The sequence below is a fragment of the Cnephaeus nilssonii genome (genome assembly GCF_951640355.1).
Source record: "Cnephaeus nilssonii genome assembly, chromosome: 15".
Lineage (NCBI taxonomy): Eukaryota > Metazoa > Chordata > Mammalia > Chiroptera > Vespertilionidae > Cnephaeus > Cnephaeus nilssonii.
In genome coordinates this window covers 69,605,128-69,721,241 of record NC_137086.1, presented here as the reverse complement: position 1 = coordinate 69,721,241, position 116,114 = coordinate 69,605,128, and the positions used below count along the sequence as shown (strand labels likewise).

The 116,114-nt window shown below is 48.4% G+C and overlaps 2 protein-coding genes across 2 annotated transcripts; both read right to left on the bottom strand.

The window, feature by feature from the left end:
* Window positions 1–18,610: 18,610 nt before the first annotated feature.
* IL18R1 (interleukin 18 receptor 1) lies at window positions 18,611–61,368 on the bottom strand. Its single transcript, XM_079791904.1, has 11 exons — window positions 61,301–61,368; window positions 57,018–57,104; window positions 55,597–55,840; window positions 52,168–52,333; window positions 48,920–49,070; window positions 34,495–34,557; window positions 32,111–32,231; window positions 29,824–29,963; window positions 26,512–26,670; window positions 20,980–21,138; window positions 18,611–19,042 (listed from the first exon to the last, which is right to left on the bottom strand). The coding sequence occupies exons 2-11, from the start codon at window positions 57,073–57,075 to the stop codon at window positions 18,681–18,683; spliced, it is 1,623 nt and encodes a 540-aa protein (XP_079648030.1). The 5' UTR covers window positions 57,076–57,104; window positions 61,301–61,368; the 3' UTR covers window positions 18,611–18,680.
* A 22,784-nt stretch (window positions 61,369–84,152) lies between these two features.
* Window positions 84,153–96,389, bottom strand: IL1RL1 (interleukin 1 receptor like 1). Its single transcript, XM_079791662.1, has 11 exons — window positions 96,268–96,389; window positions 95,293–95,496; window positions 94,582–94,792; window positions 93,686–93,860; window positions 93,433–93,595; window positions 92,313–92,384; window positions 90,876–91,017; window positions 90,639–90,784; window positions 87,955–88,101; window positions 86,894–87,061; window positions 84,153–85,571 (listed from the first exon to the last, which is right to left on the bottom strand). Exons 2-11 carry the CDS (start codon window positions 95,420–95,422, stop codon window positions 85,189–85,191), a joined length of 1,737 nt encoding a protein of 578 aa, XP_079647788.1. The 5' UTR covers window positions 95,423–95,496; window positions 96,268–96,389; the 3' UTR covers window positions 84,153–85,188.
* Between the last annotated feature and the right edge of the window lie 19,725 nt (window positions 96,390–116,114).

Here is a 116,114-nt window from a genome sequence, read left to right as displayed (position 1 = left end):
AACAGAAGAGAAGAAAAATGCTGGAGAAGTCAGGTGTCAAATTTGGCAAACATCTTGAGTCCTTACCCAAAAAATGCTCAAAGCCCTATGAATATATTTATGTTAGAACCACCAGTTTTTATAAACTGAAGACTCCAGACATGTAGAAATATAAATTTTGCCAGTCAGATAGCACACATATTATTACAAAACATTTTATGAGAAGGAATTGTGTTAGCAATTCATTTTGAAACATTTTTAAGCTCTTTCCGCAGCTTACATTTTCTGGTTAGGAAATCTAGTGAAAAAAATGTACTATTGCCTTACCTTTATTTCCTGTTCTGAAGACAAAAAAAGAGGAAGGAACTTCATGTCACTTCAATGACTGCCGGCTGTTCTCTCTGAAGAACATGTGAGAATACCCATCTTCAAAGAATTCTCCTGTCTCTCTTCCTAGTCAGACAGGTAACTGGAGAAGATGCAACAACAGTTAACTCTTACATGTTTGGAAATACACCTGGGGAAAAAAGACAATCTTTATTATTTTGTAAGGGACCCCTGACATTGTCAAATCCATGCTCACATAGAGGAAAATCAAGTAACTCCTTCCACCAGTCGAAGGAAATGCCCTGAAGATGAAACACTAAGACTCTGTGACTGCCCCTGGACTAGCTGAGGTTTGCGGTTGGGCTCAGTTGAAAACTGAGTAAGCCTATTTCCTTTACAGGAATTTCCTGTGAAGACTATTAGCACTCAATTTCTCAACTGTGGGTGTTTGTTTGTTTGTTGTTTTTGGTCTTGTACAACTAACCTCCCAAAGTGTAATCTTGAAGATAAGCACTCAGCTTTTCTTGTGATTAGGAAATAATCTGAACTCACCAACGTTTTGTGGGGTACATGTTTATTAAGAGAAAGCTTCAAAAGATAACATAATTAAGAACACCATGGTTCTTTGGCAGGACAACTAAAATCCTTTAAGAAAGACCTTTCAACACTCAGGGACCACAGTGTTCAGAAAGAGCTTTATCTAGACAGCACGGGGTTGAGCCGAGGAAACACCCTCCTCTCATGTTCTAATAAAGATGAGGCCGCTTTGTGGAGCCCCCGCCGTTCTGGGCCACTTCTGCACACAGCTGGAGGGGAGCCTCAAGGACAGCTGGAGACCAGCTTCTCTTTGGGGTGAAGGCAGCATTCGTGTTTGCCTAAGGCGACTTTGGGAGGCCCGAAGACAGCATTAGCAACTATAGAAGCATATAGCATTTCTGCGTTCCTCATGACCCTGCAGATTCCTAGAGAACACACTTCTTTCCAGGCTGTCCCGAGGGAGGCCGGGGAGCTGGTGAACGGAGAGTTCACACGGGAGGCTCAGCCCGTGTCCTGGGAGCAACACGGAGACACCCTGGGGCTGGGGAGAGGTCGGGTAGGATGGGAGTAAAGGGCTGACATAGGGGGTCCTTTGACAGGCCCCAGTAACTGTTGAATTGAACTGGCCTGCAGTGGAATGGGCGTGGGCTATCTTCCTATAACTCCAGAGGCTCTGATGTAGACCTGGAGGCTGAGTGTAAGGTATTTGGAAAGGTGCTTCTGAAGTACGTTTGTTCACTGGAATAGACTTGGAGTAGAGTTTGCAGGAGATGGACTGCCCTGGTGCAGGCTCAGTGGACATAGTCTCCAAAAAGCTGCTCCCTATGCCAAGATGCGCAGTCTGTTCCTCGAATCTAGGCAGACTGTGATTGCTCTAACCCATAGAATGCAGAGACCATGACATTGCACCAGCTCTGGACCTAGTTTCCAAAAAGTCTTCTGCTTTCATTTTCTTTCTCTCAGAAGTCAAATATTCTGTAAGCAAGCCCAAGGTAGCTATAAAAAGCAATTGTAAAAACATGAGGAGAGGGAGAGGGAGAGGGAGAGGGAGAGGGAGAGGGAGAGGGAGAGGGAGAGGGAGAGGAAGAGACATTGATGTGAAAGAGAAACATTGATTGGTTGCCTCCGGTATGTGCTCCAACCAAAGATCAAACCCTCAACCTTTTAGTGTATAGGACAATGCTCCAACCAACTGAGCATACAACAGATGAGGTACTACCTCACACTTGCCAGCAAACAACAAGTGAAAGGGAACCCTCGTGCACTGCTGGTGGGAATGCAGACTGGTGCAGCCACTGTGGAAACAGTGTGGAGTTCCTTCAAAAAATAAATATGGAGCTCCCATTTGACCCATTAATCCCACTTCTAGGAATATATCCTAAGAAACTCAAAATACCAATTAGAAAGAATGTATGCACCCCTATGTTCATGGCAGCACAATTTACAATAGCTACTGGTAAGATCTGGAAACAGCCCAAGTACCCATCAGTAGATGCATGTATAAAGAAGCTGTGGTACATTTACACCAGTAAATGGTGCCAGAACAACAAGAAGAGGAGCAAGGATTAGTAAACCTATTTGAAGAAATAATGTCAAAAAACTTTCCTGATTTGGGGAAGAAAAAAACTTTCCTCACATAAGCACAGAGAGCCCCAAACAAGATGAAACCAAAAGACCCACATCAAGACACTTCATAATTACGATGGCAAAAATTAATGAAAAGAGAGAATCTTAAAGGCTGCAAAAGAGAGAGAGGTAACTACAAGGAATCTTCCATTAGATTATCAAATGATTTCTCAACAGAAACACATCAGGCCAGAAAGGAAAGGAAGGAAGTATACAATGTGATACAAAGCAGGGGACTGAATACAAGCAAGGCTATCATTCAAAGTTGGAGGGGAAATCAGGAGCATTACAGACAAACAAGCTAAGGGAGTTTATCACTACCAAACCAGCAATGCGAGAAATGCTAAAGGGGCTGTTTTAAAAAGAAGAAATAAAAAGGGAAGGAACAGAGGCAAAAAAATAAAAACAGCTACAAAAAAAGTGTCTATCAATAAAAACCTTAAAAGTAAATGGACTAAATGCTCCAATCAAAAGATATTGAGTGGTTGAATGGATAAGAAAACATTATCCATATATATGCTGTCTACAAGAGACCCACCTCAGGAATAGGGACTCACACAGACTGAAAGTGAAAGGATGGAAAAATATCTCTCAGGCAAATGGAAATGAAAAACAAACAAACAACCTAGGGTAGCAATACTTATATCTGACAAAATAAACAAAGTAAAGGCCAAAACAAGAGATAAGGAAGGCCACTTCATAATACTAAATGGACTGATAAAACAAGAGGATATAACCCTGATAAACATATATATAGCCAATGCAGGAGCACCCAAATACATTAAAAAAAAACAAAACACCAACAACAACAACTTCTGGAAGATATCAAGGAAGAGATCGACAGCAATACAATCATAACAGGGACTTTAATGCCCAACTGACATCACTGGATACATCCTTAGACAAAAACCAGCACACAAAAAAACAAACCCAGCAATCCTAAATGACTCACTAGATCAGATGGACTTAATTGACATCTTCAGAACATTTCACCCCAAAACAATGGAATATACATTCTTCTCAAGTGCACATGGGACATTTTCAAAGATAGACCACATATTGAGTCACAGGCAAAGTCTCTCCAAATTCAAGAAGATTGAAATGATAAGCATCTTCTTGGACCACGATGACATAATATTAGATATCAACTCAATAAAAACAATAAAAAAACTCAAACACTTGGAGGCTGAATAGAATGCTAAACAATGATTGGGTTACAATAGAGATCAAAGAAGAAATTAAAAATATCCTGGAAATGAATTACAATGAAAACACAACAATTCAAAATCTATGGGACACAGTGAAAGCAGCCCTGAGAAACAAGAAAAACTGGTCATAAATTATCTAACTCTACAACTTACAGAATTAGAAAGAGCAACAAGAAAAGCCCAAAGTGAGCAGAAGGAAGGAAAGGAAGGAAATTACAAAGATCAGAGCAGAAATAAATAACACAGAGACAAAAAAAAAAAATCAATGAAACCAAGAGCTGGTTCTTTAAAAGAATAAACAAGATTGGTGAACCTTTAACCAGGCTTACCAAGAAACAAAGAGAAAGGATCCAAATAAACAAAATCAGAAATGAAAGAGGCAAAATAACAACAGATCATACAGAAATACAAAGGATTGTAAAAAAACACACTATGAATAACTCTATTCCAACAAACTAGACAACCTAGAATAAATGGACATATTCCTAGAAAAATACAACCTTCCAAAACTCAATCAGGAAGAATCTAAAAATCTCAATAGGCTGATAACTATGGAAGAAATTGAAGCTGTTATCAAAAAGCTCCCAGCAAACAAAAGGCCAGGGCCAGATGGCTTCACAGGGGAGTTATACCAAACATTTAAGGAAGAACTAAAACCTATCTTCCTCAGACTATTCCAAAAAATTCAAGAGGAAGGAACACTTCCAAGCTCATTCTATGAAGCCAGCATTACCCTAATACCAAAACCAGATAAAGACAACACAATGAAAGAGAATTACAGGCCAATATACCTCATGAACATAGATGACAAAATCCTCAACAAAATTCTAGCAAATCGAATCCAGCATTACGTTAGAAAGAGCATACAGCATGACCAAGTGGGATTTATTCTGGGGATGCAAGGATGGTACAACATCTACAAACCAATAAATGTGATACATCACATGAACAAACTGCGAGATAAAAATTACAGTCATATCAATTGATTCAGAAAAAAACTTTTGACAAAATCCAGCACCTTTTCTTGATGAAAACCTTCAGCAAAGTGGGACTAAAGGCACAGTAATAAAAGCATTATATGGCAACTCCACAGCCAACATCATTCTCAATGGGCAAAAACTAAAACCATTTCACCTAAGAACAAGATCAAAACAGGGATGCCCACTCTCACAATTCCTGTTTGAAATAGTACTGGAAGTACTACCATAGTGATCAGATAAGAAGAAGAAATAAAAGGTTTCCAAATTGGAAAAAAAGCAAAACTGTCATTATTCTCAGATGACATGATATTGTACATAGAAAACCCCCAAGGACTCAATCAAAACACTACTAGACTTAATAAACGAATTCAGCAATGTAGCAAGATACAAAATTATCACCCAGAAATCTATGGCATTTTTATACATCCTAGAGGACTGGTGCATTAAATTCGTGTGCAGGTATGGTACCTAGGCCTGGCCTGCTATCAGTGCCATCTTCACTGGCTGCCTGCAGCCGGCCCGCTCCCCATACCATGCACCCCCGGTTCCCTGTTTGCCATCAGGCGATTGGAACCTGACAGCCGAGGGAGGCACCAAAAGGTTGGCCATTTCACCTGCTCGCTGGCCCTGCTCCCTGCCACCACCCACCCCAGTTCCCCATTTTCCATTGGGCAATCAGAGCCTGATGGCCAGGGAAAGAGACCTAGAGGTGGTCAGTGCACCTCATAGTGACTGGTCGAGTGGTCATTCTGGTCATTCCACTATTAGGGTCCATTTGCATATTACCCTTTTATTATATAGGATAGAGACCCGGTGTATGGGTAGGGGCCAGCTGGCCTGTCCTGATGGGGGCCTCAGATCAGGGTGGGGGTTTCCACTGGGGGGGCGGGACCGGCTGGGGTGAGGAGTTGCAGGCAGATTGCCAGTTGGCCACGCCCCTGATCGTCGTGGGGGTCCCTGCTCGGGGGCGGGGTGGACTGGGGCAAGGGGCCAAGGGCAGTTTGCCAGCTGGCCATGCCCCTGAACAGAGTGGGAGTCCCTGCTCAGGGGCGGTGCCGGCTGGCTGCAGTTGTTCTGGTCTCTGCTCATTCTGGTCGTTCCGCTGTTTCAGTCACTGGGCTTTTATTATGTAGGACAGTGAACTCACAGGAAGAGAGATTAAAAAAAACATCCCATTTACCATTGCAAAAAAACAACTAAGATACCTAGGAATAAACTTAGTAACTAAGGAGGTAAAAGACCTCTACTCAAAAAACTACAGGACGTTGAAAAAAGAGATAGAGGAAGATGCAAACAGATGAAAGAACATACTGTGTTCATGGATTGGTAGAATCAACATCATTAAAATGTCCATACTACCCAAAGCAATCTACAGATTGAATGCACTCCCCATTAAAATACCAATGGCATATATCACAGACCTAGAACAGACTCTCCAAATATTCATATGGAATAAAAAAAGACCCTGAATAGCCACAGCCATACTAAGAAAGAAGAAAAAAGTAGGAGGAATCTCAATACCAAATATCAAGCTATATTACAAAGCCATGGTTCTCAAACTGCTTGGCACTGGCACAAGAGTAGGTCAATGGAACAGAACAGAGAACCCAGAAATCGACCCAAGTCAATGTGTTCAATTAATATTTGACATAGGAGGCAAGAGCATACAATGGAGTCAAGACAGTCTCTTTAACATATGGTATTGGGAAAATTGGACAGATACATGCAAAAAAATAAATAAACCTCGACCACCAACTTATACCATACACAAAGATAAACTCAAAATGGATAAAGGACATAAAGATAAGAGGGAAACCATAAAAATCTTAAAGGAATCCACAGGTAGCAAAATATCAGACATATATCATAGCAATATCTTTACTGATACATCTCCTAGGGCAATGGAAACTAAAGAGAAAATAAACAAATGGGACTACATCAAAATAAAAAGCTCACACAGCAAAAGAAACCATCAACAAAACAACAAGAAAGCCCACTGCTGGTGAGAACGTATTTGCTAATGTTATCTCTGATAAGGGTTTAATCTCCAAAATTTATAGGGAACTCATACAACTTAACAAAAGGAAGATAAACAATCCAATCAAAAAGTGGGCAACAGACCTAAATAGACACTTTTCGAAAGAGGACATACACAAGACCAAGAGATATATGAAAACACGCTCAAAGTCACTAGTCATTTGAGAGATGCAAATCAAAATGACAATGAGGTACCATCTCACACCTGTCAGAATGGTTATCATCAATAAATCAACAAATGGCAAGTGCTGGCGAAGATGTGGAGAAAAAGGAACCCTAGAGCACTGCTGATGGGAATGCAGACTGGTGCAGCCACTGTAGAGAACTGTATGGAGTTTTCTCAAAAAATGAAAAATGGAACTCCCATTTGACCCAATAAACCCACTTCTAGAAATATATCCCAAGAAATCAGAAACACCCATCAGAAAGGATATATGCACCCCTATGTTAATAGCAGCACAATTTACCATAACTAATATTTGGAAACAGCCTAAGTGCCCATCAGCAGATGAGTGGATTAAAAACTGTGGTACATCTACACAATGGAATATTACACTTCTGTAAAAAAAAGAAGGAACTCTTAACTTCTGCAACAGCATGGATGGACCTGAAGAGCATTATGCTAAGCGAAATAAGCCAGTCGGAGAAAGATAAATATCACATGATCTCACTCATTTGTGGAATATAATGAACAACATAAACTGATGAATAAAAATAGATCCAGAGACACAGAAGCATCGAACAGACCGTCAAACCTGAGAGAGAAGGCAAGGGAGGATGGGGGGAGGGGGAGTAGAGATCAACCAAAGGACTTGTATGCATGTATATAAGCCTAACCAATGGACACAGACACCAGGGGATGAAGGCTTGTGCTGGGGGGGTGGGGGGGGAGGGGCAAAGGAGGGGGAGTGGCGGGGAGAGGCCAATGGGGGAAAAAGGAGACATATGTAATACTTAATTAAAAACAAAACAAAACAAACCAAAACCCTCAGAATAAATAAAACTTATGAATTATTTATTTCTGGAATTTTCTACTTTATATTTGAACTGTGGTTGGCCCCGGGTAACTGAAACCATGGCAAGCAACACCATGGATAAAGGGGAGCTACTATAGATGACTCTCAGCCTCTTGTTTGATCCTCAGTTAGAGAATGGTTTTATTATTCAAGACAGAGGGTGTGGTAGGAAGAGTAGGCGCAGAGACACTATCCTATCTAATAATAGACAAATATGCAAATTGACCATACCTCCGACACACCCACAAGCCATGCCCACCATCCAATCAGAGCAAGTATGCAAATTAACCCAAACCAAGATGGCTACAGCCACAGAGAGCAAGGTTTCCTAGGTAACAGAGGAAGCCAAGCTTTCCGCATGCCCTTGCCAGGCCTAAGCCTCCACTCAAGCTACAAAGTTTCAATTATAGAAGATCAACAAATTCAAACAAATGGTTGCAGAATGGAGCTTGAGAGAGCAGGCCAGGGTTGCTACCGACAACAGGGGAAGCAAAGCTTTCCGCACACCCTGGCTGGGCCCACCCACTTAAGGCAACAAAGTTTCAATTATAACCCAACAGAAATGGCTGCCGGCCTCGGAGGGAGCCCCAGGCTTGGCTCCGCTCCAGGCTACAAAGTTTCAATTGTAGAAGGAAAATAAATTCCAGATACCAGGGCCTCTGCTTGAGTTGCCAGGGGGCGTGGCCGGCCTGCAAACCACCACAGGCCCCTCGCTCAGGCCGCCCCACGCCCCAAGGGAACCCCCACCTGATCTGGGATGCCTTTCAGGGCAAACCAGCTGGCCCCCAACCCTGTACCAGGCCTCTATCCTACCTAATAAAAGAGTAATGTGCAGATTGATCATCACTCCAACACACAATATAGCTGCCCCCATGTGGTCAAAGATCCTGCCCCCATGTGGACACAAGATGGCCACCACAAGATGGCCAGCAGGAGAGGGCAGTTGGGAGGCACCTGGCCTGCAAGGGAGGGCAGTTGAGAGGGACCAAGCCTGCAAGGGAGGGCAATTGGAGGTGATCAACCCTGCAGGAGAGGGCAGTTAGGGGTGACCAGGTCGGCAAAGGAGGGAAGTTGGGGGCAAACAGGCTGGCAGCAGAGTGGTTAGGGGGTGATCAGGCTGGCAGGCAGAAGCGGTTAGGGGCAATCAGGAAGGCAGGCAGGCAAGCAGTTGGGAGCCAGCAGTTCTGGATTGTGAGAGGGATGTCCGACTGCCGATCCCAGGGCCTAAACGGGCAGTCGGACATCCCTCAAGGGGTCCCATATTGGAGAGGGTACAGGCTGGGCTGAGGGACAACCCCCCTCTGTGCACGAATTTCGTGCACCAGGCCTCTAGTCTATAATAATAAAAGTGTAATATGCTAATTAGACCGACGTCCTTCCAGACAACCTTCCAGATGAAACCAGGGCTGCGATGGAAGCCTGGGTCCGGGGTACCAGAGGGAAGCCGGTGCCAGCAGCCGGGGGGAGGAAGACCTACTCTTGCACAAATTTCATGCATTGGGCCTCTACTTCTAGAATAAGTTCAGTGTAAATGGTTGAGAATTTGACGCTATGAACATTTCTAGATAAAGCTACCCAATGTGGAGCCCAATATATGACTCTAGACTCAGTAATCAAATCTCGGGTAGTCAGAGATTTATTGATAGTTTAGCTGAGGTGATGGGCTGGGGAATATGCAGCACAGGAAGAAACGAAGATCTAGAAAGGGACCTTGGACAGAGAAATAGAAACCATGAAAGCAATGGGAAATGTTAAAATAGTGCTATGAGAACCAGGATGGAATGATTTCACAAATCCAAGGGTGGTTTCAAGAAGAAAAGAGGGGTGAACAGGTTGAACACAGCAGAGACAACAAACAGGACAGAGAAACTTCCAGTAGATTTGGCTGCCCAGAGACTGCGCCCAGTGGACACGGGTGTGGAAGGTACTGCAGTGCATGGAGCAGGACTGATGAGGAGGCAAAGGGTAGCCTGACTTTGAACAAAGTTTCTGATATAATCTCTTGACTTCCTAACAATGAAAGATATGTCTTACCCCACCCTCCGCCACCACAAACATATTCCCCCCCCTTTAGACTCCAAATATAATTAAATCATAATTTTAGTTAAAGATTTAATGTTAAGTCCTAGCCGGTTTGGCTCAGTGGATAGAGTGTTGACCTGCAGACTGAAGGGTCCCGGTTCGATTCCAGTCAGGGGCATGTACCTTGGTTTCGGGCACATCCCCAGTGGGAGGTGTGCAGGAGGCAGCTGATTGATGTTTCTCTCTCATCAGTGTTTCTAGCTCTCTATCCTTCTCCCTTCCTCTCTGTAAAAAAATCAATAAAATATATTTTAAAAAAATTTAATGTTTACCCCATTTTGACCAGGTTACTACTATTTATGGTTTTCTTTACTTTTGCTTCACTTGAAGCTAATACCTATTTTTTCTCATTTGATTACATTTCTACCGATCATTCATTGACTTCTGAACTCTCCACCAGAAATGGAAGTCGCTGCTCAGTGCATGCAACCCCTGAGGAAATCTGTCTCTTCCTGAAACGCCTGCCTGCAGCTTGCTCTTCCACTCGGGTACAGCTTAGCTACAGCTGCCACCACGGGTTCCTCTTACCATCGCCTGGAGGTGCTGTCTCCCGCTCTCAGTGGGACCCTAAGTGGAACCTAAGCTGTTTTCTGAGAGAACACTCTCTTGCTGAAGGAGCACCTCTTCCGTGGACGCCCCAGAAACGGGAGTGTGGGAGGCAAATGCCTTGAGGCCTCACACAAGGTGGGACAAAAGCAAGTATGTGAAGCATGAAGTTTATTCTTGTATTATTATTTATTAATTATTGTATTATTTTTCATACAAACAATTGTAAACCTACTTTTGCCCTACCCTGTAGGTCTAAAAAAAAACCTCTCTATTTTGCCATCAGTTTTGAATAATTGTTTGGTTGGATATAGAACTCTCAGGAGCACATAATTTTTACTTGCAATTTTAAGGACATTTCTTTATTCATTTTGCTGGGTAATAGGTAGCCCTTTCATTCTAGAAACTCATGTCCTTCAATTTTGAGATAGTTCCTTTAATTACTTCTAGAATAATCCTTTTTATTTCTCTATTCTAATTTATAAGGTGCCTGCTTATTCTCATTGGATAGATATGCTATTACTTAGGCTAATGTTCCAATTCTTCCCCCCGCCTCCCATTTGCAATTTATTTAGCTTTTGGTTTTACATTCTGGGAGACACCTCACAACCTCCAACCCGGATAGTTTTTTTCCATTTCAGTTATTTTATTATTTTATTTCCAACTCTATTTTGCTCTAATGTAACATCATTTCTTGCTTGCATGAGAATATTAAAGTTTGCCTTTAGATATGTTTTTCCTTTGGCTTATCTCCATTTCTTCCAAGCGCCACTTGTTGTTAATCTTGACTGTTCATGGTCAGGAACTTGCTCAGATGTGTAGTGACTTTTCAGTGTTTGCTAATATTTAAGAATATTTTAGGGTTGCACATACACACGCAAAAAAAATGTAGATTGATTTTTTGAACTTGCTTAGAAACAAATATGCAAATTCCTAAATAAAATATTAGTGAATTAAATACATAGTTTTTTTTAATACATTAGGATGAAGAGGAATTTATTCCAAAAATGCAAGAATGGTTAGAGGTTATGAAAACATTAATATTCTCTAAGAAGAAAAATTATTTGATAAAATCCGTAGTTGCAGAAAAGTCATTGGACAAAAGTCAACACCAATTTGTGTTAAAAAACTGCTTAATGAAACTGGAACTACTGGAGTGTGCTCACCGGTAATTCATTGCACTCCGCGTGCACACGTGGTGTGAGTGCATGAGGAGGATGTACTCACTGAGGGGACACTCGGGCCTCCCCACTGAGGTGGGAAGACAAGGCTCTCTGCATCCGCGATTGTCTAACATTACACCCGAGGTTTAATTACGAATGTGATTAAACAAGGAAAAGCAAGTACAGGCATCTCTGAGGAACCACGGACCCTGGACACACAACTTGAAAGTCTATTTTTTAACATGCTCACCCCATTAATTATTAAACACACACATCAAGTTGTAGCAATTGTCTGAATGGGGTATCCCCCTGGGTGCACCCACGGAATAGGCCATACGGAGGCGAAAGCGGGTCTCGCAAGCCCCACAGAGTCGCGGGCGCTGGCCCGGAGCTGCCCGCCGGCACTGGGGCCACTCCCAGGGGCCCCGGGGCGGCTGGCCCCTCCGCCCTCCGGCACACACCCTCCTGCTCCCTGGTAGGCTTGTGGCCTGGTCACTCCGGAAACACCACTCCGTGCTCACCGGCCCATCTCTCAGAGTAGCTTCAACTCAAATGATGGCTTCCCTCACCCTGGGCTCCCCCGCAGAGCTGCGCTTCAGCCCAAGTGGCAAATTCCTTCATCTGAGTGTTAAAAGCCTGCTTCAATTCAGCCTCGGACCGGCTTGCCAGTGTCCCCGTCCCAGACAGGCACGTTGGCTGACACATGCAGGGGAGCTGGGTCTTCCGGCTCCTTGCAGAAAGTGCTGGTCAGCCCCTGCCCGACCCTCCAGCATCAGCAGAGGTGAGCTCCTGCTGTCAGGTCTGCCTCCCCTCCCCGGCGGGAGCCACAGTGGGCATGTCCGGCCGGGTGCTCAGGGGCCCCGCAGAGGTCTCCGGTGCTGCCCCGGCACCCTCCCGGGGGCCTAGCAGAAAGCCAGGGCTCTGTGCGCTCACCTGTCTCCTCGGAGCCAGCCCTAAGGCCGCTTCCTCTCTGCAGGACTGGGCCTGGGCAGTCTGAGTCGGTGCCCCAGGCAAGGGCCCTCAGCCTCCAAGCCGCCCCCCTGCCCTCCCCCCAGCACACACACTGTCCAACAGGCAACTCCAAAGAGAGAGCACAGCGGCTCTGTCCCAGCCTCACACCGTGGCCTCCGGTGCCCGGGCCAGTGCCTGCACTCACTCCAGTTCCTGGCGCGGGCATGTGGGTGCTAAGGGCCCTCTGCTTTAAGAGCGTGTGGGTGCTAAGGGCCCTCTGCTTTAAGAGCCTGTGGGTGCTAAGGGCCCCCTGCTTTAAGAGCCTGTGGGTGCTAAGGGCCCCCTGCTTTAAGAGCCTGTGGGTGCTAAGGGCCCCCTGCTTTAAGAGCGTGTGGGTGCTAAGGGCCCCCTGCTTTAAGAGCGTGTGGGTGCTAAGGGCCCCCTGCTTTAAGAGCCTGTGGGTGCTAAGGGCCCCCTGCTTTAAGAGCCTGTGGGTGCTAAGGGCCCCCTGCTTTAAGAGCGTGTGGGTGCTAAGGGCCCCCTGCTTTAAGAGCGTGTGGGTGCTAAGGGCCCCCTGCTTTAAGAGCGTGTGGGTGCTAAGGGCCCCCTGCTTTAAGAGCGTGTGGGTGCTAAGGGCCCCCTGCTTTAAGAGCCTGTGGGTGCTAAGGGCCCCCTGCTTTAAGAGCCTGTGGGTGCTAAGGGCCCCCTGCTTTAAGAGCGTGTGGGTGCTAAGGGCCCCCTGCTTTAAGAGCGTGTGGGTGCTAAGGGCCCCCTGCTGTAAGAGCCTGTGGGTGCTAAGGGCCCCCTGTTTTAAGAGCCTGTGGGTGCTAAGGGCCCCCTGCTTTAAGAGCGTGTGGGTGCTAAGGGCCCCCTGCTTTAAGAGCGTGTGGGTGCTAAGGGCCCCCTGCTTTAAGAGCCTGTGGGTGCTAAGGGCCCTCTGCTTTAAGAGCCTGTGGGTGCTAAGGGCCCCCTGTTTTAAGAGCCTGTGGGTGCTAAGGGCCCCCTACTTTAAGAGCATGTGGGTGCTAAGGGCCCTCTGCTTTAAGAGCCTGTGGGTGCTAAGGGCCCCTGCTTTAAGAGCCTGTGGGTGCTAAGGGCCCCCTGCTTTAAGAGCCTGTGGGTGCTAAGGGCCCTGCTTTAAGAGCGTGTGGGTGCTAAGGGCCCCCTGCTTTAAGAGCCTGTGGGTGCTAAGGGCCCCCTGCTTTAAGAGCCTGTGGGTGCTAAGGGCCCCCTGCTTTAAGAGCCTGTGGGTGCTAAGGGCCCCTGCTTTAAGAGCCTGTGGGTGCTAAGGGCCCCCTGCCTTAAGAGCCTGTGGGTGCTAAGGGCCCCCTGCTTTAAGAGCCTGTGGGTGCTAAGGGCCCCTGCTTTAAGAGCCTGTGGGTGCTAAGGGCCCCCTGCTTTAAGAGCCTGTGGGTGCTAAGGGCCACCTGCTTTAAGAGCCTGTGGGTGCTAAGGGCCACCTGCTTTAAGAGCCTGTGGGTGCTAAGGGCCCCTGCTTTAAGAGCCTGTGGGTGCTAAGGGCCCCCTGCTTTAAGAGCCTGTGGGTGCTAAGGGCCCCTGCTTTAAGAGCATGTGGGTGCTAAGGGCCCCCTGCTTTAAGAGCCTGTGGGTGCTAAGGGCCCCCTGCTTTAAGAGCCTGTGGGTGCTAAGGGCCCCCTGCTTTAAGAGCCTGTGGGTGCTAAGGGCCCCTGCTTTAAAAGCCTGTGGGTGCTAAGGGCCCCCTGCTTTAAGAGCCTGTGGGTGCTAAGGGCCCCCTGCTTTAAGAGGCTGTGGGTGCTAAGGGCCCCCTGCTTTAAGAGCCTGTGGGTGCTAAGGGCCCCTGCTTTAAGAGCCTGTGGGTGCTAAGGGCCCCCTGCTTTAAGAGCCTGTGGGTGCTAAGGGCCACCTGCTTTAAGAGCCTGTGGGTGCTAAGGGCCCCCTGCTTTAAGAGCCTGTGGGTGCTAAGGGCCCCCTGCTTTAAGAGCGTGTGGGTGCTAAGGGCCCTCTGCTTTAAGAGCCTGTGGGTGCTAAGGGCCACCTGCTTTAAGAGCCTGTGGGTGCTAAGGGGCCCTCTGCTTTAAGAGCCTGTGGGTGCTAAGGGGCCCTCTGCTTTAAGAGCCTGTGGGTGCTAAGGGCCCTCTGCTTTAAGAGCCTGTGGGTGCTAAGGGCCCTCTGCTTTAAGAGCCTGTGGGTGCCAAGGGCCCTCTGCTATAAGAGCCTGTGGGTGCTAAGGGCCCTCTGCTTTAAGAGCCTGTGGGTGCCAAGGGCCCTCTGCTATAAGAGCCTGTGGGTGCTAAGGGCTCCCTGCTTTAAGAGCCTGTGGGTGCCAAGGGCCCTCTGCTTTAAGAGCCTGTGGGTGCTAAGGGCCCTCTGCTATAAGAGCCTGTGGGTGCTAAGGGCTCCCTGCTTTAAGAGCCTGTGGGTACTAAGGGCCCTCTGCTTTAAGAGCCTGTGGGTGCCAAGGGCCCTCTGCTTTAAGAGCCTGTGGGTGCCAAGGGCCCTCTGCTTTAAGAGCCTGTGGGTGCCAAGGGCCCTCTGCTATAAGAGCCTGTGGGTGCTAAGGGCCCTCTGCTTTAAGAGCCTGTGGGTGCTAAGGGCCCTCTGCTTTAAGAGCCTGTGGGTGCTAAGGGCCCTCTGCTTTAAGAGCGTAACTAATTTCACTCCTGCTTCCAGTGCACTAAGCACACCTGGATTTCCTCCTGCGCTTCGGTGAGCTGCCCTGTCACTGGCTCTCTGGACGGATGCCACCATTGAAGGGCATGTGAGTCACAGAAGAGAAGGACTTTATTCCGTCAGTAAAAGTCATTCCTTGGTCCCCAGTGGGAAGTGTGTTGCTTACATTTAGCTGCAGGCACACTAACTGGCCGCTGCGCTGGGCCACGACCTGCAGAGAGGGAGGCGTGAAGCACAGAGGCAAGTACGCAGCTTTGTGGCGACCACATCCAGTCCCACAGGCTCTGTCCACGTGGAGAATGAGGACTGGAATCTTAATGACACAGACACTGAGACTGTTCAAAACCAAAGTCACTAGACGAATGGTGCATCCATATTGGTATATATTAAAGCATATACTGAATGTACATATTTAATACACTTACTGAAAAATACACTGAATATATTTTAAAGCAGTGGTCGGCAAACTCATTAGTCAACAGAGCCAAATATCAACAGTACAACGATTGAAATTTCTTTTGAGAACCAAATTTTTTAAACTTAAACTTCTTCTAATGCCACTTCTTCAAAATAGACTCGCGCAGGCCGTGGTATTTTGTGGAAGAGCCACATTCAAGGGGCCAAAGAGCCACATATGGCTCATGAGCCGCAGTTTGCCGACCACAGTTTTAAAGCAGCCTACCTAATAAAAGAGTAATATGCAAATTGACCATACCTTTGCTATACCCACCAGCCACGCCCACCAGCCATGCCCACCAGCCAATCAGAGCGAGTATGCAAACAAACCCAACCAAGATGGCTACAGCCACAGAGAGCAAGGTTTCCCAGGCAATGGAGGAAGCCAAGCTTTCCGCCTGCCCTGGCTGGCCTAGGCCTTCACTCCAGGCTACAAAGTTTCAATTATAGAAGGTGAATTAATCCCAACAGAAATGGCTGCTGGCTACGGAGTGAGCAGGAGGCTTGGCTCCGCTCCAGGCTACAAAGTTTCAATTGTAGAAGGTAAATAAATTCCAGATACCAGGGCCTCTGCTTGGGTCGCCAGGGGCGTGGCTGGCCTGCAAACCACCACAGGCCCCTCACTCAGGCTGCCTCACGCCCTAAGGGAATCCCCGTCCTGATCCGGGACACCCTTCAGGGCAAACCAGCTGGCCCCCACCCCTGCACCAGGCCTCTATCCTATCTAATACAAGAGTAATATGCAGGTTGACCATCACTCCAACACACAATATGGCTGCCCCCATGTGGTCAAAGATCCTGCCCCCATGTGGACACAAGATGGCCACCACAAGATGGCCAGCAGGGGAGGGCAGTTGGGAGGCACCTGGCCTGCAAGGGAGGGCAGTTGAGAGGGACCAGGCCTGCAAGGGAGGGCAGTTGGAGACGATCAACCCTGCAGGGGAGGGCAGTTAGGGGTGACCAGGCCAGCAGAGAAGGGAAGTTGGGGGCAAACAGGCTGGCAGGGGAGCATTTAGGCATAATCAGGCTGGCAGCAGAGTGGTTAGGGTGTTATCAGGCTGGCAGGCAGAAGCGGTTAGGGGCAATCAAGAAGGCAGGCAGGCGAGCAGTTGGGAGCCAGCAGTCCTGGACTGTGAGAGGGATGTCCGATTGCCCGTTTAGGCCCAATCCTAAATGGGGAGTCAGACATCCCTCGAGGGGTCCCAGATTGGAGAGGGTGCAGGTTGGGCTGAGGGACACCCCCTCATGCACGAATTTCATGCACCGGGCCTCTAGTACATAATAAAAGAGAAAAGCACAATTATTCTGTGAGTTAGAGACAATGATGACAGCAATGAAGTTTCTCCTGACCGTGTATTTTCACATCTAAAACCTGTACCACAATTCTTGTGCTTTCTCTGCCTGTGCGGCTAGCACACCGCGCTGTGAGCTCTGGGAGGTCAGGGCCCTTCCTGACGCTGGAAACCCAGTGGAATGTCTCCCCTGACTTCCAGCAGCACGCCTGCCAGCAGTGATCTGAGCACTGCACTGCCGCCCACACTCCCCACCCAGCACGGGTCCTTCTCTTTAAGGCTGTTTGTCACTCCCTCTGTGCCTTTCCCGGACAGACTTACTGTGAGGCATCAAGAAGGCCCCCGCTCAGCTCCTTAGGGAGACAGGGATGTCTTGCAATGTCACAACTTGCACACGTGCAGTGAAGAGCGACCTTTGGCCTCCGGGTGCTTCTGCACACGCCCTCTGTGCACAGCTGTTGCCCAAGGTAACTGCCTTCTCCAGTCTCTTTCCCCTCCACTCTCGGCTCCCAGGGGACCCCACAGCTGAAACACGGACCTAGCCCTGACTGGGTGGCTCATGGGGAGCGCCATCCTGTACAGCGCAGTCTGCAGCTTTGATTCCTGGTCAGGGCATGTACAGGAGGCAACCGACTGGTGTTTCTCACATCAATATTTCTCTCTCTCCCTTTCTCCCTCTCTAAAAAAATCAATAAAAACATATCCTTGAGTGACAATTAAAAAATTGATCTAAGTAATAATTAATAATAACAATAATAGTAATAACAACACTAACAGAATGTTAAGTCTGGCCGAGAACTGTTGTAGGGATTTTATTCATGTAGTGCCCCTGAAGTAGGTATAGTTATCATATATTCTAATTTTACAGATGAGGAAAGAGTCCAGGATTCACAGAAGCAAGCAGCAAAGCCAGGACTTGAGCTCACACATCCTGGCTGCACAGCTCACACCAAACCACCAGCCATGCTGCTCCCACCACAGGCATGTAATATGTAACCTTCTAACAAATCAAGCAAGTAACTATCCTTTTTTGTTGCCTAACGGCTGATATGGTCTGGCACCCATCCTGTACGTAAATATTTGTGTAGAATCAACAAATGTTTTTGACCAACTTGGAAAGATCTGGGAAATTAATTAAGATCTTTTAATTAAAGTTGTTTAATTAAAACCTGTGTTTATCCTCAAAGATAGTTGTTTGGGTTTGCCTTTAAGAAGTTCCTACAAATAGGCCCAGTGAAGCATGCCCAGCACAGGGCCGCGGTGGGGCTCCAACCACCCCGGGCCTGCAGCTGTGGCCGGGCCACACGGAGCACACCCGGAGCCTGGCCCTGCCACGCGGCTCCCCACGCGGCTCCCCACGCCCTGCCCTGCACCAGCCCGCAGCCAGCACCCCCCAGCACTGTCCCGGTGTTGGAGGTGGTGGCTTATGTGGGAGAGTGATGGTGTCTGCACTGTGCCCATCACTATGTCCCCTACTGGCTCATAGAAATGCCTGTTCATAAATTTAGAATCCTTTAGTTCAACGGGTAGCATTCAAAATGCTTACAGATGTGCCCTTTTGGTAAGGCACGCGGCATGTTACATAATTCCCAGCCGCATACCCAGTTGTGAAAGAGGGGGAGACAGGAGAGCCACTTCTGTAGCGTCCAGGGTCTTCTGGGACATGGGCAGCTCGCTGGGGCCTCCTCCCGGCAGCCCAGCCCAGTGAAGCTTCATGGCGGAACTGGGAGCAGGATTTCTGTGGAGTGAAATGGAGGTGCCACAGCCATGGTTGGAGCAGGCTCCTTCCTCGGCCCCCAGAGCTTGCAACTCGCCCACACGCGCTTCCCTAAGGGCAGGACCTGGCAAGCACCGGCTCGGCTTCGCATTCACCTCTACGTGGCCGGGCCATTTTCGCAGGCATCAGGTAAAGAAGGTTTTTCCAGAACCTTGAGTTATATGAGAGAGACTTGTCAGCCTTCCACTTCAGCACCCTGTGAGATTTCAAAAGCTTTAGTGATTGGGGCAAGAATGTGAAGTCACTGATGGGTGCAAATTCAATTAAGATTATTTTAATTTTCCTTTCCACCAGTGCTTCATGGAGTCCACTTTCAAGTTCATACTTCACTTCGTTAAACATGTAACTTGTACTTAGGACGATGATTAGTCTTCGGCTTTGCTCTATCAGTGAATGGATTTCATCAACAACAGCTGAAAATGCAAAGCATGGAATATTAATTTAAGAGAACTGAAAGGGTGAGCTTGAAGTAAAAATCATTCTGAACAGTCTAACTTTGTATTATTTAACTCTGAAGTTCACAAATAAGTTTTGCCTTAAGACAAACCATGTGCCTATTAAAAGCAATTATATGCCTATTAAAAGCAATTATCAAGGTAACAATAACAATGAGTGCTTACTTATCACTTCCTCTGTGCCACACGCTTTACTACCTGTTTTATGTATATTAACTCATCTAATCATCATGACCCCATAAAGAAAGTATCACCCCCTTTTACAGATGAAGAAGCTAAAGCACAGAGTGGTTGAGTAACTTGCCCTGAGTCACACAGCTAGTAAACGGCAGAAACAGAATCTGAACCCACGTGCTCTGTCTGGAGTACTGGCTTCTAACTGTGACACTGTCTTCCTTCCCACATACCTGGAGGAGCGCGCTGACATCAGAATTTAACAATAAAACCAAAACCTGCCATTGTTTTAGACCAGAGGTTGACAACCTTTTCCAGTTTAGGGCCTAATAGAAAATACTCAGGCTCTGCAGGTCATACAGCTTTTGTCACAACTCACTCTGCTGTGGTGACGGAGAAGGCACCTGCCCTGGCCCTGCTGCAGGCGGTGGCAGGCCTGGCGGCCCGGCTGGGAGATTGCCCCCCTCTGCTCTAGACCTCGATCTCTTTCCAAACAGAGGCTTTAACCGAAGCTCATCACCACGGAGGACAAACATTCTTTATTTTTACAGTACTTAGGAACTAAGAAAAAAATCAATTTTTCAAAATGGCTGCTAGAAAATAATGATAAATAATAAAATGGATGTAAAGGCCAGCAGTGATGCTGGCTACATTCTAGGAAGCGTTAACGCACACGAATATCACAGTGTCACCTGCGTCTGCCCATGTGGCTGCTGTTCCTTCGGGAAGTTATTTGTAATTAAGTAGCAGCACATCTTCTCTTCCTGAAAGAAGGAGGGGGGAGGACGGGCACACTCGTTTCTCATTTATTGCCACGTCTGCTACGCCCAGTTCAGACCTGGCGCAAGGATGGCGCCCAGAGTGTCGAGAGATGAGCGAGGGATGGTGACCTGTGTCACATTGTTGGCGACACAGCAACACCCACGGCACCCACTTCCAAACGCTAGCTCTGCAGACTTCAGAGAAAACACGGAGCTTCTTCTCACGATCTTTGATTCTCACAGTGCTTTGCTTCAAGACATGTGTGATGGCCATTTGTATTCACATATAAATTTAAAAACTGAACTTTATAACTCAAACATGCTGTGAACCACCAATCTCCTTTTATTTATTTTTCCAATGTCCCTATTCCCACCGAAGCTCTCTCCCCGGGGTCCGCGCGATGGAGGGAGAGCACGTGCTCCGCTCCACCTGCTGAACGAGGGTGTTCAGAAGAGGCCTTCTCAGCGGCTGCCAGAGAACCGCCTCCGGAGGGTGCCCACTCGGCCGTTTCTAAAGATGCTGCCCCGGCCCTCCACCCCCATCGCACGGGTGGCAGGTCCCCACAGGAGCGGCCAGTCAGCTTCCCTCACTGCTCACTATGTTGACTTTGCTGGTTATTTCTGGCAAGAGGACCAGGGTAAATTGCTCATTTTTAAGCAAAACAGGGTTAGCCTAAGCCCGTGGTTGGCAAACTGCGGCTCGAGAGCCACATGCAGCTCTTTGGCCCCTTGAGTGTGGCTCTTCCACAAAATACCACGGCCTGGGTGAGTCTATTTTGAAGAAGTGGCGTTAGAAGAAGTTTAAGTTAAAAAAATTTGGCTCTCAAAAGAAATTTCAATCATTGTGCTGTTGATATTTGGCTCTGTTGACTAATGAGTTTGCTGACCGCTGGCCTAAACTATTCATCTTAAAAAGAGAAAGTATCTCCACTAGTTTTCTCCTGCCATGCCCTTTCTCACCTCCTCCAGGTGCCACATCCCTCTCGAATATGCATAACTTATAGCCGAAGCGCTCCTCCAGCACCCGGGGCAAGACCTCCACAGCGAAGGCGCGCTCCTCCCCGTGCTCAGGCCGGCGCCCCTTCAGGTAGGACACAAAGGCATCGTATGTCTTCCCATCTAGGAGGCAAGGTTTGCTCCTTAAATTAGTGCGTATATAAAAGCTTAAGTTCAAATTTGAATGAAAGTCGCGAAAAACGAACATGGAATTATTGAAAAAGAAAAGTTAAATATGGCGTCCTTGTGTCCACACACATCAAATTATAGAGATTAAATATGCACAGGCCTTTGTTTGTTAATTATGCCTCAATGAAGCTGTTAAAAAAATAAAGTATTTTGATAGAAAACAAATTGAAAAACAAGACTGTTTGGGTAATCCGTAAGGTCCCTACATAGTCTTTGGTTTTATTATTCTTTTTTATGCATTACTAGAGGCCTGGTGCACAAAATTCGTGCACAGGGGGTGAGGGGGGATGTGTCCCTCAGCTCAGCCTGCACTCTCTCCAATCTGAGACCACTTGAGGGATGTCTGAATTGGACCTAAATGGGCAGTTGGACATCCTTCTCACAATCCAGGACTGCTGGCTCCCAACCACTCACTTGCCTGCCTGCCTGATTGCCCCTAACCACTTCTGCCTGCCAGCCTGATCACCCCCTAACCACTATCCTGCCAGCCTGATAGATGCCTAATTGCTCCCCTGCTGGCCTGATTGCCCACAATTGCCCTCCCCTGCTGGCCAACTTGTGGCAGCCATCTTGTGTTCACATGGGGGCAGCCATCTTTGACCACATGGGAGCAGCCATCTTGTGTTTTGGAGTGATGGTCAATTTGTATATTACTCTTTTATTAGATAGGATTCTTTATCTCTGAATTTTTAAATGTCAATAAACAATGATTATATTCAAGTATCATTAAAAAACAAAAAATAGCATTCCCAAAGCTCGTATGATAATCGAGCAATCAATTAGCAAGTGTTTTTACTTTTAAGCATGTGAATTGAGACTCTCACTGTTTGACATCACAGAGGGACAGAGAGAAATGCATGTCACAGGTCAGAGAAATAACAGAGATTAAAGGTAACAGAGGACCAAGTAGCCCAAATTCTAGTATTCCCTGGGCCCAGGGTTAGAAAGTAAATGTCACCTCAGCTTATTCCACTTCAATCATTCAATTCTATAACCATCCCATGTACACCTTCATACCACTGGGAAGTGGCAATAAATTGGTTGTTACAAAATAGTCCTGGGATGTGAAGCACAGCCTGGGGAACGGAGTCAACGATACTGTATTCACTATGGGTGTGCCAGGTGGGTGCCTGAAATGCCAGCGGGTCACTTTGCAAAGCATAGGATTGTCTAACCACGATGCTGTGCACATGAAACCAATACAAACTAATGTGAATGTAAACTGTGATTGAAAAATAAAATTTAAATTAAAAAATACAATGCTGAGTGGTTACACTGGAGAGTGGGAGGAAACAATGGAGGGAATTGAAACGGTGGGCCGTGGAAACCCATGCTGGCATGGTGAAACTTTACATAATGCCAAAGGCCAATGTGGAAACTCCGTCGGTGGGAAGGTCTGCAGACACATCTGCTGCTGTTTTATTCCCAACAATGAAGCAGCATTGCGTATTCAGATGACTAGAGACACATTCAAGAGGAATGTGTTACCTAAAAACTAAGACCATTCTACTAACTGCGTTACTAAAAATTTATTTACATTTCTTTCTTCTACCTTTATCCATTCTGTTAGAGACGAGTTTGCAGACAAATGCAACAACTTGAAAAGTTTATAAATAACACATTGGCAGACACAACAAAGTATAACACAAACAAAACAAAAAATAATCTGGTTAGAGAATGGGGAGTCCCCGTGGACATGTGTTCTGAAAGGCCATGTGTTCTAAATAACATACGCGTGCGAGGGGACAGGAGAGGAAGAGGGGGCATGGGGACACTCCATCCTTATCCCAGGGCAACTGGTTAGCCGATGGAGTTAGATGTATGCTCGGGTCTAGGATTGGGATTGATGAATTTGCTTCTGAGTTGAAGACTAAACAATATTGGCTCCTTTATTAAAATTTAATAGGACGAAACCATCAAGGCCCACATTCTTTGTGGCACCACATCATCTATGCTCAACAGCCTGGCCCCATTCTTCACAGCATCCAGGTTCACAAAGAAACACAGTTTCTGGCAAAAGCTGCTTCAGTCCTGCCCACAGCCTCTTGTCCTGCAGTTTGAGCCAGAATCCACCCTGGGTGTATTGTAAAGCAATTGCTCTTCAGAGTGACATGCATGTGAATGACAGGACGTTTTCATCAAAGTTGCAAAATTATCATGCTTATCAAAGATAGGTTAAAAGTTGATCAAATAAAGCCAGTTGTTAATATAGTAAGTGGTCCCTGGATTGTTCTGTCAGCTTGTCGTGAACCACAGCTGTGTATTAGGATGAGAGCTAGTGCTTCCATTAGCATAGTCATCATGTCAGTGAGGCACCAAGATGCAAGAGATAAATTAGTACAATTTTGGACAAGGTATATTTTTCTCATAATCGGAATGTAACTACTTGCAATAAATTGGAAAGATAAATCAGTCAAATTTATATAGTGATATAGCTTTCAAATTCATTTTTATGCAGTTCTCTTCTTGGTTTAGCAAATATACTAATCTATATTATAATTTATTTTTCAACCCAAGGAATGAAAGCTTTGGTGGTTGTGATAACTGATAAAGTGAGGTGCCAAGCTAAACAAATTGGAAGCTAATAATTTTGTTCTGCATAAACGACACCAGCCTGTGAATGGATGTCTAGACTACAAAGAGTCAGAACGCTTCTTAGACAAGCTCTGTGTGGCAAGTTTAGTTTTTTGTTGTTGTTGTTGTTGATTGGTTTCTTTCATTTCCAATTATTCATAAACCAATAACTGAACACATTCTTGGATAGTGCAGCAATATAAAATTGCTATAATGTAAAAGTCTTAATTTTTGCACTCATTTCTCCATTTTTACTTTTCACGACTGCTCTCTGTCCACGGACCACACTCTCAGCAGAGCTGCTGCGGAGTACATCTCCGTCTCCAGGCACGCCACCCGGGGCGCTAAGAAGTGAGTTCTCCGTGCTCAGAAACAGGAATTTAGAAAAGTATCTGTGCATTGGGTCAGGCACAACTGGAGGGTAAATAACATCTTAGTTGAAAATCGAAAGAGAGATATCAGTGAATGTCCATTCTGAGATGCATACTGGTCTGTGCCTGTAGAGACCTGGCGATAAAATATCCCACACAGACCTTCAGCCCTGGCTCAGGTGGTTGGAGCATCATCCATGCACCAAAAGGTTGTGGGTTTGATCCCCAGTCAGAGTGAGTACGGGAAGCAATGGATTGATGTTCTCTCATTATTGATATTCTCTCATCAATAAAACATCAATAAAAACACATTCTTGGGTGAGGATTAAAAAAATAAAAACAGAACCCCAGTTTGTTGGAGCATCTCTCTCCATAGCAAAATCACACACACATGCAGATTCAAAGCTAAATTAATTACCTTTGCTAATTTTATATCATTAAATTAAAAGATGTAAGTGTGAATAATCAATCTTTTAAAATCTCAAAAATATAAGAATTCCTTTATAACTAGAGCTTAGGAGGGTCTTTCTACTGTGACCATAAATCCAGCACCATAAAAGAAAAATAAATTTGAATACATTAAAGAATATTCCACAGAAAAAAGTCAAAAGACAAATACAACCTGGGAACAATATTTGCCTTTCATATTATAGACAATAGGCTAACATCCTTAAAATAGAAATTGTTCCTAGAAATAAGCAAGAAAAGCAAAGCAAACAACCCAATTAAAAAACGGACAAAGGAAGGAATGGTCCATTGAGAAAGGAAATACCATGAGACTCTGAAAACACAAAGCTGCTCCTGCTCCTGCGCAGGAAGTGAAATGCAAAGGAAAACCACACTGAGCTACAACTGTTACCTAGCATTTTGCCAGATACCACAAGGTGGTGGGTGAGCTGTGGGGAGCAGGTATGCCCTCCTGTGAAGGCAGGAGGTAGTAGAGCAGTGGGGAGGGCAAATTGGCAATATTTTTCAAAATAACAACGGTGTCTATACTTTGTATTTCCAGCAATTCCACTATGGGGAATGTTTCCTTCAATTACACTGCGCACATATGAAATAATGACAGCACAAAGCCATCTATCACATACTTTATGTAATGATAAAAGGTTACAAACAACCAAATATCTATCAAAAGGAGACTAAAGCTCTAGCCGGTGTGGCTCAGTGGATAGAGTGTTGGCCTGGAGATTGAAGGGTACCGGGTTTGATTCCGGGAAAGGGCACATGCCTGGGTTGTGAGCTCAGTCCCCAGTAGGAAGCAGCCGATCACTGATTCTCTCTCATCATTGATGTTTCTCTCTCTCTCCCTCTCCCTTCCTCTATGAAATCAATAAAATATATAACAATGGTTAAGGACAACAGGGGGGTGGGGGCATCTGTGGGAAGGGGTGTGGGATGGGAATGGGGGGATGAGGACAAATATGTGACACCTTAATCAATAAAGAAATTAAAAAAATAAAATAAAATATATAAAAGGTGACTAAGTAAGCAGTGGCATATCCACAGAAATAAACCTCTGCAGGGTTTTATTTCTATGGATAAAAAATGAGAGACTTTATAAACTCATGGCAGGAGATCTGAAGGCCAGTGAAGCAAGTTCAGAGCAGTGTGCATTATACAGCAAGACTTGTTTTTAACAGTAGAACAAGATTCACACTTGCTGAGAGATCCTCTCGGTGCGGGTGAGGTGGTAAGCACAGGCATGGGCAGGCTGAGAAATTTCTACAATTTCTTAGACTGTGCTTTGAATGTGTGTGTCCTACACACAGACATGCACACATGCACACACATACACACACACGGGGAAAAAAAGCAAGTACAACGGATTAGACTGATTTTTTAATTCAGTGATTATATGGAACCTAGAGGACTTCTCGCTGCTCTTAAAAAATAGGGGAACTGAGACAGAGTCCCAGATAGAAACAGCAGTAAAACCTGGCAGTCCTTCAGGCACATCATCAGCCTCCTTTGCCAGGTTAGAATAAGGAGCCATCATTCAATTCAAATCAACTTAAATGATCCTTATTGAGTGACCACACTGTGCAAGGTGCCTAGATGGTGTGCAAGCAGTGATGTTGAGTCCCTAGGAGCAGGCATCTCAAAGGGCATTTAGGAGGACACGACATATACACATACATGAAACAATTAGAGGACAATTTTGGGCAACATCTAAGTACAAAAGAAGGTGGCACCGACAAGAGGCATAATAATGATACATTCGGAGCAATGTTCCCTCTGGAAACCCCTACCACACATTAAGTCATAATCTAATGTAAATAAGATGAAGATTAATGTTTCTTTATCAGGTTTCCTAATGAAACCATAGGATAAGAAATCCCAACATTCCGATACTTGTTACCTGTTAATGTTTCATCTCTTCCCATGAAATGTCTATAAAATAGAGCCAAGTCAATTCTATAAATAACAGCCACAATCACTAGGCACACAACTCCCCCCGAGATCACAACCGCTGTGATCATTCCTCCAGTGAAGACATGGCCTGGGATGTCACCCCGATCTAGAAAGAAGAAGAAAACGGGAAGAATTAGTCATGGCCCTTTTGCCACTGTTGTCCACCATCACCCTGCAGATGTCAGTGTTCACCATGAACACTAACCAGCTGTCGGGCCGACAGTCCATTGAGCTGCTCCGCATTCCTGACTTTAGTTTGGAGGGGTGATCTTCCTACTCCCATCTTTAACGAATTAAAATGTGCACAAGGATATTCAGAGCCTGAACTGAAAGCGTTCTATTGTCGTCTGTCCCTGTCGGGGGAAGTTGGGCCCGAGGGTTAGAAGATGCTGGTGAAATACACAGATCTCTGGCAGCAGCTGTGAACATAAATGGAGGCGAGAGTCTTGGGAGAGCAAACACTTAACTAGGCTATCTGGGCTCCCAGCCCGGGGCTGCCGCCGGTTTTGTGTCCTGGGAAATGTCCCCGATGCCCTCAGCGCTCAGTGTCTTAATCTGCAACAGAAGCTAACAGCACTGTGCTTCACTCAGGGCTGCCTTCTGCGGGAGGGTCCATGAGACCTTGCCCTCAGCAGTTAAGACAGCATCTGGCACACGGCCCTACAAATGTTAGCGCACTTTCTATAAAACCCCCTCTGGGGAAAATATCATTTCTTAGATTGATTCAGTTCATGCTCAACATAGAAAATACGAAATAGTACAAAAGAGTAAAAACTATAAAACAATTTTTAACAACTATCCCACAATGTGGTGATGGGCATGCTAACATGCTAGTATATTTTGTTTTAGGTTTTTATTTTCCCTAAAAATATTGACTTAATTGGGGTCATAGGGTAGTCACTCTTTCTTGCGTTGCACTATATGATGAGCAGCTCGCTAGGCCTTTACAGTTATACTTCACAATATCCCAATACTTAGATTGATTGTAATGTTTATAAATATACCAATGCTCCAACCAACAGCTGCACAGACCTTTGTACTTGTGCTTGCTGATTCTGCTAGAGCAGGTTCTAAACGCTGAGGGGTTTCAGGTCAAAGAGCAGAAATGCATAAAGCTCTTGACATCTTGGCACAAATTTTAGGAATGATCTTCCTGGTGAAATTTACTCCTAGGATATAAGTAAGCGACCACATTTGCTAACTAAGTGAACTCCGAATAAAGCCAGTCCCCGGGATCCTGGTCTGTGAAAGGCCGGCCTGTCCGTGACTGTGCCGCACGTGCACACACACACACATACACACACACGTTCACACGGGTGCACACTCCTGCGAGGTCATGGTGGAGCTGGAGGCCCTGTGCCAGGTGACATCTGTGAGCAGATGAAGGGGGGTGGCCGGGCGGAACCCTCTGTGGCAGGGACAGGACATCCAGCACTGATAAGAGGGGAGGTGGCTAGTGAGCCATCACAAACCCAGGCGTGCGATGAGCAAGCGGAAGCATGTCGGAAACCCTCCCTGCACATGCCCGTGGGACACGACACGTGTGCCCGTGAGGCCGAGCTCAACAGTTAGTCTCACCACCCGTGGGTCTCACAGCCCGTGGGTCTCACAGCCCGTGGGTCTCACAGCCCATGGGGTCTCACAGCACGTGGGGTCTCACAGCACGTGGGGTCTCACAGCCCATGGGTCTCACAGCCCGTGGGGTCTCACAGCACGTGGGGTCTCATAGCCCATCGGGTCTCACTGCCCGTGGGGTCTCACTGCCCGTGGGGTCTCACAGCCCGTGGGGTCTCACAGCACGTGGGTCTCACAGCCCGTGGAGTCTCACCGCCCGTGGGTCTCACAGCCCGTGGGGTCTCACAGCCCGTGGGTCTCACAGCCCGTGGGGTCTCACAGCCCGTGGGGTCTCACAGCCCGTGGGTCTCACAGCCCGTGGGGTCTCACAGCACGTGGGTCTCACAGCCCGTGGAGTCTCACCGCCCGTGGGTCTCACAGCCCGTGGGGTCTCACAGCACGTGGGTCTCACCGCCCGTGGGTCTCACAGCCCGTGGGGTCTCACAGCCCGTGGGGTCTCACAGCCCGTGGGTCTCACTGCCCGTGGGGTCTCACAGCCCGTGGGTCTCACAGCCCGTGGGGTCTTATAGCCCATCGGGTCTCACCACCCGTGGGTCTCACAGCCCATCCGTGGGGTCTCACAGCCCATCCGTGGGGTCTCACAGCCCATCCGTGGGGTCTCACAGCCCGTGGGGTCTCACAGCCCGTGGGTCTCACAGCCCATCCGTGGGGTCTCACACCCGTGGGGTCTAGCTCTGCTGTCTTCCCTTGTGTGACGTGTGGTATAGGTCAGGGTGACGGTGGTCAGAGCCTTGCACCACCTGCGTGAATGCATGTGAGGAGTGTCAGCCATCCTGTGAGTGCGTGGTAGACCGACGGCCTCGCTGAGGCGCTCCAGGTGAGTCGTGGACGGGAACCAGGACCCCACACCCAGGGCGGGGGGCTTCAGGCCTTAGCTTCTGTGACCCTCACTCCTTTGGTTTCTCACCAAAGCTAGACATAGCACACACTCCTCTCTCCTCTCTCTCTCTCTCTCTCTCTCTCTCTACCTCTCTGTCTCTCTCAGATCCCGGTCTTTCCCTGCATGTGGGTGGTGCCAGCCTAGGAACGAGTGGTGAGTGAGCAGTCACTGGAGCACAGCTTTCCGCCTGGACACAGCCATGCTGGGAGCTGCGGCGGAGGCTCTGGGGGGCTATTAGTGGGAGACTCGGGGGAAACGCGAAGGGTCCTCTGACCAGGGCCGTCCATTGTCCACTTGCCAAGTTCGGGGACTGGCCCGAGGCAGGGAGGCCTCTGTTAGTTGTCATTGAGGAGTGAGCACCCCAGGGCCATGCCTGCCCAGCTGCAGGAGGCTGGGGGCCCTCCAGTGCCGCTGGCTGTACCCCCTCCAGCACCATCCCACGCTGAGCTGCGCTCCCCGCCCCGCCCCGCCCCCGGGGGGTGCCACAGCCAGCTGGCAGCCTCCCTGGACTCTTTCCTCACCGTCCACCTGCCTCCCTGCTCGGCGCCCCTGGCTTCTACGTAAGAGTGGAGCTGAGGGCAGAAGAATAACTTGTGTGCCTCCTGCTCTGCTTGGAATCGGCCCCAGGGGTGCACACCTCACGGGAGCCTGCTTCACGTACACAGTGAGGAAGACGTGCTCTTTGAGGAGTCCCTCAGCAAGCGTTCAAAATTCCCAGACTTCCAAAACAACATTTTCTCAAACCTTTTATCAACAAGATGAAGCGTTTGGTGTCTAGGCCTTTCTCGCTGGACACAGTGCAATTATATGAAAAATTTAGGTTTTTTTCATTAATATTCTCAATTCTCAATATTCTTGAAGCATGCCATTTGCCTTCTGAAGTCCTGTAAGGGAGGAAAGCAAGTTAGCAGAAGCTTCGTCCACTGCAGGGCATTACCGAGGAGGGGGTGCGGGCGCAGTGGCTCCCATCGTGGGGTCATTCCCTCGGAGCGCCTGTCCCCAGGGGCCTCCTGCTCTGCAGGAAGCCAGGGGCCCAGGAGCCAGCCCCGGATGGAGAGCAACTACCTAGAACTGGTAAAACGTGTGGCAGGAAATGGCGCTAAATTAAAATACAGGAAACTATTCCCTCTCTTAAATCTTTGTCCTGTTTCTCCTCCCCCACCTGCTCAGCGCTCCTTCTACAGCCAGGCACTCACAGCTGTGGCAGGACTGCGAGGGGCCGGCCTAGACCACGCACACAGCGCTGCCCGTGCAATACCTACGGTCCCTTTTATTTTGTTCAGCATTTAAAACCCATTTTAAACAACACTGTTCCCAGGACCACCCGGGGAGATGAGGACCAGGTAGGCTGCTCAGTGAGCGCCAGGAAACGCCAACCCCTCAGCGGGGTTCCTCTCTCGGCCACGGGACTCACTCACGCTGTCCACACTGGGTGCGGGGAGGGGCGGCTCGGGCAGGCGGCAGCACTCCCAGCGTGGCCACCCTGCCGCCCCTCGCAGCAGGCGTCCCGCACCTGGGCCTGTGCCCACTGTGGCCCCCGCATCCCCAGCATCACGGAGCGGAGTCACCAGCCAGAAACACCCGCTCTCGGACACACTGGACAACCTGGGAGAGAGGCCCCCAGGCCACGGAGAGGCCCAAACAGTGACCTAAGAAGCTCGTGCACCGACAGTGAAAGAGCCCTCCTGGCTTCTTAGCTGGCTTCAGCTCACTTCATAGCCTGCTAAGTGGCCTGCTGCCTCGCCAAGGGTCACCCATGGGCACTGGGGGAAACGCGGGCTCCGTGGCCCACGCGGAGGGGCAGTGGCAGCCTCCCGCGCAGCCTGCAAGTGGCCAGAGCGGCTGTGGCTCCGGCAGCTGAGCTGTGGGCATCCCAGGGTCGCTGCTCGCCAGAACCGAGGGTATCCACGCACCAGCAATGACCGCAATGGCCCAGTCCCTCTGAACGTGTGAATGACCACACACTTAGCTTGTTTTGTTTTCCGAAGTCTGGCCACTCCGTAAGGAAAGAATATAGGTGACTCGGGGACCAATACATGTCACTTGGGGCGTTTTACACCAACAGTGCCTCCTAGATGTTTATACCTCATCACTGTCCTCTTCGCTTTTTCTTCCCGTTCTTACTGTGTCTCTAATTTCCGTGAATGGGCTCCGACAAGAAGATAATTAGTGTGCTCAATGTCAATCCAGGTGACTGGTGGTTTACGTTCACATTTGCTGAGACAATCTCTGGAACCTTCCCTCGGTGCTCGGTTAATTACTTAGGAGGTAACCCTGCCAGGGGTGTTCTGATACGAAGCTACAAGCCGCCTCTAAAGGGCGGGAGCCGGCGGCTCTGTCTGTGGATCGCTTGCCCATAAGGAAATTCCCAAAGCACACACATTACTGCGTTTGCACGACTATTTCCTTCTTTGTGATTTTCAGGATTTCTCAAGTTTCTCATAATGCATCGTTTTCAACCATCAGACAAAAGAAAGGCCTGCGTGAAAGGACAGGGTGGAGACAGGCCGGCAGCTGCTGCACGGCCTGTGGGACTGGGACACGGAGCTGCTGTGCACGCAGACCCTGCTGCTCACATGGTGGCACGGGGACACGGCTCGGGACACCCACTGTTCACAGGGCCCACGTTGACTTGCACATGTCACAGGCTCCGGACTCTGGCACATTCGTAAAAACAAAGCACTTCACAGAATTTTCAAAATCCGAACACCTGTGGGCTCGGTTGCCACTCCTTTGTAAGAGGCGCAGGTACAACCTCTATCCCCGTCAGAACCTGGCGGACTAGGGCTGCTCTTGCGAGGTGATGCTAAAGAGCCTCCTTGACGTTCTTTCCTCAGTTTAGATCTCAGCAATGAGTTTCTGCACAACCCATCAGCACAGAGTGTGGGAATTATAATTATAACACATAAATTACAACTTATGCCAAACATTCCGTTACCTCTTTAGGAGTCTGGAGTGTTTACATCAGGCCTAGATGATACAGGGACACTCACATATGTGATGCTGTCCATCGCACATCGCATCTACATACCTGGCCTTTATTTCCTCCCCTTCGTGCTCATTTGGGTCCTGCCCATCGTCTCTAAGGAAGTTCCAATAGACGTGATCCTTCTCATTCAGCGAAGCAGAGCAGTTCAGCTGCACATCTGTTCCTAGGAGAAGTTGACAAAGTTCTGATTTTATTTTTGTTTTTATTTTTGATATGTTCTCTGTTGATTTTAGAGACAGGAAGGGAGAGAGAGAGATCAATGTGAGAGAGAAATATCTAACAGTTGCCTCCCATAAGCATCCTGACCAGGGCTGGGGATTGAACCTGCAACGGGTAATTTAACCCGTGACCCTTCCATGTGTGGGCTGGTGCTCTGGCCACTGAACAACACCGGCCAGGGCCAAAGTGCTGACTTTGGAAACTCAGGTCTCTGAGTTTTAACTTAATATAATCAATCTATGCTAATGGATATATAATGCGAATATAGTGCTACTTCCAGAAAGAAAACAGACATGCTTTGTTTTAAATATGAAAAGTATATCAAGCATAGAAATTAGGTATCCGTTATAATTCATCACCAAAATATGAATTGGCTTCTCCTCAAATTTATGTTAAATAAATGATTAAAACCTAGGTGGCCCTCAGCAGAAATATAGTAGATAACCTCAACACATATACAGCAAAGCCATGGCCGGATGGCTCAGTTGGTTGGAGCATCTTCCCATGCATTGAAAAGTTGTGTGTTCAATTCCTGGTTGGGGCATGTACAGAAGGTTTCTCTTTCATATCAATGTTTCTCTCTCTTCCTCTCTCCTTTCCCCTCTCTCTAAAAGTCAATAAGAATATCCTCAGGCAAGGATTAAAAAATTATATACATAAAGCAAAAATTAACCTAACTAAAGGATATATAGACAAATTGGCTCTCCTAGAAATTTAACATCTCTCTCAGCAATAGATAAAGAAAGCACACAAAAGATTAATAAGGATATAAATGACTTATCAACTTCACCTACTTGACATTAACAGGACGATAAAACCAAAACGTGCAGATGCACATTTTTTCAAATGCATTTGAACATTCATCAAAATACACTGTATTCCGCCCGCTGATGACCGAACTTCGAGCTGTGAACCAGGAGATCACAGTTCAGTCCCAGTCAGGGCACATGCCTGGGTGTGGGCTCCATCCCCAGTAGAGGGCGTGCTGGAGGCAGCTATCAATGATTCTCATCAGTGATTTTTTTTCTCTCCCTCTCCCTTTCTCTCTGAAATCGATTCTTAAAATATTTTTAAAAATACACTATATTCTGGTCCTTAAGCAGATTACTACAAGTTTCAAAAGATTGAAATAATATGTATATAATCTTGGATCATAATAGAACTAAATTGGACATCAATTACAGAAAAATAACTACAAAATTGTCCAAATATTTGGACAGTAAAAAAACACAAACAATCCATAGATGAAAGAGGAAATCATAAGAGAAAGTTTTTTAAAGTTTTGAAGGAACAGCAATGAAAATCTGGTGTTTCAGTATTTGTGGAACAAACAGCTAAAGGCGTGATAAGGGAATTTAGAGCTGAAATTGCATATACTGCAAGAGAAAGTAACTGGAAATAACTCCCTAACTCTCCGTGCAGACAAATGGAAAATGAGGTGCAAATGAAGCGCAAAATGAGGAGAAAAATAATAGACCAGTTCATAAAGCAGTAAAAAATAGAAAGCAGGAAAACCACAAATACAAGTGACAGAGGACCCGAGCAACATAGAACGTGTGTGGTGAACAGCGGTGGCCGGCGTGGGCTGCAGAAGCAGGCGGCAGCTGGAGCCCGCCTGCACCGCTGTCCAGCGGCTTCGCCCGAAACAAACACTTAACCTTTCTGAGCTTCAGTCATTTCTTCCTGAAACGGAAAGACTCTCCAAGTTGCTGGCAAATTTAACTCATTAACATGTTTCAATCGCCTCACAGAAAACTTGGTTTACACTGTAAATGTCTTCGTTCCCTCCTTTCTTTTCTTTTCGAAAGAAGATGTTGATTCCTCCAGACCTCTCTAGACACTTCCTGATTGTGCAGTCAAGTCAGGGTTCAATTCATTAATCAGATACTCAAATCATACAAGTGTGAATAATGTCCCTGAGCATTCTTCCTGAGTTTTTACACTTTAAAATGACCATAGAGACTGTTAGAGAAAAGCCACAAGCAGGGGACTAAAACCCTAATTTCCAAACCACAGGCTGTTCATTTTAATCAGCTAAAAATGGCAACACTCAACCCATGACAGGCTTGCTGCTTTTGTAATGTTCCTCCCTAAATATGCAATGTATTACGCACACAACGTTGATCAGTAACGATCAGGTTTAGCCTTGGGAGACTCCGTAGGCCCCCATTCATAAATGCAGAATATATAAGCATGTGAAAGCATACCTAATTCCACTTCAACATGGTTAATCTCTGGTCCAAGAATAACTGGAATTACAGTACTGTGACCTAAAAGTGAAAAAGGAAAAGTGTTGGTATTGCTCCTGCGGAGGAGGCAGGAGGTGAGGGCACAGTGGTCTGATCAGCTTATTCCGCGCAGCACAGACTCGGTCCCGGCGGCTTCCACGTCAGTCATGCTTGCATTTCATAATGGTGCGGTGACTATTGCCTCTCGTTCGCTCCATCACCTCCAGAGCTCACAGGCTGGAGGAAGCTCACAGGGTTAGCTTTCCCTCAAGTCAAGTCCCGGCCTCTGCTGCTGTGCTCAGTGCGGGAGGAAGCGGCTCATGGGGGGACCGAGGCGCAGGCGGGAGGCCAGGCCGCTGTGCCTCCTGCTGGGCCTCCACTCCCCCGGGGCCTCCTCCACTGGGTGCAGGACCCACTCCCTCTCAGCCTCTGCCCTGGTGCCTCACCCCAGGCTCAGCCCTCCTTCTCTCCCTCGGTGATCTCTGCCCCCACCCCCACCCCACAAGGTGCTCCCGTCTAGCTATTCTCAGGAAGGACACCCCGGCAGCTGCTGTGGACGCCTGAGACAACCTGAAGCGGCTAATCATTGCAGAGCCCCAGAGCCACTGCCACACTGACCGGCTACAGGTCCTGCTGGTCCTGTGACAGCACGGCCCACCTCCCCAGGGCTGGACCTGGTGCACATCTGGTGTTTGGGGGCATTTACACCTAAGTCCACAGCAGCCTTCCCGGCCTCCCGGCACTCAATGTGGTGGCGGGGGGCGGGGGGAGGCTCCCGCAGCACCACCCGCGCCCCTCACACCTGGCAGGGCGGGTGAGGGTGGAGAAGCGGGTGGAGCAGCATGTGGGCAGGAACTGGAGAGTGAAACTAGGGCAGGGAAACCCCAGCAGGTCTGGTTCCTCTGAGATTCGGACTCGCTGGGCAGGTCTGGAATCCCCCTGGGCACGGGGAGCTGACGTGGCTACAAAGAACTGCCGCCCTGGCTGGGAGTGTGAGGCGCAGGAGTCCACGCCAGGACACAGGGCGGGCGGCTCTGAGGCATGGGAAACGCTATGGATTCTCTCCCTCTGGACCCGTCTCTAAAACGTGAAGTGTGTGACTGGGAACCAGAGCAGCACTGGGTTAGTGGGACTGGTGCCAAGTGAAGGGTGAGACCCTCTTTAAGGTGCGGAAGGAAGGAAGCAGCCTGGGGCATGCCCTGGAGGCCTAGTCTGAGGTAATCCAAACGGCAGGCAGGCGGCTGCCAGCAGGAGGGCACATCACCCGCTGAGCCAGGCAGGAGAGAAAACATAGGTGCCGGGTGGGAGGCGAGAGAACTGATTCAAGACCACGGTGCTCAGCTCCTGGCGGCTGAGAGACCTACAGCCTGACCAGGTGCAGGCAATCACCGCACCACACCAACCGCGTCGAGCTCAGTGTCCCAGTGTCCTCAGTGGAGGTCAAGGTACCTCCCAGCTGTTCAGCTCTAAGCTCTACATCTTAGAAGAACGATGCAAACATCACCAAGCCAAAGGAAAACGGCCAGGATGGCTAAGAGTCTAGTCTTGTGAGCCCACTAATCCACTCAACAGACACGTACTGAGCACCTACTATGCACCAAGTGCCAGGCATCCGTGTGGGAGATGCAAGGTGAGGAAGAGAACTCAGTTGGATCCCTTATTTCCAAGAGCTTCTCAGTCTACTGTCAGAGACAGACACGTGACCCAAGCTCTGGCAGCAATCCGAGATATGATAAGAGGCATGGGGACACACAGGTGGGAGGCATTTGAGCTGCGTCCTGAGAGACAGCTGGCAGCCCCCAAGAAGACACAACCGGTGCGATGGGGAGTTGAGGCAGGAAAGGAGCCTGTGGAGCGGTGGGTGGGGGTGGGACATCGGGAGGTGGGAATGACAACAGCGCTCTCCCTGTCCTTGGCACCATCTCAATGCCTCACTCACATCCCTCTGTCCTCGGAGCAGCCCCGAGGGAGGAACACGCACTACCCCGTTGACTATGAGGCATCCGAGGCACAAACAAGTAATTTAATTCACCCGAGGCTGCTGGGAGGAGTATATGAGATGATTCCATTCAAGCATCCGGTACAGTGCTGGCCTGTGCTAAGGGCTCTTTCCATCCTGAATATCCTTAATCCTTCCAGGGCGGAAAAAGAAAGGGGCTGATGGACAAAACGCGGGGACAGGTAGGGTGAGAGTGTTGGTGGTGGAAGTGTCAAAGGACCAGAGATGTATATGAGATTGAAGGATATATATGGGAAAGTAAAACTGAGGAATTTAGGGGACATATAGAGAATTTAAGATATCTGAGTTTCAGAATTGAGTTATGGGATTCCCAGGTACAGGTTGTGGCAGGTAGAATAATGCCCCTCCAAAGAGTTGTTTACATCCTACTTCCCAGATCCTGTCAATATTACACCTCACATGACAAAGTGACCTGCAATGTGACGAAACTGAGGACAGTGTCCGGGGTTATTTCACATGAGGACAGTGTCCTGGGTCATCCAGGTGGGCCCGGTGTTATTACAGGGGTCCTCATAAGAGAGAAGTGTGTCAGGAAAGGAAGTGTGATTGTTGGGAGCAAAGTTTAGGGAGAGATTTGAAGATGGTCCATTGCAGGCTTTTCAGATGAAAAGAGTGCAGGAGGTGAGGGCACAGGTGGGAGATGCAGGAGGTGAGGGCACAGGTGGGAGATGGAGGAGGTGAGGGCACAGGTGGGAGATGCAGGAGGTGAGGGCACAGGTGGGAGATGCAGGAGGCAGGATGTGTGGGCACAGGTGAGAGATGCATGAGGCAGGAGGTGAGGGCACAGGTGGGAGATGCAGGAGGCAGGATGTGTGGGCACAGGTGAGAGATGCATGAGGCAGGAGGTGAGGGCACAGGTGGGAGATGGAGGAGGCAGGAGGTGAGGGCACAGGTGGGAGATGCAGGAGGCAGGAGGTGAGGGCACAGGTGAGAGATAGAGGAGGCAGGAGGTGAGGGCACAGGTGGGAGATGCAGGAGGCAGGAGGTGAGGGCACAAGTGGGAGATGCAGGAGGCAGGAGGTGAGGGCACAGGTGGGAGATGGAGGAGGCAGGAAGTGAGGGCTCAGGTGAGAGATAGAGGAGGCAGGAGGTGAGGGCTCATGTGGGAGATGGAGGTAGGAGGTGAGGGCACAGGTGGGAGATGGAGGAGGCAGGAGGTGAGGGCACAGGTGGGAGATGCAGAAGGCAGGAGGTGAGGGCACAGGTGGGAGATGTAGGAGGCAGGAGGTGAGGGCACAGGTGAGAGATAGAGGAGGCAGGAGGTGAGGGCACAGGTAGGAGATGCAGGAGGCAGGAGGTGAGGGCTCAGGTGGGAGATGCAGGAGGCAGGAGGTGAGGGCACAGGTGGGAGATGCAGGTAGGAGGTGAGGGCACAGGTGGGAGATGCAGGAGGCAGGAGGTGAGGGCTCAGGTGGGAGATGCAGGAGGCAGGAGGTGAGGGCACAGGTGGGAGATTGAGGTAGGAGGTGAGGGCACAGGTGGGAGATGCAGGGGGCAGGAGGTGAGGGCACAGGTGGGATATGCAGGTGGCAGGAGGTGAGGGCTCAGGTGGGAGATGGAGGAGGCAGGAGGTGAGTGCACAGGTGGGACATGCAGGAGGCAGGAGGTGAGGGCTCAGGTGGGAGATGCAGGAGGCAGGAGGTGAGGGCACAGGTGGGAGATGCAGGGGGCAGGAGTTGAGGGCACAGGTGGGAGATGCAGGAGGCAGGAGGTGAGGGCACAGGTGGGAGATGCAGGAGGCAGGATGTGTGGGCACAAGTGAGAGATGAATGAGGCAGGAGGTGAGGGCACAGGTGGGAGATGGAGGAGGCAGGAGGTGAGGGCACATGTGGGAGATGCAGGAGGCAGGAGGTGAGGGCACAGGTGGGAGATGGAGGAGGCAGGAGGTGAGGGCACAGGTGGGAGATGCAGGAGGAAGGAGGTGAGGGCACAGGTGAGAGATAGAGGAGGCAGGAGGTGAGGGCACAGGTGGGAGATGCAGGAGAAAGGAGGTGAGGGCACAAGTGGGAGATGCAGGAGGCAGGAGGTGAGGGCACAGGTGGGAGATGGAGGAGGCAGGAGGTGAGGGCTCAGGTGAGAGATAGAGGAGGCAGGAGGTGAGGGCTCATGTGGGAGATGGAGGTAGGAGGTGAGGACACAGGTGGGAGATGGAGGAGGCAGGAGGTGAGGACACAGGTGGGAGATGCAGAAGGCAGGAGGTGAGGGCACAGGTGGGAGATGTAGGAGGCAGGAGGTGAGGGCACAGGTGAGAGATAGAGGAGGCAGGAGGTGAGGGCACAGGTGAGAGATAGAGGAGGCAGGAGGTGAGGGCACAGGTGGGAGATGCAGGAGGCAGGAGGTGAGGGCTCAGGTGGGAGATGGAGGAGGCAGGAGGTGAGGGCACAGGTGGGAGATGGAGGAGGCAGGAAGTGAGGGCACAGGTGGGAGATGGAGGTAGGAGGTGAGGGCACAGGTGGGAGATGGAGGAGGCAGGAGGTGAGGGCACAGGTGGGAGATGCAGGAGGCAGACGGTGAGGGCACAGGTGGGAGATGGAGGTAGGAGGTGAGGGCACAGGTGGGAGATGCAGGGGGCAGGAGGTGAGGGCTCAGGTGAGAGATGGAGGAGGCAGGAGGTGAGTGCACAGGTGGGAGATGCAGGAGGCAGGAGGTGAGGGCACAGGTGGGAGATGCAGCAGGCAGGAGGTGAGGGCACAGGTCGGAGATGCAGGAGGCAGGAGGTGAGGGCACAGGTGGGAGATGCAGGAGGCAAGAGATGAGGGCACAGGTGGGAGATGCAGGAGGCAGGCGGTGAGGGCACAGGTGGGAGATGGAGGTAGGAGGTGAGGGCACAGGTGGGAGATGCAGGAGGCAGGAGGTGAGGGCACAGGTGGGAGATGTAGGAGGCAGGAGGTGAGGGCACAGGTGGGAGATGGAGGTAGGAGGTGAGGGCACAGGTGAGAGATAGAGGAGGCAGGAGGTGAGGGCACAGGTGGGAGATGCAGGAGGCAGGAGGTGAGGGCTCAGGTGGGAGATGCAGGAGGCAGGAGGTGAGGGCACAGGTGGGAGATGCAGGAGGCAGGAGGTGAGGGCTCAGGTGGGAGATGGAGGAGGCAGGAGGTGAGGGCACAGGTGGGAGATGGAGGTAGGATGTGAGGGCACAGGTGGGAGATGGAGGAGGCAGGAGGTGAGGGCTCAGGTGGGAGATGCAGAAGGGAGGAGGTGAGGGCACAGGTGGGAGATGCAGGAGGCAGGAGGTGAGGGCACAGGTAGGAGATGCAGGAGGCAGGAGGTGAGGGCACAGGTAGGAGATGCAGGAGGCAGGAGGTGAGGGCTCAGGTGGGAGATGCAGGAGGCAGGAGGTGAGGGCACAGGTGGGAGATGCAGGAGGCAAGAGGTGAGGGCACAGGTGGGAGATGCAGGAGGCAGGCGGTGAGGGCACAGGTGGGAGATGGAGGTAGGAGGTGAGGGCACAGGTGGGAGATGCAGGGGGCAGGAGGTGAGGGCACAGGTGGGACATGCAGGAGGCAGGAGGTGAGGGCTCAGGTGAGAGATGTAGGAGGCAGGAGGTGAGGGCACAGGTGGGAGATGGAGGTAGGAGGTGAGGGCACAGGTGAGAGATAGAGGAGGCAGGAGGTGAGGGCACAGGTGGGAGATGCAGGAGGCAGGAGGTGAGGGCTCAGGTGGGAGATGCAGGAGGCAGGAGGTGAGGGCACAGGTGGGAGATGCAGGAGGCAGGAGGTGAGGGCTCAGGTGGGAGATGGAGGAGGCAGGAGGTGAGGGCACAGGTGGGAGATGGAGGTAGGATGTGAGGGCACAGGTGGGAGATGGAGGAGGCAGGAGGTGAGGGCTCAGGTGGGAGATGCAGAAGGGAGGAGGTGAGGGCACAGGTGGGAGATGCAGGAGGCAGGAGGTGAGGGCACAGGTAGGAGATGCAGGAGGCAGGAGGTGAGGGCACAGGTAGGAGATGCAGGAGGCAGGAGGTGAGGGCTCAGGTGGGAGATGCAGGAGGCAGGAGGTGAGGGCACAGGTGGGAGATGCAGGAGGCAAGAGGTGAGGGCACAGGTGGGAGATGCAGGAGGCAGGCGGTGAGGGCACAGGTGGGAGATGGAGGTAGGAGGTGAGGGCACAGGTGGGAGATGCAGGGGGCAGGAGGTGAGGGCACAGGTGGGACATGCAGGAGGCAGGAGGTGAGGGCTCAGGTGAGAGATGGAGGAGGCAGGAGGTGAGTGCACAGGTGGGAGATGCAGGAGGCAGGAGGTGAGGGCACAGGTGGGAGATGCAGGAGGCAGGAGATGAGGGCACAGGTGGGAGATGGAGGTAGGAGGTGAGGGCTCAGGTGGGAGATGGAGGTAGGGGGTGAGGGCACAGGTGGGAGATGCAGGGGGGCAGGAGGTGAGGGCACAGGTGGGAGATGCAGGAGGCAGGAGGTGAGGGCAGAGGTGGGAGATGCAGGAGGCAGGAGGTGAGGGCACAGGTGGGAGATGGAGGTAGGAGGTGAGGGCTCAGGTGGGAGATGCAGGAGGCAGGAGGTGAGTGCACAGGTAGGAGATGCAGGAGGCAGGAGGTGAGGGCACAGGTGGGAGATGCAGGAGGCAGGAGGTGAGGGCACAGGTGGGACATGCAGGAGGGAGGAGGTGAGGGCACAGGTGGGAGATGCAGGAGGCAGGAGGTGAGGGCTCAGGTGGGAGATGGAGGAGGCAGGAGGTGAGGGCTCAGGTGGGAGATGCAGGAGGCAGGAGGTGAGGGCACAGGTGGGAGATGGAGGTAGGAGGTGAGGGCACAGGTGGGAGATGCAGAAGGCAGGAGGTGAGGGCACAGGTGGGAGATGCAGGAGGCAGGAGGTGAGGGCACAGGTGGGAGATGCAGGAGGCAGGAGGTGAGGGCACAGGTGGGAGATGCAGGAGGCAGGAGGTGAGGGCACAGGTGGGAGATGGAGGAGGCAGGAGGTGAGTGCACAGGTGGGAGATGCAGGAGGCAGGAGGTGAGGGCACAGGTGGGAGATGCAGGAGGCAGGAGGTGAGGGCACAGGTGGGAGATGGAGGAGGCAGGAGATGAGGGCACAGGTGGGAGATGGAGGTAGGAGGTGAGGGCTCAGGTGGGAGATGGAGGTAGGGGGTGAGGGCACAGGTGGGAGATGCAGGGGGGCAGGAGGTGAGGGCACAGGTGGGAGATGCAGGAGGCAGGAGGTGAGGGCAGAGGTGGGAGATGCAGGAGGCAGGAGGTGAGGGCACAGGTGGGAGATGGAGGTAGGAGGTGAGGGCTCAGGTGGGAGATGCAGGAGGCAGGAGGTGAGTGCACAGGTAGGAGATGCAGGAGGCAGGAGGTGAGGGCACAGGTGGGAGATGCAGGAGGCAGGAGGTGAGGGCACAGGTGGGACATGCAGGAGGGAGGAGGTGAGGGCACAGGTGGGAGATGCAGGAGGCAGGAGGTGAGGGCTCAGGTGGGAGATGGAGGAGGCAGGAGGTGAGGGCTCAGGTGGGAGATAGAGGAGGCAGGAGGTGAGGGCACAGGTGGGAGATGGAGGTAGGAGGTGAGGGCACAGGTGGGAGATGCAGAAGGCAGGAGGTGAGGGCACAGGTGGGAGATGCAGGAGGCAGGAGGTGAGGGCACAGGTGGGAGATGCAGGAGGCAGGAGGTGAGGGCACAAGTGGGAGATGCAGGAGGCAGGAGGTGAGGGCACAGGTGGGAGATGGAGGAGGCAGGAAGTGAGGGCTCAGGTGAGAGATAGAGGAGGCAGGAGGTGAGGGCTCATGTGGGAGATGGAGGTAGGAGGTGAGGGCACAGGTGGGAGATGGAGGAGGCAGGAGGTGAGGGCACAGGTGGGAGATGCAGAAGGCAGGAGGTGAGGGCACAGGTGGGAGATGTAGGAGGCAGGAGGTGAGGGCACAGGTGAGAGATAGAGGAGGCAGGAGGTGAGGGCACAGGTAGGAGATGCAGGAGGCAGGAGGTGAGGGCTCAGGTGGGAGATGCAGGAGGCAGGAGGTGAGGGCACAGGTGGGAGATGCAGGTAGGAGGTGAGGGCACAGGTGGGAGATGCAGGAGGCAGGAGGTGAGGGCTCAGGTGGGAGATGCAGGAGGCAGGAGGTGAGGGCACAGGTGGGAGATTGAGGTAGGAGGTGAGGGCACAGGTGGGAGATGCAGGGGGCAGGAGGTGAGGGCACAGGTGGGATATGCAGGTGGCAGGAGGTGAGGGCTCAGGTGGGAGATGGAGGAGGCAGGAGGTGAGTGCACAGGTGGGACATGCAGGAGGCAGGAGGTGAGGGCTCAGGTGGGAGATGCAGGAGGCAGGAGGTGAGGGCACAGGTGGGAGATGCAGGGGGCAGGAGTTGAGGGCACAGGTGGGAGATGCAGGAGGCAGGAGGTGAGGGCACAGGTGGGAGATGCAGGAGGCAGGATGTGTGGGCACAAGTGAGAGATGAATGAGGCAGGAGGTGAGGGCACAGGTGGGAGATGGAGGAGGCAGGAGGTGAGGGCACATGTGGGAGATGCAGGAGGCAGGAGGTGAGGGCACAGGTGGGAGATGGAGGAGGCAGGAGGTGAGGGCACAGGTGGGAGATGCAGGAGGAAGGAGGTGAGGGCACAGGTGAGAGATAGAGGAGGCAGGAGGTGAGGGCACAGGTGGGAGATGCAGGAGAAAGGAGGTGAGGGCACAAGTGGGAGATGCAGGAGGCAGGAGGTGAGGGCACAGGTGGGAGATGGAGGAGGCAGGAGGTGAGGGCTCAGGTGAGAGATAGAGGAGGCAGGAGGTGAGGGCTCATGTGGGAGATGGAGGTAGGAGGTGAGGACACAGGTGGGAGATGGAGGAGGCAGGAGGTGAGGACACAGGTGGGAGATGCAGAAGGCAGGAGGTGAGGGCACAGGTGGGAGATGTAGGAGGCAGGAGGTGAGGGCACAGGTGAGAGATAGAGGAGGCAGGAGGTGAGGGCACAGGTGAGAGATAGAGGAGGCAGGAGGTGAGGGCACAGGTGGGAGATGCAGGAGGCAGGAGGTGAGGGCTCAGGTGGGAGATGGAGGAGGCAGGAGGTGAGGGCACAGGTGGGAGATGGAGGAGGCAGGAGGTGAGGGCACAGGTGGGAGATGGAGGTAGGAGGTGAGGGCACAGGTGGGAGATGGAGGAGGCAGGAGGTGAGGGCACAGGTGGGAGATGCAGGAGGCAGACGGTGAGGGCACAGGTGGGAGATGGAGGTAGGAGGTGAGGGCACAGGTGGGAGATGCAGGGGGCAGGAGGTGAGGGCTCAGGTGAGAGATGGAGGAGGCAGGAGGTGAGTGCACAGGTGGGAGATGCAGGAGGCAGGAGGTGAGGGCACAGGTGGGAGATGCAGCAGGCAGGAGGTGAGGGCACAGGTCGGAGATGCAGGAGGCAGGAGGTGAGGGCACAGGTGGGAGATGCAGGAGGCAAGAGATGAGGGCACAGGTGGGAGATGCAGGAGGCAGGCGGTGAGGGCACAGGTGGGAGATGGAGGTAGGAGGTGAGGGCACAGGTGGGAGATGCAGGAGGCAGGAGGTGAGGGCACAGGTGGGAGATGCAGAAGGCAGGAGGTGAGGGCACAGGTGGGAGATGTAGGAGGCAGGAGGTGAGGGCACAGGTGGGAGATGGAGGTAGGAGGTGAGGGCACAGGTGAGAGATAGAGGAGGCAGGAGGTGAGGGCACAGGTGGGAGATGCAGGAGGCAGGAGGTGAGGGCTCAGGTGGGAGATGCAGGAGGCAGGAGGTGAGGGCACAGGTGGGAGATGCAGGAGGCAGGAGGTGAGGGCTCAGGTGGGAGATGGAGGAGGCAGGAGGTGAGGGCACACGTGGGAGATGGAGGTAGGATGTGAGGGCACAGGTGGGAGATGGAGGAGGCAGGAGGTGAGGGCTCAGGTGGGAGATGCAGAAGGGAGGAGGTGAGGGCACAGGTGGGAGATGCAGGAGGCAGGAGGTGAGGGCACAGGTAGGAGATGCAGGAGGCAGGAGGTGAGGGCACAGGTAGGAGATGCAGGAGGCAGGAGGTGAGGGCTCAGGTGGGAGATGCAGGAGGCAGGAGGTGAGGGCACAGGTGGGAGATGCAGGAGGCAAGAGGTGAGGGCACAGGTGGGAGATGCAGGAGGCAGGCGGTGAGGGCACAGGTGGGAGATGGAGGTAGGAGGTGAGGGCACAGGTGGGAGATGCAGGGGGCAGGAGGTGAGGGCACAGGTGGGACATGCAGGAGGCAGGAGGTGAGGGCTCAGGTGAGAGATGGAGGAGGCAGGAGGTGAGTGCACAGGTGGGAGATGCAGGAGGCAGGAGGTGAGGGCACAGGTGGGAGATGCAGGAGGCAGGAGATGAGGGCACAGGTGGGAGATGGAGGTAGGAGGTGAGGGCTCAGGTGGGAGATGGAGGTAGGGGGTGAGGGCACAGGTGGGAGATGCAGGGGGGCAGGAGGTGAGGGCACAGGTGGGAGATGCAGGAGGCAGGAGGTGAGGGCAGAGGTGGGAGATGCAGGAGGCAGGAGGTGAGGGCACAGGTGGGAGATGGAGGTAGGAGGTGAGGGCTCAGGTGGGAGATGCAGGAGGCAGGAGGTGAGTGCACAGGTAGGAGATGCAGGAGGCAGGAGGTGAGGGCACAGGTGGGAGATGCAGGAGGCAGGAGGTGAGGGCACAGGTGGGACATGCAGGAGGGAGGAGGTGAGGGCACAGGTGGGAGATGCAGGAAGCAGGAGGTGAGGGCTCAGGTGGGAGATGGAGGAGGCAGGAGGTGAGGGCTCAGGTGGGAGATGCAGGAGGCAGGAGGTGAGGGCACAGGTGGGAGATGGAGGTAGGAGGTGAGGGCACAGGTGGGAGATGCAGAAGGCAGGAGGTGAGGGCACAGGTGGGAGATGCAGGAGGCAGGAGGTGAGGGCACAGGTGGGAGATGCAGGAGGCAGGAGGTGAGGGCACAGGTGGGAGATGCAGGAGGCAGGAGGTGAGGGCACAGGTGGGAGATGGAGGAGGCAGGAGGTGAGTGCACAGGTGGGAGATGCAGGAGGCAGGAGGTGAGGGCACAGGTGGGAGATGCAGGAGGCAGGAGGTGAGGGCAGAGGTGGGAGATGCAGGAGGCAGGAGGTGAGGGCACAGGTGGGAGATGGAGGTAGGAGGTGAGGGCTCAGGTGGGAGATGCAGGAGGCAGGAGGTGAGTGCACAGGTAGGAGATGCAGGAGGCAGGAGGTGAGGGCACAGGTGGGAGATGCAGGAGGCAGGAGGTGAGGGCACAGGTGGGACATGCAGGAGGGAGGAGGTGAGGGCACAGGTGGGAGATGCAGGAGGCAGGAGGTGAGGGCTCAGGTGGGAGATGGAGGAGGCAGGAGGTGAGGGCTCAGGTGGGAGATAGAGGAGGCAGGAGGTGAGGGCACAGGTGGGAGATGGAGGTAGGAGGTGAGGGCACAGGTGGGAGATGCAGAAGGCAGGAGGTGAGGGCACAGGTGGGAGATGCAGGAGGCAGGAGGTGAGGGCACAGGTGGGAGATGCAGGAGGCAGGAGGTGAGGGCTCAGGTGGGAGATGCAGGAGGCAGGAGGTGAGGGCACAGGTGGGAGATGGAGGAGGCAGGAGGTGAGTGCACAGGTGGGAGATGCAGGGAGCAGGAGGTGAGGGCACAGGTGGGAGATGGAGGAGGCAAGAGGTGAGGGCTCCGGTGAGAGATGGAGGAGGCAGGAGGTGAGGGCACAGGTGGGAGATGCAGGAGGCTGGAGGTGAGGGCACAGGTGGGAGATGGAGGTAGGAGGTGAGGGCTCAGGTGGGAGATGGAGGTAGGGGATGAGGGCACAGGTGGGAGATGCAGGGGTTAGGAGGTGAGGGCACACGTGGGAGATGGAGGAGGCAGGAGGTGAGGGCTCAGGTGGGAGATGGAGGTAGGAGGTGAGGGCACAGGTGGGAGATGCAGGGGGCAGGAGGTGAGGGCACAGGTGGGAGATGGAGGAGGCAGGAGGTGAGGGCTCAGGTGGGAGATGCAGGAGGCAGGAGGTGAGGGCACAGGTGGTAGATGCAGGAGGCAGGAGGTGAGGGCACAGGTGGGAGATGGAGGTAGGAGGTGAGGGCACAGGTGGGAGATGCAGGGGGCAGGAGGTGAGGGCACAGGTGGGAGGTGCAGGAGGCAGGAGGTGAGGGCACAGGTGGGAGATGCAGGAGGCAGGAGGTGAGGGCACAGGTGGGAGATGGAGTTAGGAGGTGAGGGCACAGGTGGGAGATGCAGGGGGCAGGAGGTGAGGGCACAGGTGGAAGATGCAGGAGGAAGGAGGTGAGGGCACAGGTGGGAGATGGAGGAGGCAGGAGGTGAGTGCACAGGTAGGAGATGCAGGAGGCAGGAGGTGAGGGCACAGGTGGGAGATGCAGGAGGCAGGAGGTGAGGGCACAGGTGGGACATGCAGGAGGGAGGAGGTGAGGGCACAGGTGGGAGATGCAGGAGGCAGGAGGTGAGGGCTCAGGTGGGAGATGGAGGAGGCATGACGTGAGGGCTCAGGTGGTAGATGCAGGAGGCAGGAGGTGAGTGCACAGGTGGGAGGTGCAGGAGGCAGGAGGTGAAGGCTCATGTGGGAGATGGAGGTAGGAGGTGAGGGCTCAGGTGGGAGATGCAGGAGGTAGGAGGTGAGGGCTCAGGTGGGAGATGCAGGAGGCAGGAGGTGATGGCACAGGTGGGAGATGCAGGAGGCAGGAGGTGAGGGCACAGGTGGGAGATGGAGGTAGGAGGTGAGGGCACAGGTGGGAGATGCAGGAGGCAGGAGGTGAGGGCTCAGGTGGGAGATGCAGGAGGCAGGAGGTGAGGGCACAGGTGGGAGATGGAGGTAGGAGGTCAGGGCACAGGTGGGAGATGCAGAAGGCAGGAGGTGAGGGCACAGGTGGGAGATGCAGGAGGCAGGAGGTGAGGGCACAGGTGGCTTTTAGAAACTGGAAAATGCAAGGAAACCTACTTCCCCCATGACCTCCAACAGGAACGCAGTCCTGCTCAGACCTTGGTTTTATCCCAGTCAAACCATGTTGGACTGCCGACTTTCAGAACCAATGGCTGAGTAATTTCTGTTGTTAGGGGACATGGGCGTGTAGCAGTTGAACCATGAGCAGTGTATGGAGCACAGCTACGTGAGGGGATAGTCAATGCGAAGAGGAACCTGTGGCCGCAGCCCAGCAGCTCTGCTTCCCGGGTGCCCCTGCCTGTGGAGTGCGGCGGCACAGGAGTCTCACAGAAGGCGCGGAGGAATGTCGAGGGGAAACACGTTAGGAGGGGCCAGCCCATCAGTGTGCCACTGAAGAGAGGCTCATGAGGCATGTTGGACTCAACGGGGAAAATGACTCTCAACAACCCAGTAGTACAAACTGGGCCTCTGTGACCTGGTGGTGTCCATGGTCATTACCCAGACGCACTGGAGGAGCCGTCCTGGGCCTCGCGAAGGATAGCCTCCCCGGGAAAGTTTAATTAAGTCACCTCTAAGGCCTCCATCACTCAAAAGCCCAGGCCTGAGTTTTTCCACTATATGCAACTGGGTCCATGATAAACCAGACCGAGAGCCATCATCTCCAAAAGCACACCCTCCCGCCCCAGGCCTGGCTCCTGGCACCCTCTCCTCAAGCTCCTGCCTCCTGCCGCCCATCACGCCCGGCGCCTGGACTGGGCGCAGCCCCCTTCGCCTGTCTTCACTCTCACTCCCTCCAGGCCCTGAACACCTCCTGGATGACTCCAGGCTCATGAACAGGTGACCCTTGAACAATGCAGGTCTGACCTGCATGGCCCCTTGTATGCAGACTTGTTCATTAAATACAGCAAATGCACTTCCTCTTCCTTAGGATTTTCTTAATAAAGTGTTTTCCCTCTGGCTTAATTAATTGTAAGAACACAGAACACAATGCATAAGACATACAGATATGTGTTCTAGGTAAGGCTGCTCACCAAGACCTAGCTATTAGTAGTTGAGTTTTGGGAAAACCAAAAGTCATCCCCAGGTTTTTGACTGTGAGGCGATCGGCGTCCTTCACCCCTGTGTGTAGCTCTGTGAGGCTCATCACCTTTCCTGACTACAATCGGGTTCTTGCAGAGAGTATGTTACTCACTCCATTTCCTATTTCCCTGCTCCCGGCCCTCCCAGTGCTCAGAGGTTATTAAATACAGGCATCCTTAATAAATATTTGTTGTGGGAAAACATATGCTTAACAATAAAAGACCCCACAATTTATTCAAATACCAAATAAGGGAACTGGCTCAGGGGAGGTTCGCCTTTATGAACTTTAATTACACCCCCCCCCTTCCCCAAGAATCTCAGGCACAGTGAGCACAGCCCCGTGGCTGGGAGCCTTCCATTTGAAGGAGTGTGTGGCCCCAGGACCCACTAGCTTGCCTCTGGCTTCCTGTGCTGCTTTAGGAGAAAAAATAGTCTATTTTGCTAAGATACATTTGTTTCCTCCCAAATCTAAAATTTCTCTTACCTTCAACTACTGTTATATTGTAGGTGCTGGTGACATGAAATAGTTTTCCATTGTGATGAAGGAAAAACATGCAGGTGTAATATCCCTGGTCTTTAAACTCTGCGTTCTTCTTTAAAGATGGGTTTTTATTGTTCTCTATCTTTTCACAGTTCTGTTTTTAAAAAGCAAGTTAAAATATTTTAGGTAAAAGCAATGTTATATTATAAAAATTCAAAATTTTACATAATTCTATTTCATGACAGGGGGAGGGGCGGGGCACGGGAGCAGGTGACTCTGAGGACTGAGCACTTAGCAGACACCCCGTTTGATGTCCTGCACCAGGAGACAGTGCCTGATTGGAAATGCATGGAGAATATTCAAGTCCAAGGACACACACGCACACACGCACACGCCTCTGCATCTCACACACACGCACGCACACGCCTCTGCATCACACACTTCCATCTATGTCAGAGGGATTAACAGCAGCGAGAACGCCACCTTGGCAGTCCTCTTCACTCAGAGGCAGGTTATGAAGCGATCTCAGAACCAGATGGGGAAACAGGAACTGAACTGCTAATCCTGACTGCGTGCCCCTGTCCCCGCAGCTCCTCTCAAAGCGGCCAAGCTGGTGGCACCTGGCAGAGGGTGCAGCCTGGGCTGGGAGGCACCCACGTGGCCTCACGGCAGGGATTGCTTCTGTGGACACCGAATGTTTATAAACTCAAACTGACCCTGCCCTGGCCATGTTGAAATATCAACGACTCTTCCTTTTCCCGTCAATTGTTTACTGATTCAGCTTCCGTGCTCCCCTCCCTCAAGTAGGTCACGATGTGCAAACAGGCTGTGAAACTGAGCCCTGAGGTCCTCTGTCCAGCTAAGAGCACCCCCAGCTCCATCCTCTAAGCTAACTGTCTGCATGTGGGGATTGCTGGGACCCCACACGCTGAGCCTCACATGTCATGTGCTGCAAACATTTGCACGCTCGGCAGGAAATGGGGTCAAGTCCACTGCAGACTGGCTCAGACATTTGGAAAACATTTTGCATAAGAGCTGTCCTTGAAAAACACAAGTAAACAGTGTTCACGCAAAAGGAACAAACAAAAGTTCCTAGGAAATCGGTTTCATCTTTCCCAAGGTCTTCTGTTCAGACCACCCTCTCTCAGCTCCGCAACGCAACCACGGCCTTCACACTGTGCTTCGACAGAAATAATATAATTTGGGTTGTGTGTGTGCATGCATGTTATTTATGTATGTGTGTATATTGTATTTGCATACATGTGAGTGTACAAATGCATGTGTATATGTAATATACATGTGAGTGTATACAAATATCTCTATATAATAATTTCTATAGTATTGTCTAAAAGAGCTCTTATAGCTTAACAAGTAAAAGGTATACTAACTGAAGAAAATAGACAAAGAAAGTAGACAATCCACAAAAGAAATAAGACAAAGATGCAATTAATACACAAAAAACGTTTAATGTGTTATTGAGAAGAGTGGGGGGACTGCTAAGAGCGGCAGAAGGTTGGCATGTCAGGGGTTTGTTTAGAGGTCCCTGAGCAGCCGCCAGGGTGGTGGCCAAAGCGGGAGGAGGGGTTAGCTGGCCTGACCCCTGGCACGGAGTTTACTGTGTGTCAAAAGGCACACACCTGCTCTTAGCCTCTGATCCAATAATTCCACGTTTATGGATTTGGTTAGAGCAGGCGTCCTCAAACTACGGCCCTCGGGCCACATGCGGGTGTTTTTGCTGTTTTGTTTTTTTACTTCAAAATAAGGTATGTGCAGTGTGCATAGGAATTTGTTCATAGTTTTTTTTTAAACTATAGTCCGGCCCTCCAACCGTCTGAGGGACAGTGAACTGGCCCCCTGTTTAAAAAGTTTGAGGACCCCTGGGTTAGAGGATAAATCATATATACACTCAAAGACTTACAGGAATAATATTTGTTTTAGTCTTAGTAATAATAGTGAAAAGTAGAAACTAACAAATGTCCATAACAGGGGATTAGTCAGGTACAAGGACATACACATGGAATCTCATGTCAGAAGAATGTTTAAAGATATGGAAGAATAATCACAATATAATTTTTAGTGAATAAAGAAAAATACAAGCCATTAAAAATACCACTTTTTAAAAAAGATGTTTACACAGGGAAAAAATGTCTCTGGCTGATAGGATTATAAGTTATTTCTGCTATCTTCCTATTTATTTCTCTACCTTCCAATTTTATAAAATGAACTTAACATAATCAGAAAAATCTATACTAATAAAAGGGTAATTGGTCAGGATGCCCTCACAGCAATGACCGAACAGCAGGCTGCGTGGGGCGATCAGGCTGGCAAGGGGGTTAGTGAGGGATGACCAAACAACTGAACAGCAGGCTGTGTGGGGCAACCAGGCCAGCAGGGGGGAAGTTGGGGGTGACCAGGCCATCAGGGAGGCAGTTGGGGGCAACCAGGCCAGCAGGAGGGCCGTGAGGAGTGACCAGGCCAGCAGAGGGGGGCAGTTGAGGGTGACCAGGCTGGCAGGGGTGCAGTTGGGGGCAACCAGGCTGGCAGGTGGGGGAAATTAGGGGTGACCAGGCTGGTGGGGGACAGTTAGGGGCAACCAGACCGGTGGGGAGGGGGACAGTTGAGAGCGACCAGGCCGGCAGGGGGTGGTTAGGAGTGATTAGGCTGTCGGGGGGGGGGCAGTTAGGGGTGATCAGTCAGGCAGTCAGGTGAGTGGTTAGGAGCCAGCGGTCCTGGATTGTGAGAGGGATGTCCGACTGCTGGTTTAGGCCTGATCCCCAGGAGCGGGCCTAAACCGACAGTCAGACATCCCCTGAGGGGTCTTGGATTGGAGAGGGTGCAGACTGGGCTGAGGGGACCCCCTTCCTCATGCACAAATTTCATGCACTGGGCCTCTAGTGTGTATATAATAGAATTTAAAATTTTAAGTATGTGTGGAAGAGGAAAATAAAAATCTTTAATATTTCTAAAAATTAATTTATTGAAAAAGAAGACAAACTAATGAAAGACAAGAGAGAGGAAGCCTTGTCATTTACTGAACCTTAGTATCAGGCAGGAGCTGTGCCCCATGCCTCATGTGTAGGCTCTCATCACAGCAGCCCTAGGGGCCACCTCACTCAGAGAGGGCCAGTGAGTTGCCTGAGGTCACACAGCTTATATGTCCCGAGAACAAAATGCTCCACAGCCACCAGACCCCCATTTGGAATTTTGTCTTTTCTGCCAGGTCGGAAGTTAAACCGTTTTGAAAGTGTTACCTTGTACAGTGCCGTTCTGTTGATCAGGTTTCGATAGTAACTATGGCTACAGTCCACCTGCAAAGCCTTTCCAACTTCCACAGTTTTACTAATTACTTGTTTTTCAGTAAAACAGTTGTGTTTACTTCTTCTGATGACATTTAGTCTCCATTCATGAGTATGATTTCTATGACAGAAAGGTTTAAAGGTATTTTATAATTAGTACAGGGACTTTGCAAATACCATCATTGAGTAACCAATGCAACAAAACTTTTTTCCTATTTTTGTATAAAGAGACTCATTTACTGATGCCCAAACTCTGCTCTGCCTCTTTTAGGTTCAGCGTAGCAAGAAATTTAACTGTCATGGGATGGGGGTAGAAGGCGGGGAAAAATATAAACCTGAGCAGACCTGAAAGCGCACACATGTGTGCACACACATGTACACGTGTGCGCACACACACACACACACACACACACAGCCTACTGCAGACCAGAAATTTTTAAAACATCAACGATTTGGGCGATAAACAAGTTCAGGGATTCTTAACCCGAGACAGGAGGGGGCGATGTCTTCCTGAGGCCCCGAACCTGCTTTCTGAAAGTCTGATTTCTCAGGGCCGCTCAGCCCAACGCTCTTCTCTCACTGTGGGCTGCCCTCAGCGGATCCTATTGGCACTGACGTGCCTCACTGAGCAGACGTTTATTTGAATAGATATTGTTGTTCCTTCTGATTAGAAATTAGAAATCTAAAAGAAAGAAATTTTGCAATGTTTTTAGAAGAAAATTGTTTGCAATCTAACGTTTGCTTAAACTGTGCAAGCAGTATGTAGAGTCCTATACCAAATCCAACAGGTGCCCTGTGTGTGTGAAAAGTCTGTGCCCAAGGAGGCGCTCCCGGCTCCCCTAGAGTCTGCACTGAGTGGAACCACTGGCACCCCTGGTCCAGTGGCGCGGGATGACTTTCCTTAGTGAGAAAGCTAGCCTTCAAGTAAGTTAAGCATCTCCCGCGGCACACGCCTGGGAGGCCATCGGCCAGGAGGCACACCTATCCCTTTGGTCCTAAAGGCCGGGAGTGTTTGGAAAAGACCATGTGATGACCATCAGTGTGAGCCTGGCCCTTCCCTTGTGTGTGAATTTATACAGGATCAGCTGGGCTGGGAGCAGAGGGCGCGGGCAGGCCTTCCTCGTCCTGGGGTTACAGGAGGGGTCAGCGGCCAGGACAGTGTGGAGCTGCGGGGCCTCTCCCGCGTGGCCGTGCTCCCTGCTGGCCCGCTGCCCTGGGCAGGCTTGTGTCCGGATCTCTCTGGGAAGCTGATGACACCTCCCCTTGCTCTCAGGTCAGACTGTTTCCTGCTCTGCAGCCCTCGGCCCTATCACTCAGTAAGCCCTCCCCGCCGCTGCCCCGCGCCCCAGGCGCCCGGTGCTGAAACAAGGGGCGCCCTGTGCCTCCAGGAGCTCCAAGGGGCCGTGCAGCTGAGCCCGACCCAGAAGGTGACCGCCCACAGCCCTGTCAGGGCAGGTCATCCTGGTGCGAGAACCGCCCCTGGCGACACAGAGGGATTGAAGAGACCAGCCCGAGGTCCTGGCGAAGCCCACCACTGCTTGGCCTGCGCCTGCGCCTGATCTGCGGGCGCTGTTCCCTCCGCCTTCACGACTGACTGACATCAAGGACGCTCCTGCATCCTGCTTCTCACTGGGTTTCCTCCTTAGAACTTATCTGACGCAGGGATTTCGCTGCAGGAGTGGAGTGTCCGTCTCCAGAGGAATGTGACCACTAGCCAGCGTTTCCTGGAAATGCCAGGCCGCAGCTCTAAGGGGATAATCCAGGAGTGAGGTCCACACCGACATGTCCCACAGAAACCACAGGCCTCACTCACCTACAAGGCGCCCGCCGCCACGTGCACACACATCAGTTGTACCACCTTCAGAAAGTCTGTATTTTCAAGGTTCCCACTTACTTTCAAAGCCATTGTCAAGCCTGCTCTTTCCACCATCGCTTAGTCTCATCTCACTCACCAGCCTCCACTCCCCTTCAGAGTTTAGCACCACAGCCCGTGAGCGCCTGGGCTGCCGTCTCCTCCTGGCCTCCTGGTCCGCACCCCCCTCTGCCATCCGACCTCTGATGATCCCACTTCTCTCCCTAATGCAGGCTGTGTTCTCCACCTTCCGTGTTGGAGACAGGTCATGCCCCCGTCCCTGTCCGTCTATGAGTGGCGCTGGGGGAGGTGGGGCCCCTCCCGTGCTCTCTGCCCTGTTCGTTCAAATGCTGCCTTCATTGCCCAGGCTCAGGGAGCAGTGCTTCTCGCCCTGATGGCCAGTGTTCACTCTACGTTACTGTGAAAAGTCCAGCTGTGACTCATTTCTGGAATCATGTCTCCTAAAAGGTCACATACATTTCATTGGTTAAAAAACAAGAGTTCTTGAATTTCTTTCTGACTCTTGGGTGCCTCTATGTAAAAACAAACCAAGTGACCTCACTTCCCTAAAACCGCAGGAGTGACGCTACGCTTCCCTGGGACCTCTCACCCTGCCTTCGCCACGCCCATCCGAGCAGGACTCACTCCAGGTGCTCCTGACACTGACCATCACCACTCCCCCGGCCCTGAGCCGTTTCCTGTAGGTCGGTGTCAAATCTCTATAAAATACATGCACACATAGATACCTAAGTACATATATAAGATCGCCAAAGTAATTGACAAACACGGACCTCCATGTCCTCACCAACGCCCATCACAGAACGTTCCTTCTCCAGGTACTCCCCTCCCGTCTCATCAAGCAAAGGTTAAGAGAGCGAGCTCAGCAGCTGGCACGTTCAGCCAGTTCTCTCCTTTCCTAGACATGTTCTGACTCTGGGGGTTCGCCCGCTTGGGGCCAGGAGAAGGCTGTGCCAGGCCCTTCGGTGTGCCCCTCCCCCGGCCCTGGGCAGAGCTTTGTCATCGACTGCCATGCACACCTCCTCCACGCACTGTCACCGGCCCTCAGCAAACACCTGAGAACCAGACCAGGGTGTATCTACACCCATCACCCCGCCGCCCGCACGCACACTGCCAGGAGCAGGCACTGCCCCTGTTCATGCTCACAACGTCCGTCCGAGCCCAGCCACGCGTTCCGCTTGACCAGCGGCTCTAGCCAGCAGGCCTGGCTGAATCTGAGAATGAATGCCACTCAGCCTTCACTTACCTCTGGCAAGAATACCCTAAAAGGAAACAATTTTAAGGTAATCTCCTTTCGTTGTCTTCATTTCATTAAGACCACTAAGAACATAAACACAGGGGCAATATCTAGTTTAATTTTTCAATAACGAAGTATTTATTTCTTATTGTACGAAGAGTAGGAGAAAAAAAAATGCTTGGGTTATCTGACCCTTCAGATTACTGTCCATTTGTTTTGCTGAACCAAGTCCTGGAGTGCCGTGAAATACACTAACACGAAGAGAAAGGATACTCACCCCATTTGGAAAAAGTAAGATCCACTGTCATCCAACTCAACTGGCCAAAACTCCAAAACATAATCATGCAAAGTCATTCTGGGTGAACTGCTGGAGCGGAGCTCAACTTCTCCACGTGAGTCATTGCTTTTGAGCCACTTTGTGGTGTTTGGTTCATTCTTATGCCCAGGAGAAAATGGGCAATATTTCAGAAAGAAAGGTTCCCCTTCAAGGGCATTAATATGAAGACGTGCAGTACAGGTTTCTTCAAAAGATTAGCAAAAGAAAAGAAAAAATCAAACACATGGTGACAGAGGTGATTTCCCAACACGGAGGCATTTCCAGAACATAAGTGAGGGCAGAGATACCAACAGGCCCTCCCAACGAGGAGGGCAGCGGCTGACCCCCCACCCCAGGAGGCAGGCACATGCAGAGTAATCTTTTAAAAGAAAGTGTTGCACACGACAACTTCTTCATACGGGAAGCCACAGAAGACACAGGGTTGCCACACCTTCCCGAAAACATCCTCACTGAGGCGTCTCCATAGAGAAGACGCCAGAAAGCCAGAGACTTCAGCGGGGCTTCTGCACTCAACCAGTCCCTCAGCCGGCCACTGCCCTGGAGGGCGCGGTGGCAGGTACAGATGCTGCATCCCAGCCACTGCCCTGGAGGGCGTGGTGGCAGGTACAGATGCTGCATCCCACCTACCGAGAGGGGGCGGGTTTGACTCCTGGTCAGGCACATGCCCAGGTTGCTGGCTCAATTCCCAGTAGGGGGCATGCAGGAGGCAGCTGATAGAATTTTCCATCTCATGTGGATGATTCTCTCTCCTTCTCCTTTCTTCTCTTTCTAAAAGTCATTTTAAAATATTTTTTTAAAGTCATCAAGCAGTCACTGCTAATATATTAAAATTGGTATTCGATACCTGCTATAAAGCTTCCTTGACTTCCCTGACCTAAGACGTGTCTTTCATATATACTAGTAGTTGCTCTGACTGGAATATTTTCCTTAATATTTGTAAGGTATTCCCATGAAAATCCTTCATTCCCTAAATTATGAACATGGATCTTTGCCTTCATTTGGGAAGGAGATAACTTGTGTAAAATGTTCTAAAGGTCAGTAAAAAGTCATCTGTGACATATTCAGTTTCAAACAACACAAAGCAGATTTTCATCCAGACAAATGTAAGTTATTTCAGGATGCAAGATTTCACACTCTGCTCTCTCTACATTAACTCGGGGACCACCTTTTCTTCTTTCCAATAAACCCATATGTTTCTTTATTTGATCCCACTCCTGTGGGTTTTTAGTCTCTGTGCCAGAGCAGAGACACCAAAACATTAGGCAACTCTCTAAATTTAAGATCACTCTCTAACTTTAATAAATTCAGCATCTTCTATAGCCACCTCCTAAAACAAGCAGCAAAACCTTGCTATGACTTACCCGAGGTGTCCCTACACATAAGCGCCAAAAGCGTCAAGGGCAGTTGTCCCAGATGCATGTTGTAGGGTTCTGCTTCAAAAAGTTTTCCTGGAAAACAGAGTAAGTCGGGTTCAGTTAGAACTTTCACATAAAAACATACCTGTCTTATGAAGAAGGTTTAAACATCTTCTGGCACACAGAATTTTAAAAATGGACCCAGAAAATGTTCATAGACCTTCATCTAGTCACCAAGTCTTGGAACTTTCGGGCAAGTAGAATTAATAAAATTTTCAATGCAATGAAGTTTGGCATCCAGAAGAAATCCCTGGTAATACAATTTTCTAATACAGAGACCTGCATGTGTTTTAGGCCTGGCCTACTAAATCTTGCCTCCAAGAACAAAGTTGAGGACAACTGTATTTATAGAAAATCTGCTATTCTATGAATGCAGTCTGCAATCTACTGAAATATGTTTGACATCCTGCCCCTGTAGGAGTGTGTGTGTGTGTGTGTGTGTGTGTGTGTGTGTGTTCCAGTTGTTTTCTCTCATCCATCTTCTTCAGAACACAAGTTGCAGAAGTTAGGAACTAAGTCTCCCTGAAGTTTAGCACAATGGTTAGCACATAGTAAGAGTTCATCAATACTCATTAATGAGAAATAGGTGTGTGGATGTGTGTGCATGTTTCTGCACTCATATGCCCATATGTGTTTATTTTAGGAAAATGGAGAGACAAAATGCATACATTCCAGACAGAAACAGACTCAAAAAATTCAAATCTGAGTTGACTTTTGATCTTACTCCAACCCAAGTTTTGTCCTACTAATTACAAATTTAGAGGTAGAATAGGTAGGAAGGGTGGTCTGAGTTTTTCATAAATAATCCCATGTTTCTTTTATTTAAAAAATATATTTTTATTGATTTCAGAGAGAAAGGGGGAAGAAAGAGAGATAGAAACATCGATAATGAAAATCATTGATTTGCTGCCTCCTCCACACCCCCTCCTGGGGATCAAGCCCACAACCTGGGCATGTGCCCTGACTGGGAATCGAACCGTGACCTCCTGGTTCATAAGTTGATGCTCAACCACTGAGCCACGCCAGCCGGCCGGCAATCCCATGCTTCTTTTATACCAGACACCTCGCATTACTGATTGAGGAAGCGCAGCATCATGGAAAGGGCTTGGTCTCTGGGGCACATGACAAACTGTGCAACCTTGGGCAAGTTGCTTAAAAGTCTGAGTCTGTTTGCTCATTCCAAAGTGGAGATGGTAAGAATGCCCGTCTCCAAAATTACTGAGCAATCTAAGAGCTAATGTTTATGGACTTCCTGGGTTGGGTGCATGAAGCCTCTCAGCCCAAAGTAATTCTCTCACCAGTTACCACTCACCTCCCAAACTAAACAAAGCAAAACAAAAACACACACAAACAACAACAACAACAACAAAACCCATTAATGCCCACATCCTGGATAACATTTAATGGCTAAGCTGCCAAACCATTTACGTCAATCTTTATGAATAAAACACCAAGTTTTTGATGTCATTTCCAGGAGATAATAATCAATAATGTAAAGACAAAAGGAATAAGAAAGTATGGAAAGTACCAACTGTTCATAATGAAATTAGAATATTTCTATGGCTTAAAGCAGCCCCTCCACACGCACATGCACACGCAATGCACACGCATACACGTTTTGTTGTTAACTATCAATTCTCTTATCTAGGGTAGAATGAAAAGGGCTGTTTCCTCTGGTTAAGGCTGACACTGCCGGTGAAGAGCGCTGCTGTTTGCTTGGTCTGCGGTTTTTAAATGTTCAAGGTCTACTGAGAGAGGAAGCTATTATGAGATAACTCATCATTCTGATGACTTAACTCAGTTTCAATATGAAACATGTTAAGATTCCAGTATAAAAATTAGTTGGTATTTGCCCTGCTCTATGTATGTGTATATATAAAATTACTAATGTACTTATTGCAGATTTAAAAGATTAAGATATTAAATTATAAAAGTTAATTTCTAAAAGAAAAGTTATTCTGAAAAATATCATAGATAACTTAGTTATAAAATATATGTAAGAGGATAAAGGATTAAGTTCTTGCATGTGGAAATTCTCGAGATTTTTTTAGTGCTATGTTTGATGTTGATATTATTTCTTGCCTTTACATAATTTTAAAATTTCTTCCTTCTTCCTTTCTTTTAAAAAATGTTTCTGATTTCTAAAGTAATAGATGTCAATTATAGGATATGTATAAAATGAAGATTGAAAAGAAGAAAATAATATCAACATGTCTAATACTTTATTTAGTGTGTTTTCTTGTACTTTATATGTTTTCAAATAACTAAGATGACCTTTAAATAATTTCTTATCCTGCATTTTCCTGTGTCGCAGAAATCTTTGTCAACCCCGTTTAATTGTCACACCATATTCTTCCATATGGACAAGTTATAATTTCAGCATGTATTTCATGATAAATGGCCCACAGCCATGTTCCCATGGAAGGCAGTGGGGTCAGTTTCTGAAGCATGGCCTGTGCAGCCACACTGGCGGGATTCACATTCTCGCTTTACTCGTTGTCAGCTAAATGGTGCCGAACAAGTTTCCCTCTCGGTTCCTTGCTTTATTTAGCCATGAAAGGGAAGAGCAATACCACTGCCCAGAGCTGGTGTGAAGGTTACATAAATTGCTATTCCAAAATACCTGGTGAATAATAAATATCACTTAGAGGTTAGCTATTATTATTTATCTATAGTTCTTACTTTCTTGGTGTCACTACATGGCAGTATGAAGAATACCTTTTAAACATTTAAATGCATACAGCATTCCAGAACTGCGGTAATAATTCATTATTTGCCTACCACACCCAAGTAAGCACTGAGCATTCTCATTCTTCAATTAGGTACTCAAATTAGTACAATGTAGCTCATGTTTTTTATATGCATTTCTACTGGTATAAAGAAAGCGAAATATTAGTCATGCCTTTTGTAGCTAGTTTCCTGCTTATGAACTGTCCTTTCATGCCTTTTGTCCAATTTTAGAAGTTCAGTGTTTTCTACAACCTGTTGTTTAGTTTACCTTTGAATTCCTCCTTCGATGTTTTAAAACCCCGAAGAGTTTACACTTGCGCAGCCACACCTGTGGGGCCTTTGCTTTGTGATTTTTCCATTGCGGTACCTTACCATTAGAACATGCCTTCCCCTCGGTGGTCAAATACATACTTACCGGTATTTTCTTTATTTTTATGGCTTAGTTTTTCTTTACATTTAATTTGTTTCATCCACTAACATATGCTTTTCTTGTTTGGTATGCAGATGGGGTCAACTTCACTTATTTTTCCCAAGTAGCTACTCAGGACTGACTTGTGATGGGTTCACAGCCCGTCCTCCTGGCAGCGCAGCGGCTGCGGCCTCCCCGCCACCCACGCCCTCCTGTCCTGCTCCGCGCGGGCGCTCCCGCCCCCCGCCCCCGCCCCCGTCGCTTGGTTTTCCTATTTATAGCACTTTTCACGAACTGACACAGTGCCGTTCTATGTCTGCCCGCTGAGTTACTGGCTGAGTTCATGGAGGCAGAATACAGGCGTTGGGGCGCCCCTCCGCAGCGGAGCACCGGGCGCATTGTTGCTTCCGCTGCAACAGCTTCCTTACGGACACCTGGCAGGGCGTTCCCGTGAGCTGCAGCGCCCGCCTTCCCGGGAGGGAGCAGAGCAGGCCCGGGTCCCGCACACTCCCATCGCTGCCCGCTGCTGCCCCGCCGCCTCCACTTGCTATCCATGTGCGTGTGCGCACACACACACACACACACACACACACACGGATCTTCATATGCAATGTATAGGATTGCTGTACACTATAACGCATATGATATAAGAGTATTGTTTTCGAGGTTAAAGCATTCCCATTTTTTCCTGAAAAGTGAAAACAGCTAAAGCAGGTGAGAGTGTTCGTTTATTCAGCGCTTAACTTGTGTCGGCGGCTGTGGAACATCCAGGTGTGCTCCGTCCTCCCCCGCCGGCCGGTGAGGCAGGCGCGGCCCCGGCAGAGGTGCAGCGGCTGGTCCCAGGCCTGGGCCACGGTCCCGGGGTCACCCCTGATTCCTGGTTCCCAAACCTTTCCCTTCCACCCCAGGGGCCCCCAGGAGTAGACCCCCGCAGGCTGCATCCCCTTCTCAGAAAGGTCAGGACTGGCAGTCCCAGCAGAGGGAGCCTTTTCCCGATCCCTTCTTAAAATGGATTTTGTTTTCAGAAAACCTGCCCAGCCCGCCTCGGAGGGCACTGGGGAGGGGCGCGGCCGCGGGGCGCGGTCCTTACCTCCCAGGAGCCGGAGGCTGGCGGGGCGGCGCTCCCCCTCCGCGGGCAGGGGCGGGGGCAGGGGCAGGGGCAGGGGCAGGGGGCAGGGGCAGGGGGCAGGGGGCAGGGGCAGGGGCAGGGGCAGGGGCAGGGGCAGGGGCAGGGGCAGGGGCAGGGGCAGGGGGCAGGGGCAGGGGGCAGGGGCAGGGGGCAGGGGGCAGGGGCAGGGGCAGGGGCAGGGGCAGGGGCAGAGGGCAGGGGGCAGGGGCAGGGGCAGGGGCAGGGGCAGGGGCAGGCGGGAGTGCGGGCAGCCCCAGCTCCCGAAGCGAGGACGGGGCAGAGGAGCCCAGGTGGGGAAAGGGGAGAGGCAACTGGAGAGTCCGACAGAGAAAAGGGACAGAGAATTGGGAGAAAGAGAAGCCGCTGGCGGAGGGGGCCGGCGGAGGCGCGGGATGGGGGGACGAGCGGGCGGAGGCGCTGCTGGGATCCTGGCGCTGGCCTGAGTGCAGGCGGGATCGCGGGGTGCAGCGGCAGGTGGCCGGTCTCTGGAACTCTGGGCGGTGGGTGGAGCCAGGTGGCTGCGGGGCTGGGAGGCACCTGCGCGGTGGCCGCGCACCCTCAGGGCTGCAGGGCTGTGAGCACCTAGGAAAATATGAGGGAGCCACTGTGCCCAGCCCGGGGGCGGTGGGGGGAGGTCTGCACCAAGGGAAGGGGCGTGGAGCAGGCTCGGGCAGGGTCCTGAGGTGAGCCAAAGGTCAGGAGGAGGTCCCTGTCAAGCACCCACGTTCCCTGCTTAGCCCAGCGGGGTGTGGGTAGGGGAGTCGGGGGCGGGGGGCTTGCACTTGGGAAGCCAGGGAGTGGCCCGCTGTGTGGAACTGAGAGGAATTGCTTAGCGGACAGGTCTGCGGGTGAATCTTACAAACAAAAATGAAGAATTAAACCCTGGCTTACAGGAAAAGGATTTAATGAGACTAATTTTCATTTCTTTTATACAATTACTAGAGGCCTGGTGCATGAAATTCATGCACTGGAGGGGGGTCCCCTCAGCCCGGCCTGTGCCCTCTCCCAGTTCGGGAGTCCTTGGGGGATGTCTGACTTATGGCTTAGGGGAGCGGGCCTAAGTCCTCAGCTGGACAGCCTCAGCGCTGCTGCGGAGGCCGGAGAGCCTCTCACCATGGCTGCTATGCTTGACAGCCGTGAGCCCCACTTCCAGCTGAGCCACACTCCCTCTTGTGGGAGCGCATTGACCACCAGGGGGCAGCTCCTGCATTGAGAGGGCATAGGCCAGGCTGAGGGACCCCACTGGTGCATGGTAGGTGTTGGGGAGGGACACAGGAGGTTGGCCAGCAGGGGAGGGACCATGGGAGGGCTCCAGGGCATGTCTGGCCCATCTCACTCAGTACTGATCAGAGGGATCCCAGTAGCAAGCTAACCTACTGGTCGGAGCATCTACCCCTGGTGGTCAGTGCACACATAGCGAGCAGTTGAGCGGCCTTAGCAAATCATTAACATATTATGCTTTGATTGGTTGAATGGATGACCGGACACTTAGCATATTAGGCTTTTATTGTATAGGATAATAAGTCATCATATGGTAAATATAACATATAGTGCCAATATAGTATTATATATAATAAATATAATAAAAGGAAAAATCATATGATTAACTTGATAAATACAATTTAAAGATTCTGACAAAAGTCAACACCCTTTCTTGATTACTAATGCTTGGAAAACTGCAACTAGGAGGGAACATCTGTGAGAAACCTACAGGCAGTTTCATAGTTAATAGGGAAACGCTTTGCTCCTGCTAAGATGAGAAACAATATAAGGACAGCTCTCAACTAGGACAATCGATTTGTATCAAATAAAATAATGAAAATAGGAGGCCTAAAGATGGGAAAGGAAGGAATAAAACTACTCTTTTTGACAGAGGGCATAATTTTATGTAGATCATCCTTTGAAGTCTACAAAAATCTACTGGAAATAATAAATGAGTTTAACAAGCTCATGGAATACAATGTCGACACACAAAAATCAATTGTAATTCTACACAGTCTTAATGGAAATTTTGAAAATAAAATTTGTTAGAAATACGATTTGCAATAGCATAAAAATGAAATACCAAAGTATAAATTCTTTTGAAAAATGTACAAGATATCTACTATAAAATCTACAAAACACTGCTAAATAAATGAAGGGATGTACCATGTTTATGGATTGGAAGACTCACTGATCAATATCTATTCTCCACAAACTATAGAGTTTATAGTCTATACATTTTTAAACTCAATAGGTTATAGAGTTCATATATTTCATGCAATCCCAATCCAAGTTTCATTAGGAATTTTCAAATAAATTGAGAAGCTATTTCTAAAATTAATGTAAAAACACAAACAATCTAGAATAGTCAGAGCAATCTTGAGAAAAGAAAACAAGGTGACTTGAAGTTTTACAATAAAGCAATAGAAATCATTACAGTGTGAAGATTCCTATTTCCATTCATATGCTCTTTTGCATGAACATATAAGTGGAAAATAATAGGCTAGGATAATAAATCCACACATATGTAGTCCCTTGATTTTTTACCAAAGAACTATTTCAATTCAATGGGGAAAGAAAGGTCTTTGACATATGTTGTTGGGACAACTGGATATCTCTCTCTAGAGAGAGAAAGAGAAAATAAAAAAGAACCTTGACCCTTATCTCATTCTATATACAAATATTAATTCACCAAGGATTATAGACCTAAACAGAAAAGCTGGAACCAGAAATATTTCATAGCCCTGGCCAGTGTTGCTCAGTGGATAGAGCCACGGCCTGAACACTGAAGGATCTCAGGTTCAATTCCCAGTCAAGGGTGTGTACCTGAGTTGGGGGTTCATTCTCTCACATTGACATATCTCTCTCTTTCTCTCCCTCTCCCTCTCCCTCCTCCCTTCTTCTCAGAAGCAATGGAAGGAATAACCTCAGGTGAGGATTAACCAAAAATATATATATATTTCATAAAAACACATAGGAGAATGGAAAAAAATACATAGGAGAGGGAGAACCAAGATGGCAGCATAATAACCTTAAATGTTAATAGCTTAAATGCTCCAATCAAAGGGCATAGGGTAGCTGAATGGATAAGAAAACATGACCCATATATACTGTCTACAAGAGTCCCACCTCAGAACAAAAGACTCACACAGAATAAAGTGAAGGATGGGAAAAAAAATTCCCATTTAAATGGAAATGAAAAAGTAGCAGTACATATCTGACAAAATACACTTCAAAATGAAGGCCATAACAAGAGACAATGATGGCCACTTCATAATACTTAAGGGATCAATACAGCAAGAGGATATAACTGTGGTAAACATATATGTACCCAATACAGGAGCACCCGAGTAGATAAAAACACTTCTGGAGGATTTTAAGGAAGAGATCGAAAACAACACTGTCATATGTAGTAGGTAACATTAACCCTTTGCACTCGCTTGCTTTTTTCTCGATTCCTTTATTCTACTCAGGATTTAATTTTTTAAATACCCCAGATTTTACAAAGTGCGACAGTAGAATAAAAAACTGGAGTTTCTTTTCATACAAACTTATTTATTTGGATTTTTTTATATTTCAAATTATTGATACATTCAGAGAGTAATTTTAATCTCTATGATTTTTCATGGTGTGATATTTTTTGAAACATTCACCCACATGAAGACCTGGTTTACATTCACATGTTTCGCAAATATAAATTGTTTCTCTTTTTCCTCCTTTGATTTTTCTGTTAGAACAAACAACACAATCTTTGTGTTTTTTGTTAGGGTGAGGTGTGATTATATGGAGCTTTCCATCTAAACGTTGCTCTAAGTTAGTGGATAATAATCTACCATTTTCCCTAAGAACAGGAACAAGACAGGGATCTCTGCTTTCATCACTCTTATTCAACATAGTGCTAGAAGTCCTAGCTACAACAATCAGACAAGAAAAAAAAAAAGGCATCCAAATTGGAAAGAAGGAAGTAAAACTCTTTATTATTTACAGATGACATCATATTGTACGTAGAAAACCCTAAAGACTTCATTAAAAAACTATTAGATTCAATAAATGAACTCAGTAATGTTGCAGGATACAAAATTAACACCCAGAAATCAATGGCATTTTTTAAAATATATTTTTTATTGATTTCAGAGAGGAAGGGAGAGGGAGAGAGAGATAGAAACATCAATGATGAGAGAGAATCATTGATCGGCTGCCTCCTGCACGCCCCTTACTGGGGATCAAGCCCGCAACCCGAGCATGTGCCCTTGACTGGAATCAAACCCAGGACCCTCCAGTCCGAAGGCCAATGCTCTATCCACTGAGCAAAACCAGCTAGAGCTCGATGGCATTTTTATGCACCAATAATGTGCTCCAAGAAAGAGAAACTAAAATAAAAATAATCCCATTTACCATTGCAACAACAAAATTAAGATACTTAGGAAAAACTTAACCCAAGAGGTAAAAGACCTGTACTCAGAAAACTATAGGATGTTGAAAAAAGAGATAGAGGAAGATATAAATAAATGGAAGAATAAACCGTGTTGTTGGATTGGTAAAATCAACATCATTAAAATGTCCATACTACACAAAGCAATCTACAGATTTGATGCAATCCCTATTTAAATGCCAATGGTATATTTCACAGACCTAGAAAAAAACATTCCAAAAATTTTTATGGAACCAAAAAAGACCCTGAATAGCTGCAGCTATGTTGGGAAGGAAGAACAAAGTTGGAGGGATCACAATACCAGATTGCAGTTATACTACAAAGCCACTGTAATCAAAACAGCCTGGTACTGGCACAAGAACAGACAAATAGACAATGGAGCAGAACAGAGAACCCAGAAATTGACCCAAACCATTAAACTCAATTAATATTTGACAAAGGAGGCAAGAGCATACAAGGGAGTAAACCCAATCTCTTCAATAAATGGTGTTGGGAAAATTAGACAGATACATGCAAAAAAATGAAACTAGACCACCAACTTACACCATACACAAGAATAAACTCAAAATGAATAAAAGATTTAAATGTAAGCCATGAAACTATAAAAATTTTGGAAGAAAGCATAGGCAGCAAAATCTCAGACATCTCTTGTAGCAATGTTTGACCATACTTCTCCTAGGACAAGGGAACCTAAAGAGAAATTAATGGGGTTATATAAAAATAAAAGGCATCTGCACAGAAAAACAAAACAAAACAAAACAAAAAACCCACCAACAAAATGAAGAGAGCCCACTGCATGGGAGAACATATTTGGCAGTGATACATCTCATAAGGGGTTAATTTCCAAAATATATAAGGAATTCATACAATTTAACAAAAGGAAGACAAACAATCTAATTAAAAATTGGGCAAAGGACCTAAATAGACATTTCTCCAAAGTGGACATACAGATGGCCAAGTAACATATCAAAAAATGTTCAAAGTCACTAATCATCAAAGAGAGGCAAATTAAAATGACATTGAGGTATCACCTCACACCTGTAAGAATGGCTACCAATGACAAGTGTTGGCGAGGATGTGGAGAAAAGGGAACCCTAGTACACTGCTGGTGGGAATGCAGACTGGTGTAACCACTATGGAAAACAATATGTTTTCCTCAAAATTTTAAAAATGGAACTGCCATTTGACCCAGTGATCCCACTTCTAGGAATATATCCCAAGAAACTGGGAACACCAATCAGAAAGAACATATGCACCCCTATGTTCATAGCAGCACAATTTACAATAGCTAAGATGTGGAAACAGCCCAAGTTCCCGTCAGTAGATGAGTGGATAAAAAGCTGTGGTACATTTACACCATGGAATATTATGCAGCAGTAAAAAAGAGGGATTTCTTACCCTTTGAGGTAGCATGGAGGGACCTGGAGATGATTATGGTAAGCAAAATAAGCAGTAAGAGAAGTATCACATGATCTCATTCATAAGCTGAATCTAATGAACAAAATAAACTGTTGAACAAAATAGATCCAGAGACATAGAAGCATAGAACAGACTGATGAATCTCAGAGGAAATGGGGGTGGTGGTGGTGGGGAGAGATTAACCTGGGACTTAACCTATATAATAAAAGGCTAGTATGCAAATAGACCGAACGGCCGAACAACCAAACAACTAAACAACCGGTCGCTATGACATGTGCTGACCACCAGGGGGTGTGCATGGAACATGGCAGGCATCAGCCGCAGTGGGGTGCCAGTCGCTGTTATCGGGGTGAGCCTCTGGTGGTTACTGAAAATTCTTTGCTCCCACATGCTATGGTCCTGCCTGGCACTTGCACCTGCTGCTGGCGCCCGGCACTGGCCCCGATTGCTTGGTGCCATCAGCGGGTGCGAGTGGTGGCTGCCAGCAGTGATTGCCCCTGAGGGTTTCTCCACCTTCCCCTACTCCTGAGGGGCAATCAGGGCAGCAGCCGCCGCTCACACCAACTGACAGCACCGGCCCTGCTCGCACCTGCTGCTGGCGCTGGCCCCAATCGCTCCGCGGTCAGTGGATGAGAGCAGGGCCAGCACCATCAGTGCATGGGAACGGTGGCAGCAAGAGCGGGGCTGCCAGCAGACAGGGGACTGGGGGCTGTGCTGGGAGGGGCCGGGCGAGGGCGTGGAGGATGGGCTGAGACTTGCCCCTATGTGCATTGCAGCCTCACAGTCCACAGTTCCTTTCAAGGTACACGAATTTGTGCACTGAGCCCCTAGTATGTATATATTCATGGCCCATGGACACTGACAATAGTGTGGTGAAGGCCTGGCAGGGGCGGGTGCGGGGTGGAGGGGATCAATGGGGAATAAGAGGAGGACATCAGTAATACTTTCGATAATAAAAATAAATTTAAAAAATATTCACCTTCACAAAATGATATATGAATGACCAACAGGAGCATGGAAACGGCTCAGCATCATACCTCATCAGAGAACTGCAAATTACACCGTGAGATTCATTAGCACCCACCTAATAAGACAAAGGAAACCTGACAATGCTAATCCCGAGGAGGGGGAGCCACAGAAGTCTCCAATGTAACTGCAGGGGATAGAAAACCATACAATTAGTGAGGAGGGGGAGCCACAGAAGTCTCCAATGTAACTGCAGGGGATAGAAAACCATACAATTAGTCTGCAAAACAATTGTTCAGGTTTTTTTTAATGTTAAATATATACCTACTAGAGGCCCGGTGCATGAAATTCATGCACGGGGGGGATCCCTCAGCCCAGCCTGCACCCTCTCCAATCTGGGACCCCTCGAGGGATGTCTGACAGCCCATAGGATCAGGCCTAAACGGGCAGTCGGACATTCCTCTCACAATCCAGGACTGCTGGGTCCCAACTGCTCGCCTGCCTGCCTTCTTGATTGCCCATAACTGCTTCTGCCTGCCAGCCTGATCACGCCCTAACCACTCTCCTGCCAGCCTGATTGATGCCTAACTGCTCCCTGCCAGCCTGTTTGCCCCTAACTGCCCTCCCCTGCAGGCCTGGTCACCACTAACCGCCCTCCCCTGCAGGCCTGATCCCCCCCAACTGCTCTCCCCTGCAGGCCCGGTCGCCTCCAACTTCCCTCCTCTGCCAGCCTGGTCACCCCTAACTGCCCTCCCCTGCAGGCTTGATCACCCCCAACTGCCCTCCCTTTCAAGTCTGGTTCCTCCCAACTGCCCTCCCCTGCTGGCCATCTTGTGGTGGCCATCTTGTGTCCACATGGGGGCAGGATATTTGACCACATGGGGGCAGCCATCTTGTGTGTTGGAGTGATGGTCAATCTGCATATTACTCTTTTATTAGATAGGATAGAGGCCTGGTGCACGGGTGGGGGCCAGCTGGTTTGCCCTGAAGGGTGTCCCGGATCAGGGTGGGTGGTCCCTTGGGGCGTGGGGCGGCCTGGGCGAGGGCCTGTGGTGGTTTTCAGGCCAGCCACAACCCCAGCGACCCAAGTGAAGGCCCTGGTATCTGGGATTTATTTATCTTCTATAATTGAAACTTTGTAGCCTTGAGCAGAGCCAAGCCTCCTGCTTGCTTCATGGCCACAGACATTTTTGTTGGGATTTATTTATCTTCTATAATTGAAACTTTGTAGCCTTTAGCAGAGGCCAAGGCAGGCCAGGGCAGGCAGAAAGCTTGGCTTCCTCCATTGCTGGGGAAACCCAAGCTTCTTGCTCTCTCCATGGCTGCAGCCATCTTGGTTGGTTTAATTTGCATACTCGCTCCTGATTGGCTGGTGGGTGTGGCTTGTGGGTATAGTGTGGGTACGGTCAATTTGCATATTACTCTTTTGTTTGATAGGTAGAGGCCTGATGCACAAAATTTGTGCATGGGGGTGCCCCTCATCCCGGCCTGCAGCCTCTCCAATCTGGGATATCCCTCTCACAATCTAGGACCACTGGCTCCTAACCACTCCCCTACCTGCCTGCGTGATTGCCCTAACCGCTCCACTGCCAGCCTGATTGATGCCTAACTGCTCCCCTGCCGACCTGATTGCCCCCAACTGCCCTCCCCTGTTGGCCTGATCACCCACAACTGACCCCCCCCCCCCCGCTGTGACATGCCTCCTCCACTGGGCCCCGCCGCTGCTGTTCATGCAGCCATCTTGTGACAGTCATCTTGTGATGATGTTAGGGCATGATGCGTGAGGGCGTGACGACCACATAGGTTATTATTAATATAGATTGGGCAATTTTAAGGAGTTTCAAATTGTCTCATAGCAATCTATGTCTGACATTCCTATTACATTCTTTCCCAAGACCCTTAAATAGTCTCACCTGCAACCCCCCAGAGAACCAAAACGGTATTGTATAGGCTAAGGGGCCTTCTGCCTGTGATTTTTTATACCTTTCTAAAAGTACTATCAAAGACATGTGTTTTGTTAGATTTTAGGAAGTCAGCTTTCACATGCAAATTTGGGTGTCCTCCAGCTGCCGGTGAGCCTTGACCCATCCACAAACACCAGGTTTTGTTTATTGCTTTTTATTCTGATGATAGTTAATTAATGGTGAGATTCCTCCTAGTCTCATACCTAGTTCACAGTTTAGTTATTTGTAGGTATTCAATTTATTCATTTTTTTTTATTGGGAGCTTTTAAAGCATTTTAAATTTTAATTTACTTTTTAAATCTTTCAAAACTTTTGAAAGCATGTGTTTTATGAATAGTCCTTTCATTCCTGTAGTCTTATTATTTTACTCAATAAAATGAAGATTTTTTGTCCTATTATAACACAATTCTAATAACAAATAATTGTAGTCATAAGCCAATCATATCGTTGAACACTAAGAAGTATGAGTTGGCCAATTTAAAAGGTTGAGTATATACAACGTGCTAGATGGCTTCCCAGCTAAACATTAGTTAGAGTGGCCTATCAGAAATCAGAGCAACGATTTACATGCATTATCTTCAAGCAGTGTATTCAGCCAAAATTGAACAACTCCCACCCAAGCACATATTCCAGAAGAGACCCTACCGCAAGTGATCTTGATGCCTACATGCCTGTGCCTTGGGGGCAACTCAAGCCTCCTGCTCTCTCCAGCTCTGTAGCTGCGGCCATTTTTGTTGGGATTTACTTATCTTCCATAATTGAAACTTTATAGCCTTGAATGGAGGCCTGAGCCCGCCAGGGTGTGCGGAAAGCTTGGCTTCCTCCATTGCCAGGGAAACCCAAGCCTCCTGCTTGCTCTGTGGCTGCAGCCATCTTGGTTGGGTTAATTTTCATACTCACTCCTGATTGGCTGGTTGGCATGGCTAGTGGGTGTAGCGGAGTGATGGTTAATTTGCATATTACTCTTTTATTAGATAGGATGACTTCTCCGAGGAATTGAACCAAAAAAATGTGTCCACAAGAATGTTCAGAGTAGCCATATTCATAATAGCTATACGGTAAATGGAAAAAGCCCGCGTGTCCATCAGCAGGGAAATGGTTGGGAAACTGCTGTGCAGCCATGCAATGGAAACCGACTCAGCAATCCAAAGGAACAAACCACGCACACAAGCAAAGCATGGGTGAGCCTCAAGAACATGACATTCATGTGCGGAAGTCAGGAGCCACAATGTCGTCTGACTTTATTGATATGAATATCAAGACCTGATAAATCTAATCCATGAAGATAGGAATCAGAACAGTGCTTGTCTCAGAGGCAGGAGGAGAGTTTGTAAGGTGATGAAAACATTTCTATCTTGTTTTGGGTGATAACTACATAGGTGTGTGTAATTGTCAAACTCATATAGCTTAGGATCTACATTTTATTGTAGGCAAATTTAACTGAACTAGAAATACTTCTCTCTGTGTGTTTTATTCACAGGAATTTTCAGCACAACCATATGGGAGACACTCAACAGGTTTGGCTGGATTCATTGTACCCACACGGCCTTGTGTGGGCAGGCAGCACCGTTCCGCTCCGTGCGGTGAGGACACGGCTGAGTGCTGGTATGCGGTTCTCTGACATCTGTGTGTGTGTGCAGCTTGATCATCAGCCACTGGAGCTGAGAAAGCGCTCAGAGCTCTTCCCCATCCTCCCCTCTTCAGTGGTAGACACTGGGGCCCAGAGCGCCCAGGTGCCTGGGGAATTGTGTGCAGGGTTAGGAAAAGGAATGACGGAGAGAAGAGCTCAGAGTTTCCCTGAGACCAGCCCTGCCTGGCCTCTCTGAAGTGTTTCCCTCTGCCTCCCAAGTTCCCACCGTGGGTGCTACACCCCGTAAGATAAAGCAGGGGTGTGCCTTGCTCACCTCTCTATTTCCCCGCCCTCCCAGGGAGATACTCAGCACATGTTCAGAAAATGTAAAGTTCATTAAATACTTACAAAGGAGCTTATAATGTAGAGAGTTAACTATATTTAAAAATAAGAAATGTAGGTCAAATAGAAAACAAAGGTATTATGTAGCCAGACATTATTATAAATTCCTTGTTATGATACCCTCTATAATTGCTGTAGAAAGATTGCAACTCTTACTCTATGCTTTCAAGAAACGAATGAGGAGATTCTGCTCAAAATGGCGGCTGAATAGAGTCGTGTTTGAAGTCTGGTCCTGGGGCGGAGAGTAGGAGCGGCAATGGTTCGCAGGGGGAGTGTATGTTGGCAAGCCAAGGGACAGCTAAACTCCAGGAGAAGGCGGGGGAGTGCTGGACAGGGTTCCCCTGACCGTGCAGCACCCACAGGGGCTGGGTCCCTTCCCGGAGCTGCGGGCTCACTGGGGTCCTCGCCATCTTGCAAGGAAAGGAGGATTTTATTGGAAACCTGACTTTCCGTGACAACTGCAAACACTGAACAGCTGTGAGCACCAGAACACCGGTCCCCTATCGGCGCAAACATTCGGATTCAAAGGAACTCTTCACTACACCACGGAAAGGTCAGATTTCGCCTGAAATAAGGTGTGGTTTCTCGTCCCCGCGGTGGGAGAGGGAAGCGCGCGAGCCGCAGGACCGGCAGGACCCGGGAGGTCTGTGCCTAGAAAAATCTGCGGCAGTTGGAGCTGCCTTGACCCGTGAATGTGGAAGGGGGTCCTCTGAGCTGCTAACAGAAGTGATCTCTTAAAAGCAACTCATTTTAATCTGACAAGGAGGGTCAGACTAAGAATTTTCAAAGGAGTGCAGGCTCCTTAGTCTTGCGCGCAAACCCACTGTCAGCACACTTGGGCTCTTTCCGACTCTGATTACTAAGCCCAATACATAGGAAAACCCAGTTGGGGAATACCCTCTGGGACTGCAGGGGGAAGTTGTTTTTCCAGAACCTGGGGAGCAGAGCTGGGTGTGACCATCGGAGAGGCAGTTCTGAGGCGCACACCTCCACAAACCAGTAGTGAGTGCCATAGAGGGGAAAAAAAAAAAAGCTAGAGAGGCCCAGAAGTCAATTCAGAAACACTGCCACCCAGGGGCTGAAATGCTAATTGTCTCTGGTGTAATCAAAAATAAATACGAGAAATTAAGACACGGCCAGCTTAAAAATCCGGACTGGCTTACAACACTGAGGAGCAGTGGAAAGAAGCTGAATTGAAATACCGCCCAGACTGGGAAAAAGGCATACCAAACAGAATAATAGAGGAAGTGAATGACAGCCGCTACTGCATATTTTACTCTTCCTATTTTTTATTTTAAATTCTTTTTTTAAATTTTTTATTCTAATTTTTTTCATTTTTTGCATCTTTTACTTAAGAAACTAAATTTTTTTCTTTTTCCCCACTCAATTTTTACCTTTTTTATTATTACATTTTTTTTTCAATCAGCACTATTATTACTATTATTTTACTTTTTTTTTAATGTCATTTGATTTTTCTCTTTCTTTTATTTTGGGATTAGTGTCTTACATTCTATTTGCATCTTTCCCTTACAATCGTTTTACCCTATCTCAACGCTAACATTATGCCATCACTCTCCTCCTAACCTTTCCGCTTTTGGTCTCCTGTTTATCTTAACCCTTTCTGGCTTTAGATTTTCCCTACTTTTTCAGTCTACCCTCTGCTAAAATTTCACCCTACTTATATATCTAATTCCCAATCCCCTGCTCCAAGTCCATATATACCTCTCTCTACGCTACCTTAAAAAATTGTTTTTCTCTCTGGCCTTTTGTTGTTGTTTGCTTGAATGTTGATTAGATTGAATTTTTATGCTTTCTTATGAGATTGTTTTGATTATTCTTTTTGTTTGTTTGGTTGGTTCTTTTGTTTGCTTTGTTTTTGTTTGTTTTTTACTTTTTTTTCCCCTTGCCTCACTTGATATTAGTTGGTGTTGCAGTTTGTATTAATCTCCAGGCTCGTGTTGCTGGAATTTGCTGGGATTAGTGGTTGTTCTATTGGCGTTTACACCCCATATATATAGTTTGTTCCCCTTTTCTCTCTTAGTATCGTTCTTGTCTCTCTTACTTTTTTCTTTTCTTTTTTTTTCTTCTCTTTTCCCAAGTTCAGATTCACACTCTTTTTTTTGTTTGTTTGTTTGTTTTTGTTCTTTCTTTTTCCTCTTCCTTTTCCTCTCCTATTCCCTAATTTGTCTTTCTCTGGTGGTCACCTTTATTGGAGGTTATTAATATCGTGAATACAATTCTGTTACGTGCCTTGTGTGTTGTGCCTGGTTTTGTTGTATTTTGTACCTTTAAATCAACGCCGGAGAGAGAGAACTACATAACCAGACATCCGGAGAAGAGAGACCATGGGGAGACAAAGAAACAGCCCCCATAGGAAAGAAAAGCAGGCATCACCAGAAAAGGAAGTAAACGAATTAGAGGCAAACAACCTATCAGAGAAAGAATTCAGAGAAATGGTCATAAGGTGGCTGAAAAGGATGGAAGACAAATTCGACAATATGAGTAAGAACCAAGAGGAAATGAAGAAGAACCAAGAAGAAATGAAAAATGACATCACTGCTGTAAAGAACTCAATAGAAAGCATCAAGAGTAGACTAGAAGAAGCAGAGGACCGCATAAGTGAGCTAGAAGACAAGATGGAAAAAATAACCAATTACAACAGTTTCTAGAAACAAAAATTAGAAAGCATGAGGAGAGCCTAAGGAAACTTCAGGACAACACGAAACAAAACAACATCAGGATAAGAGGGGTACCAGAAGGAAAGGAAACTGAGCAAGAAATAGAAAACCTGTTTGAAGAAATAATAACAGAAAACTTCCCTGATATAGGGAAGTAAAAACCCACACAAATCCAAGAAGCTCACAGAGTTCCAAGCAAAATGAACCCCAAAAGACCGATGCCAAGGCACATTATAATTAAGTTGGCAAACACCAATGACAAAGTAAGAATCTTAAAAGCGGCCAGAGAGAGACAGACAGTTACATACAAAGGAACCCCCATCAGACTAGGAACTGATTTCTCAACAGAAACTCATCAGGCCAGAAGGGAATGGAATGAAATATACAAAGTCATGCAAAGGAAGGGTCTCAATCCAAGAATACTGTACCCAGCGAGGCTATCAATCAAAATTGAAGGTGAAATCAGGAGCTTCACAGACAAAAAAGGACTAAGGGAGTTTATCACCAACAAACCAGCAATGCAAGAAATGCTAAAGGGTCTGCTGTAAAAAAAAAAGAAAGAAAAGAAATAAAGAAAGAAAGAAATAGGAAGCAAAGAAGGAACACAGGGGTATAGAATAAAAATGGCGACAAATAAGTACCTATCAATAATAACTTTAAATGTAAATGGATTGAATGCCCCAATCAAAAGACACAGGGTAACAGATTGGATGAGAAAACAAAACCCATATATCTGCTGTCTACAGGAAACCAACCTCAAAAAAAAAGGACGCATACAGATTGAGAGTGAAGGGATGGAAAAAGGTTTTCCAGGCGAATGGAAATGAAAAAAAAGCTGGGGTAGCAATACTTATATCTGACAAATTAGATCTTAAAGTGAAGGACATAACAAGAGATAATGAAGGCCACTTCATAATACTAAAGGGAGCAATCCAACAAGAAGAAATAACTCTGGTAAACATATATGCACCCAACACAGGAGCACCAAGATACATTAAAAAACTCCTGGAAGATATCAAAGGAGAGATTGACAGCAATACAATCATAGTAGGAGACTTCAATACCCCACTATCACCATTGGACAAATCCTCTAAACAAAAAATCAGCAAAGAAACATCAATCCTAAATGACTCACTAGACCAGATGTAATTAATCGACATCTTCAGAACATTTCACCCCAAAACCACAGAATATACATTCTTCTCAAGTGCACATGGGTCATTTTCAAAGATAGACCATATGTTAGGACATAGGCAAAGTCTCTCCAAATTCAAGAAGATAGAAATCATATCAAGCATCTTCTCAGATCACAGTGGCATAAAACTGGAAATCAACTACAATAAAAACAAGCCAAATAAATCAAACACATGGAGACTAAACAGCATGCTATTAAACAATGACTGGGTTACCAAAGACATCAAGGAAGAAATAAAAAACATCATGGCAACAAATGACAATGAAAACACAACAATCCAAAATCTATGGGACACAGCGAAAGCAGTCCTGAGAAGGAAGTTCATAGCTCTACAAGCCTACTGCAAAAAACAAGAAACAATGGTAATAAATTACCTAACCCAACAACTCAAAGAGTTAGAGAGAGAGCAACAAGAAAAGCTTAGTGTAAGCAGAAGGAAAGAAATAATAAAGATCAGAGCAGAGATAAACGACATAGAGACCAAATTAACAATACAAAAGATCAACAAAACCAAGAGCTGATTCTTTGAAAAGATAAACAAGATTGATGAACCTCTAGCCAGGCTCACCAAGAAGCAAAGAGAGAGGACCCAAATAAACAAAATCAGAAATGAAAGAGGTGAAGTAACAATAGACCCCGACGAAATACAAAGGATTGTTACAAAATACTACGAACAACTCTATTCCAACAAACTGGACAACCTGGAGGAAATGGACATATTCCTAGAAAAATACAACCTTCCAAAACTCAATCAGGAAGATTCTAAACAGCTAAACAGGCCAGTAACTATGGAAGAAATGGAAGCAGTCATCAAAAAGCTTCTGGCAAACAAAAGCCCGGGGCCAGACAGCTTCACAGGAGAGTTTTACCAAACTTTCAAGAAAGAACTAAAACCTATCCTTCTCAGACTATTCCAAAAAATTCAAGAGGAAGGAACACTTCCAGGCTCCTTCTATGAAGCCAGCATCACCTTAATACCAAAACCAGATAAAGACAACACAATGAAAGAGAATTAGAGACCAATATCCCTCATGAACATAGATGCCAAAATCCTCAACAAAATTCTAGCAAATTGGCTCCAGCAATACATCAGAAAGATCATACACCATGAACAAGTAGGATTTATCCCAGGAATGCAAGGATGGTACAATATCCGCAAATCAATAAACGTGATACATCACATAAACAAATTGAGAGATAAAAATCACATAGTCATATCAATTGATACAGAAAAAGCATTTGACAAAATCCAACACCCTTTCTTGATAAAAACTCTCAACAAGGTGGGAATAGAAGGATCATACCTCAACATAATAAAAGTTATATATGATAAACCCACAGCAAACATCATATTCAATGGGCAAAAACTAAAACCATTTCCCCTAAGAACAGGAACAAGACAGGGATGCCCACTCTCACCACTCCTGTTTGACATAGTACTGGAAGTATTAGCTATCACAATTAGGCAAGAAGAAGAAATAAGAGGCATCCAAATTGGAAAAGAAGAAGTGAAGCTGTCCTTATTTGCAGATGACATGATATTGTACATAAAAAACCCAAAAGAATCCATCAAAAAACTAATAGACTTAATAAATGAATTTGGCAATGTAGCAGGATACAAAATTAATGCCAAGATCTATGGCATTTCTATACACCAATAGTGAACTTACAGAAAGAGAGACTAAAAAAGCAATCCCATTTACCATCGCACCAAAAAAATTAAGATACCTAGGAATAAACTTAACTAAGGAGGTAAAAGACCTATTCGTGGAAAACTACAGGACACTGAAAAAAGAGATAGAGGAAGATGTAAACAGATGGAAGAACATACCATGTTCATGGATTGGCAGAATCAACATCATTAAAATGTCCATACTACCCAAAGCAATCTACAGATTCAATGCACTCCCCATCAAAATACCAGCAGCATATTTCACAGACCTAGAAAAAACTCTCCAAAAATTCATCTGGAATAAAAAAAGACCCCGAATAGCCACAGCAATCCTGAGAAAGAAGAACAAAGTAGGAGGGATTTCAATACCAGATTTCAAGTTGTATTACAAAGCCACTGAGTTGTTCTCAAAACAGCCTGGTACTGGCACAAGAACAGACATATAGATCAATGGAACAGAATAGAGAATCCAGATATCGACCCAAACCACTATGCTCAATTAATATTTGACAAAGGAGGCATGAACATACAATGGAGTCAAGACAGTCTCTTGTTGGGAAAATTGGACAGATACATGCAAAAAAATGAAACTAGATCACCAACTTACACCATACACAAAATAAACTCAAAATGGATACAGGACTTAAACATAAGACGGGAAACCATAAAAATACTAGAGGAATCCACAGGCAACAAAATCTCAGACATATGCCAAAAGAACTTCTTCACTGACACTGCCCCTAGGGCAATGGAAGCTAAAGAGAAAATTAACAAATGGGACTACATCAAAATAAAACGCTTTTTTACAGCAAAAGAAACCATCAACAAAACAACAAGAAAGCCCACTCTATGGGAGAACATATTTGCAAATGTTATCACTGATAAAGGTTTAATCTCCAACATCTACAGGCAGCTTATGCAACTTAATAAAAGGAAGATAAATGATCCAATAAAAAAATGGGCAACGGACCTAAACAGAATATTCTCAAAAGAAGACAGAAGGAAGGCCAAGAGACACATGAAAACATGCTCAAAGTCACTTATTATCCAAGAGATGCAAATCAAAACAACAATGCGGTACTATCTCACACCTGTCAGAATGGCTATCACCAACAAATCAACAAATGACAAGTGCTGGGGAGGATGCAGAGAAAAAGGAACCCTTTTGCACCGCTGGTGGGAATGCAGACTGGTGCAGCCACTGTGGAGAACAGTATGGAGTTTCCTCAAAAAACTGAAAATGGAACTCCCATTTGACCCAGTAATCCCACTCCTGGGAATATATCCGAAGAAACTAGAAACACCAATCAGAAAGGATACATGCACCCCTGTGTTCATAGCAGCACAATTTACAATAGCTAAGATTTGGAAACAGCCTAGGTGTCCGTCAGCAGATAACTGGATCAGAAAACTGTGGTACATCTACACAATGCAATACTATGCTGCCATAAAAAAGAAGGAATTCTCATCATTTGCAGCAACCTGGATGGAATTGGAGAACATTATGCTAAGTGAAATAAGCCAGTCAATGAAAGAAAAATACCACATGATCTCACTCTTTAAGGATAATAAAGAACTTTATAAACTGATGAACAAAAAGATAGATACAGAGACAGTAAAGCATCAAACAGACTGTCAAATTACAGGGGGAAGGTTAGGGAGAGGTGGGGGAGATAAGAAATCAAACGAAGGACTTGTATGCATGCATATAAGCATAACCAATGGATGCAAAACTTTGGGGGGTGAGGGCATGTATGGGTGTGGGGGAGGCACTGGTAAGATATGTACACATATAATACCTCAATAATAATAAAAAAAGAATAAAAGCTGGATCCCGGGTCCGGGTGAGGCCCTACGCCCCTGGATCCGGGTGAGGCTTGGTCCGGGGTCCGGGTGAGGCCGCGCCCCTGGGTCCGGGTGAGGCCATGCGCCCCTGGGTCTGGGTGTAGCTGTATCCTGGGTCTGGGTGAGGCCGTGCACCCCTGGATCTGGGTGAGGCTGGGTCCCGGGTCTGGGTGAGGCCGTGCGCCCCCGGGTCAGGGCGAGGCCGTGCGCCCCCAGGTCCGAGAGAGGCCATGTGCCCCGGGGTCTGGGTGAGGCCACGCGCACCTGGGTTCGGGTGAAGCTGGATCCCGGGTCCGGGTGAGGCCGTGCGCCCCTGGATCCGGGCAAGGCTGGGTCCCGGGTCCGGTGAGGCCACGCCCATGGGTCTGGGAGAGGCCATGTGCCCTTGGTCCAGGTGTAGCTGGATTCCGGGTCCGGGTGAGGCCGTGCGCCCCTGGATCCGGGTGAGGCTGGGTCCCGGGTCCTGAGGCAGTGAGCCCCCGGGCCTGGGCGAGGCCGTGCGCCCCTGGGTCCGAGAGAGGCCACGCGCCCCGGGGTCTGGGTGAGGCCACACGCACCTGGGTCCGGGTGAAGCCGGATCCCGGGTCTGGGTGAGGCCATGCGCCCCTGGATCCGGGTGAGGCTGGGTCCCGGGTCCGGGTGAGGCCGTGTGCCCCTGGGTCCGAGAGAGGTCATGCGCCCTGGGGTCCAGGTGAGACCACGAGACCTGGGTCCGGGTGAGGCCATGCGCCCCTGGGTCCGGGTGTAGCTGGATCCCGGGTCCGGATGAGGCCACGCCCCTGCGTCCAGCGAGGCCGTGCACCCCTGGGTCCGGGTGAGGCCACGCAATCTGGGTCCGGGTGAAGCTGGATCCCGGGTCCGGGTGAGGCCGTGCACCCCTGGATCCGGGTGAGGCTGGGTCCCGGGTCCGGGTGAGGCCACGCACCCCTGGGTTCGGGTATAGCTGGATCCCAGGTCCAGGTGAGGCCGTGCGCCCCTGGATCCGGGTGAGGCTGGATCCCGGGACCGGGTGAGGCCACGCACACCTGGGTCCGGGTAAGGCCACGCACCCCGGGGCCCGGGTGATGCTGGGACCCAGGTCCGGGTGAGGCCGTGCGCCCCTGAGTCCGGGTGAAGCCGTGCCACTGGGTCCAGGCGAGACCAGGCCAGAGGGAGTCGGACCTGCATTGCCACCATTTGGCTACCATCCAGAGCTGAAAAGTCAGTGCCGATATGCACACATAAGGAACTGGTGGACATTGAAATCGGGTCTCAAAGGAACTGTTGGTCCAGAAAGAAGCTTACTACAAACTGATTCATTTGCCTGTCAGCATAACTATTATTGCTCGTCTCACATTCGGTTCTTATAAGTATATTTCTGGTGGCACATGATCTCACTCATCTAGGGGAAATGATGAACAACATAGACTGATGAACAAGAACAGATCCAGAGACAAGGAGGCATCGATCGGACTGTCGGGCCTTGGAGGGAGGGTGGGGGACGGTGGGGGTAGGGGGGAGAGATCAACCAAAGGACTTGTGTGCATGCATATGAGCCTAACCAATGCTTAAGTTCAACAGAGGGTTGGGGCATCTGTGGGGAGGGGTGTGGGATGGGAATGGTGGGATGAGGACAAATATGTGACACATTAATCAATAAAGAAATTTAGAAAAAAAAAGAAACGAATGAAAAGGGAAATAAATCAGCTCCGAAAAACCTTGTTGCCCTGGCTGGTGTGCTCAGTAGGTGGGCTCCGCCTGTGCACTGAAGGGTCGCTGGTGAGATTCCCAGGCGGAGCCCAGGCCCGAGTTGCAGGCTTCAGCCCCAGTGGGGTTCGTGCAGGAGGCAATGATTCTCTCTCACCATTGACGTTCCTATCTCCCTCTCCCTCTCCCTTCCTCTCTCTCTAAAAATCAATTTAAAAAACATTATTAAAAGTCTTGTGTCCAAAATCAGTAAGGCTTCTGTCATTTGAGGAAGGTGGGGGAGCAGGAAGAAAGACGCGTTTATTCTGATCGTGAAGCCCTCACTGAGAGAGGACAAGGAATAGAATCCACTTTGCAAGAAGCACAGGGAAGTGTCCTCACCACAGCTGCCACTTATGAATTCTTACTCTAGTCCAAATGCTAATACTTCTCTTTTCATTTGATTAGTACAGAAATGCAAAGGGGTTCGGTATGATTATTCTCATTTACCTAACTTGTTCATGATTTTAGAGAAGTTCACTTGCTCATGGTTACACAGCTGGCAGGTAACAGAGGTTGACTGGTTGATTCCAAATTCTGTGATGTTAATCAATTATACACATCCTTTTCACTGGCTAATTTTTTAATAATTAAAAAACACACACAGAAGTCACCACATAAAAGTACAATAATCTACAGAGTAGGGTAAGAAGATTTAAGAAATAAAGATACCAGATGCCCAAGTAAATTTTAATTTCAAATCAATTTCAGATGATATTTCATTATCTGAATTCAACTTTCACTTTATCTGGCAACCTTAATCCAAGGAGTACAGATTTAGGTTACAGGGTACCTAGAGGGATGGGTAGCTATAGGGTACCTAGAGGGATGGGTAGCTATAGGGTACCTAGAGGGATGGGTAGCTATAGGGTACCTAGAGGAATGGGTAGCTATAGGGGTACCTAGAGGGATGGGTAGCTATAGGGTATCTAGAGGGATGGGTAGCTATAGGGTATCTAGAGGGATGGGTAGCTATAGGGTACCTAGAGGGATGGGTAGCTATAGGGTACCTAGAGGGATGGGCAGCTATAGGGTACCTAGAGGGATGGGCAGCTATAGGGTATCTAGAGGGATGGGTAGCTAGAGCTCTTCTTGGCGACTTTCCAGAAATAGGGTTTCTTTTCGGGTGAGATTCTGCAAGGGCTCAATGCAGCAAGTTCAAGACTGCACTTGCTGGCAGAACGGCAGTGCCTGTTTGTTTGTTTTTTATTGGGGGGGGGGAGGTGCAGCTAAATAAAACTCATACCCTTCACTAAGCAGCTCCACTGCCGGCAGAAGCACCATCCCTCGCCAAACCTGCGCCCTGGCAGGCTTCCCAGCCGCGGGCACGCTGCCTGGGTTTCGGGCCTGCTGATGTCACAGAAATGCTACAAGTAGAGTTTCTTAAATTAAAAGGTCTTTTTTAATTGGAAGGTATAAGATATACTGCTATGGTCATTGCAGAATTATTGTAATGATGGCTATTTATATTGGACACAAGTTACATATTTAAACACAACAACTATAGCACAACCATGAGATGGAACACTATGAATATTTTAAAATGTTAAAATTTAAATGACATGTCAAGTACTTTGATCATGATGTGAAGTTGAAAAAATATAAAAACTATACACTATGTAATCTTAGCTATATAAATGGTATGTTTAAGTATGAATTCAAAAGCAAATACATAATTTTAGGATGATAGAGCTATGAATTATTTTTATTTATTTTCTTCTTTTATACTTACTGTTGTATATTTCTATAGACAATATTTCTATAGACATAGCAATATATGAAAGAAATTATATTTATTTATTTAATACTAGAGGCCCAGTGCACGAAATTCGTGCACTGGGGGGAGGGGGGGGTCCCTCAGCCAAGCCTGCCCCCTCTCGCAGACTGGGAGCCCTCAGGGGATTTCCTACTGACGGGGAGTGGGCCTAAGCTGCAGTCTGGCCTCCCTCTGTGGGAGGTGACCGGGCTGATCAGGGGAACCCCATCACTCTGCTGCTGCTGCCACTGCCACAGCTGCCAGGTGTTTTCATCAACATGGACTTCAGTCCCTTCACCAAGAAAAAATGACAACTTTCTTTAGGCATTTTCAAGATGTATCTCTCATAGGATATGACATTTCTTTTATTTCTTTCTTTTTTATCCTCACCTGAGGATATGTTTCCATTCATTTTTAGAGAGCTTGGAAGAGAGAGGGAAAGACAGAGAGAAACATTAATGTCAGAGGAACACTTTGATTGGTTGCCTCCTGCATGAGCCCTGACCTGGGCCCTGGCCAGGGAGGAGTCTGCAACCTGGGTACATGCCCTTGATCAGAATCGAACCCGGACCCTGCGGTCAGCAGGCCGAGGCTCTATCCACTAGGCCAAACCACTAGGGCAGCATATGACATTTCTTAGCCCTTCCAGCAGCGGACCTTAGTTTTTCCTCCAGGAGTGAGGTGGAGAAACCCTACATCACCTTCTTGGATTCTTATCACCCAAGTTACCAAGAACACTGTGAGAGGCAGCCTACAGGGAGCTTAGCCAATGAGCAGTCAGAAAATGTGTTTCCTCTGTAGCTCATGCGCAGAGGACCCCCTGCATTGTGTCCACAGGGCTTCTGTCCACTGGGCTGGGGGCATGCCCCAAGCCGCACTGCGGGGGCCGCCGGGGGCACGCCCCCAGCCCAGCGGCCCACATTCTGTCTGCTGGGCATCTGTCCACTTGGCATGTCCCAAGCCGTGCAGCAGTGGCTCAGAGCTTGCCCCTGGCCCAGCGGCCCGCGTTCTGTCTGCTGGGTGTCTGTCCGCTTGGCGTGTCCCAAGCTGCGCGGCGGCGGCTCAGAGCTCGCCCCCGGCACAGCGGCCCAGTGTCCTGTCGGCAGCCCTGCCTCCCTCTGCAGCCTGGGTGTGGGCTGCTAGCATCGTCACCACGTCGTCACCAGGGCGACGATGCCAGCTTCCCGCCCTGGCACTATGGGCGCCGCCATCTTTGTAGCGGAGTGATGGTTAATTTGCATATTACTCTTTTATTAGATAGGATATTTTTATTGATTTCAGAGAAGAAGGGAGAGGGTGAGAGAGAGATAGAAACATCAATGATGAGAGAGAATCATTGATTGGTTGCTTCCTGCATGCCCCCTACTGGGGATTGAGCCCACAACCTGGGCATGTGCCCTTGACTGGAATCGAACTGAGGACCCTTCAGTCCACAGGCCTACGCTCTATCCACTGAGACAAACCAGCTAGGACTATGAAAGAAATTTTAGAACTGAAAAGAATCCTATATAATAAAGATGTACTATGCAAATGGTCGTTACGCCATGAAGCATAACGACTGACCGTGTAATGACCAGATCACGGATCAGCAGGAGGGTGGGGCAGCGAGCTACAAGTGGGCGGTGGAGAGCTACAGGAGGGGGCAGGGCAGCAAGCTATGAGGGGTGGTGGGGGAGGAGCTACGCGGAGGGCAGGGCCGTGAGCAGAGAGCTACTGGAGGGCGGCAGTGAGCTACTGGCACACGGATTCGTTCACAGGGCTACTAGTTTGATTATAATGGCAATTGGGTAAGATACTCCAACACATTAGGCAATGATGAAATGATAAAACTAAGCTTCGATCAAATAAAATATAATCAATTCTGGCATGTGGGAACAAGGTTTACTAACAACATTCTGCACAAGGGAATCTGAGTGTTCTTCCAGCTTATATAAAAATTTAACTCTAAAACTCAGTTTGATGTTCAAATGTAGGAAATGACGAGGACTAAGGCGAGGGCAAACAGAAGGAGGGAGGGCACAGTGAAAAGACCCCAGGCCAGGCTGGAGAAAGACCAGCAAAGGAGAGAGGGGCGAGGCGGGGTGGAGAGAGGGGGGAGGATAACCTTTGGAAGCACTTGTAACCACCCAGATCAGGAGAAGGGAGGTGGGGTTTCTAGGGAAAGCTGAGGCTGAGCACCCTCGCCCTTCCTCCTCTCGGCCCTGCCCCCGCTGCGGGCTGCGGCGTGGACCCGGCCGGCCGGCCTAGTGCTGCGGCCATTCGGGAGCCGAGTGGGAGGTCTTCCCCGGAGGTTTGCTGGGCACCGGCATGTGGTACCTCACGCGCTTCCAGAACCTGGAATTCAGGGACCGCTTGTTGGCCACGTGGTCCTCCCTCCACTTGATGGTGCCCTGAACCTCCACCAGGTGCTGGAGGGACCCCGGGAGCCCCGCGAGCTGCAGGCCGCCGGGCCCGCCGGGAGCCGGCACCTCGATGAGAATGGCCTTGGAGTCGCCCTGGACCAGGGCGCTGTGCAGCGCCACCTCCTGCTCGTAGGCCAGCTCCTCGCTGTGCGCCGCCTCCGGCGTCAGGATGAAAATGTGCCGCCGGCTCTGTCGGATGTTGGTCTCCACCGCCGTGGCCACGTCTAGTAAGGAAAGACAGGGAGAAGAGTGCCTGATCTGCGTTTTTAAGTCTAATGCTTTCGTCATAAATGTTCTGAACCTAAAAAATGTTATCCTCTGGTGTGAGATTCTGACACCATCAGTTCACCTATTGGGAAAAGGTCCTGTACCGGATGGAGAGCCCCTTTCACGGCGGCTCCATCACCCCGCCCTCCTCTCCCCCAGGTAGGTCAGTCCTAAGAATCCAGGCTCATTAACTACATTGTATCTTTCTAGAACATTCGTTTTCATGTTTTGAAAGAGATTAGAATTTTAACTCTCATATTAAGGAGTGCAAACTCAGGTCTGGCCGGGTGGTGCAGTTGGTTGGAGTATCAACCCTGACAACAAGGCTGCCGGTTCCATGCCAATCAGGGCACATGCCTAGGTTGCAGATGCTATGCCCAGTCGGGGCATATATGGGAGGTCAATGTTTCTCTCTCACATCGATGTTTCTCTCTCTCAAAAAAAAAAAAAATCAATGGAAACATATCCTCTGGTGAGGGTCAAAAGAAAAAAAGAGTGCAAACTCGGGAGCCCTTGTTCCTCTGGATGACTAAAGTCTCTAGGAAGTCCAGGATCCACTTCAGCCCCATGCTCCCTTTTTTAGAAATGGATGTGATCCAGACTAGAAAAATCTTTAGGAAGACAGATCCACATCTGGGTGGGCTTAGATAAACATTAAACCCAGTTCTCACTGCAAATGTGATGCATGGTTAAGAAAACCCAGCCAGGGGCAAAAGCACTCCACATATTCCCGAGAATGGTGGCTGAGAGACTGCCAATTTACTGGGTCTGAAATAAGGAAGGGAATGTTAAATAGAGCCAGACAGAGACCTTGGGCCAGTCAGGATCCTAACAGAAAACACGGCACACTCAGAAGGACTGATGAAAGAGAGTTTGTGTGGGCAGAACCAGGGAAATCAATGAGAGGCGGGGCAGACCCCCAAAACTGGCAATATCAGGGAGCAATTGCACCCTCCAGTGTGTGAGGAAGGAAGCAGCTATGAGAAAGCAGCCAAGGAGTGTAAAGGCCGGCGACAGGAGCTCTGCTCCAGCAGAGAGAAGGGCAGCTACCCTGGCAGCATCACCCAGGGGGCAGGACATGTGCCAGTGCCTCCCTGACCGAGGGGCAGGAGGAAGCAAGAAAAAACATCTCCTTCCTCTGGAGAAATAGTTAAAATCACCGGTTGTTAGGCCTGGAATAATGACCCTAAGTCTGTATCCACCGCAAGATTGAGACCACCCATCCCTGAGCCTTCTGAGGAAGTGCGTTCCTGTCCTAGATGTATGTTGATAGTGTTACCTTCTCCAGGTAGCAGATCTCGCCCATAAATGCATAAGTTATAGCCACATTTATTTTCAAGAACATCAGGCAGAATCTGGTGAACAAAGTACTCCACAGAGCAGTTCCCCTCCGGACTATCTTTGTGGGTCCGTGGATAGATAACATAAGCATCATAGATCTTTCCATCTGAAAATGAGAGCGAAAAATACAATTTTATTATATGATTCTAAGAAATTAGTATTCACCAGCAAGTTTTATGGTTATTGATGAATGTATCCAACACCCCAAAATATTGTAGAATCTAGAGATGACAACAGTATACTGCCACAAATGTCATCAGAAAATCAATCTTAATTCCAAAGTTCTCCTTTTTACTGTTCAGACTGAATGAGAGAGAACCGGCAAGAGGTTGGCAGTTTAGTTCCAACCATATTGTCACATTTAATCAATACTCTATTAACAAGTATGTATAGTCCTGGATAAGGTACGCTGTGTTGTAAGATCTCGAGCTTATCTTTTGTTTGCCTGATGCTTCCCTGGGGAAGTAGAATTGCTAAAGGGAGTAAAAATGTTTAAGGGAACTGAATTTCCCACAGATCCAACAAGTAGCCCGCGTGGAGTGGACCCTGTGGACGAGCTGAAGCCCAGTTCACATCAGAGGCAGAGCTGTCTTCTTTCCTGTGCGTGCTCCAGACCTTGGTCAGACCGTGCAGCAGGACCCCTGAGCGCCGGTGGACCTGTCTGACCTCTGCACGTCTGGGAACAGGAGCAATTTAGTTAAGGTTTAAATTCCAAAATATTTTTCAAAATGTGTAAACCTTTCTGGGCTTTGGGCAGAGCCTGTTACTGGGGCTTTAGTAGGAAAAGTCTGAATTGTTAAGTTGCATCTTAGAACCATAAGGAGCGACAGGCAGGATGAAGAATGGCTTCTGAGTGGACTCAGAAAGGTGTGTGAAGTACATGCTGCTAATCAAAAGGAAAGCTGGGTTTTGTAGCATAGCCATAAGAGAGTAAAAGACAAGTAACAAAGAGCCATTATGGTACCTTTTCTTTTGAAGAACTCGAAACTTGCCACTTACCGTTCCTAGCTTTGTAAGGCCTTGCTATGTCCCTCCAGAGAAGAATAACCTCAATCCAGAACACTTTCAGCATTATCATCATGATGTTAATTAGCATTAACAATATGCCAAATCCAGCAAGCATGTAGTAGGTGCTCTGACGATCAACTATTCAAAAGATACGGGAGGACAAACATTATTATTGTGAAAACAAGCATACGAGGCATAGAGACACTTAAATGTAACTAAGGTAGGAGATAAAAGCCGGATTTTAACTATCAGAGGTTTTAGAAGGAGTGCGCACTCCATGCTGGACTGGGAATGAAGACTTCCTGCAGGAGGGGCCCTGAAGAAGGTGAGATTGAGATTGCTGCAAAAAGAACTGTATTGCTCCTGGCAAGAGACAATGCTGCGAGCTCCAGGGCAGGGATGGGAGTATGTTTTCTGAGGAACTGGAGTAATCCAATTTGGGGAATGAAGGTATGATAAGAATCGAGACTACAGCTAAGGCGTTTCGCCTTTATTCTGAAGGTCATGGGAGCCAATGAAGAGTGTTGAGTGATGTGTTAACAATGAATGTGACTTTCAAGCAGGATTAATTTGATGGCAGTGGAAGGCTTGTTTCTATGGAAAGAAACTCAGAGTAGAGTGGGCAGGAAGTTTCTGCAGCTTGGAGTAAGAGGTGAGGAGGGCTCGAACTCGTGCAATAATGAGAAAGGAGTGGACAAGCCCAGTGTTGGGGCATTAAGGAGAAAGCGTCAACAGGTCTTGGAGATTTCTGAATCTAGTGTTGGTGGCCTGGAGGAGTCGGGAAGAAGCAAGAGCCATTTAAGCCTCTAAAGCTCCCTGGTGGAGAAGTCAAAGCTCTGGGCTCTAGGTCCCACACAGACCCCTTACCTCTCTTATGGTGAACATTATTTAGCCATCACTGAACTGTATCCTGCACTCATTGCCCCACAAAATACATATGCATGATGGTCCCCACAAAATACATATGCATGATGGTCCCCATCTACCATTAATGGTCCCCATCTTCAAGGACTTGCGACAGGTATGTGCAAACTGAACATAAGAGCTGTGACCATTAATGGTATTGGTGGCTGTTTCAGGTTTACTTCCCCCTTTGGAACTGCTAACTACCATATTTTGCAACTACCAGGTAGGATCGGGCCTAAAAGGGCAGTCGGACATCCCTTGAGGGGTCCCAGATTGGAGAGGGTGCAGGCTGGGCTGAGGGACACACCTCCCCCATGTACAAATTTCATGCACCGGGCCTCTAGTTGAATAATATTTAATAATATGGGAATACAGGCCTTTTAAGTTTTTTAAAAAATTAAAGACAATGCTGTAATTTCTTTTATTCTATGACTAGAGGCTCAGTGCACAAAATTTGTGCATTGAGGGGGGGGGGGTGTCCCTGAGCCCAGCCTGCACCCTCTCCAATCTGGGACCCCTCAGGGGATGTCCGACTGCTGGTTTAGGCCCGTCCCTCTCACAATCTAGGACTGCTGGCTCCCAACCACTCACCTGCCTGCCAGCCTGATCACCCCCTAACCGCTCCCCTGCCAGCCCAATTACCCCCAACTACCCTCCACTTCTGGCCCAGTTTCCCCCAACTGCCCTCCCCTGCCAGCCTGGTTGTCCCCAACTGCCCTCCCCTACAGGCCCAGTCACCCCTAACTGCCCTCCCCTGCCAGCCTGGTTCCCCCCCCAGCCAATTGCCCTCCCCTGCTGGCCTGGTTCCCCCCCCCCCCCCCCCGCCAACTGCCGTCTCCTGCAGTCCTGGTTCCTCCCCAACTGCCCTCCCCTGCTGGCCTGGTCACCCCCAACTGCCCTCTCCTGTATGCCTGATCACCCCCAACTGCCCTCCCCTGCCAGCCATCTTGTGGCAGCCATCTTTGACCACATGGGGATGGCCATCTTGTGTTAGGGTGTGAGGGTCAATTAGCATATTTCTTCTTTATTATATAGGATGAGAAATAAAGGAATTGGTCAAGACAGTACAACAATGCATCGATTTTTGTTTAATTTACACAGCTGTTGAGATAGAACATAACCACGTTGATTTGAAGAAAAACAGGTGAAAGGTACCCAATACAGAGAAACTAGAAGGAACAAAACACCAGGTACATGTAACATGAAAGCAGTTCCAGCCCCAGTTACCAGAGAACATTCCTAAAATGGCAACATAAGCAATGCATAGGAATACGATTTTCTTACTGGAACGAACAGAAATTAAGTACTTCACTATTTCATTCACATTGCCAGCTCCACTAACAAAATGTGTGTTTTTTATGACAAAAAAATACATTATAAAAGGGACAATGTTTATGACATGTTATAAAAGGTAACAAAGAACATGTTCACAGATTGCTGTCTTCTTTCACACACAGTGGGGCAGAGAGGGCTGGGGAGGCTGGAAGCAGGAGGCCCAAGGAAGCCGCTGGTGTGGAACCAACAGGGGAATGGGGGCCAGAGCAGAGGGAGGAGGGGGGAGGCAGAAGAGGGCCGGGGAAGGGAGAGGTAGAAGAAGGAAGTAAAGCGGTGGAGAGGCTGCCAGACACATTGGGAAGTGGCCTGACTGCAGGGTCATGTGCTCAAGAGGAGAAGCGCGTTTGCTGGGAGGCCCGGCGCTGTCCTGTGGGCCCTGGAGCTCACAGCTGGTGCAACAGGCTCGTGACCAGTGTCTCAGAAACACCCCTTACTTGGCTCTTTCCTCCTGAGTCTTAGCGAGTGCCTTTTCAAGCCGTGGAAATTCAGGGCCAGACATTGGAACTTCAGCAACAAATCCTCTTCTCTCACATCTGCTATTCTCAGAACGGAGCTCAGGCAGGCCAGCGCGTTGCTGGAACTGAGAAGGCGACTGGTTACCTTCAATGCTATTTTTCAATTGCAATTGTGTGGGAGGCCAAGGGGGTGTTTTGACTTCAATATGAAAATACCTTTGATTTTGCTCTTGCTCCTCCCAAATTCTTGCTTCACCCAACTTCCCCACATTGATTCTATTGACCTGCCACAGGACGGCGGCCAGGAGCTGTGAGCCTTTCCCAAAGCAAGCGGAGCAAGTGATGTTCACTGCTTTCCCTGCAGGAGAAGAAATTCACCAGTAAAATTAAATGCTGCAAATAGTATTTATTTAATGTGAAAACACGGTTGATGACTCTCCCCACCCTCCCTGTCTGCGCTGCCCTGCCGCGATCTTTATGTCACTCACAAGAAGGCTGGAAGCTCAGCCCCTTCCCACTCTCACCGAATGAGGAAGCTCAAGAGACAAATGACTCCAGCTTCAATCCCACGTTAGTTATAATGGCGTATTCCTTCACGGTAAACTGGATTTTCCTTTTAACTGCTCTCCCGCATGTATTTCTCTTCCTTTTGAATTCTATTCATCTCGCTCCAGGCGAGTAACACTGCTTTACCTGACCTGGCTACCATCCCAGTATTTCATCGTCCAAGAGCCCTCTCCTTCCGATCCTTTGACATGAGACTTCCTCCCTCAGACCTGAGGCCAGGCTGCCTCCCTCAGACCTGAGGCCAGGCTGCCTCCCCGCAGGGCCCAGGGCTGCCTCCCGAGAGGGCCTGGGGATGGGCATCCAGCCCCCTTCCCGGCTCCTGCCTCTAGAATTAGGTGTCTGGAGAGAAAAGGAGCTCAGCATCTCTCCACGGGGAACAGGGTATAAACAAGCAATGAGCACACAAGGCGTTCTCTAGAGAGGTTGCAGCGACATGGGATGCAAGCAGGAGAAGTCCTGCAGGGCGAGGCCGCCTGCTGCACGGGTAAACGGAGGCCCTGGGCTCCCTGACAGCTGTGCTCCTGCCGTCCACGAGCGCGGGGAGGCAAGGGTCTTCGCAGAGGCGTGCCTTTGAGCTTCGTGTTGAGAGGTGAGAAGCGAAACAATGGGCAGAAGCAGGCACGGAGGTAGAAATGCCCATGTCCGTGTCACAGCCATGGGTGGCCGTGGGGGGATGGCTGCAGATGAGCCAGGATGTGGGTGAGGACCAGTCGGGCGGGCCATTCACATGCAAAACCTTGTTTGCATCTCCCACCTCTGGGGGGACCAGGAAAGGTGGAGACGGCGAGTCGAGTGGGAAAGTCTGGGTTCTGGCCTATCACTGACTATTCACACCCTCCGGCACGCCATTGGCCCCTCTGAGCCTAAGTACCCACAAGCGTAAAGGGGGAAGAGTCTCCACCCTGGGCAGAAGTGACAGCGGCGCAGGAGCTACACAGTCCACACAGGAGTAGATGCCGTGCACGGCTGTGACCACGTGTCCCCACTCTTAGCCAGAGCCCAGGCAGGGCCCTGCGCCTCATGTAACCCTCAGGACACGGCACAGTGCGGACCCTCCTGGGGGGGGGACAGGGGGAGGGTTCTTACCGATTTGCACTTCCTGGGTTGCATTTTGTGGAGGTGCTATTATTACTGGAAACAATGAAAAGCCATTTTCATCTTAAATCAAAGACAAGAAGAGAATATACTGTTAGAACAGCTTTTGGATGGTCATCAATATAAAACATATATTTCAAATTTCTATCCTTTTTCATAGCGATGTTTCTCAAAATTTCTGACGACAATGGCAGCAAATACGCACAGACACAAAGAAACAAAACTTTAAAATAAAATAGTATTTTCCCTTACTGGTGATTATGCTCTTTGGTATTTTCTATTCTCTTTTATCTCATTACACGAATACTAGACCAACCCATTAATTAATCGTACGACCTAACAATTGTCAGAAAAGGACACTTTGGGGAAGGAGAGTTCAGAAGGCCCGTGGGAATGATCAACGCGGGAGCCCCGATTCTGCTGGGGCCTCCCCGGGGGCCTGGCGCCCCGCGGACTGCGGGCCCCAGACGGCCGCCACCGAGGCCCGTGGTCAGGAGCCTGCGGTTCCGCGGTGAGCCTGACGCACAGGCCTGCTTCCTCCACGCCCACGCCAAGCCCGGCCGAGGAGACACCTTTGTCCACGTGACACTCTTGGTTGTGACACCTTTCCCCTGGATGGGCTTTTGTGGAGTTTACAATAAAGTGGGAACAATGTATAATTAAGTGACCTACTTGAGGCCTTGGACGATGTGGAAGGCATTGCAAACCAGGCTGAAGGCCACTTGGCAACACCCAGGTGTCTGTTGAAAGCTGCGCACTCGACCTGAGTGCAGTGAGTTAGATTAGAGACGAGCTAGGCTTTTTTCTACCTACAGACTCTTTGACAGCAAGTTGGGGAAGAAATGTTAATCTTGCTCTTCAAATAGTTGTGCCGCGGTCAAAAACGTTAAGTTAGCATTCGATCACATTATCTTTGACAACTAAGTAAAAAGGGCAGCACGGGTGACCTCGGTGAGCGGCACCGTCTCCCTCCGTAAGTCTGAGTCTTCGTGGTGACGGGAGAGCGGGCCGCCTGGGGGGCAGCAGGCGGCGGGCGGCGCAGGAGCCCACACGCAGGGCCACCTGCCCCGACCTCCGGCAGATGTTGCATCTGCTGAGTTCTGTCGCTTACTGTGGAAGGCGAACGATCTGGTTGCTGTCACAGTGTAACTGACTCCGTTTTCATGGTGCATAAATTTGCATGTATAATCACCCGCATCCTTGCTAGTTGCATTGTCAATCAGCAAATAAGTCTTTTGTGCGTAGTACCTTGATCCTTGAAGAAGTTTACAATCCTGAAATACAAAATGCCATTCCACTCTCAATAAGCCTAACTTTCATCTATTTTGTGTAATTTTCATTTATTTTCCCCAAATTTCCTTTACCTTAAACCACTCAACAGGTGCTGTCCAATTGTAGAGGTCAATGGTAGGACAATATATTTTGGAATTTTTTTCTGATCCAGTGGTTGTTGAATATATCAGGTCATCTGGAATTTTGCAGCCTGGTTGTTTTTTATATATGGTGACATTCACATGTCCAGTCTTATTGAAGGTAGAACTATTAAAATAAGTCCAACAATTTAAAAAAGTTACTTAGCATTATGAAATAATTTTACCCAAATCTGGTTTATATTATTTATATAGATCACAGATGAGGAAACTGAGGAACAGAGAAGCAACCTGCAAGCATCCAGCTGACTAGTGACAGAGATGAATCTGAAATTGAAACTTGTCTGCCCTCAGGACCTAGGCACCCTAACCATACACGTCCTGCCTTTCAGTGAAGTTCCTCTGACATTTTGTCTGTACCAAATACAGGCACACAATCAAAACATGCAGCAGTCTGTCTGTAGGAAGAATAATTTGTAGGCGCACAATCTCACATCCCTCCTCGGTCCCCGCTCAGATGTCAGGCACTGGTGGTGCCTCCTGGGCCGCCCTCAGGCCCCGGTGCCCGCTGCCTCGCTTACTGTTTGCTGTGCTGATGTACTCTCACTTCCAGCAGAAGTGAGCAGCTGGTCTCAGTTTTCTTGGTCACTAGAAAAACAAGGTTTTTCCTAACTGAAAAGACTGGGCTAAAAATTAATCCCTGCAGTTTCACATCAGAACCACCTGCACCCCAGTCTAAGGGTGTTCCTAGAGGCACTCTTTTACTCAAATCAGTTTGCAAAGTCAATGGTACCAGAAAAGTCTATAAAGAGAAGGAGAGTGAGGGCACCCAGGCCATCATCTCTGAAAGGAAAGAGAGCGAGCCTAGCGATCAGGATGACTGGCACTACCCTCTGAGAATGCAAGTGTAAACTCCAGAGTCCTCAGCTTTGGCTGGGAGAAGCTTAAGACGTTCCCCTTCAGCGAATACACGGTTTCCTTTCTGGGTGGTGACACTTTGGTTGGTTTCTGAGTAATACCAATCCACAGGGTATCGAGATCTTCCTTGTCTAGGACATCTCACAATTAGAGCCTCATTTTCCATACCCACGGATGATTTCCCTGCAGATTAAAAATATGAAATGACTCTAAAATGACCATATAACGATTTCAATTCTTATCCTCTAGGACATCCCCCTCTAGGATTGAGCAATGGGCCACACTTTGTGATGTTAAACTGAGAAAGAAGAAATAAGTGATTAAGATCTTTTATGAAATGCTCTGAAGGGTACCAGAGATTGGAGAGTCAGTTTGGAGCTAAGTCCCCCAAGCTGCTCCCATGGGAGAGGCATGTCCACTGTACAAAGCAGGCTGCCAATCGGAGGACGCGTACCGTGCCTGCCCGTGCAGGCGCCTGGCAAGCTGCGGCATATTTGAACATTAAAGCTAAAATGATGCTATATCTATGTGGAACCCATGTTCGTGGGTTTGTAATGAAGATGACTGTGGAGCATAAATAAATTTCCAGGTTACAATTTAACTGGAATGACTGTAAGCAAGCAGCTTAAAACAAGGCAAATGTTCTTGAACATTTTAAGTTACAGTTGCAAAGCAATACGTACTAATTGAAGCTGTTGTGAAATGTGTAAGGACTGTTACAATCACCAGGACCCGAAGTCGCATTCTTGGTTTATCAGCTAGAGCGGCGTTGGCCACTGATGGTTGAGATGATTCAAGTTGAATCCCTGGCATATGAGGTAAAGGTCTCCCAGGAGGCTGACGGTGCGCCTAGGATTTATCACTGGAAAGAGTTGTCAGTCTCTCCACTGAAAAAAAATCATACAAAACCACTTGTAAAATATTTACACCCATGACTTTTACTTGCGTAATTACACCCAGGGAACGGTCCACACCAGGTGTTTCTGTGCAGAAACATTGGAAACAGCGGTTTCAGGAGCGCGTCGCTGCCGCTGTGCCCGGACCTTGGACCCGGAGAATGGCCTCGCAATGGCCACACTATTTCACTGTCTGATGACAATGGACTGAAAGAAGCTAAATTAAAAGAAAAGAAAATGAACTTATATTATTGAAGAAATTAAAACCATAAAATTTGACAGACCCTGGAAAGCACAATATTATCCATGCTAATATAAAATTACAACCATCTGTACAGGCTGGCAGCTGCATGCACAGCGTGGCCACACTCAGGCACACGCAAACAGTCCTCAACACCACTCAGGTGTGTGGGAGAGTGAGGGTTAAGCGTTACCCCAATAGCTGCCCGGACACTGCACCGACCCTCCAAGGTTCATCCCTGCTCGTCCCCAGGACTCACGGAGGCTTTCTAAAGGCACTTGAAAGTCCGTGGGAAACAATTACACACTCTCCTTGTTTCCTGCAGCAAAAGAATCACTTAACTACATCCTTTTTCTTTAAAAGTCAGGGGAGGGATGGAACCAATATAGAATTTGACAAATATAAGAATAAACACAACTTTTAAGAAAGCACACTTTCTCTAAACATAGGTTATTGATACTTTTTATTAAATTAGTAGAAAAGCTTTCAACACAAGCTTTAGGTAAGTAATTGATGCTCACCCACTGGAGGACAGACAGCTCAGGACCGCCGCTCTGCGCTGCTCCCTGCAGCTCCTTACGTGCCGGCGCTCTTATTCCAAGGGAGCTGCTCAGACATCCTCAAGCCAGCACCACCCACCCACCACTCCACCCACCCTCAACATTGATTTTGGGCCAAAATTCATGACATTCAAAAATGCTGGTGCATCATGTACCAGGAATTCCTAACCTTGGTACACAAATATTTAAGCCTAAGGACAACATTCCTTCAGGGAGGAAGTCATCAAATTACCTCCCTCTATTTTTGCATCAGGTTCTCAAACTAGAAAGTGCTTGCCATTCATCACCCTGGCATTATTACCCTTTGGGTTCCGAATAAACTTGAAATGCTGGGGCCTCAAAACAGTCCTTCCAGAGTCCTGGATGCTGCTGGCGCAGCCATTGGGGGCAGATGAGAGTTTCAAAAGCAACCCAAGACAAGCCGTGAGAAGCAAGCAGGCCCTGAAGAGAGCCTGGAAATGTTCTGTTTATGGTTCAGAATGTGATGCAATCTCATCCAAAAACAGCTTCCAGCTCCTGAGATTTAAAAATGTCCCTGCTGGGCTGTCAGTTCTGATGGAAAAAAAGAAGGTTTCTCTAAGGAGCTCAGGGAACTAGAGGGAGGCTGTGAGTAAGAAGGCCACCTCAAGGGCATGGCAGGAAGACATAATTCTTGGGCTCCTGTGAATCAGATGTTAGCTCTGCATAGCTGGTATGACTCTACTTGAGTAAATGCAATTTAATTTTGAACTCATCACTTCCCAGAAGGATTCGGGAACTAATTCCAGACCAGCACAATATTATTAAGAATGACAACAGCTAAGCTTTTCCTAGAACTCTCTCTATGCCAGATACAGTTCTAAGTGACTCAAATGTAGTGACTCCATTCTCACCCAACAAGGCAGATGCTATTATTAGTTATCACAATTTACAGAGAAGGACGCTCAGGCACAGAGTGGCTAAGCCACTGTCCAAGTCACACACCTCGAAGGGGTAGAGCCAGAGCTTGAACCCAAGCAGGCTGGCTCCAAAGGCGAGGTGCCTAATCACGAGTCCTAGTGCCACCAGGTAAGGAAGGCGAGGAGCGGAGGCGCTGCCCAGGGGAGTCCACACGGGCTCCGGAGTGAACCACCGCCTTGCCCTCACAGCCCAGCCCCACCAACCTGCACAGAGCTGACCAGATTTTGGGCCCAGTCATGTGCTCGGACGGAAAACAGTCTTGTCACTACTGGAAGACCGAAGATGAGATGCCTGGCATAAATTTGGGGAATTAGGTCCACTCATTGTTAATCTCAAGTTAGTTTTCAAAGTTCTTGATCCTGTGGAGGGGCACTAATAGGAAGAGAGCCACAGTTGTTGGAGAATTACTCACCTCACTAACGATAGATGAGAAGTTTTCTCACAGACCCTGGGACACTGGAGGATGAAACGAGGCTGTGAAAAGATAAGATGCCTCGATGGGTCCATGACTCAGAGAACAGACCAAGGGCAGGACACGCTTTCATTTGGTGGCTGTGCCGGGACCCTGACTCCCTCTGGGAGTTTTTCTCAGGACACTGACCATCCTCGGGGCGCAGGTGCGGGCTGAGCTGTGTGTAACATCACAGAAGATTAGCCACCTTGTTATCGGACTCTGAGCTCCCGAAGGCCGACTGCGGACTCCTCCTCCCCTTTCCCTGTGACACTGGTGCTGCTCGTAGCTGTCTCCCCTCCTGTGTGTAACCAGCAGCTGGCGAGGGGGTCAGAGCAGAATTTCCAGGGTGACCTGCTGCTCCCCATGCTGCCGGCAGGACTGGAATAAACGCTCAGATAGGATTCAACCCTGTCTCATAGGGTTTGGCTCAAGCAGGGGCAGGTGGCCTCAGACTGGTTGAGTCCGGTTTCTTTCTTATTATCAAAGATCATATGAGTTTTGGCCATGAGGCCACAGAATCAGGAGCAGGTGAGCTTGGGACAATGTCTGGGAAACCATGAGCTCTACATAATGTTTTGCTAAATAAAATAATACAATCCTGAATGTTCTTGTACTTGAATATGGACTTATATTTTGTATCCTAAAACATCTTTTCAAAAATGTTATTCAGGCATTTATTCATTAAACCAGGCCACATTTACATTGCTTTTTTAGTTTTAAATTAGGTTTCTTAGTTTAAAATGAGTTTCAGTTAGAATCCTATCTAATAAAGATGGAACATGCAAATTGACTGTCACTTTGTGACAAATATGGCAACACCCACAGCCAATAAGAAGGGAATATGCAAATTAACGTGACAAAGATGGCAGCAGCCAGCCCAGAGCGAAGGTGGGAGGTGGCTCCCAGCCCCAGAGTGAAGGCAGGAGGCGGCAGCCAGAGCGAAGGCCTGGGTCCTGGGTGCCAGAGGGAACCTGGTGCCAGCAGCCAGGGGAAGGAAGGCCTATTCTTGCATGAATCTTCATGCATCGGGCCTCTATTTTAACATAATAAACATGAAATCTTACAGAAACATTTAATAAAGCCTATTATTATAAAACTAGAGGCCCAGTGCATGAAATTCATGCACGGGGGTGTGTGTCCCTCAGTCCAGCCTGCACCCTCTCCAATCTGGGACCTCTCAAGGGATGTCTGACTGCCCATTTAGGCCTGATCCCGGTAGGATTGGGCCTAAACGGGCAGTCAGACATCCCTCTCACAATCCAGGACTGCTGGCTCCCAACTGCTCACCTGCCTGCCTTCCTGATTTCCCCTAACTGCTTCTGCCTGCCAGCCTGATCACCCCCTAACCACTCCCCTGCCAGCCTGATTGATGCCTAAATGCTCCCCTGCCAGTCTGATTGCCCCTAACTGCCTTCCCCTGCAGCCCTGGTCCCCCCCCCCAAACTGCTCTCCCCTGCAGGCCTGGGTCCCCCCCCCAACTGCCCTTCCCTGCAGGCCCAGTCACCTCCAACTTCCCTCCTCTGCCAGCCTGGTCCCTCCCAACTGCCCTCCCCTGCTGGCCTGATTGCTCACAACTGCCCTCCCCTGATGGCCTGATCCCTCACAACTGCCCTCCTCTGCTGGCCATCTTGTGGTGGCCATCTTGTGTCCACGTGGGGACAGCCATCTTTGACCACATGGGGGCAGCCATCTTTGTGTTGGAGTGACAGTCAATTTGCATATTACTCTTTTATTAGATAGGATAATTCAGTCATCCATTCAACAGGTAAGTCCTGTCATTCAAAGTACACTACTCTGTGGTATTTACATCAACATCATTAAAATTTTACAGATGAAAAGGAAAACCCAAGGATGAGACCAGTGAAGTCACATGACCAAGTTCCCCCAGTTTTGGCTGGGGCTGAAACCAGGCTTGTTGAACCTCAAGGCCAAGTTTTTGTTTTGTTTTGTTTTCTAATATCAACTGAAAAAGAGCAAGGTTGGAGCAGTAAGTCTTTCCTTCTTATATTAAACAAAATAAACTCACCCGCTTCCCCTTAGGCCCCTTATATACCATGATACCATCCAATACAAAACTATAGTACTGTAGTTTATTTTTTGTTAATTATCGCCCAAAGATATTTTTCCATTGATTTTTAGGGAGAGCAGAAGAGAGAGGGAGAGACAGAGAGAAACATCGATGTGAGAGGAACACATCGATTGGTTGCGTCCTGAACATGCCTGACCAGGGCCTGGGCCAAAGAGGAGCCTACAACCCAGATACCTGTCCTTGACCGGAATTGAACCCAGGACCCTTTGGTCCACAGGCTGATGGATGCTCTATCCACTGAGCAAAACTGGCTAGGGCTACAGTACAGTAGTTTATAGTAACTTAACAAGACAAAATGTGAAAGGCAAGAGCTATTAATAAATAAATAAAGCAAATTTGAGCAGCCTTGAATTCCTGCCAAGTTAATCAGAACTCTCCAACGTTTGCTAGTTTCTGATACATACATTCCCTCTTTGTAGGGTTTCCCAGCACTCTTCATTGTCAATATTAGCCTAACCTAATTTGGCCATAATTTTTTCTGATTTGGAGGTTATGGTTTTGAAATATCACATGTCCCTAATTATGATATTTTCATTAAAAAACAAAAAGACAAAACAAGCAAACAAAAAACCTTTTCTTGCCAGAGTAACAGCTGGCTGCTTACATTTGGAATGTGGTACTGAAGTTTTTCATGACATGGAAGAGGTCCTGGGAGGCTTCCATATTTGTCTTGGCTAGTTTTGTAGCTAAATAAAAACAAAGTCCCACATGCCACAGCTGGCCATCTGTGCCTTATCTTACTGTAAACCATGTCAAAAATCAGGACATTTTTGTCACGTTAAATACATGAACTTAAGTGAGTCGGGTTCTCACACAATTCTCATAAGAGTAAGGGGAACTATTTCTTCATTTCATTGGAAAGCATCTGAGATGCCACTTTCTGCCTTTTTCCTGATGAGATGTGGGCAGAGTCTGTGATGACGCCGGGCAGAGTCCATGTGTGGTGGCAGGGGCCTGGCCTGTGCCTCTGGAGAAGGCTCTGGGCCCAGCTCCATCCCTGAGATACCTCGGGCCAAGGACTTATTTTTTTATTTTTCTTTGCTACCCTTGAATTCTAGGAGTACTCAACACCCAGTTCTTTCCCTCCATCCTCCATTGGGCCTCACCCAATCCTTCCTTTAAAAACTAGGAGATATATTCAAGGACAAACTGTAGTTGACAGACTTACTATCTCCAGACCTAAACTCCTCCCCTAAAGAGGGCAGCTTCTCACACTGGCCTCCCCGCCTGCCCCTAGAGAGGGCAGCTTCTCCCACAGGCCTCCCCACCTGCCCCTAGAGAGGGAAGCTTCTCTCACAGGCCTTCTTCTCTCAGTGATGCCGCTCCATCCTCCCAGTGCTCAGGGCTAAACTCTGTACACAATCAACTCTCCTCTTCTTCACATATCTGACATGCCATCCGTCAGGAAATCCTATGGTTTCACCTTTGAAATACATCCTACCTGCCACTACCTCCCTCTACCTCCATTGTCACCTTTCTTGTCTGAGCCACCCTCATCTCTCTCCTGGATTTTAACAGCATCTCACTGTTTCTACTGGTGCTTCTCTTCAGACTCTTGCTAAGACAGAGGGTCCAGATACTCTGAAAATGCAGGTCGAATCATATGGCCTCCCAAGTCTTTTCACCTCTCCCAAAGGAAATGCCCCACAGCCTACAGCAGCCAATGACCTTGGGATCTGAGACCTATCTGACTCCTCTTCCCCAGCCCCGTGTCCTCCTTGCCAACCCTTAAATGCACCGGCCCATCCCTCCTCTGCCCTGCTCTTTCTTCTGTCTGAACGACTCCTTCCAGTTACCCACTAGGCGTCCCTCTCACCTCCTCAGAGTCAGTGCTCCCATTGTGTCCTCTCAGAGCCTCACCCTGGTTATACAATTTTCTTTTCTTTTTTGGCTAATTTTTTTTTTATTGAGGTGAAAAATTTACATCACATAAAATTAACCATTTTAAAGAGGTAATCCAGTGGCATTAGGAGATTCACGGTGCTATGCAACTCCCACCTCTACTAGTACCTGGTTCCAAAACACTTCCATTGTCCCAAATAAAACCCACAGCCATTAGCAGCCACTTCCCCCACTTCTCTCTTCCCCTAACCCCTAGCATCCACCAATCCACTTTGTATTTCTATGGAGTTACCTATTTTGAAAGTCCCATATAAATGGGATCACACAGTAAGAACCTTTTGTATCTGATTTCCTTCATTTAGCATAGTCTTTTCTAGGTTCATTCATGTTGAAACATGTATTAGTACTTCATTCCTTTCAATGGTTAAATAATACTCCACGGTACGTATGTACCACAATTTCTTTGCCCATTCATCTGTTAATAGACATTTGGGATGCTTTTACTTTTAACTGTTGTGAATAGGGGCAGCTATGGGCATTGGTGTCCAAGTACTTGAGTATCTATTCAATCAGTTTTAATTGCATGTCCCTCCCACATTCCCTATCTCTGCCTGCTCTGCTTTCTCTAGAGCAGTGGTCGGCAAACTCATTAGTCAACAGAGCCAAATATCAACAGTACAACGATTGAAATTTCTTTTGAGAGCCAAATTTTTTAAACTTAAACTTCTTCTAACGCCACTTCTTCAAAATAGACTCGCCCAGGCCATGGTATTTTGTGGAAGAGCCACATTAAAGGGGCCAAAGAGCCGCATGTGGCTCGCGAGCCGCAGTTTGTCGACCACGGCTCTAGAGCACTCCTCACCTTCTAACATTCCACTTCTGCATGTGTTTCTTGTTGATGTTCTGTTTCTCCCACTAAATATGAGCTCCAAGAGGAAAGATACTTTGGTCAGTTTTGTCCAGGGATATAACTCACATGCCTGAAGCAGTGCCTACACAAAGTAGGTGCTCAAAGTGTTTGTTGAATGAATCAGTACAATGATTAGGTGGTGGAATTTGGGGTCTGAAAAAAAAAGTTTGTATATGGATCTGAACAGATGCAATTTATTTTCTACCACATTTTTACATCTCTCCCTTAGAACTTTGTCTTTTCTGTTCTATCTCACAGTAAGGTGAGGCCTAAGTCACCCTTGGGGCCAAGAGGAGAGTGAGCATCAAGCAGGTTGAAGGAGCTCTGTGGACAGAGGACGGACATGAGGAGAAATGGAGGTGCTGGCCACATGAAAGCCAGCCAGCAGTCTTAAGTGTTGCCATATGTGAAATGACTAAGTGATAACTAAGGTTCCTTTGGGACTGAGTTTTTATGACCCAGATAATCTCTCCCATACAAATTCCACAGCAGCATTTGTCATTCTTCGTTAATTCCTGTACATCTTCATTTGTCTTGGTCAGTGTAGGCTTTATTTTCCCAGCATTAGGGTTATCATCTATAATTTCTATGAGAATTATAAAAAGTTACATAGAAAATCAAGGTACTTAGAATAGCCAAGATGTTGTTTAAAAAAATAAGAACAAAATTGGATAACTTACACAACACGCCTTTAAGGCTTAATATAAAGTTATAATAATGAAACCAGGGTTGTATTGACATAAAGATCAATATATAAGTCAAAGTATCAGAAAAGAGTTTAGAAATAGACTCCAACATAGGCAGTAAATTAATTTTTATAGTAGTGCGAGCATAAGTCTATGGGGAAACATAGTGTTTTCAAAAATGATTATAGAAAAACTGGCTAGCTATATAGATATATATATTTAAATGGATTATATATATATAGAGAGAAAAGTACAGAGTAGATAATCTTCATAACTTGAAGTAGGGAAATAGTTCATAGAATGGATACAAAAATCACTAATCATGAAAAAAAAAGAAATAACTTGGACTTCATCAAAATTAAGAACTTCTATTTCTCAAAAGACATACTTAAAATTTGAACAGGCCAAGCCACAGACTCAGACAAGATATTTACTGTTTATGCATCTGATGAAAGACATGTATCTATAATTTATAAATAACTCTTACACGTTAATATAAAGAAGACAAAATAGTCCAATTAAAAAATGAGAAAAAGACTTGAACTGAGATTTCACAAAAGAAAGTATATCAATACCCAACAAGCACATGAAAAACATGCTAAAATTTATTAGTCATTAGAGAAATGCAAATAATTAAAACTACAATGAAATCTTACTTTATGGCTAAAATTATAAAGACTAACAACACTGAGTGTTGACGAGGGTGTGACACTAGACCTCCCATACATTGCAGGGGAGAGTGTGAAATGATAAATTACTTTGGAAAATAGGTGGCAGTTTCTGATATTTACCATGTGACCCAGGAATTCTCCTAAGAATCTATCCAAAAGAAATAAAAACATATGCCACAGAAAGACTCATACACCAATGTTCATAGAAGGTTGATGACCATTAGCATTTTAGGTGGGTAAACTATTTTATATCCATACTATGAAATGCTAATCAGCAATAAAAAAGAATTAACGACTTATTCATGCAATAAGGATGAATTCAGAAACAGACGCAGAGGGAGGAAGACAGGTGTAAAAGAGCATACACTATGGTCTCCCATTTATATAACGTCCTGAGAGTGCACAGCTCTGAGTGGTCACTTGGGACAGTGATGAGGGGGTCAATTGACTGTAGAGGAGCATAAGGTAAACTTATGGGATGATATTTTAATTGAGAAGATGGTTTCATATCTGTCAATCTGTCAAACCATACTGAATTTTACACTTAAAATTGGTTCATTTTATTGTATGTACATTTATATCTTCGTAAATTCATAAAACAAAACAAACAGTTAAAGAACATCTACTCTGTGACTTGACAATTCCACTTCTAGGATTTATCCAAGATAATTAAAAGCACTGTCCACAGAACACTTATAAAAGAATGTTCATTAATAACATTCATACTTCTAAAAACAGAAAACAATCCAAATATCTATCAACAGAAGAATGAAGAAAAGGCATCGAAAACAGCTCAACAATAACAAGAAAGGAATTATTGACATAACATAATAATGAATCTCAAAAATGTCACAAGCTATAAGCTTGAGTTTGTTGCAAATTAAAAATTAATAAAGCCCTACCCCATTCTCAAAAAAAATATGTTAAGCAAAAGAAACCACACACAGAAGAGTAGACACAGCATATTACACTTATAGGAAGTCCAATAACAGGATAATCCACTTTGCATCTGGAAAGCAGCAAGTGTGTGCTTGGGATTATGGGAATTTGATTGGAAAGTGGTACAGAGGAACTTTCTTGGAAGAAGAAATATTTTCTATGTTGATTGGGATAGTGATTAAATGAGTGAGTATAATTATCAAATTCAACAGTTAATATCTGTGTTTTTAATTTAAAAAGTTTTTATTTATTGATTTTTTTAGAAAGAGAGGAAGAGAAGGAGAAACATTAATTTTTTGTTCCACTTATTCATGCACTCATTGGTTCATTCTTGTACATGTCCTGGCTGGGATTGAACCCACAACCTTAGCATAACAGGAAGACACTCTAACCAACTGAGCTACTCAGCTAGGGTTGTACTTTTAATTTAATGTTAGATATGTCTCAATAAAAAGTAAAATAAAATACTCATATTCTTCCACATAACATAATAGGAAGAGCACTGTACTGAAGTCAAGAAACCCAGATTCATTTATGAAATACCATAAGAAACCTCCACTGGAGGTTTTGCCAATGCTTTATCATCAAACTTTCCATAATAGTCTGTAGAGGTAATTGTCAATATTTTTGGTAAACTATTCTAAGAACAACTTGTCCAGAACAAATTCTGCAGTCTTTCAAAAAAATTTTAGATAATTTTGCCTTCTGAATTTATTTCAATCTTTCCATCTGAGACTAAGAGCAATCAGCCAGCCTTGTTTGCAGTGTCTTGTGAGAGAAAATATGACACCTGAAATATTTGACAGAAGCAATACAACAGCCCCTGCGAGTGAGCTGGGACTACTCCTGCAGTTTCTGGATGTGCAGAGGTCGAAGGAAGGGCAGTGGAGGGTACTGGAAGCTCCTGAGGTAGGGGCTATTGCCTCATAAGTAAGTAAGGAAATATTTCTGTGTTTTCACAACTAGTATCTCAATTCTGCATCAACTGGCCTTGTAAGAGCAAAATGCTGAACCCAGACATCCAACGAGGACTTCTTTCTTAGGTGTCCATCACTCTTTTAAATACTGGGGACATAGCAAGGTACCCATCAGAAAAACAAAGACAAAAAAAAAAACCTGCCAATGTGCAATTTATATCCTAATGAAGAAGAAGAACAATAAAAATATAAATCAGTAAAATCCTATATAATAAAGCAGTAATATGCAAATTGACCCTCATGCCCTCGTGTCACAAGATGGCTATCCCATGTTGTCACAAGATGGCCACCCTCACATTGTCACAAGATGGCCACCACAAGATGGCCACCCCCATGTCATCACAAGATGGCTGCCCCCACATTGTCACAAGATGGCCAGAAGGGGAGGGCAGTTGGGGGCAACCAGGCCTGCAGGAGAAGGAAGTTGGGGCTGATTGAGCTGGCAGGGGAGCAGTTAGGTGTCAATCAGGCTGACAGGGGAGCAGTTAGGGGACTATCAGGCTGGCAGGCAGAGTGGTTAGGGGCAATCAGGCAGCCAGGCAGGCGAGTGGTTAGGAGCCAGCAGTCCCGGATTGTGAGAGGGATGTCCGACTGCCAGTTTAGGCCCAATCCTGCAGTCAGACATCCCCCGAGGGGGTCCCAGATTGGAGAGGGCGCAGGCTGGGCTGAGGAACACCCCCCCCCCAGTGCACGAATTTTGTGCACCAGGCCTCTAGTTTATAATAATAAAAGCATAATAGACTGGACAGCTGAACAACCTTCCGGGCATCATTCCGGACTAAGCCTGGTGGTGGGGGTGAGGCAGAGGCAGTTAGGGGCTATTAGGCAGGCAGGTGAGCATTTAGGGGCAATCAGGCAGGCAGGCAGAGTGGTTAGGGCTGATCAGTAAGGCAGGCAGGCAAGCGGTTAGGAGCCAGTGGTCCTGGATTGCGAGAGGGATGTCCGACTGCCAATTTAGGCCTGATCCCACAGGGATCCCTGCGGGATCAGGCCTAAACCAGCAGTTGGACATCCCCCAAGGGGGTCCCGGATTGCAAGAGGGTACAGGCCGGGCTGAGGGACCCCCTCCCCCCATGCATGAATTTCATGCACCAGGCCTCTAGTATATTTATAAAATATTTGGATGGTGATATGTTTAGAAAGGAAAAGAAAGCGGAGGAGGGAAGTAAGGAAAGTTAGAGAGGTGCAATTTTAGGGAAGGTGAATTGGGAAAGCTGATGAGAAAGGCAGCATTTAATAAACAGCTAAAACACAGCCCAGGCCACAGGGGAAGGCATGAGGAGGTCAGAAAGCAGAAGCATACCTTGGTTTGGGGGAGCAGCAGGGAGCCACGTGGCTTCAGTGGAGTGAGATATGGTGGAGAACTAAGGCAGGTCAGAGACTTATGGTGACCAAATCGTGCATGGCCTCATGAGTCATCTTGAGCACTTTGGCTTTTACTCAGTGAGATGTAAACCACTAGAGGGTTTCAAACCAAGGATGACATGGCCAGATGTGGACTTAAGCAAGAGCACTCTGGGTGTTGGAAATACTTTAAGGAGGACAAGGGATGAAGGAGAAAAATAAATTAGGATGCTATGGAGAGAGAGATGGTGACTTGGAACACGGTGTGGAAATGTAGGTGGTGAGACAAGGATAGATTTTGGATATAATTTGAGGTATTACTGATAGGATTTCTTGATGGATAAGATATAGGGTGAGAGGAAGAGAGAAATCAATGATGACTCCAAGGTTTGGCACAAATAACTGGACAAATGAGTTGCTATTTGCTGGATGGAGAGAGTAGATGTGGAACAGGTTTTGGAGTAAAATCCTTATGGACACATCCAGCTTGATGTATCTATTAGACATACACCTGGAGATGCCAGATCATCAGTGGGATATTTGCTTCTGAAGTCTGGAAGGCAAATCAGGGCTGGGCATATACATTTGGGATGTTAGTGTACAGATGAAATTAAACCCCTAGAACTAGATGAAATCTGCAAGAGTGAAGGTTGATAGTCTCAAGGGTACAAAAGAGCAACTTCTTGTTTTCTCTATAAAACTTCCCTAAAGACAAATTTGTATTTGTCTACATAAAACCTTGAAGAAGTGTTGAGAACTTAGAATCCTTTCTCTGTTTATTTCTTTTCTGGTTTTTCTGTTTCCTTGATTGTTTTGCAAATAACCTTATAGAATCTGAGTCCACATTGGGAACACTGCATTTCTTGTTTCTTTGAATTTTGATTTTCTAATAACTGGTTAAGAATATAATGGTATTGTGTTGTTGTCAATGTCACCAAATGTTTCCACGTAACTGCCAAAACCAATATCAGTCCTCAGTCTTGACCTTACCTGAGCTCTGAGCAGCCTCCATTGAGCAACTTCTTGTCCATCTTTCTCCAAGCCCCGCTGGCTGTTCTTCACATCTCCTCCTCCCCCCACCACTGCATAGTTCAGTTCTTGAAGTTCTTCTCTTGTCTATCTACACTCACTCTCCAGGTGATGGCATCTGCTTTCTTGGTTTTAATCATCACCTATATGCTGAATACACTGTCCAGATTTTCCTTTTTACTTCAGAATCAGATATTCCCCTGCCTACTGACACTTCCACTTGTCTGTACCTTAGATTCTCAAAATTCCTGTTCTTCCCAAAAAACCTGCTCTTCTAATCTCCCTTACCATGTTGGTTGATGACAACTCCATCATTACAGCTGCACAGATCAAAACTCAGGAAAGTTTTCTTACACCTCTTTCTCTCTAATCCATGTCATCCAATCCATCAGCAAGTCCCATTTAACTACTTTTCAAATATCAGAACTCAACCATGTGGCCATTCACCACGGCCCTCACTACTGATCCCGGCCATCACCACCTCTTCCCTGGATTATTGCAGAAGTCTGTAAACGTGCCTCTGGTTCTTCTCTTGCCCTCTAAAATCTATTTTCAAAGCAGAAACCAGAAAGATCATTTTAATCACTCTATTACCAAACCTCCCCTTTCACTCAGTGGTAGCCAAATTCGATGTGTTGGACAAAAAGGACCTCATGGTCAGCCACCCCTCACACCTCTTATTTAGGCCCTTCTACGCCCTCCACCCTCATTCCACTCTCTGGACACTTTTTTCCTCCCTCTTCCCTGAACACCCCAAGCTTGCCCCCACCTTAGAGGGTTTGCGCCAGCTGTAGCCTCCCTCTGGGTTCTCGTCCTACATCTGTGTGGCATATGTCTGGCTCACTCCATCACCTCCTGCTTAATGCAGTCTCCACTCCTCCTCAACTGAGATTACACTCCCAAATTCCGTTACCCTGCACAGTGTTTTCCAGGGCTCTTATTTTATAGCCTTCAACACACTGAATACTTGACTCATGCAGCACATATATATTTTCTGTCTTGTTCACTTATGATTCCCTGGGGAGGCCCTCAATAAATACATTTTGAATGAACAAATGAATGAATGGTCTATTGTTGTGTAGCATGAGGATTAATTTCCTTTCCAAATACATTTTTACTTAATCAACCTTTCGTTTATAAGGAAGTTAGAGTTAAGGTACTTTAATTACAAAGGTGAAAATAGAAATAGGAGGTGGGTGAGTAAGCCCTGGATTTGACCCAGAGGCCAGAGGCACAGACCATCACCAACAGACTGAAAAAGGGGGTAACTGAGTAGCAGCAAGCAGACACTGAAGGACAGAGAACAGTGAAAAGCCCAAAGGAGGAATGTTTGAGTTAAACCTCTACTTTGCTCTAACACTGCAAACCCACGCATATGCTTGCTCACTATGATTTAAGAATGTCTTAATTTTATGAAGCTTAATATAGATCACATTTTAAAAGGTTAATCACTTTGCATGGAGGCTAATTTACCAGAAAATTCCTCCACCAAGTAACTTCTCTAATGTCTTTTGAAAGTTGGTGTTTATGTCATCAGTGATCTAACAGAAACTTGTTGGAGGGGAAAATGCTGAAATTTCCAGGAAACTACTCAAAAACATCAAAATGAAGATAAAGCAATTTCACACATTCCCACCCAGAATCTTTCAGAGTTCTGCTCACGAAAAGTAAAAAGATGAGTGAATTCACAACTGAAGTCCTGTCTCTACAGCTATGCTCACCATTCCTACAGAGTAGTAGAACCCAAGGAAATGCATCCCTCCCCAGAGTGGGAGTCAAGAGACCCTGTGATTGTATTTAAAGTCACAATTACTGTTCAGACAATGAATTGAAGACATTCAGACTCTAGTGTAGAGTAAGCCAAGCCTCCAGCTGACAGTGGCTGATATTTTCTGACCAACTAAGCACCAGGGTGAAGAAGACTTTGGAAAGTACTGATTGGTCCTGGGAGTGGGCAGAGAGCCCGAGAAGCCGAGAGAGTATCTGGAACCTCAGATGCACCAGCATCAGCCTGCACCTTTCTTTAGGAACAAGCCACCACCCTGGGAGCCTTGGTTGTGTTCAGTGGGGCCAAGAGGGTGGAGGCTCCAGTGCCCAGTCACTGGTCCCTCAGTCCCTTCATCACTTTTACTCGAAGCCTTCTGAGATTCCCAGCTTAGAGTGAGTTCAGTTGGCACTTAACATCTACCTAAATCTGTGTAATGAAGCTGTCAAAAGATGATAGTGGTCTCAGATAGGGTCTGTGGCTGTTGAAGTTATCAAGTTATCCATCCACCTTAGGAAGAAGTTATAAGCTCTTATCAAAATATCTATGACATTCTAGTGGACAGCAGCTCCACGTTGTGTTTTTCCCTCAGGGCACCATCCCTTTTCACCCATAGCTCAGCCACATATGGCTCCAGAGCTGATTCTACTGACTCAGCCCAACCATTCCCGGGTTCATATTCAGCCTCGGCTGCCACAAGCCCAAGCTCTCCTCAGCGTTAGCATGAAGTAGGAGTTGAATGCACAGGATTCGAGTCCTCCAGGTCTGACTTTCACCCTATGCCACAGAATTCTCCTAAGAACTATAGGATATTGTGCATGGAAAGCTCTTGGCACAGCATCTGGCACATAGCAGTCTCTCAAGGAACAGTGACTGCTGCTGTTATTACACGCGTGTTACAGACAATTTTGTCCCAGACCAGCTGGAGCCTCCCACCCTTTACCCAGGTCCTCTGCATCACCCCATTTCTCCATTCTCCCCTGTGTTTGAGCTCAGTCCTCAGTAAAAATTCTAAAAGAAAACATAGGGGTAAAACTTTATGGGATTAGTGTTGGCAATGATTTCATGGATATGACCCCAAGAGCACAGAAGAATAGACATAAAGCAAAAAAGAGAAATAGACAGTTGAACCACATCAAGCTAAAATGCTTCTGCACAGCAAAGGAAACAACAGAATAAAAAGGGAATCTGTGGAATGGAAGAAAATATGTCAAGCCATATATCTGATAAGGAATTGATTTCCAAACTATATATGTATTTCATACAATTCAATAACAAAAAATAATAATAACCCAATTTTTAAAATGGACCAAAGACTTTATACATAAATATTTCTCCGAAGAAGTTATACAAATGGGCAACAGGTATATGAAGAAATGCTCATCACACTAATCATCAGAGAAATGCAAACCAAAACCACAATGAGATCCCGCCTCCACCTCTCAGGATGTCTATTATCAAAGAAACAAAAGATAACAAGTGTCGGCAAGGATGTGGGGAAAAGGGCAACCTTGCGCACTGCTGGTGGGAGTGAAAATGGTACAATGGCTACAGAAAAGAGTATGAAGGTTTCTGGAAAAGTTAAAATAGAAAAACCGTATGATTCAGCAATCCAACTTCTGGGATTTGTCCAAAAGAATTGAAATCAGCATCTCAAAGAGACATTAGCATTCCCCATTCACAGAACCATTATTCACAATAGCTAAGATGTGCAAACAACACAGATGTCTATGAAAGAGGGATGGCGAAGAAGGTGTGTAAATACATATAGGGGATTCTATTCAGCCCAAACCTTGATGCCATTCTGCTAAGTGAAATGCGCCAGCAGAGGGACAAGTACCAAATGAGTCCCCTTAGATGGGGCATCTAAACTAGTCAAGCTCACAGAGCGAGTGGAGTGGTGCTTTCCAGGGGCTGGTGGAAGAGGGAATGAGGGGGTAGTCAGCACACACAGTTCCAGTTAAGTAAAATGAATACCTTCTGGAGATTTGCATATAATATGTGTCTATAGTTAATAATCCTGGACTGTACATTTAAAAAGTTGTTGATTATAGTAAAGTAAGTGTTGTTAGAGGCCTCTGTTAAAGCCAGGAGCTGCCGAGTCTTTTCCTTCCTCTTTCTGGGAACTGGCTTGGTTGCCCTGAGAGTTTTGTTGCAGACCCAAGGGGCCTCTCCCTCCACCAGCCCAGCCGCGCTCCCTGCGCATGCGCACACTTACACTCCCAGTCTGTGCATCACCACTGCAGGGAGACTCCTGTGTTGTGCTCCACTCCCTGGGGTGCATTTGACCTTGGATATCAGTGCCACCAAAACTCTGGAGGGCCTCTGTTTTGCACTTGGCTGTCTTTCACTGACAGAAAACTGAGAAGGGTGGAGGGGTGGCCAGAGACATATAGACCCTCACAATCATTAAACAAATATTGTGAGGACCCAGATGGAGTTTCCCTATGGAAACAGGTATCTGGAAGCCAGACATCCAGGTCTGCTGGAGCTATTGGTCCACACCTCCCAACACAGCCACCTGGTCAAAAAGGCACTGTAGGACCACACTCTTCCTCTGAGCAACCCTGAGAACAGAGAGCACCTGATGTCCTGCTGAGGGTTCTGTCAAGTTCAAATGAGCAGCCAGGCAGCCTGCCTGCAGGGCACAGACAGCGAACCCAGAGCAGGAAAGTGATGCAGTGCCGAGGCTGCCGTTATTAAATGCTGCTGCCAGCGAGGTATGCACTTTACAGCCATGTGATCTCGAGAAACCACCCTTTGAGCTTGGAATTAGTATAAAATGCTGGCTGTATAGTAAGCAACGAATGAATTAGAGAGGGCAGATGAATTGCCTGCAGTTATGCATCAAGTAAGTGTAAGGGCAGGGATGCATTGCAGCTCTGCTTAAAGCCACAGCTTTCTGTCTCCAATGCTCTACATAGAACAGCAGAAATTGGATAACAATGTCCATATTGAGATTGGGGGGGGGGGGGGGAACTATGCCAGGTCCCCGGATAGTCAAGGCCAGTGGAGCACAGAGGCCTTATTATCAATACACCAGAATGGACACAGGCCGCACTGGGCGTGCACCCTAACACAATGTTCAGGACTCTAAGCCTGGGAATCCTCATCAGGCCAAGATACCATGAGCAGATGCAAGGACACAGGGTACACTGTGCCATTCTGTGGCCAGTGTGATTGACATCACTGTTAGCACGAAGCCTTCTTAGTCTAAATGGAATAAAAGTAGGTCACTGACCAGCTAGTTGGCTGGAGTCGGCTGAGTCAGCTGAGGATGGAGTGAGAAGAAGTCTGCTGGAGAGAGCAGCTGGGATGGAGTGAGGAGAAGTCTGCTGGAGAGAGCAGCTGGGAGGGAGTGAGGAGAAGCCTGCTGGAGAGAGCAGCTGGGAGGGAGTGAGGAGAAGGTGCTGGAGAGAGCAGCTGGGAGGGAGTGAGGAGAAGCCTGCTGGAGAGAGCAGCTGGGAGGGAGTGAGGAGAAGCCTGCTGGAGAGAGCAGCTGGGAGGGAGTGAGAAGTCTGCTGGAGAGAGCAGCTGGGAGGGAGTGAGAAGTCTGCTGGAGAGAGCAGCTGGGAGGGAGTGAGAAGTCTGCTGGAGAGAGCAGCTGGGAGGGAGTGAGGAGAAGTCTGCTGGAGAGAGCAGCTGGGAGGGAGTGAGAAGCCTGCTGGAGAGAGCAGCTGGGAGGGAGTGAGGAGAAGTCTGCTGGAGAGAGCAGCTGGGAGGGAGTGAGGAGAAGTCTGCTGGAGAGAGCAGCTGGGAGGGAGTAAGAAGCCTGCTGGAGAGAGCAGCTGGGAGGGAGTGAGAAGAAGGTGCTGGAGAGAGCAGCTGGGAGGGAGTGAGGAGAAGTCTGCTGGAGAGAGCAGCTGGGGGGGAGTGAGGAGAAGCCTGCTGAAGAGAGCAGCTGGGAGGGAGTGAGGAGAAGGTGCTGGAGAGAGCAGCTGGGAAGGAGTGAGGAGAAGTATGCTGGAGAGAGCAGCTGGGATGGAGGGAGAAGCCTGCTCGAGAGAGCAGCTGGGAGGGAGTGAGAAGTCTGCTGGAGAGAGCAGCTGGGAGTGAGTGAGAAGCCTGCTCGAGAGAGCAGCTGGGAGGGAGTGAGAAGAAGGTGCTGGAGAGAGCAGCTGGGAGGGAGTGAGGAGAAGTCTGCTGGAGAGAGCAGCTAGGAGGGAGTGAGAAGCCTGCTGGAGAGAGCAGCTGGGAGGGAGTGAGGAGAAGTCTGCTGGAGAGAGCAGCTGGGATGGAGGGAGAAGCCTGCTGGAGAGAGCAGCTGGGAGGGAGTGGGAAGCCTGCTGGAGAGAGCAGCTGGGATGGAGTGAGAAGAAGTCTGCTGGAGAGAGCAGCTGGGAGGGAGTGAGAAGAAGCCTGCTGGAGAGAGCAGCTGGGAGGGAGTGAGAAGAAGTCTGCTGGAGAGAGCAGCTGGGATGGAGTGAGGAGAAGCCTGCTGGAGAGAGCAGCTGGGAGGGAGTGAGAAGAAGTCTGCTGGAGAGAGCAGCTGGGAGGGAGTGAGGAGAAGCCTGCTGGAGAGAGCAGCTGGGAGGGAGTGAGAAGAAGTCTGCTGGAGAGAGCAGCTGGGATGGAGTGAGGAGAAGCCTGCTGGAGAGAGCAGCTGGGAGGGAGTGAGAAGAAGTCTGCTGGAGAGAGCAGCTGGGAGGGAGTGAGAAGTCTGCTGGAGAGAGCAGCTGGGAGGGAGTGAGAAGCCTGCTGGAGAGAGCAGCTGGGAGGGAGTGAGAAGAAGGTGCTGGAGAGAGCAGCTGGGAGGGAGTGAGGAGAAGTCTGCTGGAGAGAGCAGCTGGGAGGGAGTGAGAAGCCTGCTGGAGAGAGCAGCTGGGAGGGAGTGCGAAGCCTGCTGGAGAGAGCAGCTGGGAGGGAGGGAGAAGCCTGCTGGAGAGAGCAGCTGGGATGGAGTGAGAAGCCTGCTGGAGAGAGCAGCTGGGAGGGAGTGAGGAGAAGCCTGCTGGAGAGAGCAGCTGGGAGGGAGGGAGAAGTCTGCTGGAGAGAGCAGCTGGGAGGGAGTGAGAAGTCTGCTGGAGAGAGCAGCTGGGAGGGAGTGAGAAGTCTGCTGGAGAGAGCAGCTGGGAGGGAGTGAGGAGAAGTCTGCTGGAGAGAGCAGCTGGGAGGGAGTGAGAAGCCTGCTGGAGAGAGCAGCTGGGAGGGAGTGAGGAGAAGTCTGCTGGAGAGAGCAGCTGGGAGGGAGTGAGGAGAAGGTGCTGGAGAGAGCAGATGGGAAGGAGTGAGGAGAAGTCTGCTGGAGAGAGCAGCTGGGAGGGAGTAGGGAGAAGTCTGCTGGAGAGAGCAGCTGGGAGGGAGTAAGAAGCCTGCTGGAGAGAGTAGCTGGGAGGGAGTGAGAAGAAGGTGCTGGAGAGAGCAGCTGGGAGGGAGTGAGGAGAAGTCTGCTGAAGAGAGCAGCTGGGAGGGCGTGAGGAGAAGGTGCTGGAGAGAGCAGCTGGGAAGGAGTGAGGAGAAGTCTGCTGGAGAGAGCAGCTGGGATGGAGGGAGAAGCCTGCTGGAGAGAGCAGCTGGGAGGGAGTGAGAAGTCTGCTGGAGAGAGCAGCTGGGAGGGAGTGAGAAGCCTGCTGGAGAGAGCAGCTGGGAGGGAGTGAGAAGCCTGCTGGAGAGAGCAGCTGGGATGGAGTGAGAAGAAGTCTGCTGGAGAGAGCAGCTGGGAGGGAGTGAGAAGAAGTCTGCTGGAGAGAGCAGCTGGGAGGGAGTGAGAAGCCTGCTCGAGAGAGCAGCTGGGAGGGAGTGAGAAGAAGGTGCTGGAGAGAGCAGCTGGGAGGGAGTGAGGAGAAGTCTGCTGGAGAGAGCAGCTAGGAGGGAGTGAGAAGCCTGCTGGAGAGAGCAGCTGGGAGGGAGTGAGGAGAAGTCTGCTGGAGAGAGCAGCTGGGATGGAGGGAGAAGCCTGCTGGAGAGAGCAGCTGGGAGGGAGTGGGAAGCCTGCTGGAGAGAGCAGCTGGGATGGAGTGAGAAGAAGTCTGCTGGAGAGAGCAGCTGGGAGGGAGTGAGAAGAAGCCTGCTGGAGAGAGCAGCTGGGAGGGAGTGAGAAGAAGTCTGCTGGAGAGAGCAGCTGGGATGGAGTGAGGAGAAGCCTGCTGGAGAGAGCAGCTGGGAGGGAGTGAGAAGAAGTCTGCTGGAGAGAGCAGCTGGGAGGGAGTGAGGAGAAGCCTGC

Bases quoted from the DNA above. Each gene is read 5' to 3' on its own strand.
- IL1RL1 (XM_079791662.1), bottom strand. From the start codon at position 95,422: ATGCCAGGGATTCAACTTGAATCATCTCAACCATCAGTGGCCAACGCC. The intron at 87,062-87,954 runs GTAAGTGGCAAG...TCTCATTTTCAG, and splicing joins GCCTTACAAAGCTAGGAACG to ATGGAAAGATCTATGATGCT. The intron at 85,572-86,893 runs GTAACACTATCA...TTTCCTTACTAG, and splicing joins AGATCTGCTACCTGGAGAAG to ACGTGGCCACGGCGGTGGAG.
- IL18R1 (XM_079791904.1), bottom strand. From the start codon at position 57,075: ATGCATCTGGGACAACTGCCCTTGACGCTTTTGGCGCTTATGTGTAGG. The intron at 52,334-55,596 runs GTGAGTATCCTT...TTTCTGTCATAG, and splicing joins TCTTACTTTTTCCAAATGGG to AAATCATACTCATGAATGGA. The intron at 49,071-52,167 runs GTAACACTTTCA...TTTTAAAAACAG, and splicing joins ACAGAACGGCACTGTACAAG to AACTGTGAAAAGATAGAGAA.